At 45.7% G+C, this 142,972-nt stretch overlaps 4 protein-coding genes across 7 annotated transcripts in view; 3 read left to right on the top strand and 1 right to left on the bottom strand.

Annotated features, from left to right (window-relative positions):
- The window catches only part of LOC140649859 (uncharacterized), a 5,197-nt gene extending 4,965 nt beyond the window's left edge, over nt 1-232 (top strand). For all 3 annotated transcript variants that reach the window (XR_012041795.1, XM_072857679.1, XM_072857678.1), the window contains exon 2: nt 1-232. This exon is cut by the window's left edge. The gene's annotated coding sequence lies outside the window, so the exon portion shown is untranslated.
- Nucleotides 233-23,950: 23,718 nt separating this feature from the next.
- GCKR (glucokinase regulator) lies at nt 23,951-44,947 on the top strand. The gene is given in 17 exon segments (XM_072855415.1): nt 23,951-24,003; nt 27,366-27,462; nt 27,703-27,771; nt 28,485-28,558; nt 30,652-30,718; nt 31,140-31,193; nt 32,155-32,249; nt 33,023-33,135; nt 37,501-37,618; nt 37,837-37,931; nt 38,361-38,462; nt 38,753-38,820; nt 39,819-39,915; nt 40,994-41,088; nt 41,743-41,820; nt 42,367-42,516; nt 44,873-44,947. Coding segments are annotated over 17 exon segments (1,500 nt in total).
- Nucleotides 44,948-53,725: 8,778 nt separating this feature from the next.
- Nucleotides 53,726-97,757, bottom strand: ZNF512 (zinc finger protein 512). Its single transcript, XM_072857992.1, is given in 25 exon segments — nt 53,726-55,805; nt 55,807-56,100; nt 56,582-56,680; nt 57,160-57,222; nt 58,564-58,665; nt 59,379-59,573; nt 60,202-60,369; nt 64,308-64,406; nt 66,510-66,596; nt 66,967-67,091; nt 68,377-68,460; nt 74,880-75,060; nt 75,542-75,640; nt 76,121-76,183; nt 77,524-77,625; nt 78,339-78,533; nt 79,162-79,329; nt 83,270-83,368; nt 85,470-85,556; nt 85,927-86,051; nt 87,337-87,420; nt 90,874-90,960; nt 92,932-93,140; nt 94,037-94,095; nt 97,596-97,757. Coding segments are annotated over 25 exon segments (2,928 nt in total). The 5' UTR covers nt 97,620-97,757; the 3' UTR covers nt 53,726-55,775.
- Nucleotides 97,558-113,878, top strand: GPN1 (GPN-loop GTPase 1). Of its 2 annotated transcripts, XM_072857993.1 has the most exons (14): nt 97,558-98,034; nt 98,130-98,223; nt 99,288-99,327; nt 100,847-100,913; nt 101,658-101,695; nt 102,239-102,317; nt 102,420-102,514; nt 104,236-104,281; nt 106,400-106,546; nt 108,871-108,953; nt 111,262-111,301; nt 112,022-112,112; nt 112,611-112,718; nt 113,335-113,878. In XM_072857993.1, exons 1-14 carry the CDS (start codon nt 97,618-97,620, stop codon nt 113,424-113,426), a joined length of 1,437 nt encoding a protein of 478 aa, XP_072714094.1. In that variant the 5' UTR covers nt 97,558-97,617; the 3' UTR covers nt 113,427-113,878. The 2 variants fall into 2 exon arrangements, with proteins under 2 accessions (XP_072714094.1, XP_072714096.1); XM_072857995.1 differs by lacking the exon at nt 98,130-98,223 and having other exon boundaries at nt 97,863-98,034.
- Nucleotides 113,879-142,972: the final 29,094 nt, after the last annotated feature.

Below are 142,972 nucleotides of genomic sequence, written 5' to 3'. Positions count from 1 at the left end.
TTTGTTGCAGTTTGTTTTATCGGCCTATGAAAGCTACTTTTAACCAATCACAATGTGCATGGCAGTCGCGTGCTAGGAGCGTGAAAGTTGCTTTTAACCAATCGCAATGTGCATGGCATTCGCGTGCTAGAAGCTTATAACCAATCACAATGTGCACGTACTCAGTGTGTCGCGTGGACATGTTTGGAAAACAGATATAAGCAAAGGGAAGAATGATAATAAAGGAGCTTGATTCCACATCATATTGGTGTGCTGTTCTTCTCCGTTCACCCCCTGGGCCGCGGCACTCGGGGACTCCTGAGGCTCCTCACTGTCCAGCTGATGTCCTTTGCTGCAGCCTGTGTTGTCCTGGCTGTGTAGCACAGCTGGAGCTAAATAGCAGCCAGACCAAGCCCTGGATGTAGTCAGCCTGCAGCAAAGGTACGCTGATGTGTGCATGTGCATGTGTGGGCACAGGCATGCATAGTTCAATGCACTAGGGCCCCCAAAATTCTTTCCTGGTCACTTCAGGAGGTCTTTCTTAGTTATAGGAGAATTGGTCTGTGCTTTGGGGAGAGCTGTGGAAGACCAGGGTAGTGCTGTTGCCATGGGAAGGACTTAATCTGCAGTATCAGTGTGTAAAGGACAAGTTCCAGCCAAGTAGAAATTGAAGTCTGGCAGAACCTAGGTTAACTTTGCATCTGTATGGCAGGTTGGGTGGTCTTTTGGCCCTGTCTGGGTTGTTCAATGCCACTCCTCAGGTGCTCTTGGTGGATCAGGAGATTACCTCCTTCCCATGCTGAGCTTTCTTGTTGCTGCAGTCAACAGTGGCCAGGACGAAGGTGAGTCTGATCTTGCTTTCCCAGCAGAATCCTGCTGGAAGGCTCCTTCTTCCTCTATCTCCATGCTGGGGAGGGAACTTCAAGGAAAGCCAAGGTTAGAGCTGGCAACTGTAAGACTGTGACTGCAAGAGGTTTTAGAGGAACAGATGGCTAGTTGTCTCTTCTCTGCAAGACCTGTTCTCACTCGGTCACTGTAGTTGAGGCCTGATCCACACTTGGTTATTGCAGAGCTGGCTGTTAACCTGAGGGTTGGTGTTAATATTGACTACTCCATGGCCTGTCTTTGCCACCAGCCAAGGATTCAGGCTCTTTGTCACTGACTGCTCTGTAGCATAGGTTCCTCTGTTCAGGCAGCCCAGTAAGCAGCAAGCATAAATGTGTGTACTGATGTCAAGCAGTTTCTGGTCATACTGCAGCTCTAACCCAAATAACTAAGTCAGGTCCTTCCTCCCGTACACTGAATGGGGCTTAACTTCATACCATGCTTTTTTCTATTGGTGATTGACTTCTGTCATTTGTTGTGTTTACATTTTAGTGGATTAGTTATTTTACCTGCATACTAAGCTGTTACTTCAGCTCCAATTGTTATCAGCACCATGACTTTGCTTCCTGCTGTACATATGTTTGTATGCTCAGCATACTGACATTTCTCAGTATGTTCTTGCTACACATAAGTAGCATCTCTCACAGCCTTTGGAGCACAATATCTTGAACACTGACATGTTGTCTAGTTGCTTATCAGTTGCATGGTTTGGATCCGTTCAGTTCAGATTGCACAGCTGCAGTAGTTACTCATTTGTTCCCTGGCTTGCCCAACATTACTGTAGCCTGCACAGGTGTGGTCAGATGAAGATGACATAGCGACTTTTAAAATACATTATTTGGAAAGCTCAGCACTGTAGGTATTAGGTATCAGTGGGTAATGCTGTTCTTTGATAGCAGAAACAGGTGTGCATTAGCACTGTGGGACAGTTTATTCTGCATCCCCCCCAAAGCCACTTTCAGGGGATTAGGTTTCTGTGTCCTTTCCCTATGCTCCAGGCTGCACTCCTATTGCTCACACAGAAGGATAATCATGCTGTCATCAGTGGAAATTTATATCTGACCACCCTTGGCCATCACTGTTGGCCATCACTGATGGCCACCCCTGGCCATCACTGAGTGGCATTCCCAGGCTTCATACACCCGCCAGATTGGTTGTCCTGGACATGGGGAAAGGACATGCTGTGCCACTCTGGGCAATTCTGGGAGCTTAGCAACCATCTCTCTCCAGTGCCACACCATCCCCTTGTGCGCTGCATTGGGGAAGAACCCTGTGACTGTGCATGGGGAGAAGCATGATGTGCTTTGGGAGCAGAGGAGAGCATTATATCTGTGGGTTCAGTCTATAAATAATGAATACTGAGAGTGCAAAGTCTCCACACATATTTTATTATTATTTGAGTGTTTGGGTTTTTGGCCAGGCGAAATTCAATTTGCAATCACAAATCAGGAACTAATACATCTAAATTGTATTATATGCCTTGCAGTGCCTTGTACTTGGAATTCAGTGGGGAAATACAGCAGCAGGCTTGAGATCCCATCCTCACCTCTGCAGCCTGGGCTGCAGGACCCACAGCCCCCAGCCTGCCTCAGTTCCCTTCAGTTCCTCTCCCTGCCTGCCAGGGAAGGCATTGTAAGTCCCACTGGGCCAGCCGACTCACCCCTGGCCATCCCCCCAGGGTGCTCTGCCCACCCACCATCCCTCCCACCTGTCTGCATTTGGCATGTGTTGCTGTGTTGCACCCCTGTTCGCTAGTACAAGCTGGCCCATGAGCAAAAGCTGTGTGTGGGCAAGGAACACGTGCCACATGGGCTGCTTGACTGCAATGTGTTGCATTGGCTGTGTGACTGCTGCTTGGTGCAGTGGTGCAGATGGCTCCACTGCCTCTGTGCTTGCTCCTTCCTGTGTCCCATGCACCCTGCCTTGCACACGCACGCAGGCTGTAGGAGGCTCTTTCAGTGAAGAGAGAATTTCCCAGAGACCCCCTGGCTCTGGAAGCGTTTAAATACACTCATTATCAGTCTTTAGTTTTGGCAGTCACTGAGGCAAATGTGAGGCTCTGGGAGAGGTGCTGGCAGCAAGGGAATGCCCTGACCGTGGTGCAGGAGCCTCCTGTACCTGCATCATGTCACCCTGCTGTCATCTTTCTCTGCCCAATACTGAATACACCAGCAAGGGTTCCCAGAGCATCAGGAATTTACCTCTGTGTCTATGTCTGTGGCCCTTGGGAGCTGGGAAAGTTTTAGATTTATGATATGCCTATGCAGAAACTGCCCATACTTTGTTGCATATAAATGTTATTGTTCAAATGAAACGCACAACGGATGCATGGATTTTGTGTCCCTAATCTAAGCTTTAGTCAGCTTTTAACTAGCGTGAGGTGGGTGTTCACAAATTTATGAAAGAAATTAACATGATGTGACCTGCAATAGCTGAGTCCTGACCTGGGGGTCCTGGACCTCTGTGACTGTTCCCTTCCTGGGACACCACACTCATGCAATTATTTCCCCAAGAAACACCAAGTTTATGAATGTCTGTGCAAGTCTCCATGTCCTCTATCCTCTCTCCAGCATAGCAAGTCTGTGCAGGCCCTGTTCTGCCTGTGTCTGCCTCCAGAGAGTGGCAGAATCACAGAATCACAGAATCGTACAGGTTGGAAAAGACCTTTAAGATCATCAAGTCCAACCGTAAACCTAACACTACGAAGACCACCACTACACCATGTCCCTAAGCACCTCATCCAAAAGTCTTTTAAATACCTCCAGGGATGGCGACTCAACCACTTCCCTGGGCAGCCTGTTCCAATGCTGGATAACCCTTTCAATGAAGTAAAATTTCCTAATATCCAGTCTAAACCTCCCCTGGCGCAACTTGAGGCCATAACCTCTTGTCCTATCACTTGTTACCTGGGAGAAGAGACCGACCCCCACCTCGCTACAACCTCCTTTCAGGTAGTTGTAGAGAGCGATAAGGTCTCCCCTCAGCCTCCTTTTCTCCAGGCTAAACAATCCCAGTTCCCTCAGCCGCTCCTCATAAGACTTCTGCTCTAGACCCTTCACCAGCTTCGTTGCCCTTCTCTGGACACGCTCCAGCCCCTCAATGTCTCTATTGCAGTGAGGGGCCCAAAACTGAACACAGTATTCGAGGTGCGGCCTCACCAGTGCTGAGTACAGGGGGACGATCACTTCCCTAGTCCTGTTGGCCACACTATTTTTGATACAAGCCAGGATGCCATTGGCTTTCTTGGCCACCTGGGCACACTGCTGGCTCATATTCAGGCAGCTGTCAACCAACACCCCCAGGTCCTTTTCTGCCTGGCAGCTTTCCAGCCACTTTTCCCCAAGCCTGTAGCGTTGCATGGGGTTGCTGTGGCCCAAGTGCAGGACCTTGCACTTGGCCTTGTTAAACCTCATACAATTGGCCTTGGCCCATCGATCCAGCCTGTCCAGGTCCCTCTGCAGAGCCTTCCTACCATCAAGCAGATCAACACTCCCACACAACTTGGTGTCATCTGCAAACTTACTGACGGTGCACTCGATCCCTTCATCCAGATCATTGATAAAGATATTAAACAGAACTGGCCCCAACACAGAGCCCTTGGGAACACCACTTGTGACCGGCCGCCAACTGGAGTAAACTCCATTCACCACCACTCTTTGGGCCCAGCCATCCAGCCAGTTCTTTACCCAGCAAAGAGTACACCCATCCAAGCCATGAGCAGCCAGTTTCTCCAGGAGAATGCTGTGGGAAACCGTGTCAAAGGCTTTACTGAAGTCTAGATAGACAACATCCACAGCCTTCCCCTCATCTACTAGGCGGGTCACCTTGTTGTAGAAGGAGATCAGGTTGGTCAAGCAGGACCTGCCTTTCCTGAACCCATGCTGGCTGGGCTTGATCCCTTGGTTATTCTCTACATGCCATGTGATAGCACTCAGGATGATCTGCTCCATCAGCTTCCCCGGTACCGAGGTCAGGCTGACAGGCCTGTAGTTCCCCGGGTCCTCCTTCTGACCCTTCTTGAAGATGGGCGTCACATTAGCTAATCTGCAGTCAGCAGGGACCTCCCCAGTTAGCCAGGACTGCTGGTAAATGATGGAAAGGGGCTTGGTGAGCACATCTGCCAGTTCCTTCAGTACTCTCGGGTGGATCTCATCAGGCCCCATAGACTTGTGAGTGTCTAAGTGGTGCAGCAGGTCACTGACCATTTCCCCCTGGATTATGGGGGCTCCATTCTGGTCCCCATCCCTATCTTCCAACTCTGGGGGCTGGGTACCCAGAGAACTATTGGCCCTACTATTACAGACTGAGGCAAAGAAGGCATTAAGTACCTCAGCCTTTTCCTCATCCTTGGTCACTGTGTTCCCTCCCCCGTCTACTAGGGGCTGGAGATTCTCCTTAGCTCCCCTTTTGCTGCTATTGTATTTGAAGAAGTATTTTTTGTTGTCTTTTACAGCAGCAGCCAGATTGAGCTCTAGCTCAGCTTTGGCCCTTCTAATTTTCTCCCTGCACAGCCTCGCTACACCTTTGTAGTCCTCCTGAGTTGCCTGTCCCTTCTTCCAGAGGTCATAGACTCTCCTCTTTTTCTTGAGTTTGAGCCAGAGCTCTCTAGTCAGCCAGGCCGGTCTTCTTCCCCGCCGGCTCGTCTTTCGGCACCTGGGGACAGCCCGCTCTTGTGCCTTTAGGACTTCCTCCTTAAAGAATGTCCAGCCTTCCTGGACTCCTTTGCCCATTAGGGCTGCCTCCCAGGGGACTCTGTCGACCAGTCTCCTAAACAAGCCGAAGTCTGCCCTCCGGAATTCTAAGGTGGCAGTTTTGCTGACCCCCCCTCGCCACTTCTCCATGTATCAAAAACTCTATCATTTCGTGATCACTCTGCCCAAGACGGCCTCCAACCATCACATGGCTCACAAGTCCTTCTCTGTTCGTGAACAAGAGGTCCAGCAGGGCACCTTCCCTAGTTGGCTCCCTCACCAGCTGTGTCAGGAAGTTCTCTGCCACACGCTCTAGGAACCTCCTAGACTGTTTCCTCTGTGCTGTATTGTATTTCCAGCAGACATCCGGTAGGTTGAAGTCCCCCACAAGAACAAGGGCTAGCGATCGTGATGCTTCTCCCAGCTGCTTATAGAATAGTTTGTCATTGTCCTCATCCTGGTTGGGTGGTCTGTAACAGACTCCCACCACAATATCTGCCTTGTTGGCCTTCCCCCTGATTCTTACCCATAGACACTCCATCCTATCATCACCATCATCAAGCTCTAAACTATCCAGACACTCCCTGACATATAGGGCTGCCCAGGTTGGCAGGTTGCCGGATGGTTGCCTGGTTGCCGAATGGTTGCCGAATGGTTGCCAGGTTGCCGAATGGTGCTGCCCAGGTTGAAAACATGGCTGCTTCAGCTCTCTGCTGTAGACCCTCCCACGGCCCGCTGTGATCTGAGCGAGGCTCACTTTGGGCGGCATTATGCCTATGGAAACAGCCAGCAGCTGCTGCTGTGACTCAGGGTGGCCTTTTCCAGGTGAGCATTGTCCTTCGACCAGCTGCAGTCTGGCCTAGAGGAGGGCTGGGGAGGGTGCAAATGCCACATCTGTCCCTGCATCCCCAGATTCTGTCTCCTGACTGGTCCCATGACTGCCTACCACATGTTCTCTCCAAAGCTGCTGTGGCTGCTGTTCTACATTGGCTGTTGTCTTCCTCCTGTTCACTGGAAAATAATGTCCGAGGTATGTTGTGAGGGTTCATTCAGCCATGTCCATGTGCCAGCTGCTGTATCTTATTTCCCTCCCATGGAGGTGGAATTAACTCATTGATCCCTTGTGATAATAATAATAATGGAGGGCAAAGGTACAGCAAAACACAGGTATTTTCTATAAAGCTGCTACAGAAAATTCCCTCATTGTCTTCAGCCAAGGAATGGGCTCAGATCCATCACCAGGTTGTGGATATCAACCCTTTGAGACTTCATGAACTCTATGAAATGTGGAAAGCCCCTCTGCTAATCATTAATGATTCCCGATCCTCCTTTTTTTTCATTTGTTGGTGGCGTTTTTTTACCATCTGCTGCATAATTGGTTTTGGGCAATTCAATGCTGCCCAAGAACAGACTTTTATACTTTTGATTATCACAGGGTATTGTGAAGTCAAGAGTTCTGCTATGTAATTATGTGCAATGTGAAAAGTAATTTATTCTGTTGCGTTTAGACCAGCTGCCCAATTATTTCTTCTTGCGCTTCCTAGTTTCTATTGTAAGAAACAGTTAATAATTGTTTGCTATATATATGTACTGCACCATTTGTGACATTGCAGATCCTTATAATCTTTCCCAGCTGATAATTTCTTTTCTGCCCTTTTAAGATGGGACAACTAGATAACATATGGTGTTTGAGATGTGGGTGTCCTGTGTATTGATACATTGATAATGTTACCACTCAACCTTTTCCCATATAATTTCCACCACATGAAGGCATCCAAGCCAAGAGCCTAGTAAAGCTAAAAAGGGATCTGACAGGTGTGTTGATAGCAAAAGTATCCAGTATTATCATGGTCATTGAGCCCACGAACGATGGAAGTTACTGAGCTGCTTTGCTTGGGAACTAAAATTAATCTCTATCAAAGCCCACAGTGGCACCCCTGAGGAAGTAGTTTATTTGTTATTGCTCATTCCACAAAGGAGGGTGCATATCAGCAGAGAAATGTACAAAGCACTGAACCTGTGGCAGGAAAGCTAACCCCAGTGAGAAAAAGGATGAGGAGCACTGGACAAATGCTGCATCCCAAGTTGAACACTGCTCTGTAGTGACCAGCTGCCATGGAAAAGGAGGTGTCTTGCACCTGTGTAAATGGGCACATAGCCTGCAAGAAGCCTGATCTGGCTCAGATACCTAACCGTCTGCCTGGTAGTGCTGGTACCTCTTCTGGGGCTTGGTGTTCAGCCAGGTACTTGGGCTTCAAGGAGGGAGAAAACTCACCTTAGAGTCCTTAAGAGGGAGGTTTGGAGCTTATGGTGAAAGCCTAAATTAGCCTGGGTTGTTTAGCCTAGAAACTATGAAACTGAGGGGGATGTGCTGACAGCTTCCCTTTATATGCCTGACAGCTGCCAAGTATATACAAGGCTGCTGCAGAGACTGGAATGGTCTGTTCTGTGTCTGGGGATAGGACTTCAGACTGTGTTGGCCTGGCCTGCATGGAGACCAGGGCTAGTCACTTCTCTCAATGTGAGACTGAGGGCTGCTGACTTGGTTTTCAGCCCTCCCCCTGCCCCTCCCTCGAGGGCTGTCTTGCTGCCTTTCCTCTGACCCCTCCTCCGTGGTGTTGCTTCTGACAGGGCCACGGTAATTTGCCATCTGCATCACTGACACTGGGATCTGCTCATTGTGTTTGCTTGTGCTGACTGTGCAATTGTTCCCATTATCTGGGAGCAGAGCTGAAGTTCCCAGATGAAGGAGAGAGGATGTGCCTGCCAGACAGCCTGGCTCCTCTACATGCCTCTGATAAGTGCAGGTTGTGTATCAACCTGCACCAGTTGTGTGGTGCTCCACAAGGCCAGGTGAAAAGCCAGGGTGGCATGGGAAGGAGACCAAGCCTGCACAAAGCCTGCATGTCACCAGCTTAGGGGCAGGCAGCTGTCAGGGACTTGAGGCAGCAAGACAAGGCACTAACTAGGCAGCCCGTGTGAGGGAGAGCCCTATGTGATTGGGCTATTACATGTGCCAGGCACGGCAGTGGTATGGTGGCATGGAACCTCCCTCTCCAGCACAGGGACTGCCCTGGGGTAGTCCTTGCATGGAAGTGGCTGGGGACCGGGGGTGGCTAGGGACGTCAGAGACCAGACTATCTTGTTACATGGTGGGGACCCAGTCACTCTGGAGGGAGCAGGATCTATGAGACTATGCAGATTGGCCTCGGACCCTTGTGCCAGCCACTTCTGCCAGTGGTGTGGCCTGTCCCTACAGTAGGTGGTTGGGCTCCCATGCAGTGACTGGAGCCAGTGCCTGTAGGCTGTAAGTATCCTCCCTGCTTTGCCCCAGCTCTGCATAGCAGCATTTCTGAGGCGGGGGCCAGGGTCATGCCTGTCCTCACCTGCTCCTGTGCTGGCCCAACCACTCTCAGATTGACTGGGCTACACTGCCAGCCTTTCTCTGTGAATAGTCACAGCCTTGCCCTAACTGCTTGGTGCACTCTCATTATGCCCCATAGCATCACAGAGCCATTGTGTTGCACTAGACCCAGCCACATATCCTGCAGTGGGAACATCCCTGTAGGCTGAGACGAAGGCATGGGGGTCCCTACACACCAGCCCTCTCCATCCACAGGATACATAATCTGATACCCTCTGTAAATCATTACTTCCTATCCTCAAGCCTCTATGTGAGAGGCAGTGCTCACGCACAGTTTTGGTGGGCAGGAAAGGTCTGATTTAATGGATGGGTCATTCTCTTTCTCCTCCTGCTGTGTCCCATCCCCTTTCAGACTTTGCTACCCTGAGATGAGGTCCCTGGCTGGCAGCCATGCGTGCTCCCACTCATCCCAGCCACTGTTCCTGCTGCTGTCCCTATCTGCCTTGTGCAATGCCTTGGCAAGGCCACAGTGCTGCAGACACTGCTCCACTGCAGGGCCCCCTTGGAGCCAGTCTGTGCCAAGCCCCTCTGCACTGTCAGAGCAAGATCTGGGAAATGGTGCCAAATGCAGGGACGTGCCAGCGCTTCTCCTCTCCATTACCCCACAGCCATGCAGAGCAGTGCAGGTTGTGCAGGCTGGGCTTGTCCTGGTATGGTCTGCTCGGAGCCGCATGTTTCTAGACTCAGACCACAGCTGAGGACCTGGGCCAGCTGCACCCCTGCCTCCCTGCCCCAAAACTGTGGTTGGCCATTTTGGCAAGGCTGGGATTCTAGCACTGCACAAGGAATGAGGGCTGTGCCTGCTCCTGGGCAGGGTTGCAGAGATGTGGCTGGGGGTGGAAGAATCTTGCACACCTGGACACAGGCACATTGCAATGCAGCAGTTGGTGATGGCATATGGGCCTTTCAGGTGAAAAGAAAGCCAAGACCTGGTGCATCCACTTGTCTGCTTCTGACAAAGATGGAGAGACACACCTGAGAAAGGCTCACAGACCTCACCAGAGCTGGCTGGGCTTGCCTGTCTCCTTTCTCCCTCAAAGGTTTCTCCTGAACCACTCTCACTGGAGACTGAGCTATGCCCTTGGTGAGGAGGAGTCCTCACCTGCTTAGTTGTAATTGTCAGGCTACCATCGTGGATGCTTGTTAACCATTTAAATGCACAATCAGTTTCTCAGGTCTGCTAAATAGCTACTCTCTTTGTTGTGTCCCACTCCCTGGAGTCAATGCCACATCTGTCCCATTCTGTGCTGGGATTAGGATCATGTCCCCCTCCTCGTGTGTGGGAGCTATCTGGAGATCCCTCTGCCCATTCACAGACCTGCTGTTGGCAAGGTCTGTAACTCAGCCCCATGGCACTGAGCACCTTCTGGCTTTGCTGTGCTTGCTTCCAATGAACCGTGTTGAAATTATTGCAAGTTACAGGCTTGTGTCAGTACAGACACAGGTGCAGGTTATGGTTCTTTATGACAAGGATGAAGTGCTTGTTCTTCACCAAACACATAGTGTACTGAAGCCTGCTGGCTGTGCTCTCTGCTCACTCCAAGTGGGAGGTCTACGAGCACCGGTTATTGCTGAGCTCTCAGCAGCCAGCGTTGCAGTGCTCACCCCCTCCTCAGTCCCAGGGGAGCTCCACTGAGACATGAACCCCAGGAAAAGCTGCAGAAGGAAAAAACGTGCTCTTACAGGCATATTCAGACAGAAGCGTTGGTTCTTGGAGTTTTCCTCAGTGTCCAAAGGTGTTATAGACTTGACAGGAAGCTGAAGACTGTCGTGGTTTAGCCCCAGCTGGCAACTAAGCACCACACAGCCGCTCTCTCACTCCCCCCCCAGTGGGATGGGGGAGAGAATCGGAAGAGCAAAAGTAAGAAAACTCGTGGGTTGAGACAAGAACAGTTTAATAATTGGAACAAAATAATAATAATAATAATAATAATAATAATGAATTGTACTGAGAAGGAATACAATGAGAGAGAAAGAGGAACAAAACCCAAGGGAGGGAAACAAAAGGGAAAGGGAAAAAAAAAAAAAATAATAAAATAAAATAAAATTATACAACCGCTCACCACCCGCCGACCGACGCCCAGCCAGTCCCCGAGCGGGCGATCGCAACCCCTGGCCAACTCCCCCAGTTTATATACTGGGCATGACATCATATGGTATGGAATAGCCCTTTGGTCAGTTTGGATCAACTATCCTGATGTGCCCCTCCCATTTCTTGGGCGCCTGGCAGAGCATGAGAAGCTGGGGAAAAAACAAAAAAAGGTCCTTGACCAATGTAAATACCGCTTAGCGACAGCCAAAACATCAGCGTGTTATCAATATCATTCTCATACTAAAATCCAAAGCACTGCACTATACCAGCTACTAGGAAGAAAATTAACTCTATCCCAGCCGAAACCAGGACAGTATCCACCCCTTATTCCATACCATTTACGTCATGCCCAGGTTCTACCCTTTCTAATACAATTAATCACCACCATTTTTTTTTCCTGTCTCTTGGTATATATATATATATATATATATATGTACACACAATTATCATTCCCTTGGTCTATGAGTCATCCTTCTAAAATGTTTATTAAGGTCATTTAGTTCATGACTTTGGGCTTCATCTGTCATAATAGTCCTTCAGGGCAGAAGAGATGCTGCATGGTGCTGGATTGTTCTGAATCTGAATTGTTCTGGATTGTTCTGGATGCTGAAGCCAGTTCTGGTTCCATCACTTCTGCACTTTGCTTGCTTTCATCGAAGTTCATTTTTCACTAATCTGGGTGATCCTTATTGAAATACCATTGATATGGTGTATAATAACCATAAAAGTGATGACACACAGTATTATATAGCAATTAACATCATACCATTTAGTTCATTGGCTATTCTCACCCAAAATCAAATCCCTTGAGGTACACATTGACTTCCCATCCTTTCGCATTACCCACCAAGTACACCTGGTCCTTGAGCAAAAGCAATCCCACGAATGGGCTTGCCTTTGCCTGAGGCAGGAGTAACCCAAACTGTCTTCCCCAGTATGTTTTTTATGTGTACTACAGGGACCTTATCCCCTTCTACAGTGTGTAAAAGTTTTGATTGGGCAGGGCCAGCTCGATTGACAGATCCTCTAATGTTGACTAACCAGGTGGCCTTTGCTAAATGTGTATCCCAATGTTTAAATGTCCCACCACCCAGTGCTCTCAGTGTAGTCTTTAACAGTCCATTATATCGTTCAATTTTCCCAGAGGCTGGTGCATGATAGGGAATGTGATATACCCACTCAATGCCATGCTCTTTAGCCCAGGTGTCTATGAGGCTGTTTCGGAAACGTGTTCCGTTGTCTGACTCAATTCTTTCTGGGGTGCCAGGTCGCCATGGGACTTGCTTTTCAAGGCCCAGGATAGTGTTCAGGCGGTGGCATGGGGCACAGGATATGTTTCCAGCCATCCGGTGGTTGCTTCCACCATTGTAAGCACATAGCGCTTGCCTTGGCGGGTTTGTGGGAGTGTGATATAATCGATCTGCCAGGCCTCCCCATATTTATATTTTAGCCATCGCCCTCCATACCACAGAGGCTTTAACCGCTTGGCTTGTTTAATTGCAGCGCATGTTTCACATTCATGGATAACCTGTGCAATAGTGTCCATGGTCAAGTCCACCCCTCGATCACGAGCCCATCTATATGTTGCATCTCTTCCTTGATGGCCTGAGGTGTCATGGGCCCACCGAGCTATAAATAATTCACCCTTATGTTGCCAGTCCAGATCCACCTGAGCCACTTCAATCTTAGCAGCCTGATCCACCTGCTGGTTATTTTGATGTTCCTCAGTGGCCCGACTCTTGGGTACGTGAGCATCTACGTGACGTACTTTACAATCAGGTTCTCTACCCGGGCAGCAATATCTTGCCACAATGCTGCAGCCCAGATGGGTTTGCCTCTGCGCTGCCAATTGTTCTGCTTCCATTGCTGTAACCACCCCCACAGGGCATTTGCCACCATCCATGAGTCAGTATAGAGATAGAGCACTGGCCACTTTTCTCGTTCAGCAATGTCTAAAGCCAGCTGAATGGCTTTTAGTTCTGCAAATTGGCTCGATTCACCATCTCCTTCAGCAGTTTCTACCACTTGTCGTATAGGACTCCATACAGCAGCCTTCCACCTCCGATGCTTTCCTACAATACGACAGGACCCATCAGTGAACAGTGCATACTGCTTCTCATTTTCTGGCAATTTATTGTACAGTGGGGCCTCCTCAGCACGCGTCACCTCCTCCTCTGGCGATATTCCGAAACCTTTGCTTTCTGGCCAGTCCATAATTACTTCCAAGATTCCTGGGCGATTGGGGTTTCCTATCCGAGCCCGTTGTGTGATCAGTGCAACCCACTTACTCCACGTAGCATCAGTTGCATGATGTGTGAGGGGACACTCCTTTGAACATCCATCCCAGCACCGGCAGTCGAGGTGCCAAGAGGAGTTGTGCTTCAGTACCAACCACTTCTGAAGCAGCTCGAACCCCTTCATATGCTGCTAATATCTCTTTCTCAGTTGGAGTATAGCGGGCCTCAGATCCTCTGTGTATCCCGACTCCAAAACCCTAGGGGTCGACCTCGAGTCTCCCCTGGTGCTTTCTGCCAGAGGCTCCAGGTAGGGCCATTCTCTCCAGCTGCAGTGTAGAGCACATTTTTTACGTCTTGCCCTGTCGAACCGGCCCAAGGGCTACTGCATGAACTATCTCCCGTTTAATTTGTTCAAAAGCTTGTCGTTGCTCAGGGCCCCATTTGAAATCATTCTTCTTCCGGGTCACTTGGTAGAGAGGGCTTACGATCAGACTGTAATTTGGAATATGCATTCTCCAAAAACCCACAACGCCTAAGAAAGCTTGTGTTTCCTTTTTGCTAGTTGGTGGAGACATGGCTGTTATTTTGTTAATCACATCCATTGGGATCTGACGACGTCCATCTTGCCATTTTATTCCTAAAAACTGGATCTCCTGTGCAGGTCCCTTGACCTACTTTGTTTTATGGCAAAACCGGCTTTCAGGAGGATCTGGACTATTTTCTTCCCTTTCTCAAAACTTCCTGCTGTATTGCCCCACACGATAATGTCATCAATGTATTGCAGATGTTCTGGAGCTTCGCCTGTTCCAGTGCAGTCTGAATCAGTCCATGGCAAATGGTAGGGCTGTGTTTCCACCCCTGGGGCAGTCGATTCCAGGTGTACTGAACACCCCTCCAGGTGAAAGCAAACTGTGGCCTGCACTCTGCTGCCAAAGGGATTGAGAAAACGCATTAGCAATATCAATTGTAGCATACCATTTGGCTGCTTTTGACTCCAGTTCTGAAGTTCCAGCATGTCCGGCACAGCAGCACTCAGGGGCGGCGTGACTTCATTCAAGCCACGATAGTCTACTGTTAGTCTCCACTCTCCATTAGACTTTCTCACTGGCCATATAGGACTGTTAAAAGGTGAGCGAGTCTTACTGATCACTCCTTGGCTCTCCAGTCGACGAATCAGCTCATGGATGGGAATCAGGGAGTCTCGGTTGGTACGATATTGCCTCCGGTGCAACCGTGCCAGGTAGCAATTGGCACCCGTTGTTCTTCAACCCTCAGCAACCCCACAACAGAAGGGTCCTCTGAGAGACCAGGCAAGGTAGATAGCTGCTTAATTTCCTCCGTCTCCAAGGCAGCTATACCAAAGCCCACCGGTACCCTTTTGGGTCCTTGAAATACCCTCTCCTGAGGTAGTCTATGCCAAGGATGCACGGAGCCTCAGGGCCAGTCACAATGGGGTGCTTTTGCCACTCATTCCCAGTTAGGCTCACTTCAGCCTCCAAGACAGTCAGCTGTTGGGATCCCCTGTCACTCCACAAATACAGATGGGTTCTGCCCCGATATAGCTTGATGGCATTAGGGTACACTGTGCACCGGTGTCTACTAGAGCCTTATACTCCTGTGGGTCTGATGTGCCAGGCCATCGAATCCACACAGTCCAGTAAACCCGGTTGTCCCTTTCCTCCACCTGGCTGGAGGCAGGGCCCCCTAATTCTGGTCATAATATTCATTACCCATTTCTTGTATATACGAGTCAGGAGTTTCTTCATTAAAATCAGAAGTAAGATCAGCCCTTTTACTCTGTCTGGGAATTGTCCACTGGAAACTGGAGCAGCAATTTTCCTGGAAGAACCCCTTTGGTGATTGTTTTTCCTTGCAACTCACGCACGTGCCTCTAGGGTTGAGGTAGGTTTTCCATCCCACTTCCTCATGTCCTCTCCGTGGTCACGCAGGAAAACCATAAGTGCCCCGTGGTGTGTACCCTCTATATCCTCTCTCTTGAGCAGAAGAACGCTGACTCCTAATAGCTGAGACACTGGTCCGTATAGGTGGGGAGTAGGACATATCTTCTTTGAACCGTTGAACTCCTGGGACAGTTTCTCCACAGCTGAGACAAGGGAGGAAGAGATACTTTCTTCATATTCCCGGAGGTTACTAGCAGCTTCATTCACTGTTGGACCGTCTCCTCTTCCAGGTCAGTATTGCCAATGAGTTGGCACACGACGGTGGTGCGTTTCGTACTCAACTTCCGCCACATAGGTCTTGTGCACTGGACCTCATCTGGGATCTATGGGTGACCGCACGTCGTTCAGGTCACTATAAATCACTTCCAGCACAGCTAATTCCCTCAGGTACTGGATGCCTTTTTCCATGGTGGTCCATTTCCCAGGGCGATATACAACATCTTCCTGAAAGGATATCTTCTTTATAGCTGACAGGAGTCGCCTCCAGAGGCTGCGGGCTGGTTCCCTTTTCCAATTGCTTTGTCAATGCTCCCTTCCCTAGAAATAGATCCCAGCTGCTTGGCTTCCTTACCCTCCAATTCCAGGCTACTGGCCCCACTATCCCAGCATCGGAGCAGCCAGGTGACAATGTGCTCCCTGGACGACGGCTGAAATCTTTTCGCATATCTCGCAGCTCACTTAGGGATAGGGATCGGGTGGTTTCTGTCTCATTTACGAGTTCTTCCTCTTCCTCTCCCTGTGATGGCCCTGCTCTTTCATCTTCCCTTTCTAAACGAGTTGACTTTCGCTTCCAGGATTTCTTTTTATGTATAGGGGCGACTGATACTGACACGGGTTCGTTCCCTGTTTGAACCGCAATGCTTGTGACGGAGTTATCCGGAGCAGCTGCAACTGCAGTGCCTGTCGCAGGGGTAGTCGGAACAGCCGTAGTGCCTGTCGCAGGGGTAGCCGGAATAGTCGCAGTGCCTGTCGCAGGGGGGCTGGAGCAGCCGTAGTGCCTGTCGCAGGGGTAATCCGGGACAGCCGCAGTGCTTGTCGCAGGGGTAATCGGGACAGCCGCAGCGCCTGTCGCAGGGGTAATCGGGACAGCCGCAGTGCCTGTCGCAGGGGCAGTCGGAACAGCCGCAGTGCCTGTCGCAGGGGGGGCTGGAGCAGCCGTAGTGCCTGTTGCAGGGGTAATCGGGACAGCCGCAGTGCCTGTCGCAGGGGTAGTCGGAACAGCCGCAGTGCCTGTCGCAGGGGGACTGGAGCAGCTGCAGTGCCTGGCATTTTGCCACCGGATCCTTGAGGGTACTGAATAGTGTTGAACAGGGCTCGGTAGGCATGGGCCAGACCCCAGCACATGGCAGTGATTTGTGTCTCCCTAGAATTGCCAGGGTGACAGCATACTTTTTCCAAATAGTCTACTAATTTTTCAGGATTCTGCACTTGTTCAGGGGTGAAGTTCCAAAACACTGGAGGTGCCCACCGTCCCTAGGCATTTGCCCATGCTATCCCACACACCCTGCCACTCATAACTATCCAGCCTTGGGGCAGATCTCTGAATTATGTTCTTAAATTCAAGCTTACTAACCTTGGACAAGATCGAAACAATATTCCCAAGCAATACCAATAGAAGTATCTTAACTACCCAAGGTTGTTCAAAATACTGAAAAGTTATTGTAATGAAGGAGGAAGCATTGTAGAAGAAAGTAGTGAAGGTACAATTCTGCATTTCCTCCATAAAAACCTCTCAGAGGCAGAGGTATAATTATGAATTGTCTCCATAAGCTGATACCCGACATACAATAACGGTTTCAGTACAGCACTTAGATACCAAAATAAACCCAAGGTCACTGTTTTAATAACAAATCTCACAGGCAAAACATCACCAATTAAAGCAGAGCACAGCAAACTGCAAAACCAACACCGATCTTTAACATGTACAGCAAAAAAATGAGCATGGTGCAGATCAGGTAAACCAATGCTAGGAACAGATGGATCAATATCACGTCCCACAACTACTAACAGATCTGAATTCCTTAATACACTCTGGTTAATCTGTTATTATCTCAACCCTTCGAGCCCCACGTTGGGCGCCAAAAAGGACTGTCGTGGTTTAGCCCCAGCTGGCAACTAAGCACCACACAGCCGCTCTCTCACTCCCCCCCCAGTGGGATGGGGGAGAGAATCGGAAGAGCAAAAGTAAGAAAACTCGTGGGTTGAGACAAGAACAGTTTAATAATTGGAACAAAATAATAATAATAATAATAATAATAATAATGAATTGTACTGAGAAGGAATACAATGAGAGAGAAAGAGGAACAAAACCCAAGGGAGGGAAACAAAGGAAAAGGGAAAAAAAAATAATAAAATAAAATAAAATTATACAACCGCTCACCACCCGCCGACCGACGCCCAGCCAGTCCCCCTGCGGCGATCGCAACCCCTGGCCAACTCCCCAGTTTATATACTGGGCATGACATCATATGGTATGGAATAGCCCTTTGGTCAGTTTGGATCAACTATCCTGGATGTGCCCCCTCCCATTTCTTGGGCGCCTGGCAGAGCATGAGAAGCTGGGGAAAAAAAAACAAAAAAAAGGTCCTTGACCAATGTAAATACCGCTTAGCGACAGCCAAAACATCAGCGTGTTATCAATATCATTCTCATACTAAAATCCAAAGCACTGCACTATACCAGCTACTAGGAAGAAAATTAACTCTATCCCAGCCGAAACCAGGACAAAGACATACAAGAAATGTAGGGACATGGTATAGTGGTGATCTTGGTAGTGTTAGGTTTACGGTTGGACTCGATGATCTTAAAGGTCTTTTCCAACCTATATGATTCTGCGATTCTGTGAAATCAGACTGTTGTATTAATAATACATATTATGACGTGACATATAGATTGATTATTGTAGATCTGAAAGTTTTAAGACTGTTTATTAGCCTGTTTGGACAGGGTGAGTGGGTTGGAGATAAACACAAAACATTGAAGTGAAGGGAAGACAGAAGAAAAATTGTTTTAGCAAGGAAATTATCAGCATTGGTATTAATATTAGCATATAAGTAATAATAATTTCCCATATAAATCTTCCATATTCTTAGCAAGAATCATATCATGAAGCTTGTTGAACATAATTTAGAAGTGAAGCCCAAGAAATTCTCATCCACGATGTCCTCAGGGGCTGCAGCATCTTCTGAAAGCCTGTCTTGACAGTGTCCAAATGTACATATTTCAGACAATGTACTGCAGGTGGCATGTACCAGAAACTGTCCTGTCAAGTCACTGCATTTTACTTGTAACTTCTTGTCAGATATTTAACTAAAACTTTGAAAAAAAAAAGGAAAACCAACAAACCCTCAGCTTGTTTTTACTACAAAGCCGACCTTGTTGTGCACAAGAGGACTGGTACCGCAGCAGTGAAGTTTTCTGTGGCTTGCCCTCCAGAGGCAGGGAAGCCATCCAACCAGGGCTGTGCAGATTCTCCATCTCTGCAGTGCAGTACAGAAAATGGTCACTGTGGGGAAGGTTTGCCTTGGTGGCCCTGGCAATATGAGGTGCAGACAGGGGCATTTGAGCAGCACCTCCTGAGCATCTTTTACCTAGCCTGTCTCAATGGCATACCTAGGTCACAGGAAGGCTTGCCTGGCCCCTCTTGACTCTTGCCCTTTGGCTATAGAAGTCTGGAAACCTGGTTGCAACGTTGCACCATTTATATACTGCATCATGAAACAATATCTCCTGTAGGTAAATCATGAAGATCCTCTACTAAAAGAGTTTCAGAATTATAGAAGACATCTAGTGAAAATGCAAATAGAACTACTTACATGCAAATTATATCTGCAGTCAAATGCATTTTAAAACACTTCTCTGCTTCTAGAAAGTATTGTTATAAAATAAGAGAGGATTATTCCATTGCAGTTTGAAGTTCTTGAAGACTACAAAGACAGATGACCAAACACTTTTAATGTCTATCAAGTGCCTTTTAAAATACACATTTTTTTTATAATTAAGTCTTAAAATGAGAACAATTCAGTCATGTATGTGATGAAATGTATGATGCAATGCCTTCATTGAAAGCTAAGTTATAACAGGGAATCATTGACAAACTCTTTCATTGCAAACCTTTCTCTATCTCAAAACACAATGGCAAAGCAGAAAAAACCCCAGAGATTTAATTCATTAGCATACATCATCTCCCAGATCTTTGATTTAATGAAAAAAATTACCACATCCAGATTCAGGCAACTGATCTCAAGAAAAATATTCACTTTTTAAGAGATCATAAATATCACTGGAAGAATTAAGCTGACAAAAGCTGGTGAGGATACAAATTATCTGTATGAAGAATAACGTATAACAAATTAGTAAGTTCAGTGCTGGTGCATGCTTTGGGAGACTTTTATAAAAGCGTTAGATCCCACTGTATCTTAGAATATTAATTTTCTCAAATTCTAAATTTTTTGTAATATATCTTGTCTAATGCTGCCTCAAATGCAGCTGTAGAAAGAATATTTGTAGCCCAGTTGCAGAAATCTAACTAGTCATCCCATAACAGGTAAACTTAAATTTAAAATTATTTGAAACTGTACATGTGAAGTGTTCTTTGAATCAATGCCCAATTGAATGTGATAATGTATCTTTGTGTTAAAACTGTTAATAAGTATCATCTTAAATAACACAGTGAAGTTTATAGTTGCATCTGTAATGGCAATATGGAAAACACATTCAAAAAATAGTGGACATGAAAGAAAATGGTTTTTCTTTAAAATGATGTGATTTCCCATATTTTTCATCAAGCACAGCACAGCCAGCTGGTCAAGGGAGGTGATTGTCCCAGTCTGCACTGCATTGGTGTGGCCCCACCTCAAGCACTGTGTGCAGTTTTATGTGCTGCCCTCAACATACGAAGGACATCAAAGTCTTAGAGTGTGTTCAGGGCAGGGCGACCAAGATGGTGAAGGGTGTTGAGGGCAAGACTTATGAGAAGTGGCTAAGGTCACTTGGTTTGGTCAGCTTGGAGAAGGCTGAGGGGTGACCTCATCACTGATGGGTGGCCTCATTGAAATCTACAACTTCCTCAAGGCGGGCAGTGGAGGGGGAGGTGCTGATCTCCTCTCTCTGGTGACCAGTGATAGGACACGAGGAAATGGAATGAAGTTGCATCAGGGGAAGTTGAGACTGGACATTAGGAAAAGGTTCTTCATTGAGTGGGTGGTCAGTCACTGGAACAGGCTCCCCAGGGAAGTGGTCACGGCACCAAGCCTGTCAGAGTTCAAGGAGTGTCTGGACGATGCTCTTAGTCATATGGCTTAGTTTTAGGTAGTCCTGCGAGGAGCAGGGAGTTGGACTCAATGATCCTTATGAGTCCCTTCCAACCTGAGATATTCTATGATTCATGTAGCTGACCCTGATTTTCACCAACACACTGCCTGGCACCTGCAGCAGTGGTGTCTGCATGCACAGCTCCTGGGTCCCTGACATGGGATCTGCCAGGTCATGGCTCAGGCCCTGCCAGAGACCTGCAAATTAACGCAAAAAGCAGGTAAATGTGAACCTGCATCTGGCAGGTGGCTGAAGGCTGGCAGCCCCCGTGGCTGGGGGAGCTGTTCCTGCCCAGAAGTGCAGTGCCCAGGTCTCTGCGCGGTGCACAAGGTCTTGGTCTGGCGAAGGCTCTGCCGTGGCATCCAGTACCTGCTGCCCTGCAAGCTGCCCGTGGCAGCGGACATGGATTGGGGCAGAGGCAGCAAGATCTCCTCCTGCCTGAACGTCCCTCTTCCTGCAAGTTGCAGTGTAGGGACATCCATAACAGTGTTTCCAGCCACCCTTTCCAGACCCCTTGGACTGCCTCATGCAGGCCTCCCAGGCCTATGTGTTTCCCAGGATGCTGCATGCTGCCAGGTGATTTCCAAGGTGCCCCCATTTCTTTTGTTGTAAAAAAAAAAAAAAAAAGAAAAGCCTGATGCCTTCAGCTATTTACAACTCATTTTGGCTTGCCAAAGCCACATCTCACCTGCATGACTTGCCATTATTTCAGGCTGGGCTGATGGACTTCACTGATTGACTGGGATTCAAAGTAAGCAAACCAGACCAGTCCCATGGCCCTTCTACCTGCAAATCCTGGCAGAAACCAAACCTTCCCCTCTCATTCTGAAACCTATAAACCAGTGAATGGTGAGGAGGAAGGCAGGCACCCAAATCACAGTGCCTCTGTATTAAGAACTGAACTGTGAGCCTGACATACAGCTGTGTAGATGGTATTTATATAACAGGCATGTTGCAAATCTTTAAAATAGTTCCTAATACAATCCACAGTGTCTGAAAGTGGGGCCATCAGAGAGATGCAATCTGGATGAATGCCTAGACAGGAGCCTCGCAGGCAATGTCAACACAGCAAAAGCCTTTCTCAAGGTTTTCAGGCTCCAGAAAAAAAAAATCAGTAAAACTTTATTTACATGCTCACAAATGCCAAGAACTGCTCAGGGTTCCTGACACAGGAAGCTTTCTAGAATTACTTAGTATGAAAGAAGTGGGGGAGAGGCTGCAGCAGGACTTAGGGAGACATTCATTTACATGCACAAGGCATGTAAGTGCAGAGATGTTCTTGCAGCTTCCCACGACAGAGACTGGGGGGCACCAGAAGCAGGGGGGAGCAACTCCTGGCAGTAGGGCTCCTGGCATCTGTGCCTCTCCCGGCATGAATGACCAGCCTCTGAGAAAATCTAATGGCAGCTTGAAGAGCTCAAGCTTGGGTACATTTTAAGTTTGTCTTTTCTTTCTTTATGCTTTTCTTTTATGGTTGCAATGTCTGTACCTTTTTCTTTCCCAGGAAAATTAGTTTTCTCCTTTTAGGCTCACCCACCCTTTCAAGTAGAGGGCACAGGACACATTTCTCACTCAGCTGCTGGGGACCAGGACAAGCTGAGGTCAGTTGCTTGGTGGTGCATGCCAAGTCAGAGACCTTCCCATGCTGCCTGGCTTAGCAATTTGCCAGGCACAACTGCAACCTGAGCAGTAAGTGCTGCACAGGGCTGGGTCCTTTGTGTCCCCGAGTGTTGCAGAGGTGTGTGCACAAAGTCAAATCAGGCAGGTGATAAACAAAATAAACTTTATATGAACCAAAATTGTTTAGCAGAAAACTAACTAGAAACGAGGCTTATCAAAATTGTTCAGCACTCCGACAACATCAGCAAACCACAGGTTCAGGATAATGTATGAAGGAATTAATACTGCACAACTGGCCTCAGAAAAGAGGATCCAAAATGCATGCAATCACTCATCTATAAGATGATGGCTCTCAACCTCAAGGAGTTTCCTTGGGCGGTGTCTGGACTCAAGGGGAGAGTCGCCGACTGCAGACCCGCTGCTCCAAGGAGGACCGACTCAACTTGCCCTCTGGTGGGGCTCCATTTATACCCTGGTCGAATGTGACCCGTGGTCAATTCTGATCGGCTGAGGGCCTCAACTTCTACTCCTCGCCCAAGGTGTGGTCTGGAAGGGTGTGAAAAGTAAGGACACAGGTGACAAAAGTAAGGTCCTAATGCCCCCGGTCTTTTATCAGGGTGGGTGTACCTGCCACACCAAGTTGCAAAGCTTGAGGAGGGGGGACAGAAGGGGCTAGAATGCTCCTGTCCTCAGGTATCACCAGTCCCCTCTGCATCATCTCCTTGAGCAGCCTTCCCTGACCTTTTGGTCCTGCATGGAAGACTGGCACCTTAGCAAGGAGAGCTGGAGTATCACACCAACCTGCTCAGAACAGAACTGCAGGTAGCCATACTGCTTCCATGTTCTGTGCCTGATTTCACTGGGGTGCTGGCACTGAGACAGATAACAGAGACACTGGAGGACTGAACTCCAAAGAGTTCTAGTCTGGGTGTGAAGACATGCCCCTCTAGCCTTGGGACGGCCCCAACCACCAGCCTTCATTTGGCTTTGCGTTTTCCAGCTCAACCCTGTGATGGACATTGCTCAAATGCATTTCTCCACTGCGTGCACCCTCTTTGTACAAAATATCTCTTTTCTACCAGTGTACTCAGGCATGGCATCAAATCATGCCATGTCTCCTCCCTGCCAAACTTGCATGCAGAGCCCTCAGGTCTTCCGCTGCACTTGTTTATGTCTTTCTTCCCAGCAGGAGAGGGGCTCAGGAGAGTGCAGGGGTATTTTGCAGATTTCTGTGGCTGTGCAGAGTCTTCTAGCTTTGCTGTGGAAAGCAAGGCCCCCAGCTGGGGCCAGCACCAGCAGGGTTTGGTAAGGCTTCTGCCCATCCAGTCCCTCACACTGTCCCCGCTCAGAGACCAGCACGTTCCTGCTGTGATACGTGGCTGCGCAGTACTCACTGGTTGCCTTGGCTGCTTGTCCCTGTGCAGCAGGAATGACGTAGGCAGTGACCTCATCCTGCTGGGACTGGGAGGCCTGGCCACTGGCTGGACACCTGGGCAGATAAGCTGGGGTAGCTCAGTGCTCAGTGTGGCAGCCGGACACAGGGAGAGAGCAACAGCTTGATATTTAACTGTCTGGATTAACAGTTACAGTGAAGGGCTGTCAAAGGTAGGATGAAGTAAGCTGCAGTGAGTGGTGGAGCCCAAGTGCCCAGCCCTGTTGGACCTGGACCCAGCCAAGCTGCAGCAGTACCTGGCTCTGGGCCCTGCAGACTCTGCTTGAGCTGCTGTGCCCTTTTTGGGGCCTGGACCATGCGAGGGATGAAGAAATACAGGCATGTCATTGAGACACTGGATCCTGGCAGGTGAGAGGTGAGGACCCCAGCGTGTTGTGGGTCAATGTGCTTCACCTGGGGAGGGATGGAGGGAGGCGGAACTGGAATGTGAAGTGCCAGGAGCATCCAGGAGATCTTTGCCGCTTGCTGCAGCTCCATGCCAAACTGGCTTTGCCAGCCACTCTTCCCCTGGCATTGACACCTTTTTCCACCTGAGGCAGATGGGATCCTTCTGAGCAGCTGCAGATGTTGCCAAGATGTGTCCTCCCTGCGCCTCAGTGTCTGAGCAATGCTTAAAGCACAGATTCATGTGTTATAGCCCCCAAAAGATTATTATGTCTGGTAGTTGTGACCCTCAGCTGAGATCATTACCTTGAGTGCATAAGAACTTAAGTACAGTCATCCCAGTTCAGAGAAAAGGTCTGTCTAAACTTGCCATAAATACTGCCGGAGACAGAACATCCCTATGCCCCACCACTGGTTCCAATGGTAAATTGTAGTCACAGTAAATGTGTGTTTCATGTTTGGACTCAATTAGCTTTAACAAGGGAGGTGGGCTCTGTAAGCAGAGCCTTGCAAGGGAGTTGTGGGTGGGAGTCCTAATGCACAAGGAAGCCAGCCCCCACCATTGTCAGGAATGTCCATCGCATCCCTTGTGCCCCAGAGCAACACAGCGGGAGTTTGGGCATCAGCAAGCTGAAAGTGATGAGGGACAGCTCCATCAGCACAGGGTCCTAGTCTAACTGGAGGCACTGCACTCCGTCTCTCACCTCTCCAAGACAGTGTGCTGCATCAGGGCGAGGCCAGAGGGGGAAGCTGAGGGCGCAGACACTAGAAAAGGTCCCTCAAGGGCTCTCAGCATATCACCTGCTCTGCAGGAACTGCTCATGTACCTGCTTCTGTCCCATGATATGTACAAGCAACTGGGGCAGTCACTTTCCCGTTGCTGTACTCAGTGGGAAAGCATTGTTGTTACCCGCTGGGCACAAGGAAGGAAGTGGAGTTGTCTGTCCCATTTCTGCCTGCTCTCCCTTCCTTTTCACTCCATCTTTGCAGGCTAGTGCCTAGGTTCTCCACTCAGGCTCTCCCAATCCATGGGCCTGCAACTGTCAGACACCTCTTCACACTTCCTACAGCTGCACACCAGGAGCTGCTAGTCTTGGCATAGCTGCTTCAGTGAATATCCTACTCTAGATTAGCATACAGAAACTTGTTTATAACCTGTGCCTGCAATCTTAGCTGTGTTGCAAGATGCTGAGATTTGAACCCACCAGGAGGCTGGGGCAGATACTTCAATTGTTACAGTGGCTAAAACTGACATACAAATAACACTAACAACATACAGCCATGTGGAAGGGAGGAGCACTCCTTTTTTAGATGCTGCCTCAGGCTCTCTGCAGGCTCAGGCATACCTTCCTGTATCACATGTATTTTGGTTAAGTTTCACAGTTCAGAAAAGAGACGCACAATGAGATTGATGCAAAAAATAGAGACTCAGCAGGCTGTACAGTGGGAACAATGACCATAGCTGAAGAAGCAAAACTGAAGGGACATAATGCAGCTTGGTGTTCGCGGGGGCAGGGAGGCAGACAGGGGAGGGGAGGAAGAAAATGAGAGAAGATATTCACCAGCTGGCACATGAAACCTCAGTGCCAATGGCAACATATTCAAATTAAATTATCAAATAGGTTTTTATTGTCTGACCATCAAAAAATGGATAGGAATGAAAACACCCATGTACCAAGACAACTATCTTTTAATCTTGTATGTCTCTGCAGTGTAAATAAAACATGAGGTAGGGCATTACAGAATACTGCATCTCTGTAGAGGGGTATATATTGAATTGACTCCAATTCAATATATTGAATTGTATCAAAAATAGCGTGGCCAGCAGGACTAGGGAAGTGATCACCCCCCTGTACTTGGCACTGGTGAGGCTGCACCTCCAATACTGTGTTCAGTTTTGGGCCCCTCACTACAGGAGAGACATTGAGGTGCCGGAGCGTGTCCAAAGAAGGGCAATCAAGCTGGTGAAGAGTCTAGAGCAGAAGTCTTATGAGGAGTGGCTGAGGGAACTTGGGTTATTCAGCCTGGAGAAAAGGAGGCTGAGGGGAGACCTTATTGCTCTCTACAACTGCCTGAAAGGAGGTTGTAGAGAGGTGGGGATCGGCCTCTTCTCCCATGTAACAAGTGATAGGACGAGAGGAAATGGCCTCAAGTTGTGCCAGGGGAGGTTTAGACTGGATATTAGGAAATTTTACTTAACTGAAAGGGTTATCAAGCATTGGAACAGGCTGCCCAGGGAAGTGGTGGAGTCAATATCCCTGGGGGTATTTAAAAGATGTTTGGATGAGGTGCTTATGGACATGGTGTAGTGGTGGACTTGGTAGTGTTAGGTTTACGGTTGGACTTGATGATCTTAAAGGTCTTTTCCAACCTATATATTTCTGTGATTCAGTGACTCTCACTTGCCTATTGCTGAGATCCATATGTAGTCCTTAAAGTAACAGCTAAAGAAACAGAGAATGAAGTCTATATATTTAAATCATGAGTGCATTTATTTTTATGCTATGCTTATGTATCTCTTTACAATTTGTGGTCACAAAACTGTAAGCTTTTTGCATTGTTAGAACAAATTTAGTTCTTCTTAAAGTGTTTTTTTCAAAGCAGACTCAAACCTGAGAGTCAGTAAGCATTTGGCTTTCTCCTAGCTCAATGAACTTCACTAAGTCAGCATTAGAGATTAGTTCATGGTGGTATCATTAACGCAAGACAAGTCTGGAGATTCCAGTAACTGAGGTGATTATTCCACTCATATAAAGAAGTTGGACTGAGGGCTTGTTTTTTTGTTGCTTACTAAGTTCAGAGTACGAAGTTTCCTCAGATCAATGTGGTTTACCTTACTCTTGCAAGAGTAGATGTTTAGAAAATGTCAGTCTTGCTTCAGCAGCATGAGAGACTTTAGAACAATTTTGAAGGAAATGTGAATAGACGTTAAGAAAATGCCAACACAGCCTTTTCAAAGAGTGATCATGCCAGACTAATATGCTATCTCTCTTTGATAAGATAAAATATTTTTTTCCAAGTGAATTAAATCCATTAAATCTATCTACCTGGACTTCAGTCATGTTTTTCTAAACAGTGTACTGGAGGTGACAGGATGTAGGACAAGAATAGTTATTAGGATTAAAAACTGGTATAAGGGATAGTATAAGGGACAGTATAAGGGATAAGCCTGCACGTGTGAGGGCTATACCCCGCCACAAGCTCTGGCCCACACATAGGTCTGCAGGGATGGCCAGCCCTGCTCCGGGGTGGGAAAAGGGCCCCACCAGCCTAGCGCACCCCTCCCCTTGGGCAGTGTGGACTGGGTGCTCTGACAAGGCCCACAGGTGCTCCAGCCCAACTCTTCCTCCCCAGAGGCTGTGCAGCCAGTTGGTGCTGAAGACCATGACTGACATTATCAGCTAAGTGCAGGAGGTGCTGAAGGTGAGCAGCTGCTGCATGCCGAAGGGCTGCAAGCATGGCGCTGCCAGCATGGTGTGGGAGCACCAGCGTGGTGCAGGGCTGTGGGCTCGGCACAGAGCGTCTGCTGTGTGGGGCCTCTCTGGAGCCCACAGATGCCAGGAAGGCAACCACGGCCCCAGTGCAAGGGGTGCCTTTTGCCTCATGGCTGGGATGTGCGGCACACCTGCACTGGGCTCTGAACCCGCTCTGCCCATTCTGCAGGACCCAGAAAATGGTGTCATTGTCCTGGGTGGCAGTGGCAGATCGGGCAGGCTGGCCTTCCTCATAGCTGTGAGTAGCTCCTCTCTGCTCACTTAATCCTTTTCTCTGCTATGTGCTGGAACTGGGATGGAGCCCAGCCTCTGTTTTTTCCTGCCCCATCCTCAGAGGCCACCCCTTCCTCAGACACCCTGCTCCAGCAGTGCCCACTACCCTCAGACTGACAGCACACCCCTCTCCCTCTACCCTGGGTGTCCTGGAGTGGCCTTGGAGCCAAGTGTGGCACCAGATGTAAAGGGGTCAGGGGATGCCTAGGCAGAGCCATAGGCCATCCTGAGGGCTCTGGGTGCTTGCAAGTCACCTGGGGCCAACCACAGATGGCAGCAGAAGGCGTAACAGAAGCCTGGGAGAGTGGGCTTGCGGGCAGGATACATTGTGCTGCTCCAGCTTTCCACAATGGGAGACTCCCTTGGGTTATGGTTCCCATTTCTAGTCCCCATTTCTGTTTATTATGGGGCAAACTGAAAGTCCCTGCAGGAAGTTATGGAAAGACTCCTTGGTAGTTTCTGAACAGAGTTGGTGACTGGCCTGGGGAGGGGTGGTGGTGGAGGTGGTGGTCTCCTGGGCCTGTCACTTTGGTATCTGCTTTATCTGGCCCTCACATGAGATCTAGCTTTGTGCCTTGCACTGGCCAGGGAGTTCCCAAGGGAGCTGCCAAGTTAGTTGATAGCTTTGTTATTTGTATCCTGTGCTCTTTAATGTAATGCTTCACTCTCTGTCATCAGATTTCCTTTAACAAGCTGCTAAAAGGCCTGGGTCAGCTGCCCCGTTAGGAGTACATAATTGCTGGAGGAGACAGGTAAGGGACAGCACAGAGTTTGCTTTCAGCCCTGCAAGTGTGTGCTGTGGTTCAGGCAAGCAGAAGACTAGTGTGTGGCTTTCGAGCCTGGAAGGCATCAGGGTGCCTGCCTTGATGGATGGCCAGATACAAGCAGGCCTTGTGCACTTCAGCCCTAAGCTGTCCTAAGCTGTAGCAATTACAGAGCAAGACTCTGTGCAAGGGGCTCTGGGATCAGTGGGAAATTACCACTAGAGGGAAAGTTTCACACGGAATTTAGTAAGGGAGCAGTATTAGTCCCAGATATTTTCAATGATTCAGCATTAAATATACAGTTAGTGTTCATAGTAGGTGTGGATAATGGCTGGTGGCACAGGCCAGGACAGTCCTCACAGGACTGGACCCATTTGTAAAAAATGGCTCTGACATACTGGTTAACTACATGTGTCCAGTACTATTTTCAGGCTCTGAAGCCAGGTGGGCCAGAGCTGTCCACAACACTACTATTCAACTCTCCAGAACAGGATGTGTGTATCCAGACTGCTTACCAGGAATGGTCCCCAGGGCATGCTAATGGCTGAAGAGTGTCTAGGGATAGTTTGAGAAAGTGTTAATTGGCCTAGGCTGTTCTAATAACAATTAAACAGCATAGATGATCACGCGTCAGTGCCCAGGACTGGTCCCTGGCCTTCTTTAATTTATTAGCGTAGGCATAGCTGAAGTGTCTCAATACAGACAAATGCAGGCTGTACCTACAGACAGGCCTGCATCCTCCAAAGCAGTGGCTGAAAAGGATTCAGGAGTGGCAGGGACAAGCATTGTCTTCTGTGGATATGTAAATAGGGGAACAGTGAGAAGATTACTCTTTTGTCTGTGGCTGAGGAAAACAGAAACTGGAGTTGTGGAGCCTGATGTGGAACCTCACCTGAAAAGAATGTGAACATTTGAGGAATACAGAGAAGAGAGAGAGACAATGATCTGAGGACTGGAAATATCTCAGAGGTAGAGACAGAAGGAGTTCCAGCTGTTGAAAGAGAAACCTATGGGTTATCATTTCATGCATACACAGACCTGGGAGAATGTACTGAATGTTAGAGGCCCCTTTGTTCTACGGAGAGAAGTTACATAAGGTTCAAGAGCAAGGACTAAAATCATAAATGTTCTAGTTAGAAATAAGGTATGAAATGAACCCTTGGCTGACTCTGCTGGCTGCTCAGTTCACAGTCTCTTGACAGCATCATGATGGACCCTACTTTGAGGACTGTTCTGAGGACCATAATTTATTTGTGCGTGACACACATAGCAAGAGCTGTGAGCGGGTGCTGCAGCCAGGACTCCTCTCAGATAAGTCTCTGTCACTGCATGACCAAGCCAGCCTCTTCTGGGCTGATGGGGACTTTAGCCCAGGTTGGGGCATGCTCCAGACTCTGACCAATCAGTCCCAGTGGTGAACCCAGGAAGCCTTGGGGCTGGACACTGGCTCTTTCCTCCCTGCTCCCTTCTCTGGGCTGACTCCATTCAGGAGGCGGGAGAAGGCAATGACAATACCTACTAGGTGGGCAGTACAGCTGCTGAGCAACTGCTCCTTTCTCCCTACAAAAAGAGTCCAAAGGCCAGGTGGAAAAGGATCCTGGGGCTGGTCTGCCTGGGAGTTGCCAACAGACTGCAGTTGACTCTGCAGAATGGCCTGCTGCTTGCACAGAGGAGAGGATTCTGTACAGAAGGATGACGCCTAGTGGAGCCTTTGCTTGTGGATGACAGCCTACATTCCCCACCCAGGCCTGGGGCACCCAGTGCTATGCGTGGTCAGAGGCACCTACTGTATTCTGCTGATTTGATCAAACTCAAGTCTGAGTCACCAAGTTAAGCCAGAGCCCTGCTTTTTGGTCAGTGCAGCACCTGTGCCAATAGCAGATTTGGAAGTGTGCACTGACTGACCTGATGCTATACGGAATAGGTCCAGTCTTGCCCTGCAGGAGGGTTAAGGGGCTGAGGGTGTGCGCATTTGTGTTCTGGTTTGTGAGGAAGGAGTGTCTGCCAGCACCTCTGCTTTGTCTGGGGAGAGATCCAGCTTTCTCCATGGATAACTGCAGCATGGCTGTTTTTCCTTGTAGATCCTTGGTGATGTCTCAGGAGGGGCTGGAGGACAGTGCTCTTCTGGGGATTGAGGAGCTGAGGAAGGTGAGATCAGGGGATGGAGAAGAGGGAAGAGAAGTCTGACTGACCCTTGAGGTGTACATGAACTGGCCTGGAGGATGAAGTCACCAAGGACTTGGGGTGGTGGGGAGATCTAGAAGCAGGGCAGTGACAAAATGCAGAACAAGAGTCAGCACAGCCAGGTTCCTGCTTGCATTGTGCCTCAAGTGAGCTCCTTCCTGTCCCAGTGCCTGCAAGAGTGTGGTGGGAAGGCCCCTTGTCCACCTCTCCCAGCAAGGATAGTGGCTCTCTTTCAACCAGTGCATTGAGAAGCCTCTTTTTTCCATTCCTGGCTGCACCATCCCTTCTTCACCTGGGTGATTCAGAGTCCTTTGCCAATTTAATACAGGAAGGAATGTTTTTTCCCACCAGCACAACACAGTTTCCCTTTTTAATCCCACCTCAGGTCTGTGGTGGGAAGAAGAAAGTGGTTCTCATTGGCATCTCCTGTGGTTTGTCTGTAAGTGCTTCAGTGATGACTGCAGATTGGCTGGGAGCAAAACAGATTCACAGTGTTGATGTGTGAAAGGGCAGCTGCACTCAGGGTGGGAAAGATCGGTGGCCATTAACCATGGCGGAAGCTGCAGGTAGCTGTCTTGGATGGGTGCTAACATCTCGGGTACCTGGACTGGGAGTTCATCACTTCTGCCTGTTACTGAAGGATGGACACTGTGATTCTTTGCCATAGGTTACCAGCTGGGATGAGACAGACAGAAATTCCTGCAGATCTTTAAAACTGTCTTCAGATACTGTTCCCCTGAATTCCCCTCTGCACTCCCTGTTTTACATTTGTATACAGTTTCAATTTAGATACATATTTGAAGAGGACCCAGGAGGGTGCTGAAAATAGTTGCAGAATCAGAGAGCATTTAGAAGCAGGAAACAGGCTTCAATATCATCTCAATAAGCTAGCTCAGGGGAAACACGAAAAAAAATTACTTCCCTCACACAGTATGGCAAGTCTGGTCTCCATGCGATGCATCCACAGCTGTTATAAACTTATACAGTTTCAAGCTTATATAACTTTAAGCTTAGCATATTAAAGTTAAGCTAAGGCACCTCTCTTGAGATACCTTAGACTCCTTCTGAAAACCTTCACAAGTTTGTGAATGCCACGGATGACACAGCATAGGGTATGACATTGCTGATGCATTCTGATAAGTATAAGAACTCTGCCACAGACTTGACTTTTGACAAGAACCAAGGGTATTTGTTCATACCTCTGTGAGTAACCTGTGCTTTTCTGTACCTGTCACCACTCCAGGGGGTTCCTGGCTTGCAGGAGCTTGGTAAAACATTAGGATTGATTTCTGGCTTCATGTGCATAGAGCTCTTTGTGACATTAAGAATTTGGGAGTGTCTCTGATGTGCTCTGCATGTTGTGCAGCTGGGAGAGGACTTTACTGTCTTGCTTTGTCCAGACTCCATTTGTGGCAGAGCAGCTGGATTTCTGCACAAATAATCTGGTCAACTTCCTGCCAGTTCTGGTGGGATTCAACCCTGTCAGCATGGCCAGGTAATGCCTGCACAGATTTGAGGGATAGCAGAGGAGGGTTCAGCCATTACGCTTGACCCTGGAGACAGGTCCCTGCCAGATGCTAGTCCTCCCACCCAACCCGGAGAGCTCAAGTCTGCCTGCACTGGGATATAGATGAATGCCAAGGAGGCTGTCACTCCCTGGACAGCCTGAAAGAGCAGGGCTTGGCTGGAAGGGATGGGCAAGGCAAGCCTGGAATGGGGAGGGCAGGTTTGAGGACTTTGTGGGGAAAACAGATTGTTCTAGATAAACAGCTCTTGAAGGGTGTGTGGGCAAGGACAATCAAGAGCATCTTGGCCTGTGGGCAGGCCAGGACCACAGTGCTGCCTTAACCATGTGTTGCTGAAGCTGTGTGGGAACAGAGCTAGGTTTTAGGCCAGACAGGATCCTCTGTCTCTTGAGGGGATTAAGTCCCCAGCTGATAAAAAGAGGCTGAGAGCCAGGATGGCTCCAGACTATCCCCAGATATTTGGACATAGCACACAGCACAGAAAGCTCTACCATGGGAGAGGGAGCCTTGAAGCAGTGATGCAGATTTATCCCCCTCATGCGGTACAGCCCCACAGGAGCATGAGATCCTGGGCAGGTGATGTGTCTTAGAATCATAGAATCATAGAATGCTTTGGATTGGAAGGGACCTTTACAGGTCATCTAGTCCAGCCCCCCTGCAAGAGCAGGGATGTCTTTAACTAGATCAGGCTGCTCAGAGCCCCATCCAACCTGGCCTTGTCTTCTTTGCATGTCTCCTGCAGGAATGATAAGATTGAGGGCTGGCACTCCACTTTCCTCCAGGTTGCTGAATGGATGCAGAAGCTGCAGGAATCACACAAAGCCTTCATCCTCAACCCTGCTGTGGGGGTGGGTAGTGCTCCCTGCCAACCCTGGTCTCCTCAGAGATGGCACCTGACCACTTCTTTGGGGTGGTCTCTCCATTTTACAAGGCTGTTTCTTATTTTCCACAGGGTATTATGATGAGGAAAGGTCTGGGCATCATGGAAGACAAGGGGGAGGTGGGGTGGAAGGCAGCTGGGCTAGCAGACACGCATCTCTGTGGTGCCAATGTGTGGGTAAATTATGAAGGCATTCACAACCCTCAACCCCAGCAACATCTCCCCTCCCCTCAGTCAGTCTGGGCTCTTACCTTATTACAGATCATGCTGCTTCTGTGCAATCATAGAATCATAGAATTGTTGTTTAGGTTGGAAAAGATCTTTAAGATCATCACATCCAACCGTTAACCTAGCACGGCTAAGTCCACCACTAAACCCTGTCCCTAAGCACCACATCTATACATACTTTAAATACCCCCCCAGGGATGGTGACTCAACCACTTCCCTGGGCAGCCTGTTCCAGTACTTGACAAGCCTTTTGGTGAAGAAATTTTCCTAATATCCAATCTAAACCTCCCCTGGTGCAACTTGAGGCCATTTCCTCTTGTCCTATTGTGTGTTACTTAGGAGAAGAGACTGACACCCACCTTGCTACAACTTCCTTTCAGGCAGTTGTAGAGAGCGATGAGGTCTCCCCTCAGCCTCCTTTTCTCCAGGCTGAAGAACCCCAGTTCCCTCAGCTGCTCCTCATCAGACTTGTTCTCTAGACCCTTCACCAGCTTCATTGCCCTTCTTTGGATGCACTCCGGCACCTCAATGTCCTTCTTGTAGTGAGGGGCCCAAAACTGAACACAGTATTCGAGGTGCGGCCTCACCAGTGCCAAGTACAGGGGGATGATCGCTTCCCTAGTCCTGCTAGCCACACTGTTTCTGACACAAGCCAGGATGCTATTGGCCTTCTTGGCCACCTGGGCACACTGTCAGCTCATATTCAGCTGCCTATTGACCAATACCCTGAGGTCCTTTTCCACCAGGCAGCTTTCCAGCCACTCTTCCCCTAGCTTGTAGCATTGCATGGATTTGTTGTGACCCAGGTGCAGGACCTGGCACTGAGCCTTGTTGAACCTCATACAACTGACGTCAGCCCATCGATCCAGCCTGTCCAGATCACTCTGTAGAGCCTCCCTACCCTCAAGCAGATCAACACTCCCACCCAACCTGGTGTCGTCTGCAAACTGACTGAGGGTGCACTCAATCCCCTCATCCAGATTGTTGATAAAGATATTAAACAGAACTGGCACCAATACTAACCCCTGGGGAACACCACTTGTGACCGGCCACCAACTGGATTTAACTCCATTCACCACAACTCTTTGGGCCCGGCCAGCCAGCCAATTTTTTTACCCACCGAAGCATATGCCCGTCCAAGCCATGAGCAGCCAGCTTCTCCAGGAGAATGCTGTGGGAAATGGTGTCAAAGGCTTTAGTAAAGTCTTGGTAGACAACATCCACAGCCTTTCCCTCATCCACTAAGCGGATCACCTTGTCACAGGAGGAGATCAGGTTAGTCAAGCAGGACCTGCCTTTCACAAACCCATGCTGACTGGGCCTGATTGCCTGGTTGTCCTGTACGTGCCACGTGATGGCACTCAAGATGATCTGCTCCATAACCTTCCCCGGCACCGAGGTCAGACAGACAGGGCTGTAGTTCCCTGGATCCTCCTTCCAGCCCTTCCTGTAGATGGGCGTCACATTTGCTAACCTCCAGTCAACTGGGACCTCCCCAGTTAGCCAGGGCTGCTGATAAAGGATTGAAATTGGCTTGGTGAGCACTTCTGCCAGCTCCCTCAGTACCCTTGGGTGGATCCCATCCAACCCCACAGACTTGTGTGTGTCTAAGTAGCGTAGCAGGTTGCTAATCATTTCCCCTTGGATTATGGGGGCTTCATTCTGCTCCCCGTTCCTGTCTTCCAGCTCAGAGGGCTGGGTACCCTGAGAACAACTGGTCTTCCTATTGAAGACTGAGGCAAAGAAGGCATGAAGTACCTCAGACTTTTCTTCAGCCTTGGTCACTATGTTCCCCCCTCTATCCAATAAAGGATGGAGATTCTCCTTAGCCCTCCTTGTTGTTAATGTATTTATAGAAACATTTTTAATTGTCTTTTATGGCAGTAGCCAGATTAAGTTCTAGCTGGGCTTTGGCCCTTCTAATTTTCTCCCTGCACAACCTCACAACATCCTTGTAGTCCTCCTGAGTTGCCTGCCCCTTCTTCCAAAGGTCATAAACTCTCCTTTTTTTCCTGAGTGCCAGCCAAAGCTCTCTGTTCAGCCAGGCCAGTCTTCTTCTGCGCCGGCTCATCTTTTGGCACCTGGGGACAGCCTGCTCTTGTGCCTTTAAGATTGCATTCTTGAAGAATGTCCAGCCTTCCTGGACTCCTTTGCCGCTCAGGACTGCCTCCCAAGGGACTCTGTCAACCAGTCTCCTCAACAGGCCAAAGTCTGCCCTCCGGAAACCCAAGGTGGCAGTTCTGCTGACCCCCCTCCTTACTTCTCCAAGAATCAAAAACTCTATCATTTTGTGATCACTGTGCCCAAGATGGCCTCCAACCATCACATCACTGTTGCGTTAAGAGCTACTGTTGCATACAAATAAGAGTCTGAGGAGTGGCTGGGGGGGGACACACCCTCCCGTTGAGTCACGAGGTTCAGACAGGACCCCCTTGCTTTCTAAACTCCTTCTCAGAGAGGAGTCTAGGTGTCGCTAGGTCCAGTCTTAGTCTCAGACTTGGTCAACAGTTTATTTTCTAAGGACTGTGTGTATAGCCACTTATTAGTTCAGGGCTTTCGTTAAGGCGACAGCATCAGTCTTTTACACCCCCCCAGTCTGGTCGTGTTGAAGGAACTACCACGGCCAGAGCAGTGAAGAGTGCAGTTTATTGGAGCAACAGACACACAGATTCTTTGGATTACCGGTGATAAATTCACTGTCTGCAAGGCACATACAAATGCCAAGAATATGAGTATGAATAACACGGCTGGACACGAACAAGTATATAACACGGCCGGACAAGAATATAAGTAACACGGCCGGACACAAATGCGTTAACAGAATAAGAAAGCGACTCTATAGAGATTTCTAAGTTTTCCGCGGAGGCACTTGATATAACCAAGTGTTCGACTCTTACCCAAAGGCGTCCCGATGGGGGGGAAGAGAGGCTCAGCCCGTTGACTGATCCCAAACGTCAGAGTGGTACGCGATGGTGTCTTCCCTAACAGTCTCTTTCTCTTAAACCATTTTATACTATCTTTCACCTTTTGGGCGGAGCTTGAGTGACTCTAGTCATACATACCTTTGTTTAGGATTGGTGTAAAGTTTTCTCGCTTCGCTTTTAAAGGTATAAGCTAGAAAAATTCAGTGCACAAGCTCAGTGAGGGGTGGTCGCACCTTGGAGGTGGGTAGCTTTTGGGATGGAGGTGTGTTTTGGTATTATAATGATGTTATAATGAGCAAAGTTCACCAAAAGGACAGCATTTTGTAAAAAACGTGGCAGGCTGTTGGCCCAGGGTAGTAAATATGCAGCTTATCAGTTCCATGACACCTTTAAGTTCCCCTATTATTGCAGAGCCTGGCCGCGGCATCTCCACACCACTCCACCCTCTGGGCAGCGCCTCTTAGAGTCAGCACACCAAGTTCCCCTGGCGTTGCCAACATCTAAGGTTGCAGGCCTAGGGAACTCCCATGGAATGAATTCCTTACATGTCAGCCACATTCCACCTGGGGAGCTTCTTCAATGCTGTGCCTTACCTAAAAGTGTGAATATAAGTTCTAATTTTTAAGTCACCTCAGCCATTATCCCACAGTCACCCACAAGTCCTTCTCTGTTCATAAACAACAGGTCCAGGCAGGGCGCCTTCCCTAGTTGGCTCACTCACCAGCTGTGTGTGAGTGAGCCAACCAGCTGGTTGGAAGTTATCTTCCACACACTCCAGGAACCTGCTAGACTGTTTCTTCTCTGCTGTACTGTATTTCCAGCAGACATCTGGTAAATCATGTTAAAAGAGGGTGCAGGAGACAAGAGTTCAGTGTCCTGCCAGCTATGGAGAACCTCCACCCTTACTGCTCCCATCGGCATGGCTCCATGGCCTCCACCCTTACTGATGCCATGCTGCAACGTCTGAAGTCCCTCACAGTAGATGAGCCCAGGCAATAAACAACCACAGCAGGTTTTGCTTCAGGACACCAGTGGGGCAAACTGCAACAAGCATGTGCTGTCCTACAATTCTCTAGCTTCTCTGCTCCAAAGGACACGTGCTACTAAGAGTAGGTGCCCAGGCTGGAATGTTTGATGGCTAATACCCATGCACAATTCCTCTTTTTATCCCGCTTCATCAATCTGAAGGCATTTGTGGCTCTTCATGGGTGAAAGGTGGAAGTGCCACCAAGATCCTGCTGGAGACCATGCTGCTGGCAGCCCACAAGACAGTCTCCAGAGAGAGTGACATCTCAGAGAATTGAGTGTCGGGTTGCTGAACACTGGCAAGCAATCAGGCAAGGCAGCCTTTCCATAGATCAGTGCCTGGCGCTGATCTATGGAAAAATCCCTCTAGAGGGCTGCTGCTGCTTGCCGTGAATGGCACCTGGGCTGGCCTCTTTCCAGAGAGGACACAGCACCTGGCCTGGTTTGACTGGGTGCATGGGCTCCTGTGAGTGCTGAATGCACCCTTCCTCTGTCTAGTTGCCTCATGGAAATCCTGAGAACATGTGACTGGGCACACAAAGTCACCTGTGCTCAGAGCAGGAAGATAGCTGCTCTAGTGAAGCAAGCAGGCATGAGGGGTGGAGTCTTGTCAGTCCCCTTCCAGCCAGAGTAGCAGTGCTAGCTTTAGGGTTCGAAGAAAGGGTTGGGGGTGTCAGTGCACACAGCTCAGACAAAAGCCAGTTAAGTGCTTGGTCCTGCAAGCATCCAGAGAAGAAAATTGCACCTTTGGGAATGCAGGAGGCAAGTTCCACCATAGCCTGGATCTATGTAGCGCACCCCATTTTGACAGCAGCTCCTCTTCTATGCTCCCCATCCCCTGAGGATGTTGGTAGCTCCCATATGTCCCATAGGCTGTGCTCTTCTGTCCATATCTTACAAACCTCTGGTCACCTGTCACAGGATCTCCCTTCCCCAGACCACTTTTCACCTGCTCACCCACTGCATGGCTCTGCAAAGCTCCTAGCACTGCCAGTCAGTGATCACCTTGTGCTATGCCTTCCCCAGTATGCAGAAGAACGCCTGTGTGTACCTGGTGGGCTGATACACAGTGGGTCTCATTGCAATCACAGATGGTGTGGAGTGCATCCCAACCTTTGGGGCAGGTAAGAGACTATGCTGTGTAGTAGAGACAGGGCATTCCTCAGTGCATGGGATATCCTGAGACCCGACTGCTGTGTACTTAGCAGGGCAAGGGTTGGAAAGCAAGGGCAAGGGGATTGCTGATAATTGTGAATGACTTGAGGAGGACCCTGGGTTCACATCCCTTCCACTGTCATGGAATCTAGACCTATCCCTATCCTCTCTTCTGGTATTCTTGCTACTGGGCTCTGCATATTTGCCATTTGCTTCTCCTTTGGCTTGCTTGCCTGTTCTACTGTAATTTTCTCTACAGACAATAAGGATGTGCAAGGCTTCCTGATTGGGGACATCTTTAACAAGGAGATGGACCTAATAGCACAGGTAAGAACTGGTTTTTCATGAGTAACAGGGAGACTCAGGCTGATGGACTTGCTAGAACTGTGTCTTGCTGGCTGGTGGCCCTATAAGTCTTCTCATAATGTCAGATGGCGGTACTGGACTGCTGCACTGTCAATCAGTGGATTCCCAGTGGGGAGAAAAAGAGTAATCAGAGATCCCTCTGTTCCACATCATGAGACCCTGGCTGGTTACCTGCAGTCTGAGTCCCCCCAAGTACCAGACAGACATGGGCATCATGAAGCAAGCCTGGGGGGGGGTGTCACCAAGCTTGCCAGGGGCTGGAGTGGAAGACACATGAGGAAGGATGAGAAAGCCAGGTTTGTGTAGCTGGGAGAAGAGGAGCCAAAGGGGGATCTGACTGCTGTTCCTAACTAGCTAACAAGGGAGCAAAGAAGGCAGAGCCTTGAGGGGCACAGGGACAGGACAAGAAGCAGCAGCACAAGTTGGGAAACAGGAAATTACTGTTAGATACAAGGAAAAGTGTTTTCCCTGTGAGCATGGTCAGGCACTGGATCAGGGTCGGAGAGGCTGTGGGGTCTCTTTCCTTGGTGAGAGCAGACATTGGCAGGACATGGTTTTGTGCCCTGGCCTTGCTGGCCCTTCTCTGAACAGGGGAGAGCAGATTGCAGGGCTTGTCCAGACATGGGGAAGCGGGTGGGGTGGGAATGGGGCACTGGGGTGTGCAGTGCTGTAGCATGGGTTGCTGTCTGTTGCGGGGGGCGGGGGGGGAGGGGGGCGGGGTAGAGTTAGCAGAGCTGGATGCCATGCTTCAGATTACTGCCATTCCGTCCCACTGCCTTGCACCAAGTCTCCTTCAAGCCAGTATGAAGGAGCTTGACGGCAGTGAGTGAGGGGAGAAGGCCATGGAAGTGCTGTTGTCTGAGGAGCAGTCATACATGTGGGGACACAACTGGGCCTCCTGTGAAGGGGGCTGCAGAAGCACTGGTGCCTTGGTAAGGAGTAACTTCTCTTCCCTGCAGAGCCCACAGTTTTCTTTCTCTCAGGAGGACTTTGTGAAGATCATTCTCCCCTCCCTGACAGAGCTTGACACAGTCCTCTTCCTCTTCATGTTGGATGGTGAGGTGTGGCAGGAGCCAAAGGCTGCTAGCAGCACCAGGGATGCTGTGAGAAAGGGGGCAGCTGTTGCGGCTGCTGGGACTTTTTAGGGATAGGAAACTGGGTCACTGAGCAGGCAGAGAGCTGGGGATGAGGAGTAGAGGGTGGCACTTGGGGGGGAGGTTTGTGTTGGGAGACTGTGGGGGAGGGTGTGTGAGTGAAGGGTGCATGTGTGCAAAGGGCATGTGCGTGGGGTGGTAATCCGCATGTGTGTGGGAGAGGGTTGTGCAGGGGGGTTGCATACGTATGTGTGTGCGCATGCATGTGCAAGGGGCATGTGCGTGCACAAGCACAAGAGCTTTTTGTGGATGCAAGGAACATGCATGTCAGGTGTGAGTATGCGAGTAAAGGGCATGTGCATATGGGAGCATGCCTGAGTCATGTGCGTGTGGGACACAAGGGCTGGAGGGTGTGAGGGGCATGTGCATGTGTGTGTGAGGGGTTGCGTGTGTATGCATGGACCACATGTGGGTACAGGTGTAGAGGCCATGTGTGTGATCAGGTATGCATCTGTCAAAGGCTCATTTCTGTGTGTGCAGGTACTGTGTGTGCATGGATGTGGGGGGACATACATATTTGTGTGCATGTGAGAAGTGTGCATGTATGGACTGTGGCTGGGTGGGAGGGCATACGCACAGTGTGAAGAGTTTTTGTGTGTTTGAAGGGCATGGGTGCAGATCTGTGTGAGTGCTGTGTGCATGGACCGTGTGTGTGTGCACGCGTGACAGCAAGCGAGCCATGTGTGCGTGTGTGAGGGTTTAATGTGAGTATATACATCTGGACCATGTGCATGTATGGGGGGGCACAGATGCAGGTGTGAAGATTACGTGTGCATGGAGGGGTTTGTGTGTGTGAATCCTCTGTGTGTGTGTGTGTGCATAAGGTCATGCACATGCATGTGGAGGCTGTGTATATGTGCACAGAGATGCCAGTTGCTTTAGCTGGGCTCCTGGAGATGAGCTTTTCCCTTACTTCTCTGCTTGGTCCTGGAAGCTAACCCTGAGCTTTCTGTCTGCATCTCTCTTCTTCTTGCCTCAAGATATCCTTGCTGAGGTAGAGGAACTTGTGGTTCAGGTAAAGGAGAACACATCAAACATCCAGGCACTGTCTCATGCCACAGTTGGGCAATACCTGGCTGGTAAGAGGAAAAGAGACTTTGTCCTGTTGTGGCTTGCAAAGGATAGCACCACAGGGCATGCCCGTGCCTCTGTAATCAGCCTGTGTCTAAAGCACATGCTGGGACAAGGACTGCACAGGATCACAGAATCACAGAATCTCTAAGTTTGGAAGGAACCTCTTGAGATCATCTAGTCCAGCTCCCCTGCTCAGGCAGGGTCAGCCAGAGCAGGTTGGTCAGTATGTCTTTATATTAGCACTGCCTTGAAATGAGAGGCAGAGAGACATTCTGACCTCAGGCGCCATGTCCTGGGGGATGCTCTGCCCACTCTTATTTGGGTTCTCAGGGGATAAAAGTGTCTGAATGATGGTGTACTCTCCACCCCCCGCATTGGTATGTCATTGTAATTGCTGATGTGGTAGGGCACATGATGCCCTGTTCCCACCTTCCCACTGAGCTCCTCTTCCCTTATGCATCTATCCCACTCCCTGCCACTGTCAGCATCGTAGGCACTGTCAGCATCACTAGGCAGTACTGCACCCCATTGCTTCCCAGCCGCCAGTGCTTGTGTTCCAGACTCCTGGATGTGTCAGCTGGTTAGAGGAACTACAGGAAGAGGAGCTGAGTTGTCCTTGCTGCACAAGCAGCTTTTTTCCCCTTTTTCCCACTAGGCTTCCCTCAAGAAGCTGTTCCCTGCCATCATCAGCATCATGTGGCCCATACTGTTCCTGGAGTACAATTTTATCTAGGTATTACCCTCAGGTTGCTTCTCTGAGAGAGACCACATTTGTGTGCCAGGCTTAGATCATTGCCACCAGGCCAAGTCTGTGGGGAGCTCCCTGTTGCGTCACAGGGCCAACACAACCCTCCTGCCTAAGCAGCGCAGGCATGTACTCTGAGAACCAGTGCAGGCTACAAAAGTGCCACAATAGCTGCCTTGTGGTGTCTCAGGCCTGTGCTGGGCAGATGAACCTCCTGCATAGAGCCCCACATCGTGGCTCAGGTGCTGGCCTGCTTCTTAGCCTGGACATTTACCTCTTGGTGACAGTTTCCCTCAATTTCCAGTGGGTAAGAGTTAGGCTGGGATGCCAGAGCCATGCAGATGTAGGCAATGCTGCTGTGGTACCTTGGCCATCAGCGAGCTTGTCCTGTTGATGGCCTGGTACTGCTCCTATACCCTGTGCTGCCTTATGGCCCTGGGCTGTCTTTAAAGAGAGTACCGGGTGCAGAGGTAGTTGCAGACCTTGTTGGCAGCCTCCTTGTTCCTCTAGATTGTTATTCTGTATTTTGCACAGAAATTCCAGCGGGAACTCAGTATCAAGTGGATTCTCAACATAGTCAGCACTGGGGCCCACATCTTAAAGGGCAAAATCCTCTGCAACTGTATGGTAGACCTGCGGATCGGCAACTCCAAGCTGTTCTGGAGGGCAGTGCCTATCCTGCAAGTACTGAGCTCCTGGGGAACAGCCCAGTGACAAGCAGGGGTCTCCATGTTGGGGCCCTGAGACCAGAAAGCAGAGGGGCATCTGGCTTGAGGTGAGAAGAGACAGAACACATTGTAAGGAAAGGTGGAGGCCAGGCTGTTCCCTGGGAGGATGGAGCTCCAGGCAAGGCCATTTGCTGGATATTGCTGTTGCCCTTGGACAAACTGGCGTCCTGTAAAAAAGGACAGGCAGCAACGATCTCCCCTTTCCTGGCAGTTTCCGCTTCTAGTGTCATGGTGAGGAACCTGGCTCTGATCCCAGCAAAGGCCTAGGGGGTGTCTGGCCAGCTCAGCCTCCAGTGCCTTTCTGGCCTCTGAAGCCCTGCTGAGCTGGAAGCCAAGAAGTCAGCAGGAGGGAGGTGGGAGGATTCTGAGCAGAGCCAGAAACCTACCTTCAGATTTCACTGACTGGCTCTACCAGGGCTCTAATGGCTTCTGAGGCAAGTTTCTGGGGGTCTAGTGACTTCTAGAACAGATTGGACCCAGGACTGGAGAGGCTGTGGGATCTCCATCCTAAAACTCAGCTGCACAGCCCTGAGCAACCTACTTTAATGGGAACTGCTTTAAGCTGGGGGGGGGGGGGTGTTGGACCAGTGACCTCCAGAAGGCTCTTCCCACCTAAGTTTTTCTATGACTCTGTGAGGCAAATTAGATGTCTCTGTCTGATGCTGCAATATCAAAGCAATGGGAACCATTACAGGAGCCTAGAGAACAATTGACTAGTGAATGAGACACCCATCTTCAAGAAGAGCTGGAAGGAGGACCTGGGGAACTACAGGCCTGTCAGCCTGACCTCGGTACCGGGGAAGCTGATGGAGCAGATCATCCTGAGTGCCATCATATGGCATGTAGAGAATAACCAAGGGATCAAGCCCAGCCAGCATGGGTTCAGGAAAGGCAGGTCCTGCTTGACCAACCCGATCTCCTTCTATGACAAGGTGACCTGCCTAGTGGATGAGGGGAAGGCTGTGGATGTTGTCTATCTAGACTTCAGTAAAGCTTTGACACGGTTTCCCACAGCATTCTCCTGGAGAAACTGGCTGTTCATGGCTTGGATGGGTGTACTCTTTGCTGGGTAAAGAACTGTCTGGATGGCTGGGCCCAAAGAGTGGTGGTGAATGGAGTTTACTCCAGTTGGCGGCCGGTCACAAGCGGTGTTCCCCAGGGCTCTGTGTTGGGGCCAGTTCTGTTTAATATCTTTATCAATGATCTGGACAAAGGGATCGAGTGCACTCTCAGTAAGTTTGCAGATGACACCAAGTTGTGTGGGAGTGTTGATCTGCTTGATGGTAGGAAGGCTCTACAGAGGGACCTGGACAGGCTGGATCGATGGGCCGAGGTCAATTGTATGGGGTTCAACAAGGCTAAGTGCAAGGTCCTGCACTTGGGCCACAGCAACCCCATGCAACGCTGCAGGCTTGGGGAAGAGTGTCTGGAAAGCTGTGTTGGTTGATAGCCGCCTGAATATGAGCCAGCAGTGTGCCCAGGTGGCCAAGAAAGCCAATGGCATCCTGGCTTGTATCAAAAATAGCGTGGCCAGCAGGACTAGGGAAGTGATCGTCCCCCTGTACTCGGCACTGGTGAGGCCGCACCTCGAATACTGTGTTCAGTTTTGGGCCCCTCACTGCAATAGAGACATTGAGGGGCTGGAGCGTGTCCAGAGAAGGGCAACGAAGCTGGTGAAGGGTGTAGAGCAGAAGTCTTATGAGGAGTGGCTGAGGGAACTGTGGTTGTTCAGTCTGGAGAAAAGGAGGCTGAGGGGAGACCTTATTGCTCTCTACAACTGCCTGAAAGGAGGTTGTAGAGAGGTGGGGGTTGGTCTCTTCTCCCAGGTAACAAGTAATAGGACGAGAGGTAATGGCCTCAAGTTGCGCCAGGGGAGGTTTAGATTGGACATTAGGAAATTTTACTTAACTGAAAGGGTTATCCAGCATTGGAACAGGCTGCCCAGGGAAGTGGTTGAGTTGCCATCCCTGGAAGTATATAAAAGACGTTTGGATGAGGTGCTTAGGGACATGGTGTAGTGGTGGACTTGGTAGTGTAGGTTTACGGTTGGACTTGATGATCTTAAAGGTCTTTTCCAACCTGTACGATTCTGTGATTCTGTGAATTGGTTGTTGGCTGTGCCAGCATGTGCCCTTCTCTGCATTGTCTGTCTTGCTTGGACATATGCATGGACACATATGGATGTTCATGCAGCTATAACCATTACTGGTTGTGGCTGTGCATGGGGTCATTTATTTTAGGTTGGTCTTCACTTTGCACTGGTGTGGGCCATCTCTTTCTCCTGGCTCTAATGTGCAGTGTTCTTCTCACAGCGATTCACAGGGCACTCCCAGGCCACGTGTCTGGGGAGCCTTCTGCAGGTTATCTATGACTCTGAGGTGTTGTAAGATGACCCCCGCCACAAAGAAATCTCTACACACATTCTGGTAGCAACTGAAAAAACCAAGGTAATAGGGATCCTGTTCACCACTCACATGCCCCATCCCTCCCCTTACAGTGCAGGACACCAGGAAGGCCAGCCCTGGCCCCAGCCTGTCTGGATGCTTTTGTGTCAAGCATGAGTTAAACACCCCACCGTGCACAAAAGGTGGGAACTGGCTTTTGAATGCCAGCCTGAGCAAGGAAGCCTGAGCAGAAACAGCAGAGAAGCACCAGTAGAACCTTTCCCTGGCAGACCAGTGAGGCAATGCCCGTGGGCAGGGAGCTCTTGGCTCTTGGGCTGTTTGTACTATGCAAGAGGGGGTCCCCACAGCATGGCGTGATGCAGGGGTGTTGGTGTCCCCTGGGTGGGTAGTCAGGGTGGTCCAGCAGATGCTCTGGTGTTCTCTCTCCTATCCTCACAGGTTGTCCCCACAGCTCTCTTGTGCTTGTTGAGGAACTGCTTGGTGCAGGAAGCCCGAATGCGCCTGGACACCTCCCATTCCATCAGTCCAGCCATTGAGGCTTCACTGAATGCCCCGGGGTGCAAACAGGGAGCAGACGAATCTGATGCTGCAAGCAGGATCACATAGTAAGCAGGATCCTGACTCCAAGGAGACTCAGAGAGGATTTTTGGGTTTGGGTTGGTCTACGCATATCCTCTGGCTGCGGCAGCCACACTGCCTTCCAGCTGAGGAGGCGTTCTGATGCCCTGAACAAGAGCAGCAGCTGGGGGTAGTAAATTAACCTTCACAGCAGTGGGAGGGAGTGGGGTAATGTTCTGGAGTCTCCTGCTTTGATCTGGGTTACTGGTTTCTCCTCAGGTGAGATGTTATACTGTCTAGGAGCCTGCTATGAGGGTTCAGACTTCACTGACACCCCAGACTGCGCTGGGACAATCCAACCTGTAGACTGTAGGGTGGGCAGGTGCAGGGCATTGTTCCTAATTGCTTGAGGAACTGAGGTTCAGAGCTGTAATCTCTTAGAACATTTGTTCTGCCTGGATATCTAGGAGAAGAAGCACCGGACTGGAAGGGACCAATGGAGTCACTGAATCCAGTCTCTGCTGTCAGAACCATGCTGTATCATCTCTTTCATTACCTGGTTAAGATCCTTCACAAAATTAATTTGATTTCTCATTCCCTCTTTTACCACTGGAAGACATTCACACCTCACTCCTTTGAGGTTTGCATCTCTCTTACTTGTTTTAGCCTAACCTCACTAATGGCCAGTGAACACTGACCCCAACACTGACCCCTTGAATGAATAGGTGGAAATCATGTGGTTGCTAAAAGCCCTGTCCAGCCTGACCTTAAAAACTTCCAATGATGGGGCATCCACAGCTTCTCTGGGCAACCTGCTCCGATGTCTCGCCACCCTCATCATAAAAAATTTCTTCCTTATGTTCAACCTAAACCTACCCTCTTTCAGTTTAAAACCATTGTCCCTCGTCCTATCACTGCACGCCTTGGTAAAAAGTCTCTCTCCATCTTTCTTATAAGCTCCGTTTATATACTGAAAGGCCACAATAAGGTCTCCCCAGAGCCTTCTCTCCTTCAGGCTGAACAACCCCAACTCTCTCAGCCTTTCTTCATAGGAGAGGCGTTCCAGCCTTCTGATTGTTTTCATGGCCCTCCTCTAACAGGTCCTACTCTAACAGGTCCATGTCTTTCTTGTTCCGTGAGCCCCAGAGCTGGATGCAGTGCTCCAGGTTGGGTCTCACGAGAGCGGAGTAGAGGGGGAGAATCACCTCCCTCAGCCTGCTGGCCACACTTCTTTTGATGCTGCCCAGGATACGATTGGCTTTCTGGGCTGCAAGCACACATTGCTGTCTCATGTCCAATTTTTTGTCCACCAGTATCCCAAAGTCCTTCTCTGCAGGGCTGCTTTCAATCCCTTCATCCCCCAGGCTGTATTGATTTTGGGGATTAGTCTGACCCATGTGCAGGACCTTGCACTTGGCCTTGTTGAACTTCATGAAGTTCACATGTGCCCATTCCTCAAGCCTGTCAAGGTCCCTCTGGATGGCATCCCTTCCCTCAAGCAAATCAGCTGCACCATGCAGCTTGGTGTCACCTGCACTCAATCCCCCTGTCTACATCCTTGATGAAGTTATTAAGTAGTATTGGTGCCAACACAGACCCCTGAGGGACACCACTTGTTACTGATCTCCATTTGGACATTGAGCCGTTCATTGACTGCAACTCTTTGGATGCGGCCATCCAGACAATTCCTTATCCATTGAATAGCCCATCCATCAAACCCATATCTCTCCAATTTAGTGACAAGGATGTTGTGTGAGACCATGTCAAAAGTCTTACAGAAGTCAAGATAGATGACATCAGTTGCTCTTCCCTTATCCACCAACACAGTCACTCCATTGTAGAAGGCCACCAGATTAGTCAGGCATGAATTGCCCTTTGTGAAGCTATGTTGGCTGTCTCTAATCACCTCCCTGTGATCCATATGCCTTGACATAGCTTCCAAGAGGATCTGTTGCATGATCTTACTGGACACAGAGGTGAAGCTGACTGGTCAGTAGTTCCCAGGGTCCTCCTTTTTACCCTTTTTTAAAATGAGTGTGATGTTTCCTTTTTTCCAGTCACTGGGTGACTAAGTGACATGACTTTTCAAATATGATGGACAGTAGCTTAGTAATTACATCTGTGAATACCCTCAGGACCCTAGGATGCATCCCATCAGGTCCATGGATTTGTATATGTTCAGGTTCCTCAGTCTTGAACCTGATCTTCCCCTATGATGGGTGGGACTTCATTCCGCCGGTCCCTGCCTTGATATTCAGGGACTCGAGAGACGTGGGAAGAGGAATTGCCAGTGAAAACTGAGGGGGAAAAAATTTCTGAATACCTCAGCCTTCTCCATCCGAGTTGTGACCAGATCTCCTGTCTCATTTACTGGGGGGATACAATTTCTTTTGTCTTTCTTTTCTGACTAACATACCTGTAGAAGCCTTTGTTATTCTTCACATCCCTTGGAAATTTAGCTCCAGCTGTGCCTTAGCTTTCCTGATCCCATCCCTAAACTCTTGGCCAGGATCCCTATATTCTTCCTAGGATGTGTGCCCCTGCTTCAACTGCCTACGCATTTCCCTCTTGCATTTCAGTTTGACCAGGAGGTCCTTACTCAGCCATGCTGGTCTCCTGCCTTCCTTTCCTGATTCCTTGCACATGGGAATTCATAGTTCTTGTGCTCTAAGAAAAAAGCCTTTATAGAGCTGCCCGCTCTCTTGTGCTCCTTTACTCCTGAGGGCAGTTTCCCAGGGGGTCCTATCCACCAGTCCCTTAAACAACTGAAAGTTTGCTTTCCTAAGGTTTATGGTCTTGGCTATACTTTTTGCCTGGCATACATCCTTTGAGACCATGAATTCCACCAGGGCATGATCACTGGGGCATGAACCACAGGGCATGATCACCAGGGCATGAACCCAGGCTACCACCAATCTTGACCCCTCCAATAAGATCTTCTGTGTTGGTGAGCAACAGGTCCAGTATATAGATATAAGTTTATATATATATACACACACACACATATTTTTAAAGAAGATATTGTTCTCTGGCTCAAATTAAAAGAAGGGAAACCTGCAGTGAAGTGGACGCTTGGTCATTTGATGCTTAACCCCCACTCCCATGCAAACAAAAGGGCTGCAATAACCCTCACACGGAAGGTTGCTGAGGCCTATAATTTTGTATCATCTGGAGAGGAAGCATATGTGCAAAAAGAATATCCAGTGTTAAATAACTGAGGGTGGCTAGAGTCTATCCTGAAAGACGGTATTTAATGTAGCCATGGCAAGATGTTTTGAAGAGGAAAGAGCATCAATATACAGCTCACTTGAGCAGTAAGAAGTTGTGAAGTATTCCTGTAGGCTTTCAGGATATCCCCATTTTAAACGCAGCAATCTTTTCACCCGGTGAAATTCAAATCATCTTTGAAGGAATCTGAGGCCTGCAAGGGCAATGTACAGAGGTTACTGGGTGCCTTTAATTTTATAATACTGAATTACATCTGCTGTTCCATCTCCCAACCACTTATTATTCTAAGATGCTTCAGCATTTCTTTGTGGTTACTTTCAATTTTTACTGCTCTGTGTAATCCTCAAACTTGGTCTTAGTCCCTGCCCACTTACTTCCTAGATCATGGGGGAAATTTTTGAACAGCCCAATGTTAATGTGGATCTTATGGGATTCCCCCAGTGGCCTCACTCCCCTGAAAATGCCAAATGTCTCGTCCAAATGCTTCCCCTAACCTCCAACAAGACAACCATCCTGTTTAGTGCATGGCAGTCTCACTTTTTAAAGAGGTCTGAGTGAGGGACCTTGTCAAAATCTTCTGGAAATTCAAATAGCAGATGCAGCAAGAAATAGTTGAAGATATGTGGAAAAGTCATCTTTTGAGGTTTACCTGTTTTCAAAATACTTAAAACAGATGTATGAAGTCTGTCTCCCTTTCACAGATATCCTGGTGCCTCCCTCATACCCCACATCCTTCCTTTGCACATTAGTCATCATCTTTACTGTAACCCTTATTGCTACACGGACTGGTCTCTAGTTTCCTTGAGGTGAAGCAGCTGTCCACAAAAACGGCACCACATTTACCATCTGTCCTTGTCTGGGGCGGCAGGGAGCGCTGACTGCCTGTGTGCGATGCCCAGGCCAGCAGGCTGGGCCATGGATGCCCCAGGAAGAGAATGACCATCCAAGGGCAGGTTAAGCACAAGCCTTTCTGCCCACCACAGCACATACAGGGACTGGCATGCACTGCAGCATGCAGAGGGCCAAGAGCCCTCCCTGGTCATGAGGAGCTGGAGCTGGAGAGAAAGCTGACAACATTGGCTGTGATTGTCTTAACTTTTTATTTGGTTCTGTCTCACCCAGCAATCACTAGGATTGTTTCTCTGTTTATGGTTAGTCTATGTTTAAATAAAGGCTTTATTTGAATAACTAACTGGCTTTTGTTACCTGCTTCTGAAGAAAGGCAAAGAGGCTTGCTTCTGAGGTGCAATTGCACTTTTTAAAAACAAATGCTTCTGATTTAGAAGACCTTTGAGCATAATTCAGATGGATTTTTGGACCTGATACAACATGCATGAAAAGGGACACTGCACTAATTATTGTCTCAGTGGAGCTGCCCAATATAACCGCCACCCCCCCACCAATCTCACTGTTAATCCTGCTGTATTTTAATTATGAAGTTGACCTACTTAATTTTGAAGACAGCTGGCCTTCAGAGTCAAGCAACGCTTTGAGAAATAATGTCATGCTTAGTGTTGGTTTCATTACTAGCATCACAGTCAAGCAGTGTCCCAGGGTGATGTCAACTCTCCAGCCGTACGCTCGCCATGCAGGTCACTAAGCAAGCACTGAGGACCACATTGTTCCAAAAGCTGGTCCCAGACCCTGGCTCCGCTCCCAAACACATTGCAGCTGCACAGTGAAACATCCAACTTACAGATAATACTACTGCAAGGAAAATGAAGCAGTGAAGGAGCTTGCCTGGCAGAGGCATGGTGTCCTCACCAATGGAGATTTTAAAAAACAAGTCGGATGTACTCCATACTGATATAGCTATATGTCTAAGTGTATTATGTATGCTGCCATGACTTCACTCCCATGTGCCACACACAGCAGTCGGGCTGTTTCACGCAGGCAGGAATGACAAATTGCTGCTGTTGTCTCTGCGTAAGGTACATCCTCTGTTTCACAGTTCCTGCAAACCTCGACAGAACAGCTCCATTTTTTTGGACATTCTAGCATCATTAAAACAGTTTAAACATCTCTAAAGCTACAGCATTGGATAACTTGCAGGGAAGGATGGTAAGTAACCTCCTGAAAAGTTCTCTGAATTATTATTAATGGCTTTTAACAATTCTTGGAACAATAGGGAAATCCTTGAGGATTAAGAAAAGGAAAAAAACCCAACCCCCAAAATAAGAAGATATTCTCTCTCGTCTTCCAAGAAAAAAAAAGAAACAAAACTGTAGTGTTTTGCCAGTATGTAAAAAATGACAAGCTGCGTGGTCAGTGTAAGTACAGCTTATCAGTCTGAAATCTCCCGGGCAAACCAACAGAACAGTTGACATTAAAGGATATCATAAGTAAACCCAACCAACACGGTTTCACAGAGAACAGTTTTCTGTAAACATTATTTTTTAATTAATTACAAGTCTGGGTTGGTAAAAGTAGCTATTGACATTGTAAATTTCTGTAAGGCATTGTTCTTGGCGCCACATTATACAAATATTGGTGGAGCACATTAAATGCTAGTTAGTAAATAACTGTAAATAAGGATTTGTCCTAGAAGATCCTAGAGTCTGCAGCTATTTGGCATCTTTATCAAGAATGTTAATGAAATTATAAAACAATTGCAGAGAAAATGTGCAGATTAAAAAACTGATGACAAATGAAAGCAATGAAAAGATTGATTATACAACAAAGTTTTCTGGAAAAGTTGCTCAACAAAAAATATAGTTATTAAGGTCTCTGCTAGAGTCATTCTGTGAGATATATCATGTTTTAGAAAGGACAGGTGAGTTAATCATGTGCTGTCTGGCCTTAAACCCTGTTAACTTGAATTTCTAGAAACAAAGGAAATGTGCCCTCAGACGCATTTTCAGAACAATTGAAAAATGCGCTTAAGAGGGTAAATCGCAAACTGAATTTAAACAGTGTAATGACGGAGTTGATGAGGAAAAAAAGAGGTAGCTAAGAGCAGAGCAACATTATCATTGTATTCTACATAAACCAGACTATTACAGAATACTGCAATTGGTTCCTGCTTCGTGTCTCTGCACTTAAAAAGCCAAAAATACACCGATCAATATATAAAATGTCAGCAAAGAGCAACAATAACAACAAAAAAGAAAAAACTGTTTTGACTGAAACTAGCAAGTCTCTTTAGGTCATACAGGAAATTATGTATGGAGTTAATTATGTCTACAAATATGCAAGAAGAAATTTCTGATACCATAAAGCTATTTCAGTTACCAGGACTGAGCAATATGAGATGCAGAGGCTGAAATTAAAAAAAGTTCAAATGAGGAGACACATCATTTTTAGTGTAATTAATCACTGGAACAAGTATCGAGTGACTAGCTGGTCTCTTTTATCACTTCCCCCTCCCCCTTCCCCAACTGGATCTCTTCTAAATATTGGCTCAAATAGAATTTATAAGAGCAAGGCCAAGTTTGCTGGAGCAATGAGTGGTATCCCTCAAGGGTCTGTGTTGGCACCAATACTACTTAATAACTTCATCAAGGATGTAGACAGGGGGATTGAGTGCAGGTGACACCAAGCTGCATGGTGCAGCTGATTTGCTGGAGGGAAGGGATGCCATCCAGAGGGACCTTGACAGGCTTGAGGAATGGGCACATGTGAACTTCATGAAGTTCAACAAGGCCAAGTGCACATGGGTCAGACCAATCCCCAACATCAATACAGCCTGGGGGATGAAGGGATTGAGAGCAGCCCTGCAGAGAAGGACTTTGGGATACTGGTGGACAAAAAATTGGACATGAGACAGCAATGTGTGCTTGCAGCCCAGAAAGCCAATCGTATCCTGGGCAGCATCAAAAGAAGTGTGGCCAGCAGGCTGAGGGAGGTGATTCTCCCCCTCTACTCCGCTCTCGTGAGACCCCACCTGGAGCACTGCATCCAGCTCTGGGGCTCACGGAACAAGAAAGACATGGACCTGTTAGAGTAGGACCTGTTAGAGGAGGGCCATGAAAACAATCAGAAGGCTGGAACGCCTCTCCTATGAAGAAAGGCTGAGAGAGTTGGGGTTGTTCAGCCTGGAGAAGAGAAGGCTCTGGGGAGACCTTATTGTGGCCTTTCAGTATATAAAGGGGGCTTATAAGAGAGAGAGTGAGAGACTTTTTGATAGGGCCTGTATCGACAGGACAATGGACAATGGTTTTAAACTGAAAGAGGGTAGGTTTAGGTTGGACATAAGGAAGAAATTTTTTTATGATGAGGGTGGCGAGACATCGGAGCAGGTTGCCCAGAGAAGCTGTGGATGTCCCATCATTGGAAGTGTTCAAGGTCAGGTTGGACATGGTTTTGAGCAACCTGATGTAGTGAAAGATGTCCCTGCCTGTGGAAAGGGGGGTGGACTAGATGGTCTTTAAAGGTCCCTTCCTACCCAAACCATTCTATGATTCTATAGGGTAGAATTTTGAGCTGGATTTGCAAAATGTTAGGCTAACTGAAGTCTTAACAATGGATTGAACAGTAGACTCATGGGTGCTTGAACAGTAAATCTTAGCACAGTAGGCTGTAGTACAATTAGCTGTTTTTGTATGTTATTTATAGCCCTGGATACACATGATGTTGTGAATTCCCCAATTAGAATACCTTCCTTAAGGCTAAATGTTCCCATGTCCTCAGAGCAGTTGAGCATTGCTTCAGTCATATTGGGTAGCCTGCCTTAGTCCATGTACAGCAGGATGCAGGTGCTGCTGAACAGATCACACTCCTCAAAAGCAGTGGACTGTGCTGGTGCAGCAGTACCACCACCTGTTATGAGCTTGAGCCAATCCAGCAAACGATCTGCTGTAACACTGATGGAGCATGAACGGACTGTTGGATAATGATTTTTTTCCACGTGCCATGTTATGTGGGGGAATATGTTGTTGATGTAAGCTCTACAAAATCCAGGTGGTCACGAAGTATCCATGTCTAGAAAGCAGGTCTGGTTAGTAACTCATAAATGACAGTAAATAGGACTCTAGACTGAAATCCACTAAGAAAAAACTCCTTTAATTCATGGGTTTATCACGTTGTCCATCTATTGGGCAGGAAAGTAGTAAACATGTGTGGTCAAAGTACAGCTGTGTAGAGTGGAGTACTGAGGAGAAATGGTGCAGACAACTGAACAGCACCAGAGCATGCAGGACAACCAAGTGGGCAGGCTGGGGTGTATTGTGCAAGTAGGGATGGTACCAAGAACACTACACACCAAACAGACAAGAAACCACATTCTCGCAGTGGTGACATTTTATTTTGTCGTCTTCTGATCTTGCCCCTCTTACTGCAAACCTTATACATCCTGCACAGAAGTCCACATATACTTTCAACGCGGCACTGCAACCACAGTGACAGCTGGTTCCAAAAAGCAGTGTAACTACCGCATGTAAATCACAACGGAGCACTGCATGCTTTCTCACTACCATACAGGTGTTAATCCCCATGAGAGACAGACCACGCTCAGCTGGGGTCTGATTTGCTTATGATATGGGAGAGGCAGTTCTTGAAAACACCCTGGCCATATAGCACTTCCCACTGTCAGGGCCAGTGTGATTATTGTGGTAATAACACATACGTATAAACCTGCCTGTTCACCAGGCACTGCAATGGCTCCCCTGTGAATTTCAGCACCAGCAACTTTGGTAGACAGCAAAAATTCATGGGGAGGTAACATGAAGCCAGCTGCCTATTTTCTTGCCTGCAAAACTGCAAGGAAAAGGTCAAATTTTGCAACTTCCTGGTACACTGGGTCTTTGGATAACAGAAATTCTGGAGAACGCATTCTCTGAAAGACAGAGTAGGACTGCCTGTGCTGCTGCTTCCTACTAGCTTCTATGACGTCTGCTGCATTTATGGAGCACAGGAAGATATTCCCTATGATCCAGAGTTCATGCCAACGCCTGACCTAAAATAATGAACCAACTTCTTTAAACCTTTTCCACACAGGGAAGCCACTGCTAATATACCTCATTCACACAAAGGAAGCAGTGTTGAAAAGAAACAGGTGATATAAGACAACGAAGGTGGCATCTACAGTGCAGAAAAAAAGGATGCTATGGGAGCGTGGGCATGACAAAGGACAACACACTGGCGAGGCAGTTCAATGGAACCTGGGTTTCAGCATTAGCAAGACTACTATTGTAGGTATGCACTGTCTTGCAGTAAGTTTGTTTCCCAGGTGAGTCTGAAACAAACGGTCTTCAGAGGGCCCACGAAGGCCATCTTATTACATTAGTTACTGGGGGTCTCTGAAAGGCCAGTGAATCTCCAAAAGGCTGGAGAGTATTTATTCCTCACTGGGCTGGAAGACCCTCTACATACATTCAATGCCCAGTGCTACAGAATACAGATACTGGGGGAATACTGGGTTCCTGACGAGGGTAATGATCATGTACCAACTCTTCCAAGCAGACCAGAGAGCATGTGCTACTGTATGGTGCTGAGCCTAAACATCAGTGTATGAAGTAGAGACAGTGCCTTGTGCAACAGACTGGAGCACGCGCTAGGAAGGTATTTGCTCTTCTGTGGCAGCCTTGCTGACAACAGACAGGACAGTTACAGGGCAAGCTAAAGGCTTTGTATTCTGCACAGTGCTGCTTAGTTTGTGTGCATACTGTGCAAGAAAGGATCCCCCCCTTAAAGAGACCTAAACACTGTGCTAGTCAGTCCTTCATAGGGAGAACTACTAAAAAAGAACCCTGATCTCACCCATCAGAGGATGACAAAACAGACAGCTGCTGTACTGGAAACCACTAAACAAGCAACTAATGTGACCCAAACTGAGACTGTAATCAGAGCAGGAACTACACTGGGTACACTGCTAGTGCCACTGTCCAAGGGAACTACACCAGGAGAGGCAGCCTCTGTACCACAGCTTTGGTTTGAAGTCTCTCACAAGTGACCAGAGGCGACAGTTTCAAAATCAACGTCACCGAGTAGAATGGAGTCACAGTCCCAAAGACATTCAGTGGCTTATATTAGTGCTGTGGGTTATGAGCCTGACAGAAGTGGGACTTGTAACTGAAAAGCTTTAGGATTACTCCTTCTCTTCTTCTAGGGATTTACTTCCGGCCTCGCTTGCGGCTGGTTTTTGGAAAGTCAGCTCTCTGTGCAACCTGGGGCTCCCCCTCCTCACTACTCATGCTATCATTGTCCACCCGCTGTGGACGACCTCTCTTACTTCTCCTCATTTTTTCAACTCCAGCAGTGGGGAGCTTCTTGGCAGCCAGGGTCCCAGCTCTCTTCTTTTTGCCCCAAGTCAAAGGACGTTTCTTCCGTTGCTTCCTCTGCTCTTCTCTTTGGCGGATTTTCATTAGTTTCTCAAAGCTTTTGGTGGTAGTTGTGTTCACATCAAACCAGTCCTGGAGGGTTTAGAAGGCAACAGGTTGGTACTGATGGTGGAAATACCATATAAAGCCTATCAGGGCTTATAATAAAGCTGTCTTGTGGGACAAGGGTTTCCTGAAATGCGAGATCTGGAAAGGCAGCTGCCTAACAAAGCTCTGTTCTTCCATGTTCCTCCTCAGGTGTCACTCTGTCTCAGAGGATTCAGATTTGATTTGGCAATTGCCTGGCTAAAGGCATGGGAAATGCTGAAGAGCTGAACTGAGCAGCAGCAGCTTGGGACAAGACATGTGACACAACACAACACTTGCTCCCCAGACCAACGCACAGGACCAGCTACGTTTAAGCAAATCAAAGGCCACTTGAGTCCAGGACCCTGTTCCCAGCAGTGAGCAAGGAAAAAATAAAACAGGGCAAGCATCCAGCATTTCCTTCCCAAGACACCCTCCCCACCTCCAACAACCTGGGCTTTGAGGAATTCCATTCTGCCTGCCTTACCTCAGCATGCACAGAGTTGATGTGATACTTGACCCCACTCTCTGAAATGAACTCCTTCTCACACAGGAGACACTTGTATTTACCAGCCACAAAGTCTCCCTGGCACCAAAACAAAAAATCCATCACCAATTGCTGCCTAGAAGGCTGATATACCTATATATTGTATTTGAAGCTTGCTCAGATATAACCCAGCAGTAAGAAGTAGAAACTCCTATTCATACCAGACAATGCTTTAGCTACAGGAGCACTGACATTATTGACCAGTTATGCCCACAAAGCATAGGACTGCTCTGTGAGATGTTACAAGGTCTCCAGCACTGTACCTGGAAAAAATGCTCTTGTAGCTGTGAATCTACAGGTAGGACTGCAGTTTCACTAAAATGCATGCCATTAAGATGCTTCCTCCTTGCCTCAAGCAGTGTTTGCAATGGCAACCCCATTAGCACATCGGGAAGCGCTCAAATTGTGAGGAACTGTGAGCAGATGGCAGGACAACGGCTTGAATAAGGAGATATCTGAAGGACAGGGACAGTCAGGCTATTGGTATAAAAGATAGTGAGTACAGGAAGGCTACCAACCAAGGTACACGTGCCGAGGTGAGATTTGAGTCCTGAGACACTGCCATATACAGATTCACAACCCTGAAACAGTAAAAAAAGTGCGTGTCAGCAAAACTCTAGTAAGAAATCACTTCTTCCTGCACAAGAAAGTCTTATTCTGTGGAAGACAATTCCAAAAGGGATAAGAGAGGTAGTGGGAGGGAGATACTGAGTCCTATAAAGCCAGAAAGCTTCTGGTAAAAACAGCATTGAAAGAGACTTAAGTTTTCAGTAAGTTAAATATTTCCAGTTTCTGAGCACATTTAGATATAATAAAGAGACTTCCGTCACAGCTACATTCACCCTCTATCAAAAGCCTGAGTAAAATGCTAAGAGTTCGCATTTTGCCTGAAGCGCATCAGACATGAATTTCAAACAAAGCACAGGGGCAAGTACAAGACACTTCAAACTCTCCTGCCCTGCTCATGTATCTAGTGGCACAAAGCAGAAGTACTGCATCCGACATCAATGGTCTGAGTTAAAGGGCAGCTTTACAGGCCTACCCCATGTGGAGCTTTAGGCATCAGTCTCAGGATACTAGATCATGCTCAGCTGACAGCCCAGACCCTGAAACAGGAGGTAGATGCAAGACATGCTTCTGGGTTACTGGTCAGTGAAAGAGGACAGCTGCTTTCTGGGGACAGCTCCACATACAACATTATGTTGCAATTCTTATACTTGGAAATGATGCAAGCCTGAAAATTGGGGAGACAATGTTGGGGGTAGGGTAGGGCAGGGGGAAGGCATTGTCTCTACACCAAACCCATATGGAAGCCACCACTGACCCCTGGCTATCCAACAGTGTGCGTCACATCTACCATAGTTTCCACCAGTGGGGCCATTTCTTCTCACTGGATCTGACTGGTGACTGCTGCGTGGCATTGTAAGAAACTAAGCGCACATGCATAAGCATCCCTAGACCAGGACGACCGTGCTGTGCATGAGTCTTCTGTAGCCCATTTCCAGCTTTCAAAAGAAAACTTAAGTGCTGTGCCAGGCAAAGTCCCTCCACACTTACATTTCCATCTCTACTCCTCCCTTCTTCTACAATTAGATTTAGTACACCCACTAGACAGGCAGGGGCCTGTCATTTTTACACTGCTCAAACCTCCAAATGGACCAGCTCCCAGCTGGATGCGAAAGCTGTACCAGTCTGACACCAAGTTACTGGCTCTGAAGTGGACTAACACATTCCCAGAGGGATCATCCTTAAGGCAACAGTCCAAACAGGGTCTTGGTTACACTAACCAACCATACTGAGATGGAGCAGAATTTGTCTCCCACAGAGAGACAAACTGTAGTTTCAAGGCTGTGGAAAGCTGTTGGCTCTTACAGACCTGAAATCTGTCCCCTTTGAAGCTTCAGAAACACTTTAAGGATTACCTGATTTGGGCAGTGGACTCTTCGGTACATCTTTATCTCCGTTTTCCATTTGCACAGCACATCTTGACTAAATGTGGGCAGTCCAGGACGAGTATATTTCAGCTGAGGTAAAGAGATGGAATCAAAAGCTGGAAGCAATGTTGGCTACACATAGTACCAAGTATGTCCCTTTCTCTCCCAGGTTGTGAGATGGAAGTGCTATTTCTTCTCCTACTCTAACAGCCAAACTCTCAATAACCAATCTTTTCCCATCTCATTGACTCTCTACAAACATAACTGAACCTGGAAAACCCCCACAATACCAGAAGCCAAAACTTCCCATAACTTTGACTACAACAGTTCCTCTAAACATACTTACCCCATTAAAATCATAAATGATCCTTTACCCTTGGGTTTCCCTTACAGCCTAAAAGATGCTCCTGGAAACTCTGAAGCCTGAAAAACTATGAAATATCACTGCATGGCAGCAGTGATCTGAAGCCTATGACTCGTGAGCAACGTACTGCCTGTAACTGCCTTCGTTACTTGTGCCCACTGAAAATTAAAGCAATAGGACTTGAAAGATGTTACAGCTTGCCTGGATAAAATACTTATACCACAGCAATTGCTACTGTAGCAATACTATAATTTAAGACCAGAGAGAGCAAAACCTGCTCCCTTCCACAAGGTATTACTTCTGCAATATTGCTTTCCATGGGCTACTAAACACTGGCAACACTTGATAGATGCTAGTGCAAGACTCATCTGATGTGAAGAAAGACTAAAAACCTATATAGCATTCTCAAAGCCTATATAGCATTTTTAAGGCCTCGTACGTTCCGGTCATCTGGAATCAAGTCCTGCAGAACTTTTCTCTTGGGCCACTCTTTGGCCAGTTCTTCTCCAGGTAGCTCATGGAGATAGTAGATTGCCACCTTTGCAGATCTCCTCTGAACTCTGCCTGTGTTATTTGGCTCCCGTTTTATTTCCTTCAGGCTCTCTGTTCTTCTTTCCTCATGGAGGAAAGTGACCTGCAATGAAGGCCAAAAAAGGTGAGCGTCTTTCACTAGTTCCTATTTCAGTTACACTAAATACTGCAAATAAATATTCTTCCAAATCCCTCACAAAAATGCTGCTGCAGCTGTGGTTCACTGTCACAGATGTAGGACAGAAGTGCATGCCCCTAGCGAGACAGACCCCCACATCTACTTGGGGGATCACAGCAGTAAAGCTCAAGCAGAGAGTTTCACGCAGCCACTGGTCTTGACAGGATATCACATCATTTGCTGTAAAACCCTCATGGACAACAAGCATAGTACTGCCTGTTCTGCTCCAGTGTTGGGTCTTTTAAGAGCAAAGAAAAGCATCTCACAAGTTACACGTTAGCATCATTCTTCCATGGAGCAAAAGTCAGGCTGGGGAAAGTTTACTGCTGTCACGGTGATTTACTATTAAAAATTTCATCCTAGTCACAGAACAGCAACAGCTGCTGTTAGAAGGAAAGTATCAAGGGCAGAATACTCCAGAGAGACAGAAAAATGCAGATTTGCTATCCCTAATTACCCACCCAAGTAGCACACAAAAGCCTACGTGTGTCTCAAGTCTCAATGACTAAAGTACCACCGCACTATCCTGATAACTACGGCAATTTGCACTTACCAGCCCATGCTTAGATCGGAGATGGTAGACAAGTCCTGCCTTTGATTTGTATGCTTTTCCACAGTGATGGCACTTCATAGCCATTTTCTCCAGCCCAGAAGCAGCCTTCCCACATTTTTTAACATGATATAGGTATCCATTTATGCTAGTGAAGCTGCCTGTGCAACCCTGTCAACGCAGAAGAAAAATGCATGGAAGAAAAACACTCTCCAAGTGATTACAAGACCACTGTGTATAGAATCCACAGTTTGCTGACCAAAGTACTATCACTTTTCCTGCCTGACCAGAGACAATCAGGTAGTAAACTTTAATGTTGGTCTATTCAGATAAACAAAATCTGGGACAAAGAATTGGCTGTAACTGGGAGAAACTGTTTCTTAGAACTTCTTTGTAGGTAGCGGGCAACAGAAAATTTCAATATATGGAATGAAGCAGCAAGATGTTAAATGAGGATGCAGAAAACGGAAAGATTTTCAGATACAAATGGAGGAGTTGGGCAGAAAAAGAGGAAGATTTTATACTTGGTTGGCTGGTCAAACTATCTAGAACGCAGCAATATTAGGGTGATGGTAAATAAAACTTTCAGCTATTCCTAGGATGCAGCTATTGTCTCATGCTGCAGCGGAGGACAACAAAAACTCCAATGGTTCCTGTGGATGTCACTTACTAGAATATCTCCTAACCCTGAATCCAGTGATCAACTTGACACCGAGCTTGGAAACAGGACAAATCAAGCATGCATCAGCAAGTTTTTAATGTTAGAAGAAATTCTCCAGGCATCCTGCTGCTTTCCTGGTAACGCAGCATCTTGCCAAAGTCCCTCAAGAGACTACTAGACTTGAAGGGGGAAGGGGATAACATCAGGCTCACCCATGAGAAGCCATGGCACGATATGCCAAAGTTTGAGGGACAGGGTGCTAGCAAGGGCCCTCAGCCTGTTGCTCTGAGACGTGCTGGGTACACTGGAGCACATTTGAAGTCTTACAGCGATAAGCCAGGGGCTCCCGAAGTAATAGGAGTGAACAGGGAAACACCAGTGAAATACCTCAAAGGAATTAAGGTGTGTTCCTCTAGAAAGGTGACACGGCTGACAGCCCAGCTAAAGTGCCTCTACAGCAATGCACACAGCATGGGTAACAAACAGGAGGAGTTGGAAGACACCATTCTGCTAGAAAGCTACGATCTAGTTGCCATTACTGAAACATGGTGGGATGAATCCCATGACTGGAGCACTGCTATCGATGGCTACAAACTGTTCAGAAGAGACAGGTGAGGAAGGAGGGGCAGAGAGGTTGCCCTTGATGTCAAGAAATGGATAGATTGTGAAGAGCTGTGTCTGAAGAATAGCCACAAGCAGGTTGAAAGCTTATGGGTAAGAATTAGAGACCAAGGCAACAAACGGAACCTTGTGGTCGGTGTTTACTACAGGCTGCCTGATCAAGGGGAGCCTATTGAGGAAGCTGCCTTACTCCAGCTACAGGAGGCATTGCGCTCGTAGGCTCTCATCCTGCTGGGGACTTCAATCACCCTGACATCTGCTGGAAAAGTAGCACGGCGAGCTGTAGGCAATCCAGGAGACTCTTGGAGTACATTGAGGATAACTTCTTAAGCCAGGTAATAGATAGCCTGAGGATGCATTACGGGGGATAACAGAGGAGATGCGTTACTGGACCTGCTGGTCACCAATGCAAGTGAGCTAATCGGAGGCATCACGATCGGAGGCAGCCTGGGCTGCAGTGATCATGCACTGGTGGAGCTTGCAGTCCTGAGGCATACGGGACAGGCAAAGAGTACAGTCAGGACCCTGAATTTTAGGAAAGCAAACTTGCAGCTGTTCAAGGAGTTAGCCAATAGGACCCCCTGGGAAACTGCCCTCAGGGACAAGGGAGCAGAACAGAGCTGGCAAGTCTTTAAGACAGAGCACAAGAGCTTTCCACAGAGCACAAGAGCTCTCAGTCCCCCTGTGTAAGAAATCAGGAAAGGAAGGCAAGAGACCGGCATGGCTGGGTCGAGACCTGCTGGTCAAACTAAAGGGCAAGAAGGAAATGCACAGGCAGTGGAAGCAGGGACAGGTATCCTGGGAAGAGTATAGGGATGCTGCTCAGTTGTGTAGGGATGGGGTCAGGAAGGCCAAGGCATGGCTGGAGCTGAACTTGGCAAGGTACGCAAAGAATAATAAGAAGGGCTACTATAGGTATGTCAGCCAGAAAAGGAAGGTCAAAGAAAGTGTACCCCCCCAATGAACGCGACTGGCAAACTGGTAACAGCAGACGAGGAGAAGGCTGAGGTACTCAACAGGTTTTGCCTCAGCCTTCACTGGCCATCTCTCTTCCCACACCTCTCAAGCGGATGGACCTCAAGGCAAGGGCTAGGGAAGCAAAGTCCTTCCCACTGTAAGAGAGGATCAGGTTTGAGACCACCTGAGGAACCTGAACATACACGTCTATGGGACCTGACAAGATGCATCCCACAGCCCTGAGGGAATTGGCTGATGTAGTTGCCAAGCCACTCTCCATGATATTTGAAAAACCATGGCAGTCAGGTGAAGTCCCCAGTGACTGCAAAAAGGGAAACACTGCACCCATTTTTAAAAAGGGTAGAAAGGAGGACCCTGGGAACTACCGACCTGTCAGCCTCACCTCTGTGCCTGGGAAGATCATGGAACAGATCCTCCTAGAAGCTACGTTAAGGCACATGAAGGACAGGGAGGTGATTCGAGACTGCCAGCATGGCTTCACCAAGGGCAAGTCTTGCCTGATCAACCTGCTGGACTTCTATGATGGAGTAACTACACCAGTGGACAAGGGAAGAGCTATAGATGTCATCTATCTGGACTTCTGTAAGGCCTTTGACACGGTCCCCCACAACATCCTTCTCTCTAAATTGGAGAGATATGGATTTGATGGATGGGCTATTCGGTGGATAAGAAGTTGGCTGGATGGTCGCAGCCAGAGAGTAGTAGTCAACGGCTCAATGTCTGGATGGAGACCAGTGACGAGTGGTGTCCCTCAGGGGTCCATACTGGGACCAGGACTATTTAATATCTTCATCAGTGACACAGACAGTGGGATCGAGTGCACCCTCAGCAAGTTTGCAGATGACACCAAGCTGAGTGGTGCAGTTGACACGCCTGAAGGATGGGATGCCATTCAGAGGGACCTGGACAAGCTTGAGAAGTGGGCCAGTGTGACCCTCATGGGGTTCAACAAGGCCGAGTGCAAGGTCCTGCATATGGGTCAGGGCAACTCTGGTATCAATACAGGCTGGGGGATGAAGGGATTGAGAGCAGCCCTGCAGAGAAGGTACTGGTGGATGAAAAACCGGACATGAGCTGGCAATGAGCGCTTGCAGCCCAGAAAGCCAATCATATCCTGGGCTGCATCAAAAGAAGTGTGGCCAGCAGGTCGAGGGAGTTGATTCTGCCCCTCTACTCCCGCTCTTGTGAGGCTCTGCCTGGAGCACTGTGTGCAGCTCTAGAGTCCTCAGTACAGGAAAGACATGGACCTGTTGGAGCGGGTCCAGAGGAGGGCCATGAAAAATGATCAGAGGGCTGGAACACCTCTGCTATGAGGAGAGGCTGAGAGAGCCTGGAGAAGGAAAGGCTCCGGGGAGACCATATTGCAGCCCTTCAATACTCAAAGGGGGCTTACAAGAAAGATGGGGACAGACTTTTTAATAGGGCCTGTAGCAATAGGACAAGGGATGATGGTTTCAAATTAAAAGAGGGTAGATTCAGACTAGATACAGGGAATAAATTCTTTATAGTGCAGGTGGTGAAACACTGGAACAGGTTTCCCAGAGAGGTGGTAGATGCCCCATCACTGGAAACATTCAAGGCCAGGTTGGACGGGGCTCTGAGCAACCTGATCTAGTTGAAGATGTCTCTGCTCATTGCAGGACGGTTGGACTAGATGACCTTTAAAGGTCCCTTCCAACCCAAACCATTCTATGATTCTATGATACTCTGTCTTAAAAGCATCGCTAGGGTCTTGAAAGAAATCCAGCTTTGGCCAGCACCAAAGCATACCCAGCAGAACTCTCATAATATTTTACGTTCATGCATTCGCTGCTGTTTAATTCAGGATACTTAGCACAATGCAACTTACCTCCCTCGTACACTTTAGTTTTCTCATACGCTTCAAAACCTTCCGAAGGCGGTCTCGCTCAAGCTGCTCATCCAATTCTCCTCCCTCCTTCACAACTGGCTAAAGCACAGCAGAAAGATGAAAAAAAAAACCACAGGATGCTCAGCATTTACAGTTCTTCTCATAGGGAATTCACTACTCAACACACTACTGAAGGAAAGCTTCTAAAATAATTAAATCTTTGCAATTTATGATTTTACAGAAGTGTATCTAATACAGTGATCACTGTCAATACCCCAGATTATTATAATTATAATTATCTTTAAAAGGAGTAAACTGCCTGAAAACCACTTTGCAGATAAGAGTTTTAACATTTAGATAGCAATCTATGAACGAAACCTTGATAAGAAGTGGTCCCAAACTATAGCTGCTGGGAAGGACAAGGGTTGTGAGAGACTGAAAGAGTTAATGTCTCAAACACTGTGGAGAGATGAGGCGTGATTTGTATGGCGACGGCAAGTCGGCTAGCATGGGATGGGGAGAGCTTTTCGGAGGAGAGACTAAAAGAGGTATTGTCTTCTGAGACACTGAAAGAGGTACTGTCTCAAACATTGTATTGAGATACGGTGCAGCAAGTCAGCTAGCACGGGATGAGAAGAGCGCGTTGGAGGATGCACAGTTACCATCTATAGCCAGAGGTCACACAGAGTTTTATCTAAGGAATGGGCCTACAACCACCCGAAACTTGGAATGAAACTCCTCGCAAACCACCCCCCCCTCCCCCCAGCGCCTGCAACCCTTTGAGGACCAGAACAACATAAATCCTCCAGGGGTGTGACCTGAGGCAGGGATTAGAGTATAAAGAGACTTCTTCTTCCCCAGGGAACGGTGCGCGCCCATCACCAGAGGATTGCCACGTCTGTCACTGTCATCACGGGATCCAAGGGTGGTGATAACTTTCCTTTTCTTTATCTTCCTCTCTTCTCTTTTCCTTTTCTCACTTTTCTTTTCCTCTACTCTTCCCCTATACATATATCTGGGCATACGAGTTTTGGATGAATTGTGACGGGTTGCCCGGAAAATAGCTCCATTGCCAAATTGCCTCTGTTCATTCGCTGAGCTTGCTAGTTCGTTAAGTTTGTAGTTTGCTAGTTAATAAAGTTGCTAGTCTGACTGTTCCTCTGAGTCATTGTCGTGACTCTACCGGCCTGCAGCTCTGCCGAGCAGAGATCGGCCTTTGTCGGTACACAAATCCCTGGGGAATCAAAAAGATTCACCCATCTCGCAACCCACCGAGTGGGACAAGACAAAGGGTATGTATTTCCATAATTACTTTTCTCCCCTTCTGCATGTGGAAAGTACTTACTCATCTCTGTCATGCATCTTTAACATTTACTCGTCCTACCATTTCCACTAACCTAACTAAAGCTAAGTAGACTAGCTGCCTGTAACGGTTATTCATCTATGCTAAACTACAGCTCAAGTTCTTCTCCATTCTCTCTCTGATGGTTATTGTATATTATTTCCTATACCACCTTATAATAATATTACACCTAGACTGAATAAAAAGTTAGAACTGAGTGACAGACCTGTTCCTCAGGGCCAGAACATGATCCCTGGCCTATTTAATTTACTAATACAGAAACTGTGGTACTGGGAACTATGTAAAAAATAACAGTAACAAATTATCTAAACCTTACCCAAACTTCCGAACGACCTTTCCAAAAGTTCTAATTCTTCACAACTACAACAGGGGACATGGCCTTCTTTAAAGTAATAGCAAAGAGGAAAAGCAGATTGTAGCATTAGTATCTTTACAGTAAAAAGAGACAAGAACTAAACTGCTGCCTCTGCTTTGAACTTGTAAAGAACTGAAATCTAGTCTGCTCTGGATGTAGAAAAACTACTTTCTAGCAAAGGACTGAAAATTGCAGCCTAATGAGCAATCATTTTTCTTCTGATTGAGAATGCCTTTTATGTGTGACATATAACCAGCCTAAACAGAAATTCATCCCCTCTTTCTAAGATGTAGCATGCCTACCATCTCTGGTAACATCCTACTGTTTTTTCAGATGTCAAATCTCACAGGAAAAATAATAGGTAGACAAGATTTGAACAGCTACAACATTTGAAAAAACACACCGTTCTGTTTCTGTGTGCACCAGGGAAGGAACAGAGACTGTCTTGCCTGTGGGATTTTTATATGCACAGCAGTTGTGCTACCTGATTGTTATGGTCTGCCATGACATGGTATTTCATCCCTCCTAAAGACTTCAGCTGCTTCCCACAGTGATGACACGTGAACATTTCCTAGAAATAAACAAGGACATGGTGCATGTAACTGTAAATTAACCAAAGCAGTGGGAAACCCTTTGGGGGAAAGGAGCAGGAAAGCAGAACATTTTATTTGGGCCTGGTAACTGCCCATTAAGAACAGAAGAGATTTTACAGAGCCTAAAATTTAGGGGAACAATGAAATAGCTACACCTTTGTTCACTACCCCAAACCTCCACCAAAAGGCTAAGCAAGAAGCACCAAGCGCAGCCTCTTGCAGACGGATAAAGGACTCTTGCTTAGAGACACGATGATGAGAGGAAACTGATTTTAAATGCAACACAAAACAGTGTGCAGGCATGTCTATCAGTAAGTTGAAGAGGAGTAAAGAAAACATTGTTCTTACCTGCCTGCAATTTACCATATGTTTCTTCAGTCCTTCTACAGTCTTTCTCACCACAGCCCGGCATGTTGGACAGGTAACTCGGCCTTTGTCCTGAATTTCCAAAGACCACCGCTCTTCCATACTACCTGTCAAAACAAAAGGTTTGGAATAGAACTGCAAACACAGTATCTTTTTTTTTTTCTTCCTTCGATGTGCACCATGAATCCTAGAAGGAAACAGGTCACATGCTACCAAACTCGTGTCCAGCTACACTTCAATAGGTTTCGCTCATTTGCAGCTTTAAATGTGTCATATGCAAGGCACACATCACTCCTTTTGGGAGATCATTTTATAAAAACTTTTTAATCCTACCATCCCCTTGCAAGGAGTGTTTTTCCTCTTGTTCAGTAGAGATTTTTTCCTTTGTTAATTTTTATTACAAAATTACTTTAGCATGCAGAGTAAATTTTTCTTTCGACCAAAGGGTTTTCACAGTAAAAGTAGTCACAGATGTGACTGAACAGTTTCAGACAAAGTCCACGGTTCAGTTCTACTAACCAAATCTTTAGAACTCCACTTATATTAGCCAGCAGTTTTGGCACTGAAAGTGAACAGAGCTGCACCACCAGGCCAAGTTACTCAACAGCCAGGCAAAAGTACCCTGTAGGGCACAGTTTCCAGTTCCTGGCCTCTTTTTGAAATGCCAAGCAAAAGCTTGGCATAATCCACAAGGATTATAAATTACTGAAATGGGTTCTGGGAAGAAAGTGGCTTAGCAGCCATCTGCTTGAATTCTTATCATAGAAAGATCTAAAGGCTTTCCTCTTTGCCCAGTAATAACAGGCAGGGGTTGTCCCTCCCCAGGTGGCTGGGGGAAAAGTCTGTGAATCAAACAGCACTTGGCAGAAAACCGGGGTATTTAATGAGTGCTGTGAACTACACATGCCAAGTCATTCCACTTGCTGAGTCTAGGCTAATGTTATTTTTCTAGGATGGACTGCTTGGGTCTCTGGCTACCAGGTTACCAGAAGAGGTGATTTGGCAGCAACAGCTACAGAGTTTTTCCTGCAAACATATTCTTCTAAGTAAAAAAGTATAAATATTTTTATGAGTTTTATAGTGAAACTATTTTAACAGGTTTTTGCTCAGTTCAAAAAGTGATTCCCCCTTCACTGTTCCATTATGCAGTGGTAAAACCACGTGGAACTACACTATTAGGCAGTACGCAGTCCCTCCAATCTTGCTCTGCAGTACTGACACAGTGCCAAAAGGACAGCAGCCAGTTCTTCCCTGTCAACAGTAAAGTGAACAACAAAATGGAAACACCAGAAATACAGCTGTTGCTCAGATTCAAATCCTAGAATCACATTTATCTTTTAGCTGCTTTATAAACAATTCTGAGCAACTGCTTCTTCTTCTTCTTCTTCTTACCTGTGCCATAGGTTTCCTGTTCTTTCTGAACACAGTGGCCTTTCGTTTTGGAGTTTTGTTGTGTTCCAGCTTGCTGTTTTTTTCCTGTTACAACACAAACAAGAAAGACCAGAAGACTTAATTCTATGAGCCTTTTTACAAAAAAAACAGAGATTTTTTGCTAGGAGGCTGCTATTTAGTCTGCTGTCTCAAAGGTACTAATTCAGAAATGTTCAATGCTTTTTTTTTTTTAAAGGAATTTCAAGATTATGTTCCCTACTCTCTTTCAAAATCCATAGCTATTTACAGCTGCAGACATTAGTTCCATCCAGATATTTGTAATCTGTATGGTTGTTCATACACAAAGCTCAGGGGATGGGAACTCTTCACACTGAAACATCCTCTGTTCACGGTATGGCTGAGCCAATCTAATGACCTGTTGACAACCAAATTGACAGTCCTACTCCTCTACTCATTCCTGTTTTCTTTAGAATAAACAACTCTTATTGTTTCAGTATTTTCTCATGGGTTATGCTTTTTGCTCTCTTTTCGTCCTTGTTCTCTTCAGTTGGTCCACACATTTCCTGAACTGCAGTGCCCACTGCTGGAAACAGCACTCCAAGTGTGACCCTGCATTAGAGCAAAAGAATTGCTTCACATGTCTGAAAGTCTACATTCCTGCTCAAACACCTCAGTATAACATCTGCTTTTTTTAAAAAAAGTATGAAACTGTTGGTCCCTATTCAGCTTTTGATCTGTTATAAATCTCAAATCCTCTTCTGAAGAACTGACACCTAGGAGGTTGTTCTTTGTCTTTCAGCTGTGCTAATATTTCTTCGTAACTACAGTATCTTTAATATTTCACACTATATTCCATTCTATTTTTTAAACTGTTTCTCTAACATCAAGACCACTTTCAATTTGAGCCTTTTCTCCAACACACTTGCTAGCTCTTTCAGCTTTGTGCTGTCTACATACTTTCAGGTCCTTGGTAACAAAAATGATAGTTAGAATTGAACCTAGGACAGACTGTGAACCATCATTCTATACTTTTTTCTATTTCTATTTCTATTTTTTATTTTCTATTTCTATTTTCTTGCCTGGCAAAGGCATGGTGTCCTCACCAATGGAGATTTTAAAAAACAAGTCGGATGTACTCCATACTGATATAGCTATATGTCTAAGTGTATTATGTATGCTGCCATGACTTCACTCCCATGTGCCACACACAGCAGTCGGGCTGTTTCACGCAGGCAGGAATGACAAATTGCTGCTGTTGTCTCTGCGTAAGGTACATCCTCTGTTTCACAGTTCCTGCAAACCTCGACAGAACAGCTCCATTTTTTTGGACATTCTAGCATCATTAAAACAGTTTAAACATCTCTAAAGCTACAGCATTGGATAACTTGCAGGGAAGGATGGTAAGTAACCTCCTGAAAAGTTCTCTGAATTATTATTAATGGCTTTTAACAATTCTTGGAACAATAGGGAAATCCTTGAGGATTAAGAAAAGGAAAAAAACCCAACCCCCAAAATAAGAAGATATTCTCTCTCGTCTTCCAAGAAAAAAGAAACAAAACTGTAGTGTTTTGCCAGTATGTAAAAAATGACAAGCTGCGTGGTCAGTGTAAGTACAGCTTATCAGTCTGAAATCTCCCGGGCAAACCAACAGAACAGTTGACATTAAAGGATATCATAAGTAAACCCAACCAACACGGTTTCACAGAGAACAGTTTTCTGTAAACATTATTTTTTAATTAATTACAAGTCTGGGTTGGTAAAAGTAGCTATTGACATTGTAAATTTCTGTAAGGCATTGTTCTTGGCGCCACATTATACAAATATTGGTGGAGCACATTAAATGCTAGTTAGTAAATAACTGTAAATAAGGATTTGTCCTAGAAGATCCTAGAGTCTGCAGCTATTTGGCATCTTTATCAAGAATGTTAATGAAATTATAAAACAATTGCAGAGAAAATGTGCAGATTAAAAAAACTGATGACAAATGAAAGCAATGAAAAGATTGATTATACAACAAAGTTTTCTGGAAAAGTTGCTCAACAAAAAATATAGTTATTAAGGTCTCTGCTAGAGTCATTCTGTGAGATATATCATGTTTTAGAAAGGACAGGTGAGTTAATCATGTGCTGTCTGGCCTTAAACCCTGTTAACTTGAATTTCTAGAAACAAAGGAAATGTGCCCTCAGACGCATTTTCAGAACAATTGAAAAATGCGCTTAAGAGGGTAAATCGCAAACTGAATTTAAACAGTGTAATGACGGAGTTGATGAGGAAAAAAAGAGGTAGCTAAGAGCAGAGCAACATTATCATTGTATTCTACATAAACCAGACTATTACAGAATACTGCAATTGGTTCCTGCTTCGTGTCTCTGCACTTAAAAAGCCAAAAATACACCGATCAATATATAAAATGTCAGCAAAGAGCAACAATAACAACAAAAAAGAAAAAACTGTTTTGACTGAAACTAGCAAGTCTCTTTAGGTCATACAGGAAATTATGTATGGAGTTAATTATGTCTACAAATATGCAAGAAGAAATTTCTGATACCATAAAGCTATTTCAGTTACCAGGACTGAGCAATATGAGATGCAGAGGCTGAAATTAAAAAAAGTTCAAATGAGGAGACACATCATTTTTAGTGTAATTAATCACTGGAACAAGTATCGAGTGACTAGCTGGTCTCTTTTATCACTTCCCCCTCCCCCCCTTCCCCAACTGGATCTCTTCTAAATATTGGCTCAAATAGAATTTATAAGAGCAAGGCCAAGTTTGCTGGAGCAATGAGTGGTATCCCTCAAGGGTCTGTGTTGGCACCAATACTACTTAATAACTTCATCAAGGATGTAGACAGGGGGATTGAGTGCAGGTGACACCAAGCTGCATGGTGCAGCTGATTTGCTGGAGGGAAGGGATGCCATCCAGAGGGACCTTGACAGGCTTGAGGAATGGGCACATGTGAACTTCATGAAGTTCAACAAGGCCAAGTGCACATGGGTCAGACCAATCCCCAACATCAATACAGCCTGGGGGATGAAGGGATTGAGAGCAGCCCTGCAGAGAAGGACTTTGGGATACTGGTGGACAAAAAATTGGACATGAGACAGCAATGTGTGCTTGCAGCCCAGAAAGCCAATCGTATCCTGGGCAGCATCAAAAGAAGTGTGGCCAGCAGGCTGAGGGAGGTGATTCTCCCCCTCTACTCCGCTCTCGTGAGACCCCACCTGGAGCACTGCATCCAGCTCTGGGGCTCACGGAACAAGAAAGACATGGACCTGTTAGAGTAGGACCTGTTAGAGGAGGGCCATGAAAACAATCAGAAGGCTGGAACGCCTCTCCTATGAAGAAAGGCTGAGAGAGTTGGGGTTGTTCAGCCTGGAGAAGAGAAGGCTCTGGGGAGACCTTATTGTGGCCTTTCAGTATATAAAGGGGGCTTATAAGAGAGAGAGTGAGAGACTTTTTGATAGGGCCTGTATCGACAGGACAATGGACAATGGTTTTAAACTGAAAGAGGGTAGGTTTAGGTTGGACATAAGGAAGAAATTTTTTTATGATGAGGGTGGCGAGACATCGGAGCAGGTTGCCCAGAGAAGCTGTGGATGTCCCATCATTGGAAGTGTTCAAGGTCAGGTTGGACATGGTTTTGAGCAACCTGATGTAGTGAAAGATGTCCCTGCCTGTGGAAAGGGGGGTGGACTAGATGGTCTTTAAAGGTCCCTTCCTACCCAAACCATTCTATGATTCTATAGGGTAGAATTTTGAGCTGGATTTGCAAAATGTTAGGCTAACTGAAGTCTTAACAATGGATTGAACAGTAGACTCATGGGTGCTTGAACAGTAAATCTTAGCACAGTAGGCTGTAGTACAATTAGCTGTTTTTGTATGTTATTTATAGCCCTGGATACACATGATGTTGTGAATTCCCCAATTAGAATACCTTCCTTAAGGCTAAATGTTCCCATGTCCTCAGAGCAGTTGAGCATTGCTTCAGTCATATTGGGTAGCCTGCCTTAGTCCATGTACAGCAGGATGCAGGTGCTGCTGAACAGATCACACTCCTCAAAAGCAGTGGACTGTGCTGGTGCAGCAGTACCACCACCTGTTATGAGCTTGAGCCAATCCAGCAAACGATCTGCTGTAACACTGATGGAGCATGAACGGACTGTTGGATAATGATTTTTTTCCACGTGCCATGTTATGTGGGGGAATATGTTGTTGATGTAAGCTCTACAAAATCCAGGTGGTCACGAAGTATCCATGTCTAGAAAGCAGGTCTGGTTAGTAACTCATAAATGACAGTAAATAGGACTCTAGACTGAAATCCACTAAGAAAAAACTCCTTTAATTCATGGGTTTATCACGTTGTCCATCTATTGGGCAGGAAAGTAGTAAACATGTGTGGTCAAAGTACAGCTGTGTAGAGTGGAGTACTGAGGAGAAATGGTGCAGACAACTGAACAGCACCAGAGCATGCAGGACAACCAAGTGGGCAGGCTGGGGTGTATTGTGCAAGTAGGGATGGTACCAAGAACACTACACACCAAACAGACAAGAAACCACATTCTCGCAGTGGTGACATTTTATTTTGTCGTCTTCTGATCTTGCCCCTCTTACTGCAAACCTTATACATCCTGCACAGAAGTCCACATATACTTTCAACGCGGCACTGCAACCACAGTGACAGCTGGTTCCAAAAAGCAGTGTAACTACCGCATGTAAATCACAACGGAGCACTGCATGCTTTCTCACTACCATACAGGTGTTAATCCCCATGAGAGACAGACCACGCTCAGCTGGGGTCTGATTTGCTTATGATATGGGAGAGGCAGTTCTTGAAAACACCCTGGCCATATAGCACTTCCCACTGTCAGGGCCAGTGTGATTATTGTGGTAATAACACATACGTATAAACCTGCCTGTTCACCAGGCACTGCAATGGCTCCCCTGTGAATTTCAGCACCAGCAACTTTGGTAGACAGCAAAAATTCATGGGGAGGTAACATGAAGCCAGCTGCCTATTTTCTTGCCTGCAAAACTGCAAGGAAAAGGTCAAATTTTGCAACTTCCTGGTACACTGGGTCTTTGGATAACAGAAATTCTGGAGAACGCATTCTCTGAAAGACAGAGTAGGACTGCCTGTGCTGCTGCTTCCTACTAGCTTCTATGACGTCTGCTGCATTTATGGAGCACAGGAAGATATTCCCTATGATCCAGAGTTCATGCCAACGCCTGACCTAAAATAATGAACCAACTTCTTTAAACCTTTTCCACACAGGGAAGCCACTGCTAATATACCTCATTCACACAAAGGAAGCAGTGTTGAAAAGAAACAGGTGATATAAGACAACGAAGGTGGCATCTACAGTGCAGAAAAAAAGGATGCTATGGGAGCGTGGGCATGACAAAGGACAACACACTGGCGAGGCAGTTCAATGGAACCTGGGTTTCAGCATTAGCAAGACTACTATTGTAGGTATGCACTGTCTTGCAGTAAGTTTGTTTCCCAGGTGAGTCTGAAACAAACGGTCTTCAGAGGGCCCACGAAGGCCATCTTATTACATTAGTTACTGGGGGTCTCTGAAAGGCCAGTGAATCTCCAAAAGGCTGGAGAGTATTTATTCCTCACTGGGCTGGAAGACCCTCTACATACATTCAATGCCCAGTGCTACAGAATACAGATACTGGGGAATACTGGGTTCCTGACGAGGGTAATGATCATGTACCAACTCTTCCAAGCAGACCAGAGAGCATGTGCTACTGTATGGTGCTGAGCCTAAACATCAGTGTATGAAGTAGAGACAGTGCCTTGTGCAACAGACTGGAGCACGCGCTAGGAAGGTATTTGCTCTTCTGTGGCAGCCTTGCTGACAACAGACAGGACAGTTACAGGGCAAGCTAAAGGCTTTGTATTCTGCACAGTGCTGCTTAGTTTGTGTGCATACTGTGCAAGAAAGGATCCCCCTTAAAGAGACCTAAACACTGTGCTAGTCAGTCCTTCATAGGGAGAACTACTAAAAAGAACCCTGATCTCACCCATCAGAGGATGACAAAACAGACAGCTGCTGTACTGGAAACCACTAAACAAGCAACTAATGTGACCCAAACTGAGACTGTAATCAGAGCAGGAACTACACTGGGTACACTGCTAGTGCCACTGTCCAAGGGAACTACACCAGGAGAGGCAGCCTCTGTACCACAGCTTTGGTTTGAAGTCTCTCACAAGTGACCAGAGGCGACAGTTTCAAAATCAACGTCACCGAGTAGAATGGAGTCACAGTCCCAAAGACATTCAGTGGCTTATATTAGTGCTGTGGGTTATGAGCCTGACAGAAGTGGGACTTGTAACTGAAAAGCTTTAGGATTACTCCTTCTCTTCTTCTAGGGATTTACTTCCGGCCTCGCTTGCGGCTGGTTTTTGGAAAGTCAGCTCTCTGTGCAACCTGGGGCTCCCCCTCCTCACTACTCATGCTATCATTGTCCACCCGCTGTGGACGACCTCTCTTACTTCTCCTCATTTTTTCAACTCCAGCAGTGGGGAGCTTCTTGGCAGCCAGGGTCCCAGCTCTCTTCTTTTTGCCCCAAGTCAAAGGACGTTTCTTCCGTTGCTTCCTCTGCTCTTCTCTTTGGCGGATTTTCATTAGTTTCTCAAAGCTTTTGGTGGTAGTTGTGTTCACATCAAACCAGTCCTGGAGGGTTTAGAAGGCAACAGGTTGGTACTGATGGTGGAAATACCATATAAAGCCTATCAGGGCTTATAATAAAGCTGTCTTGTGGGACAAGGGTTTCCTGAAATGCGAGATCTGGAAAGGCAGCTGCCTAACAAAGCTCTGTTCTTCCATGTTCCTCCTCAGGTGTCACTCTGTCTCAGAGGATTCAGATTTGATTTGGCAATTGCCTGGCTAAAGGCATGGGAAATGCTGAAGAGCTGAACTGAGCAGCAGCAGCTTGGGACAAGACATGTGACACAACACAACACTTGCTCCCCAGACCAACGCACAGGACCAGCTACGTTTAAGCAAATCAAAGGCCACTTGAGTCCAGGACCCTGTTCCCAGCAGTGAGCAAGGAAAAAATAAAACAGGGCAAGCATCCAGCATTTCCTTCCCAAGACACCCTCCCCACCTCCAACAACCTGGGCTTTGAGGAATTCCATTCTGCCTGCCTTACCTCAGCATGCACAGAGTTGATGTGATACTTGACCCCACTCTCTGAAATGAACTCCTTCTCACACAGGAGACACTTGTATTTACCAGCCACAAAGTCTCCCTGGCACCAAAACAAAAAAATCCATCACCAATTGCTGCCTAGAAGGCTGATATACCTATATATTGTATTTGAAGCTTGCTCAGATATAACCCAGCAGTAAGAAGTAGAAACTCCTATTCATACCAGACAATGCTTTAGCTACAGGAGCACTGACATTATTGACCAGTTATGCCCACAAAGCATAGGACTGCTCTGTGAGATGTTACAAGGTCTCCAGCACTGTACCTGGAAAAAATGCTCTTGTAGCTGTGAATCTACAGGTAGGACTGCAGTTTCACTAAAATGCATGCCATTAAGATGCTTCCTCCTTGCCTCAAGCAGTGTTTGCAATGGCAACCCCATTAGCACATCGGGAAGCGCTCAAATTGTGAGGAACTGTGAGCAGATGGCAGGACAACGGCTTGAATAAGGAGATATCTGAAGGACAGGGACAGTCAGGCTATTGGTATAAAAGATAGTGAGTACAGGAAGGCTACCAACCAAGGTACACGTGCCGAGGTGAGATTTGAGTCCTGAGACACTGCCATATACAGATTCACAACCCTGAAACAGTAAAAAAAGTGCGTGTCAGCAAAACTCTAGTAAGAAATCACTTCTTCCTGCACAAGAAAGTCTTATTCTGTGGAAGACAATTCCAAAAGGAATAAGAGAGGTAGTGGGAGGGAGATACTGAGTCCTATAAAGCCAGAAAGCTTCTGGTAAAAACAGCATTGAAAGAGACTTAAGTTTTCAGTAAGTTAAATATTTCCAGTTTCTGAGCACATTTAGATATAATAAAGAGACTTCTGTCACAGCTACATTCACCCTCTATCAAAAGCCTGAGTAAAATGCTAAGAGTTCGCATTTTGCCTGAAGCGCATCAGACATGAATTTCAAACAAAGCACAGGGGCAAGTACAAGACACTTCAAACTCTCCTGCCCTGCTCATGTATCTAGTGGCACAAAGCAGAAGTACTGCATCCGACATCAATGGTCTGAGTTAAAGGGCAGCTTTACAGGCCTACCCCATGTGGAGCTTTAGGCATCAGTCTCAGGATACTAGATCATGCTCAGCTGACAGCCCAGACCCTGAAACAGGAGGTAGATGCAAGACATGCTTCTGGGTTACTGGTCAGTGAAAGAGGACAGCTGCTTTCTGGGGACAGCTCCACATACAACATTATGTTGCAATTCTTATACTTGGAAATGATGCAAGCCTGAAAATTGGGGAGACAATGTTGGGGGTAGGGTAGGGCAGGGGAAGGCATTGTCTCTACACCAAACCCATATGGAAGCCACCACTGACCCCTGGCTATCCAACAGTGTGCGTCACATCTACCATAGTTTCCACCAGTGGGGCCATTTCTTCTCACTGGATCTGACTGGTGACTGCTGCGTGGCATTGTAAGAAACTAAGCGCACATGCATAAGCATCCCTAGACCAGGACGACCGTGCTGTGCATGAGTCTTCTGTAGCCCATTTCCAGCTTTCAAAAGAAAACTTAAGTGCTGTGCCAGGCAAAGTCCCTCCACACTTACATTTCCATCTCTACTCCTCCCTTCTTCTACAATTAGATTTAGTACACCCACTAGACAGGCAGGGGCCTGTCATTTTTACACTGCTCAAACCTCCAAATGGACCAGCTCCCAGCTGGATGCGAAAGCTGTACCAGTCTGACACCAAGTTACTGGCTCTGAAGTGGACTAACACATTCCCAGAGGGATCATCCTTAAGGCAACAGTCCAAACAGGGTCTTGGTTACACTAACCAACCATACTGAGATGGAGCAGAATTTGTCTCCCACAGAGAGACAAACTGTAGTTTCAAGGCTGTGGAAAGCTGTTGGCTCTTACAGACCTGAAATCTGTCCCCTTTGAAGCTTCAGAAACACTTTAAGGATTACCTGATTTGGGCAGTGGACTCTTCGGTACATCTTTATCTCCGTTTTCCATTTGCACAGCACATCTTGACTAAATGTGGGCAGTCCAGGACGAGTATATTTCAGCTGAGGTAAAGAGATGGAATCAAAAGCTGGAAGCAATGTTGGCTACACATAGTACCAAGTATGTCCCTTTCTCTCCCAGGTTGTGAGATGGAAGTGCTATTTCTTCTCCTACTCTAACAGCCAAACTCTCAATAACCAATCTTTTCCCATCTCATTGACTCTCTACAAACATAACTGAACCTGGAAAACCCCCACAATACCAGAAGCCAAAACTTCCCATAACTTTGACTACAACAGTTCCTCTAAACATACTTACCCCATTAAAATCATAAATGATCCTTTACCCTTGGGTTTCCCTTACAGCCTAAAAGATGCTCCTGGAAACTCTGAAGCCTGAAAAACTATGAAATATCACTGCATGGCAGCAGTGATCTGAAGCCTATGACTCGTGAGCAACGTACTGCCTGTAACTGCCTTCGTTACTTGTGCCCACTGAAAATTAAAGCAATAGGACTTGAAAGATGTTACAGCTTGCCTGGATAAAATACTTATACCACAGCAATTGCTACTGTAGCAATACTATAATTTAAGACCAGAGAGAGCAAAACCTGCTCCCTTCCACAAGGTATTACTTCTGCAATATTGCTTTCCATGAGCTACTAAACACTGGCAACACTTGATAGATGCTAGTGCAAGACTCATCTGATGTGAAGAAAGACTCAAAACCTATATAGCATTCTCAAAGCCTATATAGCATTTTTAAGGCCTCGTACGTTCCGGTCATCTGGAATCAAGTCCTGCAGAACTTTTCTCTTGGGCCACTCTTTGGCCAGCTCTTCTCCAGCTAGCTCATGGAGATAGTAGATTGCCACCTTTGCAGATCTCCTCTGAACTCTGCCTGTGTTATTTGGCTCCCGTTTTATTTCCTTCAGGCTCTCTGTTCTTCTTTCCTCATGGAGGAAAGTGACCTGCAATGAAGGCCAAAAAAGGTGAGCGTCTTTCACTAGTTCCTATTTCAGTTATGCTAAATACTGCAAATAAATATTCTTCCAAATCCCTCACAAAAATGCTGCTGCAGCTGTGGTTCACTGTCACAGATGTAGGACAGAAGTGCATGCCCCTAGCGAGACAGACCCCCACATCTACTTGGGGGATCACAGCAGTAAAGCTCAAGCAGAGAGTTTCACGCAGCCACTGGTCTTGACAGGATATCACATCATTTGCTGTAAAACCCTCATGGACAACAAGCATAGTACTGCCTGTTCTGCTCCAGTGTTGGGTCTTTTAAGAGCAAAGAAAAGCATCTCACAAGTTACACGTTAGCATCATTCTTCCATGGAGCAAAAGTCAGGCTGGGGAAAGTTTACTGCTGTCACGGTGATTTACTATTAAAAATTTCATCCTAGTCACAGAACAGCAACAGCTGCTGTTAGAAGGAAAGTATCAAGGGCAGAATACTCCAGAGAGACAGAAAAATGCAGATTTGCTATCCCTAATTACCCACCCAAGTAGCACACAAAAGCCTACGTGTGTCTCAAGTCTCAATGACTAAAGTACCACCGCACTATCCTGATAACTACGGCAATTTGCACTTACCAGCCCATGCTTAGATCGGAGATGGTAGACAAGTCCTGCCTTTGATTTGTATGCTTTTCCACAGTGATGGCACTTCATAGCCATTTTCTCCAGCTCAGAAGCAGCCTTCCCACATTTTTTAACATGATATAGGTATCCATTTATGCTAGTGAAGCTGCCTGTGCAACCCTGTCAACGCAGAAGAAAAATGCATGGAAGAAAAACACTCTCCAAGTGATTACAAGACCACTGTGTATAGAATCCACAGTTTGCTGACCAAAGTACTATCACTTTTCCTGCCTGACCAGAGACAATCAGGTAGTAAACTTTAATGTTGGTCTATTCAGATAAACAAAATCTGGGACAAAGAATTGGCTGTAACTGGGAGAAACTGTTTCTTAGAACTTCTTTGTAGGTAGCGGGCAACAGAAAATTTCAATATATGGAATGAAGCAGCAAGATGTTAAATGAGGATGCAGAAAACGGAAAGATTTTCAGATACAAATGGAGGAGTTGGGCAGAAAAAGAGGAAGATTTTATACTTGGTTGGCTGGTCAAACTATCTAGAACGCAGCAATATTAGGGTGATGGTAAATAAAACTTTCAGCTATTCCTAGGATGCAGCTATTGTCTCATGCTGCAGCGGAGGACAACAAAAACTCCAATGGTTCCTGTGGATGTCACTTACTAGAATATCTCCTAACCCTGAATCCAGTGATCAACTTGACACCGAGCTTGGAAACAGGACAAATCAAGCATGCATCAGCAAGTTTTTAATGTTAGAAGAAATTCTCCAGGCATCCTGCTGCTTTCCTGGTAACGCAGCATCTTGCCAAAGTCCCTCAAGAGACTACTAGACTTGAAGGGGAAGGGGATAACATCAGGCTCACCCATGAGAAGCCATGGCACGATATGCCAAAGTTTGAGGGACAGGGTGCTAGCAAGGGCCCTCAGCCTGTTGCTCTGAGACGTGCTGGGTACACTGGAGCACATTTGAAGTCTTACAGCGATAAGCCAGGGGCTCCCGAAGTAATAGGAGTGAACAGGGAAACACCAGTGAAATACCTCAAAGGAATTAAGGTGTGTTCCTCTAGAAAGGTGACACGGCTGACAGCCCAGCTAAAGTGCCTCTACAGCAATGCACACAGCATGGGTAACAAACAGGAGGAGTTGGAAGACACCATTCTGCTAGAAAGCTACGATCTAGTTGCCATTACTGAAACATGGTGGGATGAATCCCATGACTGGAGCACTGCTATCGATGGCTACAAACTGTTCAGAAGAGACAGGTGAGGAAGGAGGGGCAGAGAGGTTGCCCTTGATGTCAAGAAATGGATAGATTGTGAAGAGCTGTGTCTGAAGAATAGCCACAAGCAGGTTGAAAGCTTATGGGTAAGAATTAGAGACCAAGGCAACAAACGGAACCTTGTGGTCGGTGTTTACTACAGGCTGCCTGATCAAGGGGAGCCTATTGAGGAAGCTGCCTTACTCCAGCTACAGGAGGCATTGCGCTCGTAGGCTCTCATCCTGCTGGGGGACTTCAATCACCCTGACATCTGCTGGAAAAGTAGCACGGCGAGCTGTAGGCAATCCAGGAGACTCTTGGAGTACATTGAGGATAACTTCTTAAGCCAGGTAATAGATAGCCTGAGGATGCATTACGGGGGATAACAGAGGAGATGCGTTACTGGACCTGCTGGTCACCAATGCAAGTGAGCTAATCGGAGGCATCACGATCGGAGGCAGCCTGGGCTGCAGTGATCATGCACTGGTGGAGCTTGCAGTCCTGAGGCATACGGGACAGGCAAAGAGTACAGTCAGGACCCTGAATTTTAGGAAAGCAAACTTGCAGCTGTTCAAGGAGTTAGCCAATAGGACCCCCTGGGAAACTGCCCTCAGGGACAAGGGAGCAGAACAGAGCTGGCAAGTCTTTAAGACAGAGCACAAGAGCTTTCCACAGAGCACAAGAGCTCTCAGTCCCCCTGTGTAAGAAATCAGGAAAGGAAGGCAAGAGACCGGCATGGCTGGGTCGAGACCTGCTGGTCAAACTAAAGGGCAAGAAGGAAATGCACAGGCAGTGGAAGCAGGGACAGGTATCCTGGGAAGAGTATAGGGATGCTGCTCAGTTGTGTAGGGATGGGGTCAGGAAGGCCAAGGCATGGCTGGAGCTGAACTTGGCAAGGTACGCAAAGAATAATAAGAAGGGCTACTATAGGTATGTCAGCCAGAAAAGGAAGGTCAAAGAAAGTGTACCCCCCCAATGAACGCGACTGGCAAACTGGTAACAGCAGACGAGGAGAAGGCTGAGGTACTCAACAGGTTTTTTTGCCTCAGCCTTCACTGGCCATCTCTCTTCCCACACCTCTCAAGCGGATGGACCTCAAGGCAAGGGCTAGGGAAGCAAAGTCCTTCCCACTGTAAGAGAGGATCAGGTTTGAGACCACCTGAGGAACCTGAACATACACGTCTATGGGACCTGACAAGATGCATCCCACAGCCCTGAGGGAATTGGCTGATGTAGTTGCCAAGCCACTCTCCATGATATTTGAAAAACCATGGCAGTCAGGTGAAGTCCCCAGTGACTGCAAAAAGGGAAACACTGCACCCATTTTTAAAAAGGGTAGAAAGGAGGACCCTGGGAACTACCGACCTGTCAGCCTCACCTCTGTGCCTGGGAAGATCATGGAACAGATCCTCCTAGAAGCTACGTTAAGGCACATGAAGGACAGGGAGGTGATTCGAGACTGCCAGCATGGCTTCACCAAGGGCAAGTCTTGCCTGATCAACCTGCTGGACTTCTATGATGGAGTAACTACACCAGTGGACAAGGGAAGAGCTATAGATGTCATCTATCTGGACTTCTGTAAGGCCTTTGACACGGTCCCCCACAACATCCTTCTCTCTAAATTGGAGAGATATGGATTTGATGGATGGGCTATTCGGTGGATAAGAAGTTGGCTGGATGGTCGCAGCCAGAGAGTAGTAGTCAACGGCTCAATGTCTGGATGGAGACCAGTGACGAGTGGTGTCCCTCAGGGGTCCATACTGGGACCAGGACTATTTAATATCTTCATCAGTGACACAGACAGTGGGATCGAGTGCACCCTCAGCAAGTTTGCAGATGACACCAAGCTGAGTGGTGCAGTTGACACGCCTGAAGGATGGGATGCCATTCAGAGGGACCTGGACAAGCTTGAGAAGTGGGCCAGTGTGACCCTCATGGGGTTCAACAAGGCCGAGTGCAAGGTCCTGCATATGGGTCAGGGCAACTCTGGTATCAATACAGGCTGGGGGATGAAGGGATTGAGAGCAGCCCTGCAGAGAAGGTACTGGTGGATGAAAAACCGGACATGAGCTGGCAATGAGCGCTTGCAGCCCAGAAAGCCAATCATATCCTGGGCTGCATCAAAAGAAGTGTGGCCAGCAGGTCGAGGGAGTTGATTCTGCCCCTCTACTCCGCTCTTGTGAGGCTCTGCCTGGAGCACTGTGTGCAGCTCTAGAGTCCTCAGTACAGGAAAGACATGGACCTGTTGGAGCGGGTCCAGAGGAGGGCCATGAAAAATGATCAGAGGGCTGGAACACCTCTGCTATGAGGAGAGGCTGAGAGAGCCTGGAGAAGGAAAGGCTCCGGGGAGACCATATTGCAGCCCTTCAATACTCAAAGGGGGCTTACAAGAAAGATGGGGACAGACTTTTTAATAGGGCCTGTAGCAATAGGACAAGGGATGATGGTTTCAAATTAAAAGAGGGTAGATTCAGACTAGATACAGGGAATAAATTCTTTATAGTGCAGGTGGTGAAACACTGGAACAGGTTTCCCAGAGAGGTGGTAGATGCCCCATCACTGGAAACATTCAAGGCCAGGTTGGACGGGGCTCTGAGCAACCTGATCTAGTTGAAGATGTCTCTGCTCATTGCAGGACGGTTGGACTAGATGACCTTTAAAGGTCCCTTCCAACCCAAACCATTCTATGATTCTATGATACTCTGTCTTAAAAGCATCGCTAGGGTCTTGAAAGAAATCCAGCTTTGGCCAGCACCAAAGCATACCCAGCAGAACTCTCATAATATTTTACGTTCATGCATTCGCTGCTGTTTAATTCAGGATACTTAGCACAATGCAACTTACCTCCCTCGTACACTTTAGTTTTCTCATACGCTTCAAAACCTTCCGAAGGCGGTCTCGCTCAAGCTGCTCATCCAATTCTCCTCCCTCCTTCACAACTGGCTAAAGCACAGCAGAAAGATGAAAAAAAAACCACAGGATGCTCAGCATTTACAGTTCTTCTCATAGGGAATTCACTACTCAACACACTACTGAAGGAAAGCTTCTAAAATAATTAAATCTTTGCAATTTATGATTTTACAGAAGTGTATCTAATACAGTGATCACTGTCAATACCCCAGATTATTATAATTATAATTATCTTTAAAAGGAGTAAACTGCCTGAAAACCACTTTGCAGATAAGAGTTTTAACATTTAGATAGCAATCTATGAACGAAACCTTGATAAGAAGTGGTCCCAAACTATAGCTGCTGGGAAGGACAAGGGTTGTGAGAGACTGAAAGAGTTAATGTCTCAAACACTGTGGAGAGATGAGGCGTGATTTGTATGGCGACGGCAAGTCGGCTAGCATGGGATGGGGAGAGCTTTTCGGAGGAGAGACTAAAAGAGGTATTGTCTTCTGAGACACTGAAAGAGGTACTGTCTCAAACATTGTATTGAGATACGGTGCAGCAAGTCAGCTAGCACGGGATGAGAAGAGCGCGTTGGAGGATGCACAGTTACCATCTATAGCCAGAGGTCACACAGAGTTTTATCTAAGGAATGGGCCTACAACCACCCGAAACTTGGAATGAAACTCCTCGCAAACCACCCCCCCCTCCCCCCAGCGCCTGCAACCCTTTGAGGACCAGAACAACATAAATCCTCCAGGGGTGTGACCTGAGGCAGGGATTAGAGTATAAAGAGACTTCTTCTTCCCCAGGGAACGGTGCGCGCCCATCACCAGAGGATTGCCACGTCTGTCACTGTCATCACGGGATCCAAGGGTGGTGATAACTTTCCTTTTCTTTATCTTCCTCTCTTCTCTTTTCCTTTTCTCACTTTTCTTTTCCTCTACTCTTCCCTATACATATATCTGGGCATACGAGTTTTGGATGAATTGTGACGGGTTGCCCGGAAAATAGCTCCATTGCCAAATTGCCTCTGTTCATTCGCTGAGCTTGCTAGTTCGTTAAGTTTGTAGTTTGCTAGTTAATAAAGTTGCTAGTCTGACTGTTCCTCTGAGTCATTGTCGTGACTCTACCGGCCTGCAGCTCTGCCGAGCAGAGATCGGCCTTTGTCGGTACACAAATCCCTGGGGAATCAAAAAGATTCACCCATCTCGCAACCCACCGAGTGGGACAAGACAAAGGGTATGTATTTCCATAATTACTTTTCTCCCCTTCTGCATGTGGAAAGTACTTACTCATCTCTGTCATGCATCTTTAACATTTACTCGTCCTACCATTTCCACTAACCTAACTAAAGCTAAGTAGACTAGCTGCCTGTAACGGTTATTCATCTATGCTAAACTACAGCTCAAGTTCTTCTCCATTCTCTCTCTGATGGTTATTGTATATTATTTCCTATACCACCTTATAATAATATTACACCTAGACTGAATAAAAAGTTAGAACTGAGTGACAGACCTGTTCCTCAGGGCCAGAACATGATCCCTGGCCTATTTAATTTACTAATACAGAAACTGCGGTACTGGGAACTATGTAAAAAATAACAGTAACAAATTATCTAAACCTTACCCAAACTTCCGAACGACCTTTCCAAAAGTTCTAATTCTTCACAACTACAACAGGGGACATGGCCTTCTTTAAAGTAATAGCAAAGAGGAAAAGCAGATTGTAGCATTAGTATCTTTACAGTAAAAAGAGACAAGAACTAAACTGCTGCCTCTGCTTTGAACTTGTAAAGAACTGAAATCTAGTCTGCTCTGGATGTAGAAAAACTACTTTCTAGCAAAGGACTGAAAATTGCAGCCTAATGAGCAATCATTTTTCTTCTGATTGAGAATGCCTTTTATGTGTGACATATAACCAGCCTAAACAGAAATTCATCCCCTCTTTCTAAGATGTAGCATGCCTACCATCTCTGGTAACATCCTACTGTTTTTTCAGATGTCAAATCTCACAGGAAAAATAATAGGTAGACAAGATTTGAACAGCTACAACATTTGAAAAAACACACCGTTCTGTTTCTGTGTGCACCAGGGAAGGAACAGAGACTGTCTTGCCTGTGGGATTTTTATATGCACAGCAGTTGTGCTACCTGATTGTTATGGTCTGCCATGACATGGTATTTCATCCCTCCTAAAGACTTCAGCTGCTTCCCACAGTGATGACACGTGAACATTTCCTAGAAATAAACAAGGACATGGTGCATGTAACTGTAAATTAATCAAAGCAGTGGGAAACCCTTTGGGGGAAAGGAGCAGGAAAGCAGAACATTTTATTTGGGCCTGGTAACTGCCCATTAAGAACAGAAGAGATTTTACAGAGCCTAAAATTTAGGGGAACAATGAAATAGCTACACCTTTGTTCACTACCCCAAACCTCCACCAAAAGGCTAAGCAAGAAGCACCAAGCGCAGCCTCTTGCAGACGGATAAAGGACTCTTGCTTAGAGACACGATGATGAGAGGAAACTGATTTTAAATGCAACACAAAACAGTGTGCAGGCATGTCTATCAGTAAGTTGAAGAGGAGTAAAGAAAACATTGTTCTTACCTGCCTGCAATTTACCATATGTTTCTTCAGTCCTTCTACAGTCTTTCTCACCACAGCCCGGCATGTTGGACAGGTAACTCGGCCTTTGTCCTGAATTTCCAAAGACCACCGCTCTTCCATACTACCTGTCAAAACAAAAGGTTTGGAATAGAACTGCAAACACAGTATCTTTTTTTTTTTCTTCCTTCGATGTGCACCATGAATCCTAGAAGGAAACAGGTCACATGCTACCAAACTCGTGTCCAGCTACACTTCAATAGGTTTCGCTCATTTGCAGCTTTAAATGTGTCATATGCAAGGCACACATCACTCCTTTTGGGAGATCATTTTATAAAAACTTTTTAATCCTACCATCCCCTTGCAAGGAGTGTTTTTCCTCTTGTTCAGTAGAGATTTTTTCCTTTGTTAATTTTTATTACAAAATTACTTTAGCATGCAGAGTAAATTTTTCTTTCGACCAAAGGGTTTTCACAGTAAAAGTAGTCACAGATGTGACTGAACAGTTTCAGACAAAGTCCACGGTTCAGTTCTACTAACCAAATCTTTAGAACTCCACTTATATTAGCCAGCAGTTTTGGCACTGAAAGTGAACAGAGCTGCACCACCAGGCCAAGTTACTCAACAGCCAGGCAAAAGTACCCTGTAGGGCACAGTTTCCAGTTCCTGGCCTCTTTTTGAAATGCCAAGCAAAAGCTTGGCATAATCCACAAGGATTATAAATTACTGAAATGGGTTCTGGGAAGAAAGTGGCTTAGCAGCCATCTGCTTGAATTCTTATCATAGAAAGATCTAAAGGCTTTCCTCTTTGCCCAGTAATAACAGGCAGGGGTTGTCCCTCCCCAGGTGGCTGGGGGAAAAGTCTGTGAATCAAACAGCACTTGGCAGAAAACCGGGGTATTTAATGAGTGCTGTGAACTACACATGCCAAGTCATTCCACTTGCTGAGTCTAGGCTAATGTTATTTTTCTAGGATGGACTGCTTGGGTCTCTGGCTACCAGGTTACCAGAAGAGGTGATTTGGCAGCAACAGCTACAGAGTTTTTCCTGCAAACATATTCTTCTAAGTAAAAAAGTATAAATATTTTTATGAGTTTTATAGTGAAACTATTTTAACAGGTTTTTGCTCAGTTCAAAAAGTGATTCCCCCTTCACTGTTCCATTATGCAGTGGTAAAACCACGTGGAACTACACTATTAGGCAGTACGCAGTCCCTCCAATCTTGCTCTGCAGTACTGACACAGTGCCAAAAGGACAGCAGCCAGTTCTTCCCTGTCAACAGTAAAGTGAACAACAAAATGGAAACACCAGAAATACAGCTGTTGCTCAGATTCAAATCCTAGAATCACATTTATCTTTTAGCTGCTTTATAAACAATTCTGAGCAACTGCTTCTTCTTCTTCTTCTTCTTACCTGTGCCATAGGTTTCCTGTTCTTTCTGAACACAGTGGCCTTTCGTTTTGGAGTTTTGTTGTGTTCCAGCTTGCTGTTTTTTTCCTGTTACAACACAAACAAGAAAGACCAGAAGACTTAATTCTATGAGCCTTTTTACAAAAAAAACAGAGATTTTTTGCTAGGAGGCTGCTATTTAGTCTGCTGTCTCAAAGGTACTAATTCAGAAATGTTCAATGCTTTTTTTTTTTTAAAGGAATTTCAAGATTATGTTCCCTACTCTCTTTCAAAATCCATAGCTATTTACAGCTGCAGACATTAGTTCCATCCAGATATTTGTAATCTGTATGGTTGTTCATACACAAAGCTCAGGGGATGGGAACTCTTCACACTGAAACATCCTCTGTTCACGGTATGGCTGAGCCAATCTAATGACCTGTTGACAACCAAATTGACAGTCCTACTCCTCTACTCATTCCTGTTTTCTTTAGAATAAACAACTCTTATTGTTTCAGTATTTTCTCATGGGTTATGCTTTTTGCTCTCTTTTCGTCCTTGTTCTCTTCAGTTGGTCCACACATTTCCTGAACTGCAGTGCCCACTGCTGGAAACAGCACTCCAAGTGTGACCCTGCATTAGAGCAAAAGAATTGCTTCACATGTCTGAAAGTCTACATTCCTGCTCAAACACCTCAGTATAACATCTGCTTTTTTTAAAAAAAGTATGAAACTGTTGGTCCCTATTCAGCTTTTGATCTGTTATAAATCTCAAATCCTCTTCTGAAGAACTGACACCTAGGAGGTTGTTCTTTGTCTTTCAGCTGTGCTAATATTTCTTCGTAACTACAGTATCTTTAATATTTCACACTATATTCCATTCTATTTTTTAAACTGTTTCTCTAACATCAAGACCACTTTCAATTTGAGCCTTTTCTCCAACACACTTGCTAGCTCTTTCAGCTTTGTGCTGTCTACATACTTTCAGGTCCTTGGTAACAAAAATGATAGTTAGAATTGAACCTAGGACAGACTGTGAACCATCATTCTATACTTTTTTCTATTTCTATTTCTATTTTTTATTTTCTATTTCTATTTTCTTGCCTGGCAAAGGCATGGTGTCCTCACCAATGGAGATTTTAAAAAACAAGTCGGATGTACTCCATACTGATATAGCTATATGGCTAAGTGTATTATGTATGCACAGAAATCACAGAAACGTTACGGTTGGAAGGGACCTCCTGAGATCACTTAGTCCAACCCCTGTGTTCAAGCAGGGTCAGCTAGAGTAGGTTGTCGAAGAAAGTGTCAGTCAAGTTTTGAGTATCTCCACTGATGGAGACTCCACAACCTCTTTGGGCAACCTGTGCCAGGGTTTGACCACCCTCACAGTAAAAAAGTGTATTCTTGTTTTTAGATAGAATTTTGTGTGTTTTAATTTGTGCCCATTGCCTCTTGTCCTGTCAGTGAGCACTATAAAGAAGAGTCTGGCTCCCTTTTCTTCGTTCCCTCCCATCAAGTATTTATACACGCTGATAAGATTCCCCCTCTTCTCCAGACTGAAGAGTTGCAGCTCTCTCAGCCTGTCCTCATAGGAAAGATATTCCAGTCCCTCAACCATCTTTGCAGCCCTGTATTGGGGAGCCCAGAACTGGACACGGTACTCCAGATGTGGCCTCACCATTGCTGAGCAGAAAGGAAGGATCACCTCCCTCAACCTCCTGGCAATGCTCTTCCTAATGTAGCCCAGAATGCTGTTGGCTGCCTTTGCCACAAGAGCGCATTGCTGGCTCATGGTCAGCCTGCTGTCCTCCAGGACCCCAAGGTTCCTCTCTGCAGAGCTGGTTTCCAGCAAGTTAGCCCCCAGCATATGCTGGTACATGGGGTTATTCCTGCCCAGCTGTAGGAGTTCACATTTCTCTTTGATGAACCTCAAGAGATTCCTCTCTGCTTAATTCTCCAGCCTGTCTGGGTCCCTGTGAATGGCAGCACACCCATCTGGTGTACCACCACTCCTCCTCATTTTGTATCATCTGTATACTTGTTGAGGGTGCACACTGTCCCACTGTCCAGGTCATTAGTTAAAATGTTAAACAGTACTGGCCCCATTATTTACCCTTGGGGTACAGCACTAGTGATGTGCCTCCAACTAGACTTTGTGCTGCTGACCACAATCCTCTGGGCTGGGATGTTCAGCTGGTTTCCAATCTACTGCACTGTTCGTTTATCTAACCTGTACTTTGCCAGCTCATCTATGAGGATGTTGTGGAAAACAGCACCAAAAGCCTTACTAAAGTTGAGGTGAACAATATCCACTGCTCTTCCCTCGTCCACCAAGCTAGTGACCTCATTGTAGAAGGCTATCAGGTTGATTAAGCATGATTTGCCTTTCATGAATCCATGCTGACTACTCCCAATCACCATCTTGTCCTTCATGTGTTTGGAAATGCTTTCCAGAAGGATTCTCTCCATCATCTTCCCAGGGACTGAAGTGAGGCTGACCAGCCTGTAGTTCCCCAGATCTTCCTTCTTTCTGTCCTTGCAGATAGGAGTGATATTTGCTCTCTTCCAGTCTTCAGGAACCTCTCCCAGTTGCCATGACCTTTCAAAGACAATCACGAGTGGCCTCAAAAAGACATCAGCCAGCTCTCTCAGCACTCAGTGCAACCCATCAGGCCCCATGGGACTTAGGTATGTCCAGTTTGTTTGAGTGCTCTAATCTTGTCCTCCTTCACCGAGTGTAAGGCTTCCTTGCTCCAGATTTTCCCTCTACTCTCAGGTGCCTGGGATTCCTGTAGGATTCCTTTAACTGATAAAGACCGAGGCACAAGAAGCATTGTGTACTTCAGCCTTTTCCATGCCATTTGTCACCAGTTTCAGCCCCTGCCCTGTTTCAGCAGTGCACTCACACTTTCCCTAGTCTTCCCTTTGCTGCTCATGTACTTGTAGGATCCTTTCTTGTTGTCTTTCACATCCCTTCCCAGATTCAGCTCCAGGTTGGCCTTGGCTTTCCTAACCTCCTCCTTGCAAGACTGGACAGCAAATGTATACTTCTCCTGTGTCACCTGCTCCTACTTTCACCACCTGTACACTTCCTTTTGTGCCTAACCACTGATTAACAACCCTTTGAAGGCATGAAAGACCTATGATATCAAGCATTTCCCCCCTCTGTCTCTGTGGTAAAAGAAAATTAAAGTGGTTGGGTTTGATTTCTCCTTAACAAACCCATATTGCTGTTATCATCTAGTCATTAATCTCCAGATGTTTATAAGTAATTCATCTGATCATTTAGTCCAGAATCTTTTGGGAAACTGAAATGAAGCAAACTAGCCTATACTTCCCCTACTTCCTTTCCTCCCTCCCTTTGTTGGCATTTTAAGAGAGACTGAAATTAGAACAATAATCTCCCACTGTAAACCAGAAACTAGTCAACGGCCTCCTATAACAAAATACCCAGAATCAGAAATAGAGTTGGAAGACAGCATAGGATAGCATTTGGGCAGAGAGGAAGTCCGAAGTACCTGGAGGCTTGTAACTAGGAATTACAAGTTATTTGTATTACCCGAAATCTTCTGCTTCTTCTTGGGAGAGTCTTTAAGATCTTCACCTTCCCCTTGCTCAGATTTCCTCTTGCCTTTCAATAGTACGCCTGCTAATGAGTAAGAACAGAAATGTTGCAGTCTCATTATTCAGTCTGGATAACAGCTTTGAGTCTGCTGCTGCCTCAGCTTATCCTCATATTCAATACATAAAAAAAACCAAAATAGTTTTTGTAAGGCACCCGGACACCAGTGAGCTAGACACAGCCTTTTGACTCAGTAACATTTACGTACTCCACAGCCTGCAATCCTCTGACACAGAAGATATGGAAGAAACAGTGCCACAGCATGGTCTGGGAAAATAATACTCCTCAGGAACAGAGCCAGAAGGTGCTAGGTTATGTCATAAAAAGCTCATCTGCACACACACACAAAGTAGCACAGAGAAACAATGGCAGGTGGGGAAACCCAAATAATATCCTGCCTTTCCCTCACTATTTCCAGACCTATCAAAAGCTTATCTCCACGAACACAGAAAAGTACAGAAGCACAATGGCAGGCAGGTGAACACAAATTACAGACTCAAAGAAACAGACACTCTCCTGCCAGGTCTGTCCCAGGAGACCCACCTGGATGAGTCAACGGGAGCCGCTCTCTGGAGCACCCTTTGGAAGGGGGAAGGCGGGGGGGTAGTGGTGAGAAGGGTGAGTGTGGTGTTCATGCCTAGGGTTATGTGATGCATGGGATGCTAGCAAAGAACGATTCATGATTACACAAGACCGGGATGTTTAGGAGTGGTATCAAAGGAAGGGAAAGGGAGAGAATTAGCTGATTTTGGGAGGATCAAGTGTGGGAAAACAGAGGTGTAAGAGGATAAAAAGGGCCACTTGCTTCTAAACAGGTGGTTGGTCAGTATACAAGTCTGGTCATGCCTGACAGCAAATCAGAGGGACCAGGGGAGAGCAGTGTCTGTGAGCGTGACCCTGTCTGTAAGGAGGTCTACACCAGCAACAGGCACAGCTCTGCAGGCCTCAGGGGCTAGTCCATCCACGTACCAGCAACTGAGGAGACCAGGATCCAAAGGCTAGATACTGATTAGACTGTTTACGTCCAGCTACAGGAGAGATCCACATTGCACATATGTGTGCACACACAAATGTACACATACATATATATGTACTTCTTTTATATATACTTTTTATATATGCTTCTTTTCTCTCACTAACACATTTTCATTCTCATCAGCCACAGAGGGAAACAGGATGAAGGCCATTGGTGCTGTTTGTGTGAGTACTGAGTGTACCTCTTCGTGTTGATCTGTGTGGCTGGCTGTGTATATGTTGTATACATGTGTTTATACCTACAGGAATACACGCTTAGTCTCGCTACTGGCTGGACCTGGGGGTGTGGAGCTGCAGCAACCTTGCTTCTATCACGCTACCAGATTAGGCTCTCCCCACAACAGGATGGAATACAGATTCTGAGTTAGAGATAAGAAGAAAGTGCATTAAAGAAGAGCAAAGTTTTGGCTCTCCGCCACACGAGAAGTTTGGAAAACAGCTCCTAGGCCAGGAAATGTGAATGTTCCTACAACAACATAAGACCCAAACCACTCCAAATCAGAAAATCGTAAGTGACAGAAGCGACAAAATAAAAGAAATAAAAACATGCTAAAAAAAAAAATTCTACCAACCACAAAAGCCGTGTCTAATCCAGAATGCTGCTGAATGGTCCCCTTTTCTACATCCTTACTGTTGTTTGTTCTATTTTTTAAAGCTCTCAGAGAATATTCCTGATAGGATTGGCAGAACTCATATACATTTCTCTTCTACAGATAAAACTGAGTTCAGTCACAGAATCATTAATTTTAATAGACAAGTCACTCCAAAGGAACTGCATAACATCATAGAATTTTACCTATGTTTCTGCAGTGGAGGAAGTTTATTTCTCCTAATACATGAACAGCATTATCAAGCTTGTAATTTGTGGCTGAACTGCAGCGTCTTTCAGAAGTCATCTAATCTCTCACAGAAGAACCAGAGAGAAAAACAGTTTTGCATCAAGCCAAGAGTCATGAGTACCTTTTTTTTCTGAAGATTTGTTAATGCTGTTTTTTATCCCTCTCATTTCCAACCAGTAAGCAGGCCTGCGAATGGTCCGCTTGCTTCTGGACTCTGCATTTCCATTCACTTGACTTTTCGGTGAGGCAGAAGAAATGTTGCTGACTGTCTCATCATAGTTACTTTTCAGTCCTAGGACAGTAGTTTCCACCTCCTCAAATTGCTTAGACCTGGAAAACATCAACTTGAAATCCCACGTATATGTACGCATACATACACACACAACCACAATAACTTGACAGACAACATCCCTTTCATCTTCCCAAGTACTCTAAAAATTAATCTCACAGTTCATTGAATCTCCTGAGTTTTGTGAACTGAAAAGTGCCAGCAAGATAAAACATCCTAAATGTTATTTTTCAGCACATCTTTTAGCGTATGACATTAGAAAGCTACTCAAAAGGAACAGAAAAAAAATTTCATCCTACCTCAAACCTTCAGCTTAAGCAGAAGGCACAAGTTAATCTCAAATTAAAAGACACTGCTTCACAGCAGGCATAAGTTAATCTCAATTTAAAAGACACTGCTACCACAATTCACAAACTGAAATAAGTACATCACTTGAATGATGACTGTGATGGCCACCCCAGCAATACTCTCCCACACCCTGAGCTGTGGAGCTCACATGTTTTAACACATCAATCCAGAAATTAATAATTGGGGGACACTTATGGTACCAGGTCAGATCAGTATATACTATGTTTAAGGAGGTACTGCAGAAGGATGGGGAGAGAAATTCTCAAATTAAAGTCTTTCAGTTGCAATCACACTCAAAATATATAGATTTTGGAACACCATTTGGTCTTGAACATAAAACGCTTATCTTCCCAGTGTTAAAATCCTTTTAAAAACAGTAAATGAAAGCTAATACCCCTTGAAGTGTCAGAAAAGCACTTTTCCTACAAACCAATAAGCAAAGTCAGTTGAGACTCTCATCACACGAACCAAAATCGTTACAGTTCTTAAAATTCAGAACATTATGTAAAGACCAGATATGGTTTTCCAATAGGAATCTCTCAGCTTTTTTCTTGCCCTCAGTCAAACTAGACAAGAAACATTCACATACTTCTTGTTTCCCAGCGACCTCTTGACCTTCTGTTGTCTGTGATGTCCAGGCCTGGTGTCCTAACAAAGCAGAACAATTCACATTAGCAGCACAATTTTTCTTCTTTTTGCATGTTTCACTTTTCAGTTAAACACAACCACCTGCATTTTGAGCACGTGCATACCATCCTTTGAAAAGGAAACCACTGTTTTCTGCAACAAGGAAGTGTTTAACTTTTTCAACTCCAGCTGAATTAGAACTGGAATCAAAATAAGGACAAGCCCCTCTACACTCCCCATATGAAAGCCAATCATTCTCCTTGCATTGCGTCACGATGGAGTGTTCTTTGTCTCCAACTCATTCAGTGGTACCTGCTTTCTGCCTAGACTTTATCACACAATGACAAATATTTTATATCCTAACCTAATAGTCTTTACATAGTACTTATATTTTCCTTAATGAAATAATTCTTGCATTTACCCTGCCAAGAATATTGTCTCTAGTCTCTTTTACACCCCTTTTTCATTTTTAGCTCCATTATTTTGTCATACTCCATCAGTTGTTCGGATGTTCACTTTATACACATCACAGAATCCTTCTTATTTAACAAAGATGTTTTGTCACTTATTGCTTGTTGCTTCTTATGCTCCTATTAAGCATGTAATTTAACAGATACCATTGACGTTCCCAAGTCAGTATAAATAACTCATTTGCTGTACGTTGTTCCTGGCGTGTAGACAATCATTTATCACCTTCTTCCAAATACTAATAATGACTCAATGTCGTTCTTCATTGGGAAACCCAGGACAAAAATCTTGGTTATACAGACTAGAAAACAAAAATCATTGCCTAATAGAAGTATATGAAATAGCAAAACTGTAACCTAGGAACAGAGACAGTATTTTGCCATGTACAGGAACTAGCTAAGAAACTGGAAAAAAAAAGAAAAAGAGAATATGGATAAATTACCTAACTTCTTTATAGAAAAGTGTAATGCATATTATCAACTGGACCATGCTATGAAGTGTTTTAGTTATTAGAAATAAATGCTACACATTATCTGGGGAAAACAGCAAACAGAGATATGACAGAATTTGAAGAAGTCATAATAATGTGATGACTTGTCAGGAGGAGATGTTGAGAAACTTCAGGTGCTGTATCAAAACCAGGGAATAGGCAGCTTCAAGGCAAATGAAATTCACCACTAAAAAAAATACACTGGAAAAAAATTAACTTCAATCTGTCTTTTATGCTCTGGCTTTCTAATTTATGCAAGCAGTAGTTCACTCTTCCCAGGACCACAGTCAGTGAGAGACACCCTAACTACCCCAGTGAGAAATTCAGTAGCGGGCACTGACATCAACTAGATTAATTCTTAAACTGTGACTATGGAGTGTCACTCTCCTTTGGGCCTCCAGCTCCAGCATCTCCTCTCATGGGAAGGTTAGGGAAGCAGCAGGAGAGAAATTCACAACTGCTTGATCAATGACTTCACAATCATATCTTGTCTTCTTTGGAAGAAAAGTCAATTGAATGTTTGTGTTTGTATTACTCTGATATGGTTTACACGCATCTAGTAGTGCAAACAGCAGTGTTTGGGAAATGCCTACATCAGAAATGTGGAGAAACCTCACTGAGGAGCAGCTAGAAAAAATTAGGCCTGTGAAGTTATAACGATAAAAATTAACAAACAGGCAGGCACAGTCTGCTGCAATCAGCTGGCCTAATCTATCATTAGAAGAACCTAGATGATTGACAAACATGGCACATGTTTTAAGATTTTTTTTTTTTAGAACTAAAAAATTTTGCATAAAAGTGAAGATTAGTATGAAGAATTTAGGTCACAGTTAAGCATCAGCAATAAAATAGAGTACAGATGATCTGTCTAGCCTTCCTTTCTGAGAAGCTGATAGCAGCAATTATGAAGGAAACATCTAGAGAAACTGGTGTTTAAGTTTTGAATGTTTTTTATTTATACAGTGTACTTCCCACTTAGAAAACAGAGACCTAAAGTATGCAGGAATGCCCAAGGGCTGGACATATGGAAAACAAAAAACACAACCTCCTTGCACAGGTTAGAAAAAGAGAAACAGTGGTCTAGAGCCTGAAAAGATAAACAAACTTCATTTGTGAGTGGGCCATTTCTGCCTCCCTATGGACTGTGGGACGTTTCTGTGACCTGGAACATGGCCTGCTGCTGCAGACAGGGTGCTCCACAACGCACCTGGAAAGATGGTCTTCAAGCACAGCACAGAAACTCTCGCAGAGGTCAGGAGACTGATGTAGCAACCGCCAGTGAGTCAGTCCTATAGCTACAGAGAGGTGTCAGTGGAAGTGCAGTCTAACAGTGTAGTCTAACAGGAGTTGGTGGAAGGCCGTGGCTTACGTAAAGTTGATAAGGGGGATTCAGACTGGAACGTGGAACATCTAAACAAGAATTACTGTCCTTGGGAGTGAAGCACATCCTGGAGAAATATGTAAGCTAATTAAGATGTTTTGGGAACCATCTGAAACAACTAGTAGAAGTGTGATAAGAAGCACCCTCGCATGAACTATCCTCATTATAATACTAAAAGTCACAACCCTTGAGCTGGAGACCCCGGCCCAAGCAGAGACCCCTCACCTTTGGGCATGTGCAGAATATTAAAGTAGCACTGTAGCTTTAAGTTGAAATAAGAGAAATGTAGACCAATAGAAAACTGCTTCGTGTAATTACTTATGAATATGCAGAACTAGACTGTATAAATACTGCACCTGTATGACCGAACTTTGTGCTAGCTTTGTGGAGCTACCACCCAGCACCCACCTCTGTGCAGACACAAAATAAAAATACCTCTGCCCTGTGTGTATACTGGTGCGTCGCACACCGGGTAAACGACCTCACACTTGTGGGATAACAGAAGCACCAAGTGTCCTGCACTGCCGTGACTGTCCCTACCCCCGAGGGAAAACCTCCGGGACCCGGGGCCGGTGTGATAGCTCAGCACCCTTTGGGGAACTCCCTGTTTCAGTCCCACGTTTCCATTTCTACCTTCATACTTCATGGACTACCGCCTCCTGCAACGAAGACCTTTCGGATAAAACGCCACGACTAGCGCCGGGAGCCAGCAGCGCCCTGTTCCGCATCCCTCCCCGGCCCGCAGCCGAGCAGAGCTGGGCCCGCCGCTCCCCGGGCTCGGCGTCAGTAGGCGACCAGGCTTTCAAACGGAAAGCAGGTGTTTCCGCTGTCCCTGGCGGCTCTCCAGGCACCCCGGAGCGGGTCCCGCTCGCCGCCGGGTGGCAAACAGACTGGGGCCGCTCATCGAGCCAAGGCCGCACCGCCCGCGCAGATCAGCACCGGGCCGACCCGGGCCAGGTCCCCTCTCCTTCCAGTCCCAAGCCCAGCGAGATCCTCGGGGCGAAGCAGAAGTCGCATCGCGGCTGTTCCGGTGGCGCCGGCCCGCTCGCGCCATCCCGACGGCGGAGCCCACCTCGCGGCAGCTTCCGGCCCCGTGCGCCCCCCGCCCCCGGACCACAGCCCGGCCGCGCGCCCCCGGAGCAGCATCCGGCAGCACCGGCGGCGAGGACCCCAGGCACTCACCGAGCCGCCGCCGCCGCCCCGCATGGTGCCGGTGCCGCCGCTGCCGCCACGTCCGCACGCGCCCCGCCCGCCCGCGCACGACGGCGAGGTCCCGCCCGCCCGCTTCCGGTCGCCTCCTCACGGCGGTAGCCGGCCCCGAGCCACGCGGGGGGGTGCTGCCGGCTGCCCCCGGGCCCCGACCGGGCCGTCCAGCGCGCGGAGGCCGCGCGAGCCCGCGGCGTGTGCCCAGCCGGCGGCGGCAGGGGACAGCCGGGTCCCGAGCGGGTCATGGCGGGGTGCTGTGGGGCCGCCTCACCGCCTTCCTCCCCTTTCCCCGGAAGGACAAGTGGGTGCTGGGAAGATGGCGGCGGTGGAGGCGGCGAGCGGGCTGGCAGAGGCGCCCCCCGTGTGCGTGCTGGTGCTGGGCATGGCCGGCTCCGGGAAAACCACCTTCGTACAGGTGAGGGGCGGCTGGGGGGCTGTGGGGAGCTGCTGGTTTCTCTCAGTGCTACCCCCATGTCCAGCGGGGCCTGATGCCTCCTCGTGTCCCTTTAGCGACTCGCGGCCCACCTGCATGGGCAACGCAGCCCCCCGTACGTGATCAACCTGGACCCCGCCGTGCACGACCTGCCCTTCCCCGCCAACATCGGTGAGTCCTGCCGCCCTGGCTTAGCCTCGGGCTGTGGCGGGTGATGGGCGGGAGTGGGTGGGAGGGAGGTAGTCGTCCCGGACCAGAGGTGTGGCGTGTTCGTAGAGTCCGCCAGAATGAAGCAAGTGTGTTTTGCCATAAATAAATAAAACCTTTTTTGGTATATTGCTTTTCATATAGTTCGCGGAAGCGGGGGTGGGCTGGGTATGTGAGATATTTGGCTGCTTATGTTCTCTTTAAGAGATTCTAAGATTCCAACACAAGAAGGACTTCAAGATTTTTTTAAATTTATTTAACTCCTTTCTCCTACCAGTCTTTAACATGTGAATTTTTAGGACTAAAGGCATTCTTCCATCGCGTTTTTTATATCATCTGGTGTGATTTGATCTGTTTGGGTTCTCATGTTTTTTTTTTCTTTGTCAGCGATGAACATATTAGCAGATTCTATCTGGTTTCCTATATCCAGCACGGTGGTAGCCATATGTGCTACCAAATAACTTCTTTAAAGCACTTTAAGAGACATTAATTTTAGAGATAATGTCTTAACAATAAAACAGACCGTATGCTTAGCTGTTCCAAAGGGCTTACCAGTCATTAGGTTTGTGAGGGTCCTGTCTCTTAAACTTTCTAAAGTTTGTCAGCCTGCCTCTCCAGAGGATACCAAAGTTGATGGATACCAAAGTTGTTTTATTGATGTCAGGTGAATAACTAGAGTATCTGTTCCAGTGCTGGATCTCTAATAATACAGTTAGATATGTATACTTTGTTAACTGATGTTGATCAGCTGAGAATAAAATTCAACGGAAGCAGTTACTGCTTAAATACCTAAATTGGTGGTGTTTCACGTGAATTACGTTGGGTTTCCTATGTATGTTGAGAGCATAGCAAATCTGTTAGATTTTATTTATTCTGTTTGGGAGATTTTTCCTGTTGGTGCTAGATCTGTTACTGAGATAAAAGGAGACTTGCTAGAAAAAGAAGGGCTTTCACCTGTCAGTAAATTGATGAAGAAGGATATTTTAAAAGTGATGTCCTAAAACTGTTTATATGTTTTCCTCCTCTAGATATCAGGGACACCGTGAAGTACAAAGAAGTTATGAAACAGTATCCTTTTTTTGTCTAAATAATGATATTTGAAATCTCAGATTTTGTGAAAATAGTCTGTCACTTCTGCACACTATGATGAAGGGGCCAGGAGGTGTTGGGGATTGCAGTAATGGAGAATGTTGCATGAAGGTCAGAAATTTTTGACTATGTATTTCTTGCATGTGAGGTTAGAATGTATGTTCTACAAGATTTGATACTCCATTTTCTCCCATGCTAAAAGTGATTCTGCCTAATAGTATGTTTTTACAAATAATAGGCACTCTGCCCACATCTTTTTTTTTCTGTTGTCCTTTCGAAGAGCTTGTATCTTTCTTTGTGGAAGCCGGCAGCCTTTTCCCCATGTTTTAACAAGTCTAATTTTATTTGTTATAAACAAATATGCAAATTCCTATTTGCCTATAGTAGGTGGAGAAAACTATTTCCACATTGTTTGACCATAATCAAAGCACTGTTGTCTTCCTGAATCTCAAAGACATTGGACTGTTGGCTCTTGCTGCACAGTGCTTTGATGACTGTAGTTCAGTAACATTACACTAAAATGAGTGGACTTATGAGTGGACATACCAGAGGGGTATGGAGGTCCTTTGTCTCCTAAGTAATAGCTTGTGCAGATGGAGATAATATACAGCATTTGGATTTGACTTGCTAGTGTGACTCTTTAATATTTTAGACAAGAATAAAGATGGTGGGGGATAGGATTCTTGATTTTGGCTGTTGTTTGATTTGAAGTAACCAGCAAAACATCCAAGTATAAGTTTCAGTTTGGTATGTAGGTGCATTATTTGCTTTACTGTGTCTTTATTTGTTATTACTGGAGTTTAAGCATCTCATTAAATAGTGCTTAAGGAGGATGCCTGGCCTCGTGTTTGGATATTGAGAGTAGTGGCCCTAGAAGACAGTATGTACTTATGAATCATTGCTGGTTCTTATGCAGTTAAAAAAAATAATTCTTTGTTTCTTCGAACATAATTAGTATACAGATCTGTGTGCCTGAAAAAGGATTTTGAAATCTTCATCTTTAAGCTGACACTTTGAGTATCTTTACAACATTCATTCCCATTATCATTTAAATTCTGCTAAAAATGTATTTGCGCAAGAAATCTTTTATTTATCTTTTGAAGTATAAATTCTTAAAATTAAGTGCTTTCAGGGCATTGTTAAATTCTGAGTTACTGGCTATGTTGTAAATCTTTTTGGAAAGATGAAGATGGCTTTGATGTATACACATAAGTATATTTTCTCTTTGTCCAGAATGGTAATGCTTGAATAATGGCAAGGGGAAGCCACAGTATAGCCTCTTTTCCTTTTGTCAATCACACGTATTTGGGCAAGAGAGAGACCACTTTGTATTTGTTATGCTACTGCATCACTTAGAAGACTTAATTCTGTATTAGGGGTATTGTCTTTTGCTGCAAGGTATCCAACGTGCATTGTACCTAGCCAACTATTATCAGAATTGAAAAAGAAGCCCTCTGAGGTCTGCATAATCATCTGCTTTCCTAAATTAAGTGTCTAGATATGGGCTGGGCCCAAATGGTGGAATAGTGACCTCTCTCAATCTCTTTGCTACAAGATTTGATCAGGTATGAGGTTGTTCCTATGTGATACTGTGCTACAGATACTGTGCTGGGAGAATGTGGGGTTTTTTGTGTATATGGAGTCTCAGAGAGCACTGTGGTTGGCTAGCCTCTTAATATTTCTTTGGAGTTAGAGTATTCTCCGTACAGAACCATGTATTTTACAAAGCAGCCAAAGTGCATTAGCTTTCATTTGAGAGATTTCGTTTTTTCAGCTTTTTAAAAAGTAACATATAGAAGCCACGTGTACAGAATATTCTTTAGTCTGTATGTAACTGTTCTGTTGCACTATGTTCACTATAAAATCTTTCATATGAACGCTCTGATTTTGAAGTAGGGAAGGTCACTTCTGGAAATGGGTTAAGTTTTCCTAGGGTTATTTGATAATTGACTGCTCTCTTAAATCATAATGCTGAATCAGCGCAGGGGTGGGAACTTATGCAAGATATTGAGACAGTGCACAATCTCTTAGTAAAAAGGTAGGGAACAACTGCATTTGTTATACCATTTCTTTAGCCAGGTACTAGAACATGGACAAAATCAAGGTTGTCTTTGACCTATGCAGCATCTGAGCATTTTCCACCCTTCCTTAGTAGGGCATTTTCACACATTGAAAAGCTTAGAGGCTTTAATCTTATTTTGATACATACATGCAGCTGTGCAAGTTAATGCAGTTTCTGTTATGAAATGATTATGAAAGTTTCCTGTTGTGAGCCTAAATACAAAGTATACTCCTTCTTTTTCATTCAGGTGATGAAGTTTATTGAAAAAAGACAAAATGCATCCAAGTGAGTACATTCTACCAAGTTCTAGTTTTCTGGGATCAGTGTGGGAAAACCATGTGAAATCCTAAAAAGGTTCTCTGCACGTTTTCTAGTTGTTTTTCAGCCTTGGTATAAATTTTATGTGGAAAAGGGCATAGAATTAAGACAGATAAACTAGACTTTCTTCAGATACATTGAAGAAATGTCTGCTGATTCCAGTTCTACTTTTCTTGTCTACCATTAGACTGTCATTTTTTCTCATGCACTGTTCAAATAGGCAACAATTAATTCTTCTTCTGAAGAGTCTGCAGTACTAAGTGTCTGTCAAATTGATGTCTTCAATTTTAATAGAATCTGAAGAGCGTATGTGCTTCTTAGTTACAAAATTCACACAGGAAATTTTCAGGCATGCCCACAAATCTTGTCACTGTTCGGGAGAAGCTTTTCTGATCTGTAACAGAATAATCATGTGATTTGCCATTATGGGCTTGTGGTAATCTAGTCAGAACAGGACCTTGTGCTTAACTAATTTTCCTTTATTGTTTGTCGGGGGTGACTTCTTAACAGGTATGTTATTATTGACACACCAGGGCAAATTGAGGTATTCACCTGGTCAGCATCAGGAACCATCATAACTGAGGCCTTGGTAAGTGTTTTCTACATGACTTGACAGTGAGGCTGTGTGAAAGAAGTGGCTGTTGAATAGCATGTACTTCTAATTAAAATATCTTTTACTTTGTGTTTCCAGGCTTCCTCTTTTCCTTCAGTTGTTGTTTATGTGATGGACACCTCTCGCAGTACTAACCCTATCACCTTTATGTCCAACATGCTGTATGCCTGCAGGTGAGAAAAGCTGAAAATGCAGTCCATCTGCTTTGATTGCTGTGTCTCTTTGATACTTGGAGGGGAATCACAGAATGGTTTGGGTTGGAAGGGACCTTTAAAGACCATCTAGTCCACCCCCGCTTCCGTGGGCAGGAACATTTTTCACTAGATCAGGTTGCTCAAAGCCCTGTCCAACCTGACCTTGAATGCTTCCAATGATGGGGCACCCACAGCTTCTCTGGGCAACCTGCTCCAGTGTCTCGCCACCCTCATCATTAAAAATTTCTTCCTTATGTCCAACCTAAACCTACCCTCTTTCAGTTTAAAACCATTATCCCTTGTCCTGTCACTACAGGCCTTGGTAGAAAGTTTCTCTCTGTCTTTCTTATAAGACCCTTTATATACTAAAAGGCCACAATAAGGTCTCCCTGGAACCTTTGCTTCTCCAGGCTGAACAACCCCAACTCTCTCAGCCTTTCTTCATAGGAGAGGCGTTCCAGCCCTCTGATCATTTTTGCAGCCCTCCTCTGGACCCGCTCTACCAGGTCCATGTCTGTCTTGTACCATGAGCCCCAGAGCTGGATGCAGTGCTCCAGGTGGGGTCTTACGAGAGTAGAGGGGGAGAATCACCTCCCTCAACCTGCTGGCCACACTTCTTTTGGTGCTGCCCAGGATACGATTGGCTTTCTGGGCTGCAAGTGCGCATTGATGCCTCATATCCACTTAATCTGCTGTTTTGGTTATTCTCTGTCCTAGTGGTTTTCCCATTGGATAAGCAAAATAATTTAGGTGCCAGTGGACATCTGGAGGTCATTTAGTCAAAACTCCCACTGAAAGCATTAAATAATCCATGAGACCTTAGTGTGATGAAGGCTAGTTACATCAGATCTAACACATTGCCTGTTGCTTATGAAATCATTTATCTAAGATGTATCAGGATAGCCTAGTTTAAGCTCCTTCTTGTAAACATATAATATTCTATTTTTTTAATATTATTGATACTTTCGGTGATTCTTCAAGATTTGTTTGGAGCTCAGCATAGCATGGAGTTCTTGATTTACTGTCTTCCTCCTCGTACATGGGTTTATCTGTTTTCTTTCATGTTAAACCAGGGACTAAATACCTATGTAAAGATCAACTAGGGCTGTCGTAATTCATGGTAAATGTTGGTAAAACGTTTTCAAAAAACCTGTCAACGCTTGTACCAAGGTCAAAAGCTGTATCACTATGATAGGAGTATGCAAAATGTCTTAGCCCGTGCTGCCTTTTCTGACATTAGTGTTGAGCAAAAGATGCTAGAACATATACAGTGGAATGAATATGTAAGCTCATGTTTCAAGGTAGTTTTGCTTTATAGATGTTTTGAGTTATTTGAATTTATCGCTTAGTTCACAAATAATATCTCAGAACCTAAGGTTTGAGTCAAAATAATTAGAAAATGCCAAGAGGATTAAAAACTGGGATCTGAGTGTCATAGAAATAGTAATCAAAATCAACTGGGTTGATTTACATCTTGGGGGGGGGCATATTTTGATCAATGACGGTAAGCAGGATCTGGGTGAAAATTACATTCTAACTGATGTGGAGGGAAATAATTATCTTTTGAAGTCAAATGTATTCGGTTTTACAGAAGTCTTGTCTGCCTTACGCTTAACTTGTTTTCTATTCTAGTGAGATTTAAATTAATTTTTAATAGTTTTTTTTGTGTTTCTTTTTTTTTGTTCCCTCCTCCCCCCCAGTATCCTATACAAGACAAAGCTACCTTTCATTGTTGTCATGAACAAAGTAAGTTAAAGCTATGGTTTCTATGTCCTAGTGGAACATTGTTCTGTTTAGCTTGCTTTGCTGTAGTGTCTTTGTCTTACTACAATAAGAGATTTTCTAGAAAAGAGAGGCTGGGAGGGAGCTGCAGGCTGAAAACCGAATCTAAAAGGGTCTTTAATCTGGTATACAAATGCACAAGAAGAATCAGGGATGGGCAGTTACACCCAAATGTTCAAGTTAGAGATGATACTAACAATTTGAAAAATGTTTTGCACCTTAACCTTAACCTTAGGCTATAAGGAAACTTAACTTTGGAACATAAGGGTAAGTTTATTACTGAATCTGCTCTTACAGTCCCCTGCTTCTTCAGAACAATTGCCTTAATCATTAATTATTTCTACTCAGCAGCAGGCTGATGACTCACAGTGGGAATTGTGTAACACCTGCCTGTTTTGAGGAAGGAGTCCTATGTATCGTAGCAGGCAGAACTTAACAAAAGGTGTTTGGTTCTGATCAGTGACACTAAAAATAGGCCAGTATTTGCCAGAAAGCAGATACTTACTAGCCTAAGGATACACCTCCACTGTTGTGTAAGGTACTTGTAGCCTTAAAGGAATGCTTTTGAACTTAACAGCTAGCTGGCTCTTTAAACATAACAATTTCACATATTAAAATAATCCCATTAGATTTTTGGTGTGAGTACTCTTCCTTTTCCCCACAAACATCCTTTGTATTCAAGGAGTTGCTCCCCAACATAGCAAGCTTTGTGTGTGCATGCATGTATATCCCATATGCTTCCTCTAGAAAACCCATGGTTTGAATGTGAAATTTTACGTCACGCCAGCCGAGTAGGATTAGTGTCTGATGTGCTCCAAATACACACATCTTCCCAGTGACCCAAACCACGCATGTCTTTGATATCTGCGTGCTTACTTAGCAAGCTTTTGCACACTGTTTTCTTTCTAACTCTAGACAGTAATTTTAGAATAAGCTGTTAAGCTTTTTCGGTAGAAAAAAGCATGAGGTAGGAAAATCATTCTCTCTTAAGAAAATACATTTTTTGAAAGACTGAAAGAAATGGGACTTCATCAGTATATGTAAGGAAAGGTAGACCCAAGGCTTAGGATTCATAACTTTAAACTTCATTTTGATCTGATATTTAGCCTTCGGTAAAAAGTAAAGCCAACAGCATTTGAAGAATTTTTGACATGCATTTTAAAATTGACTCTTGAGAAGAATGGAAGAATCCCAAGGAACTGATATACATGCAGTGACAAACACATAGATTTAAGGAATGTTAAGATTTGCAGAGGAAAAAAAATAATTTGTAGAGTTGATTTCATTTTATTTATAGAATTTAATCAAGGTAACTCTAAATAGTCAGGCTTTGACCCTTGATGGATTCAGTTCTGTCTCTAATCTCTTGAGTAATGCTAGGCAATACTTTTATCTATTTTCCTCCTTCCCATTGGTGCTGGGAAATGAAATATATCGGAGTTTTAGACACCTCTATATTGTGATAATAGTGGATATACATGCGGTAAGATGTGTTTATAAAATTCTTTAATAGACTGTTTGCATACTAATCCATGTAAAATTATGAAACCATCTCACCTGTTTGTATCCATTGTCTTGCACTGAGTTTAGGTTGTAACTTCTTCAGGTCAGAGCACAGCTCACTTTTTATAAAGATCCTGTAGGCTGTTACCCAATGTGGAAGTGGCTCCCTCTCGCCCCTGACCCCCAAGCCAATCAAGAAAGGATGGGATCTTCAATGAGGACTGTTCTTGTCTGGCCTCAATCATACGATCTAATATTTACAACTTAAACTTTCTTGCACAGTATGCAATTTTTGAATGCCCCTTTCCAGTAAGCCATAGAAGCCTTTAGACTTGCAATTGTTTTCTTAAACATGCCTTCTTAAAACTGGGATAGTGGTTGTTTGTCTTCTCTTCTGTATTCAAGTAGTTGGTTTGATAAAAACAGAGCTTGGCAAACTTCAGACCAGGGCTGAATATTTTGAAAAGATCAGTATTTTGAAAGTAAGTTTAAGATGTAAATTTTGTATTTGTCTAGTTAACAGCCTAAGGCTAAGAATTCGTCATTATTACTTCTGAAAATTTTCTCTTCTCCTTCCAGACTGACATAATTGACCACAGTTTTGCAGTAGAATGGATGCAGGACTTTGAGACTTTTCAGGATGCCCTGAATCACGAGACATCCTATGTCAGTAACCTGACTCGTTCTATGAGTTTAGTGTTGGATGAATTTTACAGTTCACTGAAGGTAAGAATCTTCCTTTTTTTACTACCTCTCATAAAAGCCTGGGGAAAGAGAAAGCTCAAGGAGGATATTATTGATGTGTATAAATGGGAGGATGTAAGGAAGACAGGGGCACGCTCTTTTCAGTGGTGCCCAGTGAAAGCACAAGAGGCAATAGACATGAAGTGAAACACAGGAAACTATGTTTAAACAGAAGAGGAAAAAAGAATTACTGTAATTTTACTGATTGAGCACTGGAACAGATGGTCCAGAGAAATTGTGGAGTCTCCATCCTTGGAGATACTCAAAACACACTCAGACAAGATCTTAAGGAACATGTTCTAGTTAATCCTGCTTTTTGAGCAGGAGAGGTTGGACTAGATGATCTCCAGAGGTATCTTCGAGCCTCAACCATTCTGTCCTTCTGTAAAAGGGCTTTGCACTGCCCTTTTGAACTGGAATCTGTTGATGAGCCTTGCATTGGGGGCGAGGATTTGCAGGTTTGAACATAAAGGAACTTTAGTTGCTTGTCATGCTGAGTGGCAGCCTGAATAATTTAATACTGAATTGTGATTAATTATCAGAAGAAAGCTAAGATAGACTGGTAAGAGGTAATGTTCTGTGTTGCAGTGTCTCCCATCTGAGATAATTTTCCTTGTTTTGAAAGTGTCAAGTACAGTTGGGCAATTCACTATGTAGGAAGAATGGAAAGAATCTCAAAAACAAACAAAAAAACCCTGTACATTTGCTGATGCCAGAAAAAGTGTTTTTTTTCCCCACTTCCCAGGTTTTGAGAGGACAAATCCATTCTGTTTCTCTGAAAACACTATACATTGGAGGATGTTAATGATCCCATAGTCTGTGCTAAAAGGGTTCAGCTAATTGTGTTTTTCATCAGCTTTTACTTAAGAAAAAGCAAGCAAATGGCTTTATGGATATTACAAGAAAGGCAATGGAAATAAATAATTATTCCATTCATATAGATAATTTAGCCAGAACAAAAATATTATAAGTGCCCTATGTGGAACAATATACAGTATTTCAAAATGGATTGTAGTGGTGCCATATACAGGACTAAAGTAATTCCTAGTCCTTATTTGCTAATCAACTGTTTGTATGCATGTCATATCTATTAGAACAGTAGACCGGAGAGCAGGACATATGCAGAGGATTACAGAGTAAAAGGCAGCTTGTACTTAAGTGCAATGAAAGTATAAATATTTATATATATCGGCACAGTGCCTAAAATAATGCGTAAAATCCTTTGGAATGGTTGATTGTCTGCATATTTACTGTACTATTGATAAAATGCAAGGCTGTGTTGGAAAAAGTCTTACATTTGAAAGTGAGTAGTTAAGACTGTCTTATGAAAAAGAGGGAGAATTTTCATCAGAGGATGTAAGATTCTTAAGGGTCACCAAGTACTGACTAGTAATAGTCTTAATTAAAGGTATTTTTAGATAATTGATTTAATAAAAGCAGAACAAATGGCCAGAAATGTAATGACAGACAAGTTCAAATTAGAAAGCAGATGTGCATTATGAATGTATTGCCATAGTAACTGATTACATTCTCCATCTCTTGCTGTTCTGGGGGTTGGATTGGTTACCTTTTAAAATGTGCTTCAGCTAAATACAAATTCTGTATTAGACAGAACTTCAGAGGCAAAAGGTCAGTTCTTGTGGTCTATTTTGCTCTTTAATTCTAGTACACTGATATTGCAGCAGTCATACTAGCCACTTGGTTCTAGGTTCAGAATACTAGGTTCAGAATGAGAACTTGGATTATTAACAATAACCAAGTAAACAGAAGAAAGCCTTGATCTTTTTTTTGAATTGCCCTATCTTGTTCATTATGTTTAGGCATTGTATTGTCTTAACTATGTTTTTTGTGGGGTATTGAGATTGGAGGTACAAAGGTGGGTGCAGTCAGGTTTTCTTTTTTTTTTTTAAACTGTTGCTTCCCGTCCCCCCCCTCCCCCGCCGTGGTAAAATTTGTAAAACGGACAGGAAAACACAGGTTCCTGAGTTAAATAAGAGAGAGAAAGAAAACAAAAAACCAAACCAAAACAAAAAAAACCCCCCAAAACCAGAGGTAGCAAACATTAACAGCAGGCGGAGAAAGAGGTTGGAAGTAGGAACGACAGAAGCGGAAGTATTATTGCATACTCTTATGCCACTGTAATGATTAAATGGGTGTCATTAGATTCCCCTATTTTTTTATTTAGTTGTTTTGTTTGTTTGTTTTTTAAAGATACTGCTTAGTCTTTCCAGCTCTGATCAATCATCAGTTACCTAAAAACTTGGTTCAGTTACTCTTCAGTTCTGGTATATGGCTTTCTTTTACAGGTGGTTGGTGTTTCTGCTGTGCTCGGCACAGGACTGGATGATTTTTTTGTTCAGCTTTCTAAAGCTGTAGATGAATATGAGAGGTAAGGTGATAACTTTGGTCCCTGACCCCGTGAATACTTGCTGAAGTTACTGATTCATGAGCCCACTCCTTTGATTTGAAGGACTGTTCACTTTTCACAGCCAAGGTAGTCAAGGGTTTCTAATAAACTTAAGTGTGAGCGTCAGCATAAAAAGCAGCAGTTAAAAGGAACTATTCAGTGGTGAATTTTTGTGCTATTTAGTGAAAAAGTAAAAGCTATCTGTGCCACCAAATCTGTGAAGTCATTTTTTTCCTCTGATTCCATACAATAATCAAGGTTTGAATTGTCCTCAGGAAGCTAACAGATCAGTTTGGGAGACTGAATAGATTAGCAAGTTGAAATTCAGTAATTCTTTGAGAATTTGCTCCTTACTGCATTCCTCCCCATGAAATACTGCCAGACTGCTCTGTAACATTAGAAAGCAAATCCAGTATCTTGGATTACTCAGAAATACCTAAACCAGACCATAGATTATTGTTAGAGGAAAATATATCATGCTGGATTGGATAGCCAGAGAGATGCTGCTACAGCTTCATGCTCCCAGGTCTGATTAGTCTGGCCTGGTCATGCCCCCAGGTCTGCATACTGCCTAGTCTCTGCTTACATGCAAATAGACTCTTTTATTCCCTTATCCCTCTATTTCCCACACTTGTTCCTCCTCAAATCTCCTAAATCCCTCCCTCTTCCCACCTTTGCTTCCTCCCCTAAATGTCCCATAATAAATCCTGTACTATCCCCAAATGCTCTTTCCCTGCATCCCATAATGTGTCCCGCACCCCTAGGCAGCCACCCTTCTGTGCTCGCAAGGTGATCCAGAGAGCTCCCGATGAAGCATGATGATGGGTTTCACGCCTGGACCACAGGGCTGATGGTTCTCCTGGGGCAGCCCTGGGAGGAGCCAGGATAGGGTATCCCTTCCTCCGAGTCCTTAATTTGGATTCCCTGCCTGGCACTGTGCCCCTGTGTTCCTTTAGGCTTGTTGAGATGGGTCTTTGATGCTTTGATGGCTCTCCAGTGATGGGCCTGGGAGTATCTGGGCAGGGTATTATTTGTGCTTCCCCACTCTCCCAAATGTGTCTCTGTGCTCTTTGGAGGTGCTGAGGAGTTTTACCACATAACCTAACAATCATTCTGGGATACACTGCCTACATAATGAAACCCTAGTTAAGGGTTTCATATAAGCTGCCAATGTGCACTTGCAGCCCAGAATGGTGATTGTATCCTGGGCAGCATCAAAAGAAGCATGGCCAGCAGGTTGAGAGAGATAATTCTGCCCCTCTACTCCGCTCTTGTGAGACCCTGCCTGGAGCACTGCGTCCAGCTCTGGGGCCCATGGTACAAGAAAGACATGGACCTGTTAGAGCGGGTCCAGAGGAGGGCTGCAAAAACGATCAGAGGGCTGGAACGCCTCTCCTATGAAGAAAGGCTGAGAGAGTTGGGGTTGTTCAGCCTGGAGAAGCAAAGGCTCCAGGGAGACCTTATTGCTACCTTTCAGTATATAAAGGGGGCTTACAAGAGAGATGGTGAGAGACTTTTTGATAGGGCCTGTAGTGACAGGACAAGGGACAATGGTTTTAAACTGAAAGAGGGTAGGTTTAGGTTGGACGTAAGGAAGAAATTTTTTATGATGAGGGTGGGGAGACACTGGAGCAGGTTGCCCAGAGAAGCTGTGGATGCCCCATCATTGGAAGCGTTCAAGGTCAGGTTGGACATGGTTTTGAGCAACCTGATCTAGTGAAAAATGTCCCTGCCCATGCAAGGGAGGTTAGACCAGATGATCTTTAAAGGTCCCTTCCAACCCAAACCATTCCATGATTCTCGGAAGAGGGTATCCACATCCACTTTATCCTTACTTCATTAAAGAAACATTTCAAAGGTCCCATAGTGGTACAATAGTTTGGAAGTCTGTGAACAGTCTTTCTGTATGAGATTCCATTGAACTGTCTTAGGAGGCACAGGTACTGGCAGAGAAAGTCATGTCTGTGATTAGAGGAGAGTGATAAATCAGCTGATTAGGTATAGCAGTGAAATGACTACCTCAGTTGAGCTGGTTTAATTTCTTATCCAACAAGATGGTGTGAGAAAGGTTTGCTATTTTAATGAAGTATGTTCACTTATTTTGCATCTATTGGTTTCAGAATCCAAATCTGGGTAAAAAGTACCGTTAGTCTTTCTGAAATGTCTCTCAAACATGAAAGCCTAGAGAAAACTTTTTTGGGGGTGGAAACACACCTCCAAGATGATCCTTCCTTAATATAAATCATGTATTAGTTCAGACTGAATGCACACTCTTCCTTTATCTTTTCAGAGAATATCGTCCAGAATATGAGCGCCTGAGAAAAACACTGGTAAGTATTTTTATCTGTTGTATACCTGGGCAGTGTATCTTGTTGTCACTTTTATGCACACAATTGCCTGTATGTTGGGAGGGTCTACATTTCATTTACTAATCATACTCAGTGTGGAAAACCTCCTGTCCTCAAGCTCAGCATCTGTCTTTTTTTCCTAGATTTGGTGGAGCACATATTCACAAAAATAAAGATATTTTGTAAAACAGATGTTGCTCAGTGTTTTAGTGCTAATAATTTATTTGGGCAAATTGTGAGAAAATGATTGGGAAAGATTTTTATGTCTTCCATTCAGAAGGATAGAGACTTTTTTAAAAATAACTTTGCAAAGTGATTTGTTGAGAGTATCACTGTATCTTTCTGCACCAGTGAAGTGTACTGTTTTGACTTGGACAATTAATAATGAAGACTGAATTGTAGTACCAAAATCAGTAGCTCTGCTCACCTTGAGTTCTGGCTGTCCAAAGGACAGTTCTCTGCAGGCACAACTTCACTGATTTTGGTTTCCCGATGCTGCTGAAAATGTTCTTGAAGTCCATCATGCTGGAGGTTTCTTTCCATGTTTATCCAAAAGTTCTCTGTAACCTTAGTTGTAATGTAAGACCTGCTTATTGACTTCTGCTTTCTCGCTGGGGGACAGACTGCTAGCATTGGGTGAGATTACTCTTCTACTGATGTTTTGAGTGTACTCAGAATCCACATGTAACTTCGTACCTACAGGAGAAAGCTCAAAATAAGCAAAAGAGAGAGCAGCTGGAACACTTGTGGAAGGACATGGGCAGTGTGTGTGTGCAGGGCAGCACACTTGCAGGTACCTTACTAGGAAGATTAAGTTTACTGCAGAAGTTGTCTGAAGAGTCTGCCTTGAGAAGTCATATAGCGCTTTTCTATCTTCACAGCAAAAGCATGAAACCATCTTCCTGTTAGTAAAGAGGAGTGGGGCTTTAGTTCATGTGGGATGGGTCAGCTTAGCTCTTCTATGTGTCAGCTGCATACATGAGAAGAAGAAACCCTGCTGTGTAGATAAAGCAGTGGATGTACTAGAAGTAATTAAATACTTTAGAAAAGGTGAAACAGTCAAATTAGAGTATGAGAAAGCTCTGCTGTTGGTTGAACTGTTGCCTTATATGAGGTTGACTATGGTGCTGATGCAGTCTGTCCTGTAACTTTGGAATCCAGAAGCAGCTTTTTGTCCCTTTAGAGTAGGTATTAATTGCTGTGTTTATGTGCAAATAGAAATTGCCAGGGCACGAGCTAACTAACTTGTTAGCTTGCTGTTTTGTGTATAGCCATTTCTGTTCCCTTCAAGGGTCTGATGATGCTTCTGCAATGGGTCCCTCTGAGCTGATCCTAACACGAGGAACTCTTGATGAAGAAGAAGAGAGGGAGAGTGATACTGATGACATTGACCATGAAGGTAAGGGAATGAGGGATCTGATCTAGTCTAAAAGCTACCTGTCTAGTTAGGAAATACCCTCTGTATTTCATTAACTGGATTGACTGTAATGAGAGCAAACATTCAGTCACCTAAATATAGGTGTCTGAATCTGTAGCAGAAGCCCAGCTGCAATGCTTAGTCCAATGATATCACTCTCTAACCTTTGTGAAAGTTCAATTGTAAATCTTCTAGTCAAGTAATTATTTTTAATAGGTGTGTAACATGCATAAACCAGACAACTTGTTATGCTTGGAGCATGCCGTGATCTCTGAACCTGATTAATGCACAGTATGTTTCATCATCTTTTTGGCCTTGCAGTTTCTGCCCCTGGCTCTCTTCCCTGTTCCTGTGACTCCTGGTCTTGAAGCAATCTTCCAAGTTCTTACACTGTGTGATTTTTCTCTTGTATAGCTCACAGACTTAATCTTCATTCTTTCCCTGTTCCATTGATTTTTAGGATCACTTATTTCTTTTGCCTTGTAATGAAGTTGAAGATCAAATAGACTTTGTGTTGCTCTGACTAGCCTGACTCTAGCTTTCTTCAGTAACACAAATAGAACAAGTGCTGAACTGTTGATTTCCCCCCCCCCCCCAGTTACTGAGGAGAGTCATGAAGAACCAGCCTTCAGAAACTTTATGCAAGAGACACGGATGAAATACCAGAGAAGAAGCAACCCGAATGAATGAAACCTTCAGAAACAGAGGGTTTGGAATCCCTTGTAATGGAGTTAAAAGTAAAGGAACAGCATAAAGAAACTTGCATGGAACCATGCATGAAGTCTTCTATCTGTGAACAGCTTCCTCTGATATATTTACATCTTTCTTCCTGCAGTAACTGTTGGTCATATGAGTTGAAGGTTTTGTATCCAACTGACTGCACATTTGGCCATGTGCCTCGGTGACTTCCTGAAGCTGAAGGAACCAGATAGCACTTTCTTTTGCTCCAAATTCTTTAGATGTGCCTGTTGAGAGCTAAGATTTTGAGCTCTGACAGCATTATCATGTAAAGTACTTAAGGGTCTCCAAAAGTGCGTTCTGTCCTGTTCCAGGACACAAGTGAAATCTCTGCTGCATGAAACTTCATCAATCTAGTGTTTGATATTTTGGTTTTAATTAAATGTATTTTATGTACTAACAAATGTGTGATGGTTAATAGCAGGAGATTTCATTTCACTTCACTATTCTAATGTGAGACTTTTTTTCTATGCTTACAGTCCACCCATATGGATGCACAGCAGATGCATCTTAATTACATAGATGCCTCCTAGGAAAGCTCCTAGCTGCCTCCTCGCTGGCCAGCTCTCTGTCCCTATTCATTAATTCCTTCCCCTCTGCCCTGTAGCCTGTCACTTTTGTCCTTTATCTCGCTGTCTCTGGCTCCCCAATGACCCTATTTTAGAATTCCCTCCCTCTTCCTTCTGTATGCATTGTTATTCTTTTTGCTCTCCAGCTCTCTTTTTTCTGTCTCCCTGTCCCAATTTCTTAATTCTTCCCTCTCTGCTCTGTAGTGTATAGCTATGTGCTTTGTTTTGTGTTTTTTCCCCCCACTGCCCCTTCCCCTCCATCATTTGCTGTCCTGGCTCCCTGTCCCTGTTGTTTCATTCCTCGCTCTCTGCCCTGTTCTTTGTTGCCTTTTTGTCTTTCTCTGTCTCTCTTGGTCCAGCTCCCTGCCCCTATTCTTTTTTCTTCTGGACCAACAAGCGCAGCGCCAGGAACGACTGCTGAGGTGTCTCGGGGTGGGGGGAGCATAGGGGCCTCAAGCCCCCAGAGCAGACTCAGTCTGAAGACTTGTTACGTGCATGACTGAACAAACACTCGCTGTCTCCTTTTACCTCCTGGCTGTGTTTGCACTTCCTTTGCACCAGGTGAGGGGCTGTGACAGAGCCCAGGGTAGGAGGTGATGCACTGTGGGTGTCAGGTGATGGCCCCCTGTTCCTGCTGGGCTCCAGCTGTGGGCCGGGGCTGGAGAAGCCCCAGGTGCGGGCAGTGAGGCTGATGGCGACGGCCTATCCCTGTAAAGGGATGGCTGCCGGTGGAGGGGCTGGTGCTGCCCTGCCCCGGGTGGCTGTGGAGGGGCCGGTGTAAGCCAAGGGAGGAGCGGAGCCACCGTCGCTGCTGCCGCCCGGCGACTAAAAGTCGGTACTGCAGCCCTGGAGCCGCGCATGCGCAATAGCGCGCTTGGCCGCACGCGACCAAAATTTGGTACTGCCGCTCGGGAGCTGCGCGTGCGCAGTGGCGCGCGTTGCTGCCCTCGCTACTGCCGCCCGGCGAGAAAAAGTCGATACTGCAGCCCGGGACCCACGGATGCGCGGTGACGAGCTTTGTCGCCCTCGCTGCTGCTACCCGGCGACCAAAATTCAGTACTGCAGCTCCGGAGCCGCACATGCGCGGTGGCCTCCCCGTGACCCACGCTGTCGTCCGCTGGTAACGGTAATATGATACTGCGGTGCCTGCGGGGTGGTGCCGCCGCGCTTGTTGCTGCCTCCCGGTAAGGAAACGCTGCTGCCGCCGCACGTGCACGCTGTTGGCGGGCTCTCGGCGCGCAAAGCCTGGAACTGCAGCGCCGGTGCCGCCCCGGGCAAGCGCTGCCCCCTCGTGGCTGAAGCGCGGCACCGCAGCGCCGGCACCGCACAGGTGCGCAACAGCGCCGCCACCGCTTTCGCTGCTGTCGCAGCATGGTGGTATTTTGGGCACGATTCCCGGTGGTGGGTGAAGGCCTGGACCACCAGTGAGGCGAGCGAGCCCCTTTGGCAGGTGCAGGGGTGTCTCCTGCATGCTGGCTGCCCGGGGTGGTGAAATGGGAAGCTTCCAACCGTCTGCTGCGGCAGGCTCCTGGTCCACTGGAGGTGAGTTGGGTCAGGGCAGCCCCAGGGATTTACCCGAGAGCTGACAGAAGGGAAGAGGGGAAGAAGGTGGACACCCCCCCCTCAGGGTGCAGACACCAGGTGCCTCCCCAACTCACCAGAGCTCTCCCTGAGTCTCCGGTGGCCCCACTCACCCCATGCAGCTGCCCCCAGCTCCAGGACCTCCCCTGAAGCCTGTCCCGTAGCCCCCCACGCCACCCCCAAGCCCTGTTGTGAAGGCCGCAAGCTGATTCTCTCGTAACGCAGGTGCTGTTAGCAGCTGTGTGGGGAAAGAGTGGCGACTCCCAAAGCCCCTGCAGAAGGATAGGCTTCAGCCACAGAGGATCTATGGTAATAGCGGTCGTTGCTGCTTCTTTACCTCTCCCAGAGGCCATGCTGAGGATGTGGTTGTCTGTTCCTCCCCTGGGGATGCCGGTGATGGCACCCGCTTCAGGCTTGCGTGGGTTGTCTCTGTCTGGCCTCGCTCTCCTTGTGGTGTGGGGGTGAAAAGGGACAGGTGGAACACTTACTGGCTGTGGACAGGAGCTGCCGTGGCTGAAGCTGGAGAGGCCAGAGAAAGGTAAAGAAGAAGAAATCAAAGGCCATCCGGCTGACAGCTGCCTCCCGCTACAGGCAAGAGAGAGCCTTCCTCTCTGGGTGAGGAAGGATCCCTCTTCCTAGTCTGCAGCAGGCCAGACCACCAACGTGCACTGCAGGGTCTGTATGCATAACTCAAAGCACGGGTATGGCTGCATAGTGCACGAGTGAGCAAGGCTACCTGTCTAGGAAGCCTTGTCTCGTAAGAGCTGTGAGACACCCACGTATTCTCTTAGTTCAAGGACAGCCAAGTGACTGGAGTTACAGAAGAGGAAGGGAAGAGAGAAGGAGAAAGAAGCATCTGAACTGTCAAATTCTCCCGGCAGCGTTGAGGGAGAGCGAGCTGCCGTGAGTTCTGGGCCCTCGGGGCCCTGTCTCCCCTCTTGTGCGTCCCGGGCCCTCCCTGCCCCTCTCCTGGCCCCCTCTCTTTCCCATGCTGCTGTGATTTTTTTTTTTTTTTCCCCCCCTTCCCTGTACCTCTCCTTTCTATTATTCTGTCCTGTTCCCTCTTTCTCTCTTCCTTTATCTCTCTTGTTTTACCACTCCCTTTCCTTTTCCCTCTACACTTTTGTCCTGCTCCCTCTCTCTCCTTTTTTTCATCCTCCGTCTCTGTCCTGCAACCTATTGCTGTTTTTTCCTTTTCCATCTCTTTGACCTGATCTGCGTCTGTCTCTTTTTTTCCCACAATTTCTCTGGCCTGTTCCCTGGCGTTCTTTTCCTGTCTGCACCTGTACGTGCCTGCTTCATGTCCCTGCCTTCCTATCTCTCTCGTTCCTTCTTTCTCTCTTTCTCTTTCTCTTTCTCTCCCTTTGCCTTGCTCACTGTCACTGTTTTTTGCATTCTCTACCTCCCTGTCCCTGTCCTCCTTCCTGTTCATCTCTTACTCTCTCTGACCCTCTGTGCTGCTCCCTGTCCCTACTATTTATTGTTCACCTCTCTGTCCCTGTTTTTTCTCATGCTCCACTTCTCTGTCATTCTCTCTGTTGCTCTCGTTGGCTCTCTATCCCAGCGTCCTGCTCCCTGTCCCTCTCTTTTTCGCAGTATCTCGCTTTCTGGCTCCTTGTCCCTCACCTGTTTTCTATATCGCTCTGTCCTTCCTCCTGTCTTTCCTTGTCCTTCTGGCCTGCTACCCATCACTGTTTTTTTTTGTTCTTTCTCCATCTCTCTGCCTTGGTCCTGTCATGCTCCTCCTCTGTCTGTCTCTAATGTTTCTTTCTCCATCTCTGCCCCGCTCCCTGTCCCTTTTTGCTTATTCTGTCTGTCCTCCATCCTCCCCCTAACTTTTTGTCTGTATATCTCCATACCACTGTTTCTCTCATCATTTCTTGCTATATCCTCCTGCCCAGCTCACTGTCCCATTATTCACCTCTGTCCTGCTCCCTGGCCTTTTTTCTCATCCTGCAACCCTGCACTGGTTTTTCTTTCTCTGTCTCTTTGTCCTGATCTCTCTCTCTCTCTGTCTTTACCCTCAATCCCTCTGGCTTGTTCCCTATCTTTTTCTCTCCCTCCCTCCTCCCTTATTCCTCTCATTCAGTTTCTCTCTTGATCCATCTGTTCTGCTCCCTGCTCATCATTTTCCCTCTCTTTCCCTCTGTCCTGCTCCCGGACCCTGTTTTTCTTCCACCATGTCCCTGCAGGGCTCCTCATCCCTTTTATATTGACTTACCTATCTCACTGTCCTTTTCCCTGTACCTTTCTTTCTCTGCTCCTCAGTCCTTCTCTCATTTTATTTTATTCTTTCTGTCCTGTCCTGCTCCCCATCGCTGTATTTTCGTTCTCGGTATCTGCTGCTCCAGTAATGACTGCTGAGTTGTCCCAGGGGAAGGGTGAATATACAGGCACCAAGTGCCATAGCAGACTCACTCCTGGGACTTACATGCATTAACGAATAAACACTTGCTGCCTCCTTTGCACTCATGGCTGTGTTTGTAGTCCTTTGTACTTGGTGAGTGGCTGTCAGAGTCCAGGGGAGCAGGTTACACAGTGGGTGTCAGGGGCCATGGCTGCAGCTGTGGGCTGGGGCTGGAGGAGCCCCAGGGGGGGCCAGTGAGGCTGATGGTGATGGACCCTCTGTGTAAAAGGGCTGCAGCCCCAGGGGATGGTGCTGCTGGGGCATGCCTGCCTGAGTGTGCCAATGAGTTGCAAGCATGTTTCCAACCCACTGGTGCAACAGGCTGATGGTCAGTTGGAGTCAGGCCCCATCAGGTCAGGTCCCTGGGGATTTTCTGAGAGCTGGTGGAGAGGAAGCAGGAAAAGGGGCAGGAATTGGCTGCTCCCACCCTCTGGGTACCTGGAGACCTTCCCACCCCCTGGAAAAGGTGCTGGGTGCCTCCCCAACTCAACAAAACTCCAGGCCCGCTCACCCCATGCAGCTGCCCCCAGCTCCAGCACCTCCCCTGAAGCCTGTCCTGTAGCCACAGGCTGCCCCAAACCCTGTCCTCACAGCAGCAAGCTGGCCCTTGAATATGCTTTATTCTCCATAAATGCAGGTGCCATTAGCATCAGTTTGGGGAAAGAGCGGCGTCTCCAGCAGCTCCTGCAGAAGGACGGGTTCCTGCCTGAGGAGAGCTACAGTCATCACTGTGGATAACGGTTGCTTGTTCTTTCCCTGTCCCAGAGGCAGCACTGAAGACTCACTTGTCGGTTCTTCTCTGGGGATGTTGTTGACTGCATCTGGCTCAGGTTTGTGTGGGTTGCCTTTGGCCTCATTCTCCTAGCAGCATGGGCAAAAAGGGACAGCTGGACACTTACTGGCTGTGGACAGGAGCTGCCGTGGCTGAAGCTGGAGAGGCCAGAAAAAGGTAAAGCAGCTGAAGAATAAAATAAAGAGGATCCAGCCAGCAGCTGCCTCCAGCTGCAGCCAGGAGACAGCCTGCCCCTCTGGGTGAGGAAGAATCCCTCTTAGTGTAGTCTTCAGCAGATCTGATCACCAACATGCACCACGGGGTCTCTATGCATAACCAAAAGCACAGTACAGCCATGTAGCGTGTGTGCGTGTGAGGCTATGTATCTGGGAAGCCTCATATTGTAAGAGCTGTAAGACACCAATTTATTCTCTTAGGTGAATGACAGTCAGGTAACCAGAGCTACAGGGGTGGGGGTGGGGCAGATAGGGAGAGATGTGTCCAAACTGTCAAATTCTCCCAGCAGCTCTGAGAGCAGGAGCTGCAGTGAGTCCTGGACCCTTGGGGCTGTGTTGTCCCTCTTCTGTATCCTGGTCCCTCCATATACCCCCCTTCTCTTTCCTCTCACTGTTGTAATTTTTTTTGCTTCCCTGCACCCCTCCCTCTCTCATTCTCCAAGTCCCCCTCTTTCTCTGTCGTTCTACCTCTCTGTTTTATTTTTGTCTGTACACTTCTGTCCTATTCCCTGTCCCTCTTTTTTTCATCCTTTGTCTCTGTCCTGCAGCCCATCACTATTTTTGTCCTTCTCCATCTATCTGTCTGTCTTCCTATCCCAATTTTTTTAATTTCTCCCCATCTGCCCTTTAGCCCTTCACAATTCCGACCCCTTCCACTTCTCTCTGTCTGGCTCCATGTCCCTATTTTTTAATTCCTCTCTTTCTGCCCTGTATTCCAAATATACTTTTTCTTTCTTAGATTCTCTCATTCCAGGTCCCTGTCCCTATGTTTTCATTTCTTCCCTCTCTGTCCCATAGCCCATTTTTGTCTATATTGTTCTCTCTCTGTCTGGCTCCCTGTCCCTGTTCTTTAATTCCTCTGTCTCTCCCCTTCAGCTCATCAAGGTTTTTTGGTATTTCTCAGTTTATCTCTGTCCACCTCACTGTCCCCTTTTTTAAATCCTCCCTCTCTGCCCTGTAGCCCATCACTATTCTTTGTTTTTCTCCATCTCTCTCAGTCTGGTTCCCTGTTGCTTCCTCCTCTCTGGCCTGTAGCCCATTGCTATTTTTTTTCCCCTGTGCCTCTCTCTCTGTGGCTTCCTTTCCCTATTTTTCAATCCTCCTTCTCTGCCCTGTAGCTGATCGCTGTTGTATTGGGTTTATGTGGCAAGGTTTTGTTAGCTGGGGCAGGGCAGAGGTTGGCAGGGGTGGGTTCTGTGAGAAGACACCAGGAGTTGCCCCCATGTTGGGCACAGCCAGTTCCAGCTCCAAGACAGATCTGCTGCTGAGCAAAGCTGAGCCCATCAGCAGTGCTGGTAGCACCTCTGTGATGGACATTTAAGAAGGGGTAAAAAATGCTGCACAGGAGCTGTGATAGAGAAAATCTGAGTGTGAAACAGCCCTGCAGACACCAAGGGCAATGAAGAAGGAGGGGGAGGAGAAGGAGGTACTCCAGGCACCAGAGCAGATTCCCCTGCAGCCTGTGGTGAAAACCACGGTGAGGCAGGCTGTCCCCCTGCAGCCCATGGAGGTCCACAATGGAGCAGACATGCACCTGCAGCCCGTGGAGGACCCCACGCTGCAGCAGGTGGATGTGCCTGAAGGAAGCTGTGACCCCGTGGAGAGGTTGCGCTGGAGCAGGCTCCTGTCAGCATGTGTGGCCCTGTGGAGAGGAGCCCACGCTGGAGCAGGCTGCTGGCAGGACGTGTGACCCCATGGGAGGGACTCCACACTGGAGCAGAAAAAGAGCGTGAGGAGGAAGGAGCAGCAGAGATGACGTGTGATGAACTGACTGCAACCCCTGCTCCCTGTTCCCCTGTGTTGCTCAGGGGGAAGGATGTAGAGAAGTCAGGAGTGAAGATGAGCCCAGGAAAAAAGAGTGGGATGGGGGGAAGGTGTTTTTTAGATTTGTTCCTATTTCTCATTATCCTACTCTGGTTTTGATTGACAATAAATTGATTTCCCCAAGTTGAGTCTGTTTTGCCTGTGACAGTAATTGGTGAGTGATCTCTTTGTCCTTATCTCAACCTACAAGCTTTGTTGTTGTATTTTCTCCCCATCTTGTTGAGGAGGGGGAGTGATAGAGTGGCTTGGTGGGCACCTGGTGGCCAGCCAAGGTCAACCCACCACAGTTTCCTTCTGTCAGGCTCCCTGTCCCTATTTTTTAATTCTTGCCTACATTTCTTGTACCCCATCGCTTTTGAAACCTTTCTACCTCTCCATCCCTATCTTATTAATTCTTGCATATGTGTCTCAAATCCAGTCACTCTGTGAATTTTTTTACTACCTTTCCCTCTCTCTGTTTCCCTGACCTAATTTTAATTTCTTGCCACTGTTTCTTGTACCCTGTCGCTTCTCAATTTTTCTTCCTAAGTCTCCCTCTATGCAGCTCTGTGTACCTATTTCTTAATTCTTGTCTGTGATTCTGGTATCCTGTTGCTTTCAAAATTTTCTTTCTACGTCTCCCTCTCTCCATCTCCCTGTCTATAATTCTTAATTCTTCCCTCTCTGTCCTGTACCCTGTCACTTTTTACGCTTTCTTTCTGCATCTCCCTCCTTCTATCTCCCTGTCCCTATTTGTTAGTTCTTGCCTATGGTTCTTGTACCCTGTTGCTTTTTGAAATTTTCTTCTATGTCTACCTCTATCCGTCTCCCTGTTTCTATTTTTTATTTCTTGCCTATGTTTCTTTTCCCTTATCACTTTAGAATTTTTTCCCATCCCTTGTCTTGTCTCTATCTTCTTGTCCTGCTGGTCCCTTCTGCCTCTCTCTCCTGCTCCCTCTCTTACTTATTCCTCCATCTCTCTGTCACTGTTTTTTCCTCACAATCTCTCTGCTTTCCTCTCTCCACACAGTTGTCCTGCTCCCTGTCCCTCTCTTGTTTGCAGCATCCCATTTTCTGACTCCCTGTCCCACACCTCTATGGCCTTCTGTCCTTCCTCCTGCTTTTGTCTTCCCTCTTCTCCCTCCCTCCTGCTGCATTTGAGCCTTGTAGCCAACTCACTGCTGGGATTTCTTATGTGCATTAATGAATAAACTGTTCCTGCCTCCTCTGTGCCTCTGGATGTGTTTGCAGACCCTGGGTGCAGAGCTCGTGGCTGTGGACAGGTGCAGGAGAGGGGTGATGTGCTGTGGGGCTTTGGCAATGGCCCCTGTTTCCGATGGGCTCGAGCTGGGGCAACCCCAAGTGTGGCCAGCGAGGCTGAGGATGGGGCTGGCCCTGCTTTGTGAAGGGGCTCTATCTGTAAAGGGGGCTGCCTGGGCACACCTGCTTGAGGAAGCTGACGAAGGGGAACTGGGTGAGGAGGGAATCCAAGGGGGTCCTGCAGGCAGGTGCCTCCAGCAAGGAATGGCCAGTCCCTGTGGCGAGGAAGGATCCCTCTGAGCTGTCCCTAACAGAGCAGACACCAGCATGTGGTGCTGGTGTCTCACAAACGAGTTTGTTACCTGGTGTGTAACACCCAATACACACACAGAGCCGAGATATCAGTTTATTTCAAGTTTTGTACAAGACCAGGTGCTAGGTGGTAGCTCCACAAAGCTAGCCCCCCTTCGTTCATACAGGTACAGTATTTATACAGTCTAGTTATACATATGCATAAGTAATTACATAAAGCAGTTTTCTATTGGTCTGCATTTTCTCATCTTACTCTTAAAGCTACAGTACTACTTTAATATCCTGCACATGCCCAAAGGTGATGGGTCTCTGCTTGGGCCGGAGTCTCCAGCTCAAGGGGTGTGACTTTTAGTATTATAATGAGGACAGGTCGCATGAGGGTGCTTCTTATCACACTTCTACTAGTAGCTTCAGATTGTTCCCAAAACATCTTAATTAGCTTACATATTTCTCCAGGATGTGTTTCACTTCCCAAGGACAATAATTTTAATTAGATGTTCCACATTCTGGTCTGAATCCTCCTTATCAACTCTATGTAATTCCTGGCCTTCCACCAGCTCCTGATTGACTACACTGGGAGCTCAGTGCCCCCGTTGGCTATGTGCATGAGCTGCCATGTATCGAGGAAACCTTGCAGATGAGGAGCATCGAGGTGTCCACTGCGTGCTGCTGAATGGGTGAGGGTTGGCAGGCAACACTGTGGAAGAGGAAGTGGCAGAGGCAGAGAGAGAAGCGTCAGGGCGGTGAAGGTCTCCTGTTGGCCCCAGGAGCTGCGGTGAGTCACGCGTTCTCTTCTCTGCATCCTGGCCCATCTCTGCCACACTTCTCCAGATGTCTGCCTGCCTCCCTTCCTTCATCTCCCTCTCTGCTTGCCCACCTATCTGTATGGCTCTCCAAAACTTGTTCTTCTGCCAACTTTGCCCAGTACCCCATTGCCTTTTAAATTTTTTCTATGTTTCTCTCTAACTGGCTCCCTCTCCCTGTTTTTTAGTTTTTCCATACTGCCTTGTACCCCATTACTTTTTAAATGTCATTTCTATATCTCCCCCTATCTGGCTCCCTCACCCTATTTTATAACACCTCCCTCTGCTCTGAACCCCATTGCTTTTCAAACTTTCTTTCTATGCTTCCCTCTATTTGGCTCCCTTTTCCTATTTTTTATTTCTTCTTGCTCTTTCCTTTACCTTGTTGGTTTTAAAATTTTCTTTATACATATGTCTCTCTCTTGCCAGCTCCCTGGCCTTAGTTCTTAATTCTCGCCTGTGTGAATTGTACCCCATCGCTTTGTGAATTTTCTATTTCTCCCTCTATCTTCCTCCCTGTCCCTATTTTAAAATTCTTCCCTGTGTTTCCTATACCCTGCTTCTTTCTAGTTCCTCTTTCTATGTATCCCCCATCTGTCTCCCTGTCTTTATTTCTTAATCTTTTCTGATCTGTCCTGTACCCCATCACTTTTTAAGTTTTATACCTATGTCTTCCTCTATCCGGCTCACTGTCCCTATTTTTTAATTCTTTCCTTTAGCTGGGGAAGGGTCTGCCCAGGCATACCTGCCTGAGGGAGCTGATGAAGGTGAACCGTCTGAGCAGGGAATCCAAGGGGGCCCCGTAGGCAGCTGCCTCCAGCAAGGAATGGCCAGTCCCTGCAGCGAGGAAGGACCCCTCTGAGCCATCCCTGACAGAGCGACCACCAGCATGCGGTGCTGGGAGCTCAGTGCCTCTGTCGGCTGCATGTGCGAGCTGCTGGGAAGCCTCATGGTGGAGGAGAGAGAAAAGTGTTGGAGCAGTGAAGGTCTCCTGCCAGTGCCAGGAGCAGTGGCAAGTCACGCATTCTCTTGTGGGCGTCCCAGTCCATCTCTCCCTGCCCTGCCCAGATCTCTGCCACCCTTCCCCAGATCTCTGCCTGCTGCCCTGCCTGTCCGTGTCCCTCCTGGCGGCTCCTGCTCCCTGTTTCTTAACACTTTCCTGTGTTTCCTGTACCCTGTTGCATTTTAATTTATCTTTGTAGGTTTCCCTCTCTCTGGCACCCTGTCTCTATTTTTTAATTACTCCCTCTGTCCTGTGCCCTGTTGCTTTTAAAATTTTCTTTCTATGTTTTCTTCTATCCATCTCCCCATCCCTATTTTTTAATTATTTCCTGTGTTTCTTGTACCCTGTTGCTTTTAAAATTTTCTTATTATGGTTCCTTCTATCCAACTCCCTGTCCCTGGTTTTTTAATATTCCTGTGTTTCTTGTACCTACTCACTGTTTAAATTTCCTTTCTACATTGTCCTCTATCCATCTCCCTGCCCCAATGTTTTAATTCTTGTCTGTTTCTTGTACTCATTTGCTTTTTAAAATTCCTTCTACGTCTTCCTCTATCTGGTTCCCTTTCTTGATTTTTTTTGTTTTTTAAATTCTTCCCTACATTTCTTGTACCCCATCACTATTTAATTTCTCTTTCAACAATTCCCTTTATCTGGCTCCCTGTTTTCCATATAACCTGTCACTTTTAAAATTTTCTTTCAATGTTTCCTTCTATTGTCATCCTTGTTCCTATTTTTTAATTCTTTCCTGTGTTTCTTGTAGCCTGTCATTTTTAAAAATTTCTATGTCTCCCTCTATTTGATTCCTTGTCCCTTTTTTTAAATTCCTCCATCTCTGTCCTGTACCCAGTTGCTTTAAAAATTTTCTTTCTATGTCTCCATTTATTTAATTTCCTGTTCTTCCCCCCCCCCCCCCCCCTGTCTATACTATATACCATCAATTTTAAATTTTGTTTCTATGGTTACTTTTATCCAGTTCACTGTCTTCATTTTCTAATTCTCTCCTGTGTGTCCTGTACCCTGTCGCTTCTTCCATTTTCTTTCTATGTCTACTTTTATCAAGCTCCCTATCCATTTATTTTAATTCTTTCCTGTGTCATGTACCCATTGCTTTTTAAATGTACTTATATGTGTGTCTCTATTTTTTCTCCTGTTCTTAGTTTTTAATTTATTCTTGTCTTTCCTTAAAGCCATCACATTTAAATTTTTCTTTCTATGTCAAAATTTATACACTTTGCTGTCCCTATTTTTTTATGTTTTCCTGTGTGTCCTGTATGCCATTGCTTTCAAAATTTTCTTTCCATGTCTACTTTAACCAATTTGCCATCTGCCTTTTTTATTTGCTTCTTGTCTGTCCTGTACCGCATTGCTTTGGAAATTTTCTTCCTATGTGTCTCTATATTTTTCTCCCTATTCTTATTTTGTAACTTTTTCTTGTCTTTCCTTAATGCCTCTGCTTTTACAATTTTCTTCCTATGTCTCTTTATCACCCAACCGTTAATTTTTTTGTCTTTCCTTAGTGCCTTTGCTTTTTAAGTTTTCTTTCTATGTCAACTGTTATCCAGTATTCTGTCCCCATTTTTAATTTTTTTCCTGCTTGTTCTTTACCCAGTTGCTTTTCAAATTTTCTTTCTACACCACCTTTAATCAATTCACTTTTTTTTCCCTGTCTGTCCTGAATCCCATTGCTTTTTCAGTTTTCATGCTATGTCTACTTTTATCAAGATCCCTATCCATATTTCTTGATGTATTCCTGTCTGTTGTGTACGCTGTCACTTTTAAAATTATATTTCCATGTGTCTATTTTTTACCTTATTTTTTTTCTTGTCTTTCCTTAATGCCATTGCTTATTAGATTTTTCTTTATATGTCAACTTTTATTATGTTTGCTGTCCCTATTTTTTATTGTTTTCCTGTCTTTCCTGTACCCCGTCCCTTTTAAATTTTCTTTCTGTGTCTCCTTTTATCTAGTTTTCTGTCCCCATTTTTAAAATTTTTTCCTGTGTTTCCTGTACCACTTACATTTTTAAATTTTATTTCTGTGTGTGCTGGTTTTGGATGGGATAGAGTTAGTTTTCTTCATAGTAGCTGGTATGGGGCTACATTTTGGATTTGTGCTGAAAACCATGTTGGTAACAGGGATGTGTTAGCTATCGCTGAGCAGTGTTTGCACAGCACCAAGGGCTTTTCTGCTCCTCACCCTGCCCCGCCAGCAAGTAGGCTGGGGGTGCACAAGGAGTTGGGAGGGGCTACAGCTGGGACAGCTGACCCCAACTGACCAAAAGGATATTCCAGACCATATGATGTCATACTCAGCAATAAAACTGGGGGTGTAGGTTGGTGGGGGGGCACCGCTCAGGACTGGCTTGCCATCGGTTGGTTGGTGGTGAGCAATTGTTTTCATTTGCATCGTTTGTTCTTGGGTTTTATTTTCCTCTCTCTTTGTCCCCCCCCCCCCTTACTTTTTTAAAAAAATTTCTTTTAAATTATGAAACTGTTTTTATATCAACCCACGGGTTTCTTTCTCACATTTACCTTTCTGATTCTCCCCACATCCCACCGTGGGGGAGTGAACGAGCAGCTGTATGGTGCTTAGTTACCGGCTGGGGTTAAAGTACAACACTATGTCTACTTTTATGAAGCTGCCTATTGCTATGTTTTTAATTATTTCCTGTCATGTACCCCATCGCTTTAGATTTTCTTTCTATTTCTATGTTAACCAATTCACTGTATTTATTTTTTCCTGTCTGTTATGTAGCCTGTCGCTTTTTAAAATTACTTTCTATGTGTCCGTTTTTCACTGTATCAATATTTTTTAGTTGATTCTTGTTTTTCCTTAATTCTGTTGCGTTTTAACTTTTATTTTATGTCAACTTTTATCCAGTTTGCTATCCCTCTTTTTTAATTCTTTCCTATCTGTCACGTACACTGTCACTTGTAGAATTTTCTTTCTATGTCTACTTTTATCCAGTTCACTGTCTTTATTTTTGATTTTTTTCCTCTCTGTCCTGTGCCCTGTCACTTTAAGTTTCCTTTCTATTTCTCAGTTTTAGTTTGCTGTCACTATTTTTTTAAATTTTCCTGTCCTGTACCCAATCACTTTTAAAATTTTCCTTCTATGTCTACTTTTATCAAGCTGTGTATCGCTGTTTTTTAATTCTTTCCTGGCTATCATGTACCCTCTCGCTTTTTACATTTTCTTTCTATGTCTACTCTAACTTTTTCACTGTCTTTATTTTTTGTTATTCCTGTCTGTCACATATCCTGACATCTTTTACATTTTCTTTCTATGGTCCATTTATTTAGTCAGCTGACCCTATGTTTTAATTCTTTTTTCTGTGTTGTGTACCCTGACACTTTTCAAATTTACTTTCTATGCCTACTTTAACCTGTTCATCGTCTTTATTTTTTAATTTTACCGCCTGTCCTGTACCATCTCGCTTAAAATTTTATTTCTATGTCTCTTTGTTTGCTGTCCCTATTTTTTAATTCTTTCCTGTATGTCCTGTAACTGGTTATTTTTTAGATTTTTCTTTCTATGTCTAGTTTTATCCAACTGGCTGTCTTTATTTTTTAATTATGTCCTGTCTGTGCTGTACCATGTCAATTTGAAAATTTTCTTTCTCTGTCTTCTTTTATGAAGCTGCCTATTGCTATTTTTTAATTCTTTCCTGTCTGTCATGTACCCCATTGCTTTTCAAATTTTCTTTCTCTTTCTACATTAACCAAATCACTGTCTTTATTTTTTAATTCTTTCCTGTCTGTCCTGCACCCCATTGCTTTTAAAATTTTATTTCCATATCTCTGTTGATCTAGTTTTCTCTCCCTATTTTTTAATTTTTTCCTATCTCTCCTGCACCCCATCACTTTTTAAATTTTCATTCTATGTCTACTTTTATCAAGCTGCATATCACAGCTTTTAAATTCTTTCCAGGCTGTCGTGTACCCCGTCGCTTTAAACATTTTCTTTCTATGTGTCTCTCTATTATTCAGCCTATCCTTATTTTTTATTTTTTTCCTAGTCTTTCTTTAATGCCATCGCTGTTAAAATTTTCTGTGTCAGCTTCTATCTAGTTCACTGTCTTTGTTTTTTAATTTTTGCCTCTCTTTCTTGCACCCCATTGCTTTTAAATTTCCTTTCTATTCTCAGTTTTAGTTTGCTGTCACTATTTTTTAATAGTTTCTTGTCTGTCCTGTACCCCGTTGCATTTTAAATTTTGTTTCTGTCTTTGTTTCTTTAGTTCTCTGTCCCTATTTTTTGATTTTTTTTCAATTTTTTTTCTTATTCCCATCACTTTAAAAAATTTTCTAAGTCTACTAAGATCCAGTTTTCTGTCCCTATTTTTTATTTTTTTCCTGTCTGTCCTGTACCCCATCACTTTTTAAATTTTCCTTCTTTCCTACTTTTATGAAGCTGCATATCACTGTTTTTTTAATTCTTTCTTGTCTGTCCTGTACCACGTTGATTTTAAATTTTACTTTCTATGCATCTCTCTATTTTTAACCCATTGCTTTTAAAATTTTGTATTTTTATCCTGTTTGCTGTCTTTAATTATTTCTTGTCTTTCCTTAGTGCCATTGCTTTTTAAATTATCTTTCTATGTCTCTTAGTTCACCATTATTATTTTTTAATTTTTCGTTATTTCCATAATCTCCATTGCTTTTAAAATTTTCTATTTATCCTGATCACTGTCTTTATTTTGCTATCTTTTAAAAAATTATTTCTTGTCTTTTCTTAGTGCCATCGCTTTTAAAATTTTATTTCTACATCTGTTTTAGTTGGCTGTCCCTATTTTTTAATTTTCTCCTTTATTTCCCTAATCCCCATAGCTTTTAAAATGTTCTTTCTATGCCTATTTTTATTCCCTTCAATGTCTTTATTTTTACTTATTTCTTATCTTTCCTTAGTGCCATCACTTTTTAAATTTTCTGTCTGTGGCTGCATTTTAGGTCACTGCTGCTATTTTTTTTTGTTTTATTCTCTCTTAATCCCTTGATTTTTAACATTTTCTACTTTTATCTCGGTCCCTGTCTTTATTTGTTGTATTGTATTTTCTTGTTTTTCCTTAGTGCCATTGCTTTTTAGTTTGTTTTTTTTTTTCTTTTAACATCTCTGTTTTAGTTCACCAATGCTATTTTTTTCCTTATTTCCTTAATTCTTCACTTTCCTTAGTGTTGCTGCTTTTTAGTTCTTTTTTTTAACATCCCTGTTTTAGTTCGCTGACTCTATTTTTTTCCTTAGTTCCTAATTCTTCACTTTCCTTAGTGCCCTCGCTTTTAAAATTTTCTTTCTACATCTGTTTTAGTTTGATGCCCTATTTTTTAATTTTTCTCTTTATTTCCCTAATGCCTAACACTTTTAAAATGTTCCTTCTATACCTCCTTTTTTCCCTTTGCTGTCTTTTTAAAATTATTTCTTGTCTTTTCTTAGTGCTGTCACTTTTTAGATTTTCTTTTACCTCCTCCTTTTAGTTGACCATCTCTATTTAATTTTTTCCTTACTTCTTTAATCACCAATGCTTTTAACATTTTCTATCTTTATCCTGTTCGCTGTCCTTATTTTGCTGTCTTTATTTTTTAATTATTTCTTGTCTTTGCTTAGTGCCCTCACTTTTAAAATTTTCTTTCTACATCTCTGTTTTAGTTTGCTGTCCCTATTTATTAATTTTTTCCTTTATTTTCCTAATCCTCATCACTTTTAAAAGTGATGAGGATTTTTATTCCCTACTTTTATTCCCTTTGATGTCTTTATTTTTAATTATTTCTTGTCCTTCCTTAGTGTAGTCACTTTTTAAATTTTCTTTCTACTTCTCCATTTTGGTTTGCTGTCCCTATTTTTAGTTCTTTGCTGACTGTCCTGTACCTCTTTGCATTTTCAAGTTTCTTTCTATGTCTACTTTTACCAAGCTCCCTATCCCTATTTTTGAATTCTTTCCTGTCTGTTACGTATGCCATTGCTTTTGAGTTCTTCTTTCTCTCTCATCTTGTATCCAGTTTGCTCTCCCTATTTTTTATTTTTTCCCTTTTCCTTACCCTGTCACTTTTAAAATTTTCTTTTTATGTCTCCATTTATCTAGTTTCCTGTAGCCCATTCTTTTCTTTCCCGTGTTTCCTGTAGCCCATTACTGTTTATTTTCTCTTTCAAATCTCCCTCTACATAGCTCCCTTTAACTTTTTTTTTTTAAATTTCCTGCCTCTCTGTCCTGTTCCCTTTCTATCTCGCTCTATCCATCTTACGTTCTCTATTTTTTCTTTCCTGTGTTTGTCACTTTTTATTTTCTCTTTCTATGACTGCTTCCTGTTCGCCCCCCCCTTTTAAAAAAAAAATTATTTCTGCTTTGTCCTGTTACCCTTTTGTAGTTTTCTCTCTGTCTCCCTCTATCTGGATCCCTATAATTGTAAAATCTGCCCCCTCCATCTCTCTCTCCTGTCCGTGTGCGTCTCATTCTCTCTGTCCCTCTCTGCTGTTTCTGTTGTCCTGCTCAGTCCCTTCCATCTCTTTCCCCTGCTCCCTCACCCTCTTATTTATTTACCTATTAAACTGTCTTTATCTCAACCCATGAGTTTTCTCACTTTTATTCTTCCAATTCTCTCTCCCATCCTGCCGGGGGGGAGCGAGCGAGCAGCTGTGTGGTGCTTAGTTGCCAGCTGGAGTTAATACCACAATATCCACCTCTCCATTCCTGTTGTTCGCATGCTCCATCTCCCCTCCTTGCTTTGAAACCCCTCTTTTCCCTCTGTCCAGATGCCTTTGGGCACTTGTTTCTAGCTGCTGGGCTCGGAGCAAGTGGCTGTGGTTGGGCCCAGGGGAGGGGGTGATGTGCTGTGGGGAGAGGGTGATGGTACCCTGTTCCTGATGGGCTCCAGCTGTGGGCTGGGGCAGCCCAGGTGGGACCCGTGAGGTGAGGATGGGGCTGGGAAAAGGGTTTAAAAAGGCTGCAGGTGGGGATGGGCTAGGGCAGCTCCAGGTGCAGCTGGTGAGGCTGAGGATGGTCCTGGTGTGCCAAGAGGCTCTAGCTGGGGAGGGAGCTATCTGGGCATGCCTGCCTGCAGGAGCTGGCTGAGGAGTGAAACAAAGAGGCTTCCACAGGCAGCTGCCTCTAGCAAGGAACAGCCAGTCCACACAGTGAGAAAAGATCCCTCCCAGCCATCCCTGACAGAGCACACCACCAGCACACAGCACCAGAAGCTCGGTGCCTCTGTTGGCCTCATGTGTGAGCTGCCATGCATCTGGGAAGCCTCGTGGGAGAGGAGTGTTGAGGCACCTGCCACCTGCTCCTGGGTTGGTGAGGGTTGGGCAGCTGGCACTGTGGAGGAAGAAGGGACAGACGCAGGGAGTGAAGCCTCGGGGTGGTGAAGGTCTCCTGCTGGTGCCAGGATCTGTGGTGAGTCGTGCGTCCCTTTGCATGTGTCTGGGCCCATCCCTGCCATACTTCTCCAGATCTCTGTCTGCCTCCTTGCCTGTCCCTGCCTCCATTTCCCTTTTGGGCTGTCCGGCTCCCTGAAACTTTTTGCTCTTCTGCCAACACTGCCCTCTACCCCGTTGCCTTCTACATTTCCTTTCTATGCCTCTCCCTTTCCAGATCCCCACCTGCTATTCATTCTTCCCACACTGCCTTCTTCCCTGTTGCTTGTGAAAATCGCATTTCTAGGTCTCCTTCTATGCAGCAACCTGTCCCTCTTTTCAGTGACTCCCTCTGCTCTGCACCCCGTCGCTCTTCCTGTGTCCTTTCCCTGTGGCTGTCTATCTGGCTCCCTCTCCTGACATTTAACTTCTTATCTGTATGGCCAGTACCACGTTGCTTTCTAAATTTTCTCTCTATGTCTCCATTTATCCACTTCCCTGTCTGTGTTTTTTAGTTCTTTCTACCTGTCCTCTACTTAATCACTTTAAAAACTTTGTTTCAATGTCTTAATTTATTTACTTTACTAACTCTATTTCTTATTTTCTCCTCTTTTCTAAATCCCTTCACTTTTAAAATAGTCTTTCTACATCAACTTTTATTCAGTTTTCTCTCCCTACTTTTTAATTTTTCCTCTGTTCTTTGACACTGTCGCTCTTAAAATTTTCTTTCCATGTCTCCGTTGATTTAGTTTGTTGTCCCTATTTTTTCCTTTATTCTGCTAGTCCCCATCACTTTTTAAATGTTCTTTTCATGCCTACTTTTTTCCCCTTGACTCTTTCTTTTAATTATTTCTTGTCTTTCCTTAGTGCCCTTGCTTTTTAAATTTTCCGTCTTTATTTAGTTTGCTGTCCCTGTATTTTAATTCTTTCCTCTCTTAATCCCTTGGATTTTCAAATTTTGTTTCTATGTCTACTTTTATCAAGCTCCCTATCCCTGTATTTCTTTCTTGTCTGTTGTGTACCCCACCACTTTTGAAATGTACTTGCTATGTCTATTTAGTTTGCTGTCCCTATTGTTTAACTTTTTCCTCTCTTAATCCCTTGTTTTGAAAATTTTGTAAATGTCCACTGTTATCTAGTTTCCTGTCTCTATTTTTTAATCTGTTCCTCTCTTAATCCCCATGACTTTTAAAATTTACTTTCTACATTTCCATTTATTTAGTTTGGTGTCCTTAATTTTAATTTTTTTCCTTTATTTCCCTAATTTCTGTTGCTTTTAATATTTTCTATGTCTCCTTTTATCCAGTTCACTGTATTTTTTAATTGTTTCTTGTTGTCCTTTACACCTTTGCTTTTAAATTTTCTTGCTATGTCTGTGTTTTACTTTGCTGTCCTTATTTTTAAATTTCCTTATTTTCTTAATCCTTTCTTTTTAAAGGTAATTTCTTTGTCCACTTTTATCCCATTCGCTGTCTTTTTAAAAATAATTTATTGTCTTTCCTTAGTGCTGTTGCGTTTTAAATTTTCTTTCTATGTCTACTTTTATCAAGCTCCCATCCCTATGTTTTAATTCTTTCTTGTCTGTCATGTTCCCTGTTGGTTTTTAAATTTACTTTTTATGTCTCCATTTTAGTTTGCTGTCCCTATTTTTTAATTGTTTCTGTCTGTCCTGTTCCCTGTTGCTTTTCTAATTGTCTGTGTGTGTCTCTATTTTTCACCCTACCCTTATTTTTTATTTTTTTCTTCTCTTTCCTTAATGATGTAAATGTTTACACTTCCTATGTCAATTTTTATCCAGTTCACGGTCATGAACAGACAGCTGTCTGTTCCCCCTCTTTTCTGTTCCCAAAAAAGAGCATTCTTGTTCTTTTCTATGCCATCTAGGATGCTTCCTGAGACCTTTCTTGTGCTCCACAGCATTTTGGTAGCACTTTACCTCCCTTTCAATCTCTCTCATGATCCCTCTGCTCCCAGTCACCTTGCCTCCTGAGACCTTCTTTGTGTCCCACAGCACTGTTTTAGCTCTGCAGTGGACTTTGATCCTCTCTCATTACCTCCGAACCCTGTCCTCTGGTTGGTTTGTGACTGGAGCGCTCTTATCCTGTCTGCCATCTAGGGTGCCTCTATTTGGTCCCTGGCCTCCTGAGGACATCTTTACCCTGTTCAAATCCCCTCCAGACTTCCTCCTTGTGTCCCTGAGCCTTCTTTGGTCTCTCTGGCCCATTCAGGACCCCTCTAATGTTGTCACAATACCTATCGATGCCTTCAAGGTTGCCCTTGGCACACTTTTAGGGGACAACAATTAAATCCAGAGGGGATCTGAAACGAGTAAACGTCATCAGGGGGCCAGGGAACGAATAGAGGCACGGCTAGAAGAAAGAGAGGACAGAATTACTGGTCTGTGTCACAGATATGGACTCAGGAAGTCTTCAGAGGGAACAAGAGGGGTGCAAGGTCTCTGGCTCCCTCAGGACATTTTTTCTCCCAGTCATGATGCCTCCCGAGACCTTCCTTGTGCTCCACATCCATCTTGTAGCAATTTGAGCTGTAGAGCGTTCATTGTTCCTCTACGCTATCTAGGATTCCTGTGTTCAGTCCCTGGCCGCCCAAGACCATCTGTACTCTGCTCAAATGATCACCTGAGTTCCTCCTTGTTGTCCCAAGACTTCTTTTGTCCGTCAGCCCCCCCTCAACACCCCTCTCCTCACAGTCACAATGCCTCCTGAGACCTTCCTCATTCTCCACAGCACCTTGTAGCATGTTATCTCCCTTTCCATTTTTCTGTTGTCAGAGCCTCCCATCTTTCTTTGCTATGCAGTGCTCCTTTATCTTTCTCTCTGCCATCAAGGGTGTCTCTGTTCAGTTCCTCTCTCACTCAGTCATCTGTAGTTTGCCTAGATGCCCTCCTGAGAGGACAAGCCTTGTGTCTCCAAGCCTTCTTTTCTTACCCTGGCCCTGCCAAGTTCCTTTACTCTCCGTGACAATGTCATCTGAGTCCTTTCTTGTACTCCACAACGCTCTTGGAGCACTTTGGCTCCCTTTCAATTTTTTTTTTTTGGTGCGCTTCAGAGTGCTCTTATCTTACTCTTTGCCATTTAGGATGCCTTCATTCAGCCCTTGGCCTCCTGACGACATCTGTACTTAGTTGAAATCCCCTTCAGAGTTCCTCATTGTTATCTCTGAGGCTTCTTTGGTCTCTCAGGCTCCCTCAGGACTCCTCTGCTCCCTTTGCCAAGCTCTCGTGAGACATTCTCTATGTCCAAGAGCCCTGTTTTAGATTGGCAGGGCACTTTGGACCCCTCTTTTTGCCCTCAGAACCCTTCCTGAGTCTGCATCTGTTACCCTGGTCAGTCTATCTGTCCTCTCACCCATTTGGTGTGCCTCCATTTGGTCCCCTGAGGACATCTGTACTTTGTTCAATTCCCTTTTGAGCTCATTGCATTGCCAAGACTTCTTTGGTCTCTGTCATGGTTTAACCCCAGCTGGCAACTAAGCACCACACAGCCACTTGCTTGCTCCCACCTAGTGCGATGGGGGAGAGAATCGGAAGAATAAAAGTGAGAAAACTCATGAGTTGAGATAAAGACAGTTTATTAGGTAAAGCAAAAGCCATGCATGCAAGCAAGTCAGCTGTCCCAGCTGTATCCCCTCCCAACTTTTTGTGCACCTGGCAGAGCATGGGAAGCTGAAAAGTCCTTGATTTAGCACTACTTTGCAACAACTGAAACATCTCTCTATTATTCACACTGTGTTCAGCACAAATCCAAAACATAGCCCCATACTGGCTACTATAAAGAAAATTAACTCTATCCCAGCCAAAACCAGCACAGTCTCTCTGGCCCCTTCAGGACCTCTCTCATCCCTGTGACGATGCCTCTTGTTCTGTCAGAACCTTTGCCAAAGCCATCTTTGTGCTCCACAGCAGTCTGTTTTCTGTCTTATAGCATGTTTCTATTTGGTATCTGGCACCCCAAAGATGTCTATTGTCAGGCCAGGTCTCCTCGAGTTTTTCAGAGAAGGCGATAGCCTTCATCTGTTTTGATGGACACATTTCCCATGGTGTTTTCTGTTGTGTTTTACAATTTATCTTTGTTCTAGCTACTTAGGTGTTAATTAGGCTGCTTCATACAGCTTCTCATACATTTCTTATATTGCCATGTTTTTTTCATGTTTTCTGTCCTTTGGGACTCATCTAGTTCTGTTAAGGGAGTTAGTTTGAGAGACCATTGAGGTGACCCTGAATCATTAGTGATTTACAGTAAATAGTTTACTTTGCAACCAGAAATATTTTTGAGAAAGGATTCTTATGGGATCTAAATCTGCTTTGTCATTCAGTCCTGTCCACAATGTAGTTCTCATAGAAGTTAGGAAGCATGTGTGGTCTTGCTAGAAATGAAGTGTAACCTCATAGCATTTTATTATTTTTTATAGGAAACTAAAGCACATAATTTTTGATAATAATATTGTTTTTGCATTTAACGAGCTACTTTCCTACATAGCTTAGTATGACACCTACCTTTTTCTATCTAGGCCCCAGAAAAATTAAGTTTAATTCCTTACCCAGTCACATTGTCAATGCAATAAATGTAGTTGTAGTAAAGGAGCAGAGATTGTCATTGTCTCCAGTAAGGGTCACTTTTTCTGTCCAGTGCTTTGCATGCTGTAAACTTAAGCCAGATGAGAAAACTCCCCACTACTCCTGCGGCCGCCTTTATGCTTTCTGGTGGTTTGTCCCTCCCTGTTCCCAGGGGATTGTGGGAAGGGTGGTGGGCAGGGCCTGGGGTATATGTGGCACAGCTTCTCATCAGGGAGGTTATTGTGCTCCTGGGCTTCCTGGGTGTGTGTGCTCTGCTGTTCCTTCAGTTGATTGAGGGTTTTGAGGCAGCTTTTGAGCTCTCTAAGCTATTTGGGTAGATGTGTTTTGACACTGGGAGATGCAGAGGTGTCTGTTTGATGTAAGGGCTTCAGTACACCTCAAGGTTCACCAGCATATATAGTAGAAAGTACTTTTATATGCAGCTTTTTTTTCAGGTATGTAACTTTGTATTGGGTGTTCAGGTGTGGTAAGATGGTTTAATAGTATGTTTTGGGGTTTTTTCCTTATTCTAAGAACATAGCATTTTCCTGCAACTCCTAACTTTATTGAAGATGGAGTCTTGTTTTTTTTTAACCAGTTTGGCTGTATATTGTGAAGTTGTTGATATCATTTCCTAGTAGGACTGATGGTGAGATGATCTAGCAGGTGTTAAGGTGAGTATCTTGCATGCATCTGCATATGGGACTTTTGCATTTCTCAAGAAAGCAGCAGGGACATAAGGCATGGTGTCTTTGAGGGTATGGAATGGCTCTTTGCCTTTCCCAATTGCCCCCAGAGTACCATGTTGTCTCTTGAGCCTTTGCAGCTTGTGGCAGGCCCCTCATTGATTATAAGCATCAGGACCTCACTTACTTTGTGGGCCTGTAGCAGAGCCTGGAGTCTGTGGGAAAACAGAAGATAGGAGGTGCTCACAGGGCACAGCTTGGAAGAGCAGCTCCTGAGGAGCGGCTGATACAGGAGGTTCAGGGGTGCAAATACAGTGCAAGAGGTGTTGGGAAAGAGTGGGGTCTTTCCCTGATAGCTCAGGAGAAGAGAAGGGTTTCTAAAGTTTTGGGACCAGGGGATGGTTGAGAAAGGGAGGTGGGTTCATCAGCCTTTTTCAGATGGGTTTTGCACTTTGATTTGGATGTCAATGAGGTCTGTTGTATTTGTCTCCCCACAGCTGATGGGAGATATGCCAAAGTGACAAAAGAGGCAGCATAAACTGTCTAGGCCTCTCCATCACAACATGCAGGGCTGAAACTCATCTCAGAAAGCATGAGGTACATTAAAATATATCCTCCAGAAGCTGGAGGTCTCTGCTCCTCTGTGCCTTTTCCTTACTTCATTCCCTGACTGAATTTTTCCATCCATCCCTTCACCGTCCATGTGGATGTCACAGTCACATTGTTATTTAGAGGCATTGACTAGGCACTTATTTCCAGTGCAGGCTTGTATCATTGTCTTCCCTGGAATTTCTTGGAGAAGAGCATGTGCTTGTAACAGTCTCCAGCCAGGGCTGGTTTTTTATCTCAGTCCTGGGTACGTAAGCTTTTTCTGTTATTCTATTTTTGCCTTTTTCCTGAAGTGTCCAATGAGGTTTGGTCTAGTATCAGTCATGGCAGTTAGGTTCTCTTGTTCTTGTTCAACTATTGTGTTTTTAGCACCAGTTTCTGTAGTCATAAGGTGTACATTTCAGATCTTTGAGTCACCATGTCACGCCATGGTGGTTTTTCCATCGGCCACCTGCTGCTGTAATTCCTTAAGGGGCTTTGTAGGTAATTGGGCTCAAGGGTCTCAAGCTGCTTTTGTGGTGGACCTCTCGTCCTTGTGGCTTCATCTGTCAGGCAGTCTCAGTTGCTCCATGGTACAATGTCCTGTCTTTTTGAGCTTCCTGGGTTTTTCATGTTTTCTGGGTTTTGGTTAGAATTTTTTTGCAGGATTTCTTTTGTTTCTTCCTGTGGGTCAAGTCAGGTCTTCTTTTGACATTGGGTCCCCGTGGCTTGCTCTCTTTTTTTGCCAGATATCCTCAACCGCATTTTCCTGAGAGGGGAGTGGAGTGCTGGGGCATCTGGGGAGGTAGTGTGAGGCTTCCTCCTGTCTTTGCAGGGCTGACCCTGGGGAAGTATGGTATATGGGTCTATAGTGTGAGTATCTATTATGTGGGTGCACTAATACCTTTCAGAGTGTGTAAGAGGGTCAGGATTTTGTTCTGTTTGGTGTCTTGTTGTTCTGTTTTGTGTATTTGTTGAAGATGTGAGTTTTGTGTGGAAGGAAGCCAGCTATTTGAGTGGTTTTGGGATAAGGTGGGGTACATGTGTTTTAAGGTCATATCTTCTTTGCCAGGTGTTTTGAACTAATTGTATCTGATTTTCCTAGTGACTCCTGAAGGGGTTTGGGGCACACTGATGGCATGTGCTGTTGCCAAAAGGCAAAGCAGGGTCGTAGCAGAGTTTTCCATTTCTGGGGATAGGCTCAGCCATCTCCTGCATGAACTTCTGTTACATAGCAATTGGGATGGTAGCTTTCTTTTGATTTCTTGAAGAACAAGAGGATAATGGAGCATGTTACAAGAGCATAATCATTTTGTGTGAAAGGTTGTCTAGAGCATAAGTCTTATGAGGAGCGGCTGAGGGAACTCGGGTTGTTCAGCCTGGAGAAAAGGAGGCTGAGGGGAGACCTTATTGCTCTCTACAACTATCTGAAAGGAGGTTGTAGTGAGGTGGGGGTTAGTCTCTTTTCCCATGTAACAAGTGATAGGACTAGAGGAAATGGCCTCAAGTTGTGCCAGGGGAGGTTTAGATTGGACATTAGGAAACTTTACTTCCCTGAAAGGGTTATCAAGCACTGGAACAGGCTGCCCAGGGAAGTGGTTGAGTCACCATCCCTGGGGGTATTTAAGAGACATTTGGTTGAGGTGCTTATGGACATGGTGTAATGGTGGACTTGGCAGTGTTAGTTTTATGGTTGGACTTGATGATCTTAAAGGTCTTTTCCAACCTATACAATTCTGTGATTGTGATGCCTGCCCCTGAGCTTGTCAGGCAAGGTGAGCGATGAACACCAAACCATAGCAGTGGTTATTTTTGAGGGGTAGAATTGTGAGCGGGTGACTGCTTCCAGTTGCTTTGTATCTCTGGTTTTCTAGGTGCCATGGGTGATGATGCCTGGTGACTGCAGGAAAATATCAGTTAGCCAATATGTTTTTTGTCAAGGATGGATTCAGACTCCTGGCCCTCTGAAAGCTAAATTGAGGCACTGGTGCTGGGGATGGAGCAAGGGGACCAGGTTCGCAATTGCATGAAGGGGTTGTAAAGATAGTGTAGGGAAGAGGGGTGTCCAGGAAGTCCCCTTTGGGCATGTAAAGGGAGTGGGTTACTCTTCAGCACGATGCTAGCATGTGCTGGGCAGGGCAGTTCCAGTCTGTGTCTGTTGTTGCATGGTTTGTGTGGTCTGTCTTTTGAGTCTTAGAACTTCCTTGGGTCACAATGCCCTCTTTTGCACTCAAGGAGCACGGCATGTGCCTTTAGTGCAATACCCATGGTCTCAAATGCCTGTACTCATTGGCATAGCATGAATTGGGTGCTTTTGTCTCACATCTCAGAAGTTTCTGGATGGTCCTCTTCTGCAGTGTTGTTCCTGGCTGCATGAGCAGGTCTGCTCTCTAGGCGTCTTTTTGCAGACTGGGATTTCTTCCCCACATCCTCAAGTTCTTAGGTCTTGAAGCCAGGCTTCTTGCACAGACATCCTCTCAGTTTTGAGAGTAACTTCTTGTCATGTGTCATGATGTTCTATTCTTTTTCTGGGATTGCCATAGAACCTCCTCACATCACCATCATGGCCCCACAGGTCTTTTTGCCTGATGGCATCTTCTGTCTGGGTGTCATTCTTCTGAGAGTTTTCTCTCATCTTTGAGGCATGTTGTTTGTAGCGTTTTGTGTAGTCTTGGTCTGGGCATGTGTGTGTTTGGCTTGGAGCTGCCCTGCTCGGGGGTATGGAGTCGGGGTAGGTGGAATAGCAATAAGAGTTGCTATGGCTAATCTGTTGATATGCCTAGCCTGTTGCAGCAAAGGTTGTACAGTCATCTTGGATGGAGTAGCTGTTGACAGCAAGTGATGACTGACTTCTGTAGTGTTTTGCAGGTGCCAAGGGGATGACCAGAGGTGTCTGGCAGAGGCAGTTAGAGTGCTAGTTGAGCAGAAGGAATCTCAAAGGTGTTTAGGCTTGTATGTGTATGGCTTAATGTTTGATTTGTATATTTCCTTTAATGGCAGGCCATAGTTAGACTGTAGATGGTATTTCTAAATAGGAACAAGAACTCTGTAATTGTTAAAGATAGTACTTTGCATCTGGGTGACCTTTTCAATGATACTGTTTTTGCAGATGCAGAGGGACAAGCCACACACCGAAGAGCGCTGTATCAGAGCAGATTGTGTTAAGAATTGGGTGGTATTAGAGGGAAGATGTGTCTGGGGGCTATGTGACTACATTATGGTATTTATATTTTTCTTATTTTGAAAGTGTGAAGCAATGAGCGATGTGGTATAAGGGCACTGGAGCTGACTCAGGCAAGGTGAGCGTTGATTGGTGGGCTGAAGTAGCAGTTATTTTTCAGGTGTTGTGTTGCTGGTGCAGTTTAAAAGCAGCAAATGTTATTTGGATTTTACAGGTGGTGTGCAAACCTCAACATGGAAAACCAATGAGATGGAGGCCAGGTGGGTGAGCTGTCAAGGGGAAGGAGTATGAGATGGGGATCACTATGGGCAGGCTGTGACTTCAGGCTGTATCTCAGCATGTGCCTTACTGCTTGGGTTTTTGCAGGTGCCATACACAGGCTCAGAGGGGTGATGCTGTGTACTGACAAGGGGTCCGAGAAGGTGAGGCGGTTGTGGGCCAGGTTGGCATGTAATAGCCAAGTACTATATGCCAATTAGTTGAATTTTTACTCTTTTGTTTGCAGGTTCTGTGCAGGCTGCCTTTGGAATTGGATGAGTGTTTGAGGTGGGAAGAGCGTTTGAGGTGAGCTGGGTAGCAGAGCGGAGGAGCATGGGGCTGGTGATGTCTTGCAAGCGCAATGGTAACTTTGCATCTCTTGGTATCCTAGGTGCCACAGGTGACGACAACCACAGTGTCTGACTGGAATCAGAGTGGAGCAGGTGAGCGGAACACCACAGTGTGTCTGTGGGGGATGTTGTGGGAAGGGTCTGTGGTGATGGATGTGATGCTGACTGACAGCACTGTGTGTGGCTTGGGGTTGTGGTTTTTTTTTTGCAGATGATGACGAGGAACCTGGCAACTGCAGGATTTCTCCACTGGGCTGATTGTGATTCTGTCCTGTTGAGGACAGAATCAGACTCCTGGCCCTCTGAAAGCTAAGTTGAGGGCATTGGTGCTGGAGAGGGGTTGGGGGAGGGAGAGGACAGAATTGGCAATTGCATGAAGGGTGTTGCAAAGATAGTGTAGGGGAGTGGGCTGTCCAGGAGGAGACACCTTTGGGCAGGTAAAGGGTAGCAGGTTACTCTTCAGCATGACACTAGTGTGTTGCTGGGCAGGGCAGTTCCAGCCTGTGTCTGTTGCATAGTTTGTGTAGTCTGTCTTGTGTGTCTTGGACCTTCCGTGGGTCTCAATGTCCTCTTTGCTCTTTGTGCTCAAGGAGCATGGCACGTGCCTCAGCTGCCATCCCTAGGGTCTTGAATGCCTGTACTTGAGGAGGAATTAGGCATAGCAGGACTGAAAGGGTTAACAAGATTGAAGTACTGAGAGTTTGGGTTATGCCTGAGGGAAGGAGGCTGTGTGTCAGGAGTAGGAGTGGATAGCATTGGAGAGAGATAAGGCGAGCACGTGATTTTCTTCTTGTGAAGAAGGGAACTGCAAAGTTGCAAAAAGATAGCCAATTGTATTAGCTGAAGAAACGCATGAAGGACGCATGAACAAGACATATAAACCAATGAGAGTTCTCTCAGTAGCACATGTACAAACAATTAGAAAGTATATAAGCCATGTAATAGTTCAATAAAGGGTCTTCGGTTTACCCCTCGATTGGAGTCCGTGCATCAATCCACTACAAATGGTGCCTGAACAGGAGACTTGAAGTCTGCGGGACAGAAACTTGAAGTCTACGGGACAGAATCGTGGGAAAGAGCGACCAGTAGCGGAGCCTGGCTGAATGTATAATCAGCGGTTGGAGAGCTGAAAAGTCCAGACAAAGTAATCGCCTAGACCAGGTGAGCAGCCAGGGACAATGGGGGCAACAATGTCTGCAGAAGAAAAATTGGTGGTAACTATGTTTAAGAAGATATTAGAAAAGCGCAGCATTAAGTATGATGAGACGCAACTGCGCATGCTGCTCGCCTGGCTTAAAGGCCGAGGTGTAGCTCCAGAATTGACTGAGATATTTGAAATATGTACATGGGAAACAGCTGGAAAGGTTTTATGGGGTGCAGCTACTAGGGCGGATTCCAGTGCTATGGGCTTGTTAATGGCATGGAGCTTAGTTACAGACTCATTAAAGCAATTAAAGGCAGATAGCACTGTAACAGCTGCTGCTGCAGCAGCCACTGTAGGAGAGACAAAAAGAAGCGGTGGCTGCCACAGCTAACGAACTAGCGCCCACTGCACCTCCCTCACCCGATTTTCCACTGCCACCATCACCTATGAATATGGATTTGTCATTTGCAGAGGACCCGTACAAGGAGAAAAATAGAGGGGACTTTGAATGTGTTGAAACAGATTATAATCCAAGGAAACATTGGCAGGAGTTGCAGCAACAAGCTGAAAAAAGCAGCGATCGGGATATTGCTGCTCTCATAGCGTGTCCTGTAATTCGAGACATTCA

This window comes from Ciconia boyciana, chromosome 3, assembly GCF_034638445.1.
Source record: "Ciconia boyciana chromosome 3, ASM3463844v1, whole genome shotgun sequence".
NCBI lineage: Eukaryota > Metazoa > Chordata > Aves > Ciconiiformes > Ciconiidae > Ciconia > Ciconia boyciana.
This window is presented reverse-complemented; position numbering and strand designations above follow the sequence as displayed.

Excerpts from the sequence above, each read along its gene's own strand:
- GPN1 (XM_072857993.1), top strand. The coding sequence starts at position 97,618 with ATGGTGCCGGTGCCGCCGCTGCCGCCACGTCCGCACGCGCCCCGCCCG. Across the intron at positions 98,224-99,287 it reads GCCCTTCCCCGCCAACATCG|ATATCAGGGACACCGTGAAG; the intron begins GTGAGTCCTGCC and ends TTCCTCCTCTAG. Across the intron at positions 111,302-112,021 it reads AGCGCCTGAGAAAAACACTG|GAGAAAGCTCAAAATAAGCA; the intron begins GTAAGTATTTTT and ends TCGTACCTACAG.